The 103,516-nt window shown below is 44.2% G+C and overlaps 2 protein-coding genes across 3 annotated transcripts; both read right to left on the reverse strand.

The window, feature by feature from the left end:
- Nucleotides 1-41,108: 41,108 nt before the first annotated feature.
- SHISAL2A (shisa like 2A) lies at nucleotides 41,109-64,484 on the reverse strand. Of its 2 annotated transcripts, XM_037907193.2 has the most exons (4): nucleotides 64,245-64,484; nucleotides 51,230-51,369; nucleotides 45,112-45,188; nucleotides 41,109-41,295 (listed from the first exon to the last, which is right to left on the reverse strand). In XM_037907193.2, the coding sequence occupies exons 1-3, from the start codon at nucleotides 64,424-64,426 to the stop codon at nucleotides 45,160-45,162; spliced, it is 351 nt and encodes a 116-aa protein (XP_037763121.1). In that variant the 5' UTR covers nucleotides 64,427-64,484; the 3' UTR covers nucleotides 41,109-41,295; nucleotides 45,112-45,159. The 2 variants fall into 2 exon arrangements, with proteins under 2 accessions (XP_037763121.1, XP_043377272.1); XM_043521337.1 differs by lacking the exon at nucleotides 45,112-45,188.
- A 6,661-nt stretch (nucleotides 64,485-71,145) lies between these two features.
- On the reverse strand, nucleotides 71,146-98,507 carry GPX7 (glutathione peroxidase 7). The gene is made up of 3 exons (XM_007062172.4): nucleotides 98,084-98,507; nucleotides 78,841-79,102; nucleotides 71,146-74,311 (listed from the first exon to the last, which is right to left on the reverse strand). Exons 1-3 carry the CDS (start codon nucleotides 98,318-98,320, stop codon nucleotides 74,148-74,150), a joined length of 663 nt encoding a protein of 220 aa, XP_007062234.2. The 5' UTR covers nucleotides 98,321-98,507; the 3' UTR covers nucleotides 71,146-74,147.
- Nucleotides 98,508-103,516: the final 5,009 nt, after the last annotated feature.

Here is a 103,516-nt window from a genome sequence, read left to right on the forward strand (position 1 = left end):
GTATCTAAGGATCACTCCTCCTGGTGTATGATGTGCTGGCATTTAAACAATGGTGGGCCCCAAACCAAAATGGAGTCACATGTGCTAACTTTTCCTTAACAGTACAGAAGAAAATTAAAAAGCTCCAGATGCCGTAATACAAGTTACAAGCACAATGTCAAAACAATTCAATAGCAGCCACAACATTCAGTCCCCTTACACAACATAAAACTCTCCTCTTGCTTACAGATCTAACCTCTCCTTCTGTTTGCGCAAGCTGCTGCAGATGTGCCTATCAGTATGCCATGAAGGTCAACAGACCCAAGCTATTTTTGGACCAGCAAGTGTGAGCCAAAGCAAAGGACCCCTCCCAGAGCATTCTGTATTCCAGTCTGCTTTCTTTTAAATTGTTGGAATTCAGCTCAAACACCTCCACGGATTATAACTATGGCCACAGACGCTGACTTTTATTTTTCCTGGTGGGTACCCATCGCCGCTCCACCCCGAGGCCCCACCTTTACCGCGCCTCTTCTTGCTCCCGCTCCACCCCTCCCCCTAGGCCCTGCCCTCACTCTACTTCTTCCTCCGCCTCCTCCCACCCAGCCCACCACACCCGCCACTCGCTGCTCTTCAGCCTCCTCTGAGTGCCTCCCGCCAGCCGTCAAACAGCTGGTCAGTGCTGAGCACCCCTTATTTTTTTTCTGTGGGTGTTTGAGCCCCGGAGCACCCACGAAGTTGGCGCCTATGATTGTGGCAATTTGGTAGGAGAAGAGAGGCAGCTTCTCAAGTCAAAAGGTCCCCGCTAATTAAGGGTTGACATTAGCTATACCCGTTGTCATACATCTGCACAAGGGTAGAGGACCATAGCTACGATTCCTGTTTGCAGTCTCTGGGTAAAGAGCACAGAAGCGAGCCCCTCTTTACGTGCCGGTAAACATCATGTAAGAACTCGCTGTAGGAAATCCCAAGACCAAGAGTATGATGGTATAACAGCATGGCCTGCTCCTTCAAGGACTGTCAGCCCTGTTCAGTTAGCTTGACCCTGCTGCCCCTGTGCAGTGTGGGGGAGGGACTGAGGAAGAGAGTGCCCAGCAGTTAAGGGCTGGCTGGGGAGGAGAATGGAGAATCTGCTCTGATGTGGACAGAAAGCTGGGCTTGAGCTAGCTTGAGGAATGGGGAGCTGGAGAGGCTGGGGAGCCAAAGCCTGAAACTGGGATGCCTGGACCAGGAGGAAGTTGGTGAAGCCAGATTTGGGGAGGCTTTCAAAGACTGAGCCCAAGAGGAGTAAGAGGCCTACGGGTTGCACTAAGAACTTGGGGACCAAGGAGGAAAGCCCAGTTGGGGTTGGTTGGCAGGAGAGTGAGCAGGGTGTTCCTACCCATGTAAGGCAAGAAGCTGGCCTCCAGCAAGGAACTGTCTGAGGGCTATGGCCTGGTAGAGGCCCTTGGTAAGAGGGTAGACCTGACCCGGATGGTTGGGTTGATTGGAGACCAGGAGCCAGCAATTGTCCCATGGGACAGGCCATTGCCACTTGCAAAAAAGGAGCTGAAGGCTGCGAGAAGTGGGATCAAAGACTCTTTTTGCCCTTCTGCATAGTCCTATTCTGTGTGTTTTGTGAATCTCAGCCATGACATGCCTACATTTGGTTTGTTTTTAAATCCATAATGTGGTGTTATATTGCAGTAATTATCACCCAGAGCTGATTGTCAGTGTCCTGGGTTGAGATCAGATATTTCTGCTTTAGAGATAAACAGAACTGGAAATTTCGACACCACCCAGTGAAAAGCAACAACACAGCTTTCTCTGGCTGGAAGCCTTACACTTGCTTTAGCCACCTATTCTTGATTTCACATTAGACTTCCCTTTGCACAATCTGCTTCACTCCTTATATCTTACCAGAGTCCCAGGAGTCTTGTCCCAGCTTGTGATTTCCTGTAGTCTGTACTCTTTGCTTCCATGTCAGCTAAAAAGCTATGTACGGTGGAGTTTACAAAATAGCCACACGACATACTGCTGCTTATTATTTAGTACAGTGACAGTGGCATGTATGTCACTTTAGAAACTGTCATGAATGAACGGTCCCTGCCTATGGCTTATCACTGGTGATTCAGGACCTTCCAGTTCTGCTGAGAAGATGCTTGGCGTACTGGGAAGCAGTGTGGGCTCCTGGATTGATCTTGGGAAGGCAGGCAGGCTCTTTAGCATTCTAATCTCAGTTTTGCCACTGCTTTATTGTGTGGCCTTGAGCAAGGCACTTCCCCTCTTTGGGGCTCCATTTCTCCATCCGTAAAATGGTGACAATGCTTGCTTCGCAGGGACACTGTGAGATGAGTCAGTTAATGTTTAAACAGAGCTTTGAAGATACAAAGAGCAACCTAAGTACTCAGTTGTAGTCGTATTACTGCCAGAAATATGTTTCTTTCTAAATAGGAGCCAGAAATAATGAGAAGCTAAATATTTTTCCTCACATGCTCAGTCATGTTAATTCCCTGGGAAGTTCCTTGAACCCACTGAGATCCATCTGCTATTTTTTCTATCTACTATGATATTTATAATACCAACTAATACTTTCAAAGAGCTGTGACTGGAAGGTCATAGGGCCATTTGGGATGGCAACATGTCAGTTTAAGGGTAAAAAATAGATTACAGCAGTTCCCAAATCATGGTCTACGGAGCATTTGCTGGTATCCGTTGAAAGCTGTCTGATCCATGGTGCTGTCTCTCCTTCCTTCCAGTTTCTACAGATGTCCAGTCTCTGTGTTGCAAAGGAGAATTTGGAGGCCTCTTTAAAAAAAAAAGACACTAATGGGAAACAAGAAAAGTATGGGGAGCTGCTTAAGAGGAAAGGAAAGAGGAGCCACCCTTAGAGAACAGTTCTATCAATAGGACCGGAGCTGCGAACTACCAACAGGAACAGGATGCCCAGGGAAGCAAAGGAGAATAGAACTATGCAATTGGGCAGCATGGAAGGGAATCAAATAGCAGGACAGCAAGTACTAGAGATCAGAAGAAGAGAGGAACAGAACAGATAGGAAGGGGACAGGAAATGACGAGTAAGAGTAGACAGTATGATTAACACTTACTGAACTGAAGAGAGAAAAATACTTACATGGAAAAGTAACATTAGGAAAGTATTTGAGTAGTTACTGTAATTGCCATAGGGATGTTATGTCACAGTAAATGAGAGAAGGTCATCCACGCATTCACTGAAGGGCGGAGAGTCATCCAGGAAACCATCTTTCTATTTCGATGTGGACCACATGATGAATAAGTGGAGAACCCCTGATATATCATGCATGCTGCATAATTACAATAATGACATTGGAAACCTTGGCTTCCCTTATATGTGACCTTCCTTTCATTATATGACCTTGAATCACCCCCTTCTTTATTACACATTGTGTCATTGGTGTAACAAGATCTTGCTATTATATAACTTAATTAATGGCACAGGTAATAGTTGGGAGTGTATTTCATGGAGATAAATGTGTGCGCATTATTGGTTCCTAACAAAGCAGCATTTTAATGTGTAGTAACAGAGGCAGAAAGGAAATAGCGTGTGGGAGAGAGAATGGAAGAGATGAGGAGACCTAATTAAATTAAAAAAGAGTAGCAAAATGCACATAGCCACATTTCTCCATACATGCTTTATACACTTCACTTCCCTTAATGATGAAGAGGAGAGGAAGGGGTTAACATCTACAGTATTATTGGGGCAGTCCCTAATGCCACTCTACCTGAGCTGAGAGCACCAGAGGCTGAAATTTACTCATCCACAGCAGCAATAATATGAAATTCTCCCACACTGACTTTCCATCCATGCATCCGAGTTCTGATTTGCTAGGACCACATGTGAGGGAGCTTCAGTCTCCATGCTTACTTAGTCCTTGACCTCTCTGCTGCGAATGCAAACAAGAGTCAGTTTTGATTCTGTATTTGCCACATGCTTACTTCTACACTAAGAAATGGACTGAGTCCATCAACTTACTTCTGTAGCCTATAGGTATTTGCTAGGTTAAGCATAAGTTAAGGCAGTAAAGCAACAAGCCTACAGGCCTCAGGCCTGTGAGACAAAAGCTTAGCTAAACAAGGTGTAAGGCCCAGTTAACCAGGAGTAACCCTAGATCTCAAGATAGAATGCTGTAATGACTAAACTGCTGACAGGTAACCACAAGATGAAAATTTAAAATATCACAAGCTGGTATAAACTAGGAACCTCAGCAGATGTCTGACCACAAGACTGCCATGGTAACTACTTGATGTATATGCTAATAACCTTGAGGTAAAAGGCCTCATAGCCTATGGGAGAAGGGCTAGGAACATTAGAAGGGAGAGGAAATATGAATAAGGAAAAGGGGAGAAACCCTTACTGAATATGCATTAGGCATAGTGGTGTCAGCATAGCACATTATCAAAGTTGTATCCCAGCCTGTGTGCCTGGAGAGATGTAACTCTCTTGGGAGGTGTCAGGATGACAACCACTGATGATGATGATGGTAAGGGTGATGATGAGAATGCCTAACACTTTGGGTCCCTCTGCAAGGGATGATGTGAGTATTTGGATGCTCAGACACACATTCTGAATTATCTCTATTTACCTTGCTGGGATGGAGTGTTTGTGACTTTACTAATTGCGGTAATAAAAGGATTACAAATACAGACGGTTTTCCAAATGAGAGTGTTGCAACCATGCATGTCAGGATTCCCAACTGAAATTTTAATAATACTGGGTCTGATCTTGGGATGAGAACCTACCAAACCACAAAGTTTTAATTGGGAATTCTTAAGTAACCAAAATAATTAATACACAATCAATAGATCAGGCAACACTTCACATAGGCCATTGAACTCTAATGCTAACAGCTTCCAGTCATTCTAAATTGATGTGGTGTAGCCTGTGAAAGCCTGTTTCTACTTACCCATTACGATGTACAACAGGTTTTCCTTAAACATGACAAACATTCCTTCTAAACTCTATCCCAGTCGTCCTTTCCCCATGACTTTGTCTCTCAAACTTGGAAATTTGGGGTTATCTGTCTCCTTACTTTCCTTCTCTCCTCACAACCAGGCTCTTGCGAAACCTATATATAAACTGGGGTCCAAGAAGGAGACAAGAGAAGGAACAGAAGAAGAAGAAGAAAGACCTGGAAGAAGAAGAACTCACCTCTAAGACACAGCCTAAGAGCAAAGCTGCTAGAATCTTCTGCACGACCATGACGTGCAGCACCAGAATCCAGACAAGACTGACCTTGCCTGGCCAATGGGGAAAGTCCGCCTGCTTGATCAGGATTGGTGAGCATAGCATTGTATGCTTAGCATGTGTATTCTGCTTGGTAACTGTTAATATAGAGGAGAAGGATATTCCTGTGTAAGGCCTTTTCACTGGTAAAAGGTCCTGCAAACCTGCAGAAGGTTACACCCTGAGCCCTAGTAACTGGGTAAAAGTGTCCCCTAGAGCGTGTGAGTAACAGAATTTTGTGGGGTAACACCCTGTGGGCCCTACCCCTGCCAGAGCAGCTTCCTTACCATCCAATCCAGAATTCATATTGCTCTAGCTGCTGCATAGCAAAATGCAGACCTGGGGTTAAATCCTGACCCCACTAAAGTCAATGGGAGTTTCATCATTGACTTCACTGTGGCCAGGATTTCTTGTTTTATTAGTATTATTATTAAAGAGGTACCAAGGAGAGCCCTCAATGACCACTTAATTCAGTGGAAATTGTGGACAGTCAGCAGCTCATAGAATTGGGTTCTTGTGGTGCCTTCAGGAGGAGGAAAGTACAGTCTTGTGGTTAAGGCACTCTGCAGCTAGGCCTCAGGAGACCTTGAGAGGCAATCAGATACTGCGATGCTAGGTGAGGCTATTCAAAAAACACTTTTTAGTGATAAGAATGTTAGTGATTTATTTGTAGGGGGAAACCTGGAAATGTCCCCATCCCCACCCCCTTCATATACGTGCTTGCAGGATGTAAATACAGTGTGCTCACCTTACTGAATATCCAGTTCAGTGGGGTGGAGAATGCATCCATGAATTTAACCCTCCACCACCACCGCCCCACTCCCTTTTCTGCACATAGAGGGAGCAGCCTGCACATTCCCCTGAACATAGGACAGCAATTGTGGCTGGTGCTCTGCCCCCCCACCCCATGACCCTCATAAGGGCCAGCTGCAGCTCATCATCATCATCATCATGTTCCCATTATGCCTCTGGCGTTTAGGGCAGTGACAAAGCTCCTCCACTCCTGTCTGTTTCTGGCAAGTCTTTTAATGGTTCCCCAGCTGTGCCCCTGGTTTTTCAGCTTGGCTTCCACAGCTCTTTGCCGTGTTGTTTTCAGGCAGCCTCATTTTCGCTAGCCTTCAGGTGTCCATCTTATTGCTACTCTGGTGATGGAATCAGTTTCCATTCAAAGCACATGACCAACACATCTCCAACACCACCTGGCATTGATGGTGCTCAGATCCTCTTGGCTGCACTGTGTCAAGAACATTTGATCCTTTTCAAAGTTCATCATCACTGCCTGGATTGCTGATGAGTTTTGTTAAAATACAAGCCAGAAATGTATGCTGGGATTAGAGCAGACCAGCATACACATCAGGCCAAATTCTGCTGTCCCTTGCACAGCTGCCAACCCACTGATATCCAGGTGGCTGCACAAGGGTAAGTCAGAGCAGAATTTGGCCTGTCACATCCAGAAGAGGAAGCGCCTGTGAAGCATGAAGATAAGTATGTTAATTCCCCAACCTTTTCCTCAGCAGCAAACTTCAAGGTTGTGATAGAGGAAGAGAGATTATAAAAGCAAAAATTACCAACAGTATTTTATGGAGTAAAATTACACTTTATGGGACCAATTCTCCACTGCCCTGCCCCTGTGTGTCTTCATTTATACCTTTGCAAAGTGGGTGTCAAATGCTACTAAACCAGAGTGACAGCGTTTGCATAGGGGTAAATGATGACATAAGGCCTCAAGATGGTGGCAAACCAGATACTGATTTTCAGGGTAACAAGAGCTGAGGGAAACAAAGTGGTGTATGGAATACTGCTGGAAAAAATAAAAATTATCCCAAGTCAGAAAGAGCTAAAATAATGAGTCCTGTCATTCTGCTAACTCTCTTCTCACAGATATAATTTGATCTAATAATATTAAATGGTTCTCTTTAATTCATCTTTCAGAGGACCAGAGGCATAACTTTAATAAGAGAACCCCATTGAGGCAGTGGGAATAAATAACAGAAGACATGCAGCAATCCATTCAGAGTATTCATGATTGTTATAATATACATGTGTAGTGCCACAACTTCACATGGTACTTCACAGAGACAAGGGTCCTGACCTGAAGCGCTTACAGTCTAAACTAGACAAACATGAGAAGACACAAAGGAACAGGGGAGGGAAAGAAGGGACTAGGGTTAACACAAATAAAAATGGTGCCAGGGAATCCAGCAGACTGTGAATTTCATAAGTAGGATCTGAGGTAAATGAAGAGAAATGGAGCAAACAGGATTGGCATGGAAACCAACCACAGAAAGCAAGGTGAAAGAAAGAAGAAGCATGACAAGGCTTATCACACAGAAAAAGATGTTATCCCAGGCTTCGGGTGCATGATGAAACAAGATGTGAAAGTTGGGGGTATGAAGGAGGAGGAGACAAAAGGAGCAACAAGATGACCAGAATTGACATAACACAGGTTGTCAGTGGAGGCAAATGGAAATAAAGGGAGCAAAGCTGTGCAGCACCCTAAAAAAATCAAGATATGGAGGTTGAACGTTATGAAGAAAGTGACAGTGACTGGGGGTAGGGGATTTTGACATGGTCACAGAATTGGAATAGGAAGGTTTATTTCAGCTGCTGGATATTGGATCTACTGAAGAGTGAGGAGGAGGAGGAGGAGGAGATGGAGGTTAGAGTAGTCCAGGTGAGAAGTATGAAGTGAACCAAGGTTTTGGAAGTAGGGATGGAAAAAAGGGGAAGAAATGTCATCCTTCAGGACTTTAGCCAGTCACCCCAAGAGGTCAGGAAGGACTTTTTGCCCCCCATTGCTCAACTGGCCAGTTGTATTGGTTATTGTTTTTTTCCTCCTTCTTCAGCATCAGAGACTGGCCACAGCTGGAGCTGGAGATGGAACACTTGAGTTACAACTCCCCCGCCACCTCAATTAATTTACACCTAGCAAAATTAATTATGTAACAGACAGAAACAATCAAAGAACCAGACAGATTATACAAACAATAGAGAAGTGGGGACCACAATGACAAAACAATAAAGAAATGAGGATTTCACAACCACAACTATTGGTAAGTGATTTCTGGCCAGACAGAATGCTATCAAACTAAGTTTTCTTTAATCATCTTAAGATCTGTTTCTTTATCTGGTGAAAGTGGGTGCTATTAGGACAGGATCTCCTTCTTACTAGCCTGATATTACATTGTTTTAAAGTAATTTAGCTGGAATGTGAGGATGTGACTTCCTGCTTCTTAGCTAGTGGCTGCTGCCCTCCTAATATGGCTGCAGACAAAGGCCTTACAGTATGGCTACAGGAACAGGCCTTACCCTTACAAGGGCATGACTCTCCTGTCACATCGCTGTGATTCTATGGAAGTCAGTGGAATCTGCTCATATGAAGACGCAACCAGGCACTTCAGACAGTTAGGTAATATTAATTATACCTGCAAACTGCTGGCACATAAAGGGAAGCCAGGTTTTAAAAAATCTGGCCATAAAACTAGACTCATGCTATACTTTTCAGGTGTCAGCAATGTCCTCCCTCAGGGGAACCCAGCAAGAGAAAATTCATTTCACTCAAATAGCCCAATTAGCTTGTAGGCCCAAGAAATCAATCATTGGCCTATAAACAGCTGGCATGGGATAAATATAGTCTTCCTTTAACCTTGTAGGACTCTTTTCTTCAAAATATATTGAAAATATATTTGACTAAAGGTGCCAAATCCTGTTAGACTCATAGACTTTAAGGTCAGAAGGGACCATCATGATCATCTTGTCTGACCTCCTGCGCAACACGGGCCACAGAACCTCACTCACCCACTCCTGTAATAGCCCCTTAACCTCTGGCCGAGTTACTGTAGTTCTCATCATGATTTAAAGACTTCATGTTACATAAAATCCATCAATTACACTAGTTTAAACCTTCAAGTTACTCCATGTTGAAGAGGAAGGCAAAAAAACCCCAGGGTCTCTGCCAGTCTGACCTGGGAGAAAATTCCATCCTGACCCCAAATATGGTGATCGGTTAGACCCTGAGCATGTGAGCAAGATCCACCTGTCAGATACCTGGGAAAGAATTCTCTGTAGTAACTCAGAGCCCTCCCTATCTAGTGTCCCATCACTAGCTGTTGGAGATACTTGTTGCTAGCAGTTGCAGATCAGCTTCATGCCTTTGTAGGCAGTCCCACCATACCATCCCCTCTATAAACTTATCAAGCTTAGTCTTGAAGCCAGTTAGGTTTTTTGCCCCCACTGTTCTCCTTGGAAGACTGTTCCAGAACTTCACTCCTCTGATGGTTAGAAACCTTTGTCCAATTTCAAGGCAACTTTTGTTGATAGCCAGTTCGTTATCTATTTGTTTTTGTGTCCACATTGGTGCTTAACTTAAATAACTCCTCTCCCTCCCTGGTATTTATCCCTCTGATGTATTTCTAGAGAGCAATCATTTCTGCTCTCAGCCTTCTTTTGGCTAGGCTAAACAAGCCGAGCTCTTTGAGTTTCCTCTCATAAGATAGATTTTCAATTCTTTGGATCATCCTAGTAGCCCTTCTCTGCACCTGTTCAATTTTGAATTCATCTTTATTAAACATTGGAGACCAGAACTGCACACAGTATTCCAGATGAGGTCTCCCAAGTGACTTGTATAACAGTACTAATATTTCCCTGTCTCTACTGGAAATACCTCGCCTGAGGCATCCTAGGACAGCATTAGCCTTTTTCATGGCCACATCATATACACACAGGTCTTTCTCCTCCTCTGTCACTTCCATCCGAGAAGTCTCCAGCGTCTAGCAAAAATTCTTGTTGTTAGTCCCTAAATGCAAGACCCTGCACTTTGCATTATTACATTTCCATCTCATTTCTATTACTTCAGTTTTCAAGCTCTTCTTGTATGATATTCGGTCCTCCTCCGTATTGGCAATACCTGCAACTTTGTGTCATCCGCAAATTTTATTAGCGCCCTCCCACTTCTTGTGCCAAGTTCACTAATAAAAATATTAAATAAGATTGGTCCCAAGACCGATCCCTAGGGAACTCCAATAGTAACCTCCCTCCAGCCTGACAATTCACCTTTCAGTATGACCCATTGTAGTCTCCCCTTTAACCAGTTCCTTATCCACCTTTCAATTATATTAATCCCCACCTTCTCCAATTTATCTAATAATTTCCCCATGTGGAACTGTATCAAATGCCTTAGGGAAATCCAGATAATTAGCTCTACTGCATTTCCTTTGTCTAAAAAATCAGTTATCTTCTCAAAGAAGGAAATCAGATTGGTCTGGCACAATCTACCTTTTATAAAGCCATGTTGTATTTTATCCCAATTACCATTTACCTCTATGTCCTTAACTATTTTCTCTTTCAAAATTTGTTCCAGGACTTTGCATACAATTGATGTCAAACTAACAGGCCTATAGTTTCCCAGATCACCTTTTTCCCCCCCTTTCTTAAAAATAGGAACTATATTAGCAATTCTCCAGTCATAGGGTATGACCCCCGAGTTTACAGATTCGTTAAAAATCCTTGCTATTGGGTTTGTAATTTCATGTGCCAATTTCTTTAATATTCTTGCATGGAGATTATCCAGGCTCCCTGATTTAGTCCCATTAAGCTGTCTGAGTTTGACTTCCACCTTGGATGTGGTAATTTCTACTTCCATATCCTTGTTCCCATTAGGTACCCTGCCACTACCCCCAGGCTCTTCATTAGCCTTATTAAAAACTGAGGCAAAGTTAATTGATTCTGGAATTTATACTGGTGTAAGGACAAATGCAGCTTGGCCTATTGAGTTCAAGGAGAATATTTTCACGAATAAGGTGATCTTAAACCCCTAACTAACCTACTGTACAGCTCTCAGAGCCTTCCAGCTGTTGACTGTACCACTCCCGAGTCCTCTCCTCCAACTTTAAGGGTGCAGTTTAAAAGAGAACTGGATAAATTCATGAATATTAAGTCCAGTAATGGCTATTAGCCAGGATGGGTAAGGAATGGTGTCCCTAGCCTCTGTCAGAGGGTGGAGATGGATGGCAGGAGAGAGATCACTAGATCATTACCTGTTAGGTTCACTCCCTCTGGGGCACCTGGCACCTGGTAGACAGGATACTGGGCTGGATGGACCTTTGGTCTGATCCAGTATGGCCGTTCTTATGTTCTACAACATAAGGCTGTAGGGTAGACGGTGCACAGGAGTTCTTATCAATTGTGACAAAGTTCCTCCTCTGCCTTGGTGGGTCCTGCGCTTATTGGCGGATTTGCTCACCTCAGGAGGTTCACAGCAGCCCTCAGTTTGGCCATTTTTGTGGCTCAAATCTGCCGTTCACTCAGTTAGCCTCATCACTGGCCAGCATGGGGAAAAGGAAAAAGAACAATCCCCACAGTCTCTGCTGATCCACCTAGTGGATCGGGGAACAGGCCAGAGACCTTCCCCTCTGGTGGAACCCACAGTCCAGGTCAACTCCTCCGGTATCAAGTAGGGAGTTGGGGGGATGGAGGGAACCTGGGCCTGCCCTCTACTCCAGGTTCCAGCCCAGGGCCCTGTGGATTGCAGCTGTCTACAGTGGCTTCTGTAACAGCCGCGTGACAGCTACAACTCCTTGGGCTACTTCCCCATGGCCTCCTCCCAACACCTTCTTTATTCTCACCACAGGACCTTCCTTCTGATGTCTGATAATGCTTGTACTTCTCAGTCTTCCAGTAGTCAGCCTTCTCACACTCAGCTTCTTGCACCTCTTGGTCCCAGCTCCTCACACACACACCACAAACTGAAGTGAGCTCCTTTTTAAATCCAGGTGCCCTGATTAGCCTGCCTGTCTTAATTGATTCTGCCTGCTTCTTGATTGGTGTTCTAATCAGCCTGTCTGCCTTAATTGTTTCCAGAAAGTTCCTGATTGTTCTGGAGCCTTCCCTGTTACCTAACCCAGAGAAAAGGGACCTACTTAACCTGGGGCTAATATATCTGCCTTCTATCACTTTCCTGTAGCCATCTGGCCTGACCCTGTCACACAATGTATTGTCTACACCTGTATTCTGTCTAGAGTAATACTGCCACTGTTGGTAGCACTAGTGGAGCAGGAACAATGCATAAAATACATTTAAATATTCCTAATACAGACAAGGATAACATGGGTTTTTAGAGTAGCAGCCATGTTAGTCTGTATTCGCAAAAAGAAAAGGAGTACTTGTGGCACCTTAGAGACTAACAAATTTATTTGAGCATAAGCTTTCGTGAGCTACAGCTCACTTCATCGGATGCATTCAGTGGAAAATACAGTGGGGAGATAGAGAACATGAAGCAATGGGTATTACCATACACACTGGAACAAGAGTGATCACTTAAAGTGAGCTATTACCAGCAGGAGAGCAGGGGCGGGGGGTACCTTTTGTAGGGATAATCAAGGTGGGCCATTTCCAGCAGTTGACAAGAACATCAGAGGAACAGTGGGGGTAGAGGGGGGGAATAAACATGGGGAAATAGTTTTACTTTGTGTAATGACCCATCCACTCCCAGTCTCTATTCAAGCCTAAATTAATTGTATACAGTTTGCAAATTAATTCCAATTCAGCAGTCTCTCGTTGGGGTCTGTTTTTGAAATTTTTTTGTTGAAGTTTTTAGTTCATCTATGTGAGCATCATCATGCCTCGGTAATTAGTAGCTTTGGGATTTCTCATTCTGCCAGTTTTAACACAGATTAGGCATGTTGAGAGATCCAGATGTGAACAGCTGAATGCAGCTGTAATTATCACAACATCAAGAATTCAGTATTTGGCAGATTTTAAAAAAAGCTGGTTTTCAGGAAGCACTGGATAAATTACAGATTTTGCTGCAGATACCAAAGGAACATCCGGTGATGCTATTAAGCACAGTATTAACTGAAATGAACTGATAGCTTGATGCCAGTTAATGTGACTGTGAAATAGCGTGTAACATTTCCGTAAGAGTGTCAGTGTATGTACATAGTATTTCATCATTACTGCACTATAATTCTTTTACATTAACATAATAAACATGGCTTTTCCTGTCCTGTTCTCTGCTCAGTAGAAAAACCTGTATTTATTCTATACAGTGATGTCACTTAGAAAGTGGACAATAACAGCAGCCAACAACACTCACTTTGACCAATTTGGTTTCACCTGAGATCTTTTACAAGATATCAGGCCTTTCTCCCAACAGCCTTGCACCTTGTGTCATTTTTATACATTATTACCAACCCCAAACACACAAATCATGAGTAATTCTGCCCAAAACACTGAGACTGGCTTAAAATCATGACATTAAAATATATCGTTTCCTTTATTTTCCTTCTGGTTTTTGAGCTCTTAGGGTTCACATTTTCAAGATTTATTTGCCACCTTGAGGACTGATGAAATATGTATTTCTTCATACTTCACAAATAATGTGTGTGTTTATTATGTGGCGACTATAAGATTTACATGCTTCTGAATGCTACATTTTCTTGCTTTTAATTGGTTGGGGTCTGTAGATGATGTGATAGTTAACTAGATAGTTGTCTCTTAGCAATTTTAATTAGATTTTTGAAATTAAGTATTTTGGTTTAGCAATGCTTAGCACCTCGCTTACATTAAATTATCTTCAAATCATCCCTGTGAGGGCGTGAACTTTTATTCCCATTTTACAGATGGGGAAATTGTGGCATAGAAAGATTAAGGGCAAAAATTTTCAAAAGTGCCTAAGTTCTATTTTCAAAACTGAGAACCTAAGACATAAAGAACCTAAATCTCACTGATTTTCAGTGAGTCTGAGGCTCCTAAGGGAGAAACAGAAAAGTACTTAGGTGCTTAAAGATGCAGATAGACATCTAGTGGGATTTTCAAAAGCACCTAGGTGCCTAACCCCAGTGATTTCAATAGTAGTAGGTATCTAGGAATGTTTAAAAATCCCACTAGGAAACTATCTGCATCATTATATACCTACATACCTTTTAAAAACCTGGCACCTAAGTCACTTAGGTGCTTTTGAAATTTTGACCCTTTGGGAATGTCTACACAGCAGTTAAGCACCTGCGGCTGGCCTGGATCTGCTGACTCAGACTTGTGGGGCTCAGGCTATGGGGCTGTAAAATTTCTGCAAAAGGGAGGGTCCCAGAGCCTGGGCTCCAGCCCGACCCCAAACATCTACCTAGCAATTTTTAGCCCTGCAGCCTGAGCACAAGTCAGCTGACCCAGGCCAGCCACAGCCATGCCGCAGGTCTTTTATTCCAGGGTAGATGTACCCTTTATGACCTATACTAAGGTCAAGAAGGAAATTTGCAGCAGAATAAAGAATATTTCCCAGTGTAATATTTCAGTGTTGTTTACTAACCTTACCCACCTTTGTAAAGTGTTTTGATAGCCAGGGCTGAAAAGCTGTATCTATGCAGTGCCTAGCAAAGTGGAGTCTTAGGCCTGGTCTACACTACAGCTGGTGGTTGATTTAAGCTACGCAATTCGAGTTACATTAGTAGTGTAACTCAAGTCGATGTAACTTTGATATACTTACCGCGGGGTCCACACTATGCTATGTTGACAGGAGGCGCTCTCCCCCTGACATTACTTCTGCCTCTCATTGAGGTGGAGGACAGAAATCGATGGGAGAGTGCTCTCCCATTGATTGAGCGTGTCTTCACTAGACCCGCTAAATCGATGCCGATTTAGCTCGGTAGTGAAGACGAGCCCTTAGTCTCTGACATAGCTGCTACAACTAGGAGTGCTGGGGGTGCTGTCGCATGGTTTCCATCATATACAGGGTTTACAGTTTGGTTCAATGGCTTTCAGTACCCCTTGTTTCTGATTGAGGACTCTAGGCTCTGCCACAATACGAATAATATAAAAGAAAGTGTTCCAAGTATAATTAGTGAAAATAAAGGAGAGCAGACAGAAAAGCTAATAATTTAGAAAAAACAGTACATCACAATGTGGTATCAAGATTTTGGGCCTAATTCTGACCTCACTTTTTACAGCAATTTTATACCAGTATAATTCCAGTGACTTCAATAGAGTCATTTCTGATTTACACTGGTGTAAATGAGATCAGAATCAGACCCTTGCTGTTTACAATTCTACCACACTTAAATTGACCTTGAGTTCTAAATCTTGAGTGGCAGGCTCAAAGCTACATAGCTCTCATTCAAACATGAATCAAAATGGATATTTTCCTAGGGATTTAAATTAAGACTTTCAAAATGCTGCAAACAGAGCTTTAAGGGATCCATTTATGGAACAGTGACTGGCCTCAAAGCAGCAACCGGGGTTATTTTTTGCTGTGTCATTTTAAACATATAGCTCAACCATTCATTGGTGAAGTGTTGAACAGTTGTAGTCTAATGTATCAGAGGCCAACAGGCTGTATCATTAATTCCTGCTGCTGAAATGTGCTGTTGTGAAAGGTAAAATTAGTTCAGCTGCGACCTATGATGAGTGACTGAATGTCCTCAAGTGTTTTGTTTTTCAGTCCCAGCACACAGAGTAGAAAATATCCCTGCCTACATGGGAGCCAAATCCTCAGCCCGCTGCAATCAGTAGCAAAGCTCAGTGACTCTAATCAGGGCTTACCTTGGGCTGGATGCTGTTTCGGGGAGAGCAGCTCCCTTTTTCACCTTGCATGGATTGAGGAATCCGTCTTGTTACAGTTAGTTGGCCAGTCCTGTGAGGTGAGACCAACCACTGCTATTGTCATAGCAAGTCAAGTATTAGGGACAAACAGCCATGGTTGCAGATGTGTGGTAGTGTGTGGCCTATTGACAACACAGGAAACAGCTACCATTGCAATGTGGAATATACAGAGTGATATTTTATCTATCCTGCTATTTAAACAGCAAGCAGAATGACACCCAGTATCAGCCAAAATGAGTGTGGGGAACTATATCCCTATTACAGTAGTTCATATTTAGTTGAATGAATTATTGCATCATTCTGTGACACTTTATCTAGGTTCCCCCAATGCTTCCGTTGGATGCAATATTCTTTGTTACTGCCTATCCTAAACTGTTGTGTAGAGTTTCCTTGTGCATGGGGCTCCTTCTCAAGCTTGCAAGGGGCTGAGCACCTTTAACTCTCTTGGACTTCAGTGGAAGTGCAGTCCTTAATGACCAAAGGAGTTTGGGTCTCAGGGATAGGCTGAAGGCTTGCTCCCCCTATCCCTTGCAGCGCAGGGAGATTTAGCTGCTGCTGAGGCTCCATGTGGCTGATTCTATAGTATTCAAAAAGGTTAGGTAAGCTACATTTCCATCCCTTGGAACAGACTAGGGGCTAAATTTATATCCAGTGTATGCAGGTGGCAACTCCATCAGCGACAACAAAGCTCATAATAATGTCTAACCTCACTGTCTAATCTTAGATCTTTGCTTTACAGAGCTCCCAGTAACTGGGGACACTGTAGAAGAGATCTAGATAATTATTTGGTTGGAAGAAACAATATTGCTTAAAACCAGTAACATAAAAGAAAACCTATATGGGCTTCTTAGACCTTGTTCCTGTTTTCCATGTCCTATGTTCTTCTGTTTTAAAAACAAAGTAAGCCCAAGATCCAGCAACAATATTCATGGTAGATCAGACTTGTATTAACAGCTAAAACAAGTGATAATGATTATGATCATGCCTTTCTTTTGTTAGTGGATATAACACTACTTAAACTTATGCCTTAATTAGAACAAAACAACAGACAAGTACTAATGATCTAACTCTTAGATTCATTTTGCTTTCAGTGTTTACTGTAAATTGTTCTCTGTTTGTGTACTGCAGCAATGTGTGTTCCTGCGTGCTTTCTCCCAGCAACTCCTTTAACCGCACGCAGTGCAGCTGTCTCCTATGTACTTGTTCTGTCAAGTGCTTCTAACGTAGTTCAGTAACTGTATGAACCTTTTCATCTTAGACATGGTGCTTAGCCTACAGATGTGATTTGTCTCCTCAGAATGTGTTAAAATATTCAGAATTTAAGCCGTGGTGCCAAGACATGTCTTAGAGAAAGGTTTCAAAAGAATTTTGATGGACTGTAAAAATTACTGATAATTTTAATGTCAAATATTCCAAACAGGCGTCAGGAGGATTTGAAATACTGAGGTTAATTTAGTGCTCATGAAAGTGAAGGACAAACAGTAGTGGCTTGGGCCAGATGTATTGCAAGCAAGTACTGTACAAACATTGCCATACAGCTCTTTGCAAGATCATCTTGGTCCAGACCAAGGCACACCTGGTTATTCCAAGCCCGGGCTTCTTGTCATCAGCAGTGATGTATTGTAGGAAGTGCTCAAGAGCTCCTGGTTAAAACTCCACCTTGAAACTGAAGGGTGGGTGTGGTTGATTTCCCTGTCTCTCAGAGTTCTTGTGGCCCCCATGGCTTCTCTAGATGCTGCCATAGATTCTTTTCCTGAGGCTCATGAGATGCATCAGAAGAGCAAATTTTTGCTTTTGGATTTGACCAGATGTCACCAAGCCTCAGGTATTTTCAAAAAAGTGTCCTAAAATAGAATCCCATGACAAGCTCCCTACCTACTTCAGATTACCCAGAGTAGACGCTGTGCGGCTTATCACAGGCTAAAGAGAAACCTTTTGTGAGAGCTCCTGGTTAAAGCATTGGCAGCGCATCCCTGGGCATTAGATGCCACCTATCTTGGCAAGTGGTTGGTGTTTCTGAGAAGTGTACAAATAAGGGCAAACTCATTTTCACTAGTGGTGTGAACCAGGATCTATCAGCTCAGAAACTTTTCTATACTTGTCTACATGTCTTTGGGCTGGAAATTTCAAGAGCATGTGCCTTTTCAAGAGATTTCCATGTCTCGTGGCTTCAGTCAGGCCAGATCTATTACAAGAAAAACCTTCCTGTTTGTATTCTGTCCCCATTTCAGGCACAAATCCAAAAGTGCAAAGGTCTGGGATTGTTTGAAGGTGGCCATTTGATTATGTGGCCATGTGATCTCTTTTATTAAAATCTGGATCATAAAGGTGATTTTTATTTATTTAAGTTTTGAGGTGAATGACAGCATAGACCACAGTGGTAGATTATGATGCTGGCTGCACATAACAAGAAGCAACTTGAATTGCATTCCTACTCCTATTCCATCCAATCTTACACTGCTGAACACATTAATCTCCGCAACAGATCCATTTCTGTTCCTCTACTTTCATGTTTGCCTTCAGCATTTACAGTCTCTGTGTTCCTTTTATATGCCCTGCAAATTGCTTTGCTCAGTACAACACGCTCATAATGGCACACCTGTGCCCTTTCCTATTTGTATGGGCTGAACAGCACATGCCCTCTTTCAAGATTTCTTTTTAACGTGTCCCTCTGGCTCTTCTCTTCCAGTCTCCTTTCAGTGCTTTCCTAACACTACAGGAAAATGAATGGCATAACAATTTTTATTGCATCTCGCAAGTCTGTCCCAATGCATCCAGCAACACAGAGATAAAGTCCATGTGCATCATCATAGACTCTGGATCAGACTCTCTATTAGCCTGCACCTCAACCAGATCACACTGACATGACTTTACAGTCACCCTCTTTGCATTGGTGGAAATGACACTGAATGCATCCGATGAAGTGAGTTGTAGCTCACGAAAGCTTATGCTCAAATAAATTTGTGAGTCTCTACGGTGCCACAAGTACTCCTTTTCTTTTTGCAAATACAGACTAACACGGCTGCTACTCTGAAACCTGTCACAATGTGTAGGATAATGGAGAGTTAGGCCCTCTATCTTCCCTGGGTTGGTTTATTTTTGCATGTCCAGATGTATCGATCAGGTCTAGAAAAATGGTGCTTCTCTATCCTGCACCAGCTCCCCATGGATGATGTACTCCAACCATTTCCCATCTCTCCCTCCACCTCCTCTGGGCCTTTCCTTACATGTCTAGATCACAGTGAAATAGTTGTGGGTGCCCGATACCCTTCAGGATGTAGCTCATCGATTTCACTGGTAATTCTCCCCAAGATTAAATTCATCCAGCAAGGTATGTGCACCACTCACATTCCACTTAGGCCTTATTTTGCATTGACCCTCTTTAGAAGGGTGAATTTCCCCCTAAGGGTATGTCTACACTTTGAGCTGGAGGGGTAAAGTCCAGCTCAAGGAGCTATACCCGTGCTAGCTCTGATAGAATGCGGCTGTGAGCAGCAGGAGGGGCTAGTCACCCTGAGTACATGCCTCAGGTACATATTCAGGACAGCTAGCCACTCACACCACCCTGCCTACACTCTATTGTTAGTGCATCAGCTCAATCAGAGCTAGTGTGGGTATGTCTAGTCAAGCTGGAAATCACATCTCCAGCTTGAAGTGTAGCCACACCCCTAGTTCTGAGTAAAGTCTGTATTGACTATTAATTATTTTTATTATTATTGCTGCCCTCCCAGGGCAGCTCCTGGCAACCTGCAGTTTAAGCGCTGCCCATTTCTCAAAGCTGTGCTTAAACTTAAAAATCTAACCTGTGGAGTTTTGGAAACTTGTATCACCTTGTATCACCTATCACTATGAGGAGGAGTCAAGGATTGACTTTCTTTACTTGTTAAACTTTTTTATTTTCTGGTGTTGACATAGACCCATCATATTATTTTGAATGTAATTTTTGTGCCTTCTCTATCCCGGGAAAATCTTCGCCTCAGCATGTTGTTCCAAAGAGAGAGCGAGAGAGAGAGAGAGAGAGAGAGAGAGAGGGAGCAAATATAACACTTTGTGGCTGTTTTATTTTTGCAGAGCCCTATAACTAGCATGTAACTTACTAGCTAAGGGATGAGTGCACACCCCTACAAGTGACTGGTCAGTACAGTCACTGCTTTTGCTGAATAACTGAAAATTGCTTTATTGAAATGCTGCTGCTGCTACCACTGAGGACTCTTGGGCTTTTCATATAATTTATTGTTGCCGGCTTGGTAAATATGAACCACCACATGTTGGCTACCTACAAAGAACATTATATTCCTACAGTGGTGTAATGCTCCCAACAGTGATGCAAAAGTACCAACCTCAGTGCAGACTGTTAAACACCAGACACTAACCCCAAATTGGTTACAAGTTCTAAACTTAGTTTTCACCAACCAACTTCACCAAGGGCAAACTCATCAGGCACTTGAACAGCCTTAATATATATAATATATATATTAAACTTAAAATAAACAGGAGTCACAGACATGCCCTTTGAGCACACCAGTCTGCCTTGCCTCCTAGGTGAGTGTCTCTCTGTGACATATGCCCCTTGCACCAAAAATCACAGCAATATTCAGGTTACTCCTAATCCCAAAGGACCAGTCACTTATCCCAGGTCAATTGCACTATAGGTCTCACACCAAACGCAACGCTTGTAGCCAATCCTATAATAAACTATTATATGAAGATTTATTAAATAGAAAAAGGAAATTAGAGAGTTATTTACAAGGTTAACGCAAACAGACACATGCACGTGTTACCGTTTTTGGTTTCAAAAAGCAATACAGGCTTCTATAATCAGCAAGCTCTGTTTGTCCTTTAGGGCTAACCCAGACGAAGCAGCTGGGGATCTCGTGCTTATGTCTTGAACCACCTTGCCCTACGCCCCACCCCATGCCTCCACAGAGTCCAAGCAGCATAGAGCTACTTAGTTTCTTTTGTTTGGGTTTTTATCTCCCTCCCTACCATGTGCCCTGAGCTACAAACTCAACAGATGGGAGAAGTCCACTTGCATGACTCATCTTCATGGGGCAGAGAGCAGAACAACAATAAGAATCTTTAGTCCTTTTGTTGACTACTCCACAGTTCAGATTTAAGGCATTTCCAGTTATGATATCCACTGATAGCTTGTCTGGGATCAATGGGTTTCTTCTTTGATGAAGGGCATAACGAATTCTGCAGAAGAGCAGCTCTTGACAATAATTAATGTCCCTCTCCTGTATAAATAGTCACATGGTCACAGAGGCTCAGAGTACACTGACTCAAACATTCCATTAGCATGTGGAATACAGATATTACAAGTAAGATTAATGCATGTATTAACTCAGAATTATCAGAAAGTGTTTAGACTCTGTTGAATACTTTATAAGACCTATTTTATCATTAACCCACAAGAGTCCAGCTATGTATCTGTCAGCATCCACCTGAGACATGAGGCCCTTGGCGTGAGCTGGCACCTGGCCTGTCAGCTTCACAAGTGGAACAAGCCACTGTTTTGTGACATGAGAGACGGGCTCTTAACTTCAGCATCTGCACCTTAATGCACTATCAGTAGTCAGCTGTTTTCTTTAGAGGAGCTAAACCAAAACCACAGATCCGAACACCCACCAAAATTTGAGTGCAGAAAAAAACTGTCTGACTATTGTCCATTAATAATTACATGGACTTTCCATAATATCCAGATCTCTTTACTGTTCTCAGCACAGCAGCTGAAGTCCAACTAGAAAACAATTTCCAATTTGACTTTGCTCTTTGACATTCACATTTAGAGGAAAGAGGGACAGAGAACAACATGAATAGTGAACATCTGTTTTATCTGCAAAGGTATGGTGTGCTCCTTCAGCCACAACGTGGCTGGATGCTCTTCCATGTGGCTGGTCTTCACCTGCCAGTGAGAGAGAGCACAAGTTCTTCTGGCTGGAAACGTGATGTGACCATGTCAAGGTTTGAGTCTGCCAAATCAAGGTTGCAATATCTAGTCCCTGTGTCACCTGAATGGGGGTGTTGCTTTTGCAGCACCATTTGCCCAGTCTTAGCTTTATTACCCCTCCCATCTACTAGTCTGAGAGATGGGCTTGCACTGCAGACTTGGGTAATGGATTCAGAGTTGTGATACCCTAAACGTAAAGGAGTTTTGGATCTCAAGTGGTAGTACAGCCCATTTGTCGAGATAGGCACAAGCTCCAAAAACTGGATCCAGATTGGGTTTGGAGTCAGAACTTCTTCCCCTTCCAAAGTATGGGGAAGGAGGTGTCTTCAGATCCAGGGCTAGGGCCGGCGGAGCACCCTCAGCTACTCTTCTAGTCAATGGGAGTTGAGGTCACTCAGCACCATGGAGGATAGGGCCCTTTCAGTAGGAATCTCACACGGTCTGGTCTGTTCACTGGAAGATCAGGCTGAGGGAACTTGTGGTGTTTTTCCCTTCATTTAGACAAAGTGAGACTGTCTCTGACTTGACTCTGACACAGCTGCCAGAACTGAGTTGGTTTGGGACTGATCCTGCGAGGTGTTGTGTCCTCAGACCTAGTGGCTGACCTCTGTGAAGATAAGAGACTGCCAGCTTGCTGAAGGCTAGGGCAGTTACTTCTTCAGCTCTAGTGTTAGAGGCTTGTGCTTTAGTCTGTCGATATATTGTTGCCATCATGATGGTATCCTACCTCTCACACATCCTAGTGTTCAGTGCCTAGTACTGAAGGTGTCAGACTAAATCCCAGTTTACATCAGTGGGGTCTGTAGGTATGCAGCCATGGTTCAGTACATTTGTGCTTATATACCTGCCTCTCCCAAGGGTATAACTTATCTCTGAACCATTGCACTGTACAGGATAAAGCTATATTCTCAAGCCACAAATTGTAGTAAGATACTTGCTCTTTAAAAGAAAAACATGACTTGGCAGTGAGCTGTAAATAGCCCTGGTTGGGAATTTTTTGACAAAACCCATATGTTGAGCCCTAAATGTTTTTTGTGGAAATATCTCAGGTTGGATGAACTTTCTATGAAGCACAGGTAGATTTGATTGTTTCCATCAGAAACATGCCTACTATCCTGCCACCTTTCCTGCCATCCTGGTGAGGTGCTGGGGAGTCCAGGCTTCCAGGATCAGTAGATCTGGTGCAGCCCACCATATGGACTGGAGCCAGGAGGCTGGAAGCGATGGAGCCTCCCCGTTCTTACTGGAGCTCTGCAGCAGTGAGCCTGGAAGCTTTAAGAACCCTCGCAACCCGGAAGTCCTGGAACAGGCTTCCAGGGTCCACAACTCCAGGACAGCCCTGCTATATGGACTACCCCAGGCCAGGAACCAGGGCTTCCAGACTCCTGGGCCATCTGGCTTCTTGGGCTACCTCACTCCCACAGCTTGGTAAGCCAGCTGCCCCAGTCTGTGTGGTGCATCAGCTGGTCTAGAAGTCATGTCAATTTCATTCAGCTGCTGCCAGAGACTGGAGGAATAAATTTTGTTTCAGAAACACTCTGTGCTGGTGTTTTCAAAATGAAAATTTTACAGAATATATGGTTAGTGGGAAATTTTGAAGAGTTTTGGCCAGCTCTAGGAAATTCACATACGCAGGTCAGCAACCTCAGCCATTGATTTCCCAGCCAAAGGTAAAGTGCTTATGGCTATTAAACAATGTTATTCTGCACTTATACTGGCTACATTGTTGTATTCATTTAATATCTCCCACTAGTCACCAGCTGGAGAGATTTTGAATCTGTTATGCTCCTTATACATATACAGTTTCTTTAACTGAAAGAATCTGGCACCTAGTTAAACACAAAACATTGAAAGGCCTCACTGCCTAATTCTGTCTCATATAAGATCGAAGTCGTCATAATCTGTCTCCCAGCACCATTACTCAAGGCCCTTATCTCTGATTAAAAGAGCAACATAAAATACTTAATTTACAAAGCAGCCTCCTATTTAGAAAGCACTAGAGATTAATAGCATTAAATAAGAACAAAACGGCACAAAAGCAATGAAGTGATGAAAGAATTGCAAAGTTTTTAAAAAACAAAATAATAAAAATCAGTTGAATTTTTTTCTCTTCCCTTTTTCATCCCCTCCCCCCAAAACCAAAAGCAAACCCACCAAATAATGGATTGAATGGCATGACCAGTCTACAGCGCCAGGGATTTCCCTACACCCCCCCTTAATTTCCTCAAATCCCCCCCCAATTTTGTGAACTAGTTACATGCAGTGTTGCCAATTTAGTGATTGTTTGGAAATCTGAATTGAAATTGAAACATTAGTACACACTTTAAAAGCATATACAGTGTATGATAAAATATGTGTATCTGAAAAAGTATAATAGATTTGAAAAGTATGAACATAGACTAACTTCCTTATACAGCTGTTGTTTTATGACAATGTCCGTGCATTCATTTCGGTGATGTTGGCCAACCTAATAATTTCAAAATATGATTTCTAAGGAAAGTCTAAATGAGCTCTCCCTGACAGCTAGTGATGAGCTGGGGGTTGGGGGGAAAGGCTTCAGGACCAGATTGTATTTACATTCACACCTAATCTACCTAGGTATTCAGCAAACAGAGCTGTGTTGCCCAAGTGATACATTTTGGCTGGGGTTGGGTTACAAATCACTTGAATGCGGGAGGTAATGAAACGTTGTTGTTCTTATTGTGTGAGTAAAGGGCAGGAGAACTGTACTTACCCTGTGCTGGTTGAGGGCATCAGGAGAGAGGTGGGGACAGGGGTTTTGCTTGATGGTCTGCCTGAGTCACAAGTACTATTTGACCTGCCCCTCTCCACTGTTTAAAGACAGAGCTGATTAGGCTCCATAGAGAGTCTTTTGTTTTGTTAAGTGACCACTGCAGCTGAAATCACTGAGAATCAGGTCCAAGTGATTAGACCTGCTGTGGGACAGTGTTTCACTGGAAGAGACGGCTCAGCCTGCACTAGCAGCGAGGTTCCCCCACTGAGAGCTCAGCTGAAATCACCGAGAGCCGGTGGAACCTTGAGAGACCGACTCCCAGAGGTCACAGTGGCAGGTGGCAGCAGAAGGTGACAGTGCAGGGCCATTGGGACGGAGCAATACAGTGAATGGTGGCACCACAAACAACAGTGGCCAGAGCATTGGACTATGTTTTAGTGCAGGGGGAGGCAAACTTTTTGGCCTGAGGGCCGCATCGGGTTTCAGAAATTGTATGGAGGGCTGGTTAGGGGAGGCTGTGCCTCCCCAAACAGCCAGGCGTGGCCCAGCCCCCATTCCCTATCCGACCCCACCATCTCTCTGTCCCCTGACCGCCCCCAGATCCCCCGCCACTAACTGCCCCCCGCCACCCCATCCAACCCCCTCTCCTTCAAGACTGCCCCCCCCGGGACCCCTGCCCCATCCAACCACCCCTGCTCTCTGTCCCCTGACTACCCCTGGACCCCCGCCCCTAATTGCCCGCTGCCGCCACATCCAACCCCTCCTCTCCTTCCTGACTGCCCCCCTGGGACCACTGTCCCATCCAACCACCCCTTCTCCCTGACCGCCCCCGGAACCCCTGCCCCCATTCAACGCCCCCTGTTCCCTGCCCTCTGACCACCCTGACTTCTAGCCACATCCCTGGCCCCTGACCACTGCTCAAACTCTCCTGCCCTCTATCCAACCCACCTTCCCTGCTCCCTGCCCCCTTACCGCTCTGCCTGGAGCACTGGTGGCTGGCGGCACAGCTGCACCAGGACTGGCAGCCGCGCCGCCCAGACGGAGCCAGCCACGCACCGCGCGGCACAGAGCACCGGGTCAGGCCGGGCTCTGCAGCTGCACTGCCCCCGGAGCTCGCAGCCCTGCTGCCCAGAGCGTTGCGCCGGAGGCACAGTGAGCTGAGGCTGCAGGGGAGGGGGAACAGCGGGGAAGGGGCAGGAGCGAGCCTCCTGGGCCAGGAGCTCAGGGGCCGGGCAGAACAGTCCCGCAGGCCAGATGTGGCCCGCAGGCCGTAGTTTGCCCACCTCTGTTTTAGTGACTTCGCTCCAGAATGCTAGATTTGTGACTGGGACACTTATATAAATATACAGTTCCTAGTAGGCCAAGATTTTTAAAATGCATTATTTGCCAAGGTCATTATCTCACATCATCGCTAGCTCTAGGTCATTATCTTGGGGAATTTCTGTACTAAACTTTTTGATTATTATAATTATTTTTTATGTAAGAACGGACATATTGGGTCAGACCAATGGTCCATCTATCCCAGTATCCTGTCTTCCAACAGTGACTATTCCAGGTGCTTCAGAGGGAATGAACAGAACAGGGAATCATTGTGTGATCCATCCGCTGTCGTCCACGCCCAGCTTCTGATGAACAGAGGCTAGGGACACTCAGATCATGGTGCTGCATCCTTGCCCATCCTGGCTAATAGTCATTGATGGACCTAACCTCCATGAACTTAGCTAGTTCTTTTTTGAACCCTGTTATAATTTTGGCCTTCACAACATCCCTGGCAAAAAGTTCCACAGGTGACTGTGTACTGTGTGAAGAAATATTTCCTTTTGTTTGTTTTAAACTTGCTGCCTATTAATTTCATTGAGTGACCCCTTGTTTCATTGGTTCTTGTGTTAAGTGAAGGGGTAAATAGCACTTCCTTATTCATTTTCTCCACACCAGTCAAGATATTATAAACCACTATCATATCCCCTCTTAGCTGTCTTTTTCCAAGCTGAAAAGTTCCAGTCTTTTTAATCTCTCCTCATATGGAAGCTGTTCCATACCCCTAATAATTTTGTTGCCCTTCTCTGAACCTTTTCCAATTCCAGTATATCTTTTTTGAGATGGGGTGACCATGAACATATCATGAAGGACTGGAAGTACCGGACACACAAGAAGACACGAAAGAGTGCAAAATTACAAGAAACCAAGAAGGCTGTAGATATAGTGCTTCATAGTAGGCTTGAGCAGCCAACTTTAATTTTTGTGATGATTTTAAAACATGAATTAAATCTAATAAAATGGTTGTGAAACATTTTTCAATTTTTACTCTGGTGCCGTACAGCCCACCTTCACCCTCATGGTCTCAACCTTCATTGGCCTTCACCCCCCCCTGAATATTCCAACACCCCCCCCAATTTCAATTCCTGGGGAAAACACTGTACATAGCGCTGGTGCGTCTGAAAATCTGAATTTGTGCTCTCAAGTCATTTTGAGTCAATTTCTCCACTGCTGGATCTGTGCTATAATTGTAATGTGGTGTCATCTTCCAGAAGGGAGGCAGAGCATCAGTGATTGACAGCATTTCATAAATAACTTGCTGGTATTCACTGTGTTGCCTAATTTCCTCTCCATAATTATGTACTGTTTTGACATTTTGGTCTGGCATTTCAGCGGTAGAGAATTTCAGAAAGTATAGCCTGCTGTAGGTGACGCATTTCAAGAGAAAATATTGATTCTGTTTGTGCAGTGCGTTCACAAAGGGAAGGGGCACTCAGCTTAAAATGAAACACAGCAATATATTGTTTGTAGGTCTGGTAGCCAGACTAATCTGAATTGAGAAAAGTGTGTATCTGTCCTCATCTCCTACTGAAAGGACAATATTTTTTTAAAGTTTACCCAAAAAATTATCCTTGTCCATTTCTCCCCAGTTTTCCAACCGAGTGAACCATGAAACCAAAAGGCAATCCAGTGACTGAAAGTCACATGCTGAGTCAGTGGTGAAGCAGGAAGTAGCATTCTCATAGGCTTTGGCTGAACCTTCACAAGGGCTTCCTTAAACTCCATGTATTGTTAGAGAAGAACGTGAATATAACACACATACAGTAACAAAGAGGAGCCCGGTCCTGAGGCCTAGCCACTGGTGTAATGATTGCCACGCATAGAATGTGAGTTGTCACAGCAAATCAGCATATAATGTTCCTCATGGTCAGCTTTGTTTTGGTTGAGTCATTGTAGCTCAAGATGCTATTCCTTCCTTCCTTCCTCTTTGTGGGCCAGATCCTGGGGTTCTTACTCAGGCAAGCCCTCTTGGAACGATGGGAGTCTGCTTGAATGAGGCTGCTCTGCTCCAACAAACCTCAGCAAGCCTGGTAGGATGCAGCTCCTGAGGTGGGGCATGCTTACTGGGGAGGGGAAGTGTAGGGATACTTATAAAATTAAAAGAATTAAAGTTAGCTTAAGTTTACTTAAGAAAACAATCTATTTCCTTTATGGCTTGTGGGTAGTAAAGAAAGGGCCCTGATAAGCAAGCAAAAGAAGGCTGTGAGAATAGTAAGTAGTATTCCATATTATGTGTAGTGTGGGAAGGATGTATGGTTCAAAAGTAACTACTAAAATAAAGAGCTACAGTAACAAGACCAAAACTGATAAATGAATAAATAAATAAATAAAAAAGCACAGACCTTCTGATTGTTCGGCTGGGAAGCAAGGCCAGAGGAGGAGATGGGAAGAAAGGAGGTTGTAAATCTTACGTGAATTAAGACTGGAAATAAGGGTGAACAGTCTCAAATTGGTTTTTAGCTGAAGTCAGTAACTGGCAATGACATCACTTGTTTGTTAAAGGGTATAAAAATAAATTCCTAAAGGATTCATTGCTAATACCTGCCTGACCGCAGTTGAGAGCAATTGTATAAACACCATTTGGCCTTTGGATTTAATAAAGGATTTTAGGGTTAAATTGGTGTCTGGTGGTTTCCCATATTAATAATTTCAGCAGGTGGTTTGGGGGCTTTGAGCAGGAGAATTGAACAGAGGGAAACAGCCATAGCAGAGAGGCACTGAATTGAGCTGTGGAGTAGGGAGCAGAGCCGAGCCCAGGGCTGAGCAGTGGCCCCAGTCCTTATGCCTTTATACCCCATGCCACAGGCCATCTATACCTCCCTGACCCTATGCACACGCCCATTCCCTGCTACTCCCTCCACAGCTATGCAGAACCCTCCATGCCCCCTGAGCCTATTTCTCCCTAGGACTTTAAATCTCCACTACTGGGCAGCCTGCCTCCCTGGCCCAGCAGATGTGGTGCATAGCAGAGCTGCGGGAGCAGGGAGGCAGGCTGACAGCTCTGTGGCTACCAGAAATAAAGTTCCACTGGGTTTTTGTTACCAAGGAGAAAGCAGTTGGGGAAGTTGTGGCTTTCTAGGAACTGTGGTTCTTTGGCTGTCGGAACCCCCCAAACGTTATCTCTGAGGTAGTTTTAATAAAGGGCTCACTTTTAAATTAAATGTTTCTTCCACCAATTTTTTACTCATAAAATTTTATAAAAAATTAAACTGGCCCCTCATGGTGAGTGTGCTAAACTCAAACCCTGATTCTCAATGACAGGAGGGCCATTGTACACTGCTCTTCGCAGTATAAAGGGTCTTAAAGTGGGTATGAACATAATGCCCGTTCTCAGTCGGAAGGATGGCAGTAAAGTTGCTCAGCTGGAAAGTGGAGCTCACCTGGAGAGTCCAGCCACTGGCAGAAGCGTACTACCTGCAATAACTAACTACAAACAGATTCTGTCATTCCTAGTCTCACTGAACAGCACCTTACTCGTAGGGTATTTCTGTTGATTTCAGTGGTGCTGCTCCTCACCTTAACAATCTGGCCCTGGCAGAATATACAGACCAATCTATCACCACATATGGGAACCCTACTATTAGATAGGAGGCTTTGTTTTTATACCTTGAAAATAGTCCACCCTTTAGTCTCCCCACAGCTGCCACTTTATTTTCTATTTGAAAAATGTATTTGATTATCACATTCTGATGCATCGTCTATTAATCTCCAAAGTTTTTCCCCGCTGGGTTACAAACACATGGTTAGCTATTTACATTTAGTCTGCATTGAAAATCTTTTATTATAGATATTTAACCTTAGTGAGGGAGCTTCAAGTTTCTTTTCAAAAGTGTCTTAGACAGAGTGGGGTCGCCAGACACTGCAGTAGATACAGGCATTCAGTTATGGGTACAAACAGAATTTAAAAAATTCCCATCTTTTTACTTTAAAAACAAAATAAGTGTATACAAGTACAATTAAGCAAAGGCCAGTGGGATCTTTAGGTGATAAAGGTTACTGGGACAAATGGTCATAGTAAACAAATTGCCAAATTGTGCATGCAAGCATTTATGTTGGCATTGCTTGCACACTTAAATTCAGGACAGAAAAAATACCATGTGACTTAGTTTATCAATCATAACTAATCCAAACACCTCAATGAATATTGAATATTTGCAGCAAACTGTTTAGATAGATCCATAGAGACTTTTAAAAGAACAGGGTTGATTCAACAGAGCTATAACTTTTCAGAATAAGTATCAGAGGGGTAGCCGTGTTAGTCTGGATCTGTAAAAGTGGCAAAGAGTCCTGTGGCACCTTATAGACTAACAGACATATTGGAGCATGAGCTTTCGTGGGTGAATACTCACTTCTTCAGATGCATGTAGTGGAAATTTCCAGAGGCAGGTATAAATATGCAAGCAAGAATCAGGCTAGGGATAACGGATTAGTTCAGTCAGGAGGGATGAGGCCCTCTTTTAGCAGCTGAGGTGTGAACACCAAGGGAGGAGAAACTGCTTTTGTAGTTGGCTAGCCATTCACAGTCTGTGTTTAATCCTGAGCTGATGGTGTCAAATTTGCAAATGAACGGAAGCTCAGCAGTTTCTCTTTGAAGTCTGGTCCTGAAGTTTTCTTGCTGCAGGATGGCTACCTTTAAATCTGGTATTGTGTGTCCAGGGAGAGTGAAGTGTTCTCCGACAGGTTTTTGTATATCGCCATTCCTAATATCTGATTTGTGTCCATTTATCCTTCTATGTAGGGACTGTCCAGTTTGGCCAATGTACATAGCAGAGGGGCATTGCTGGTACATGATGGTGTGTATTACACTGGTGGACGTGCAGGTGAATGATGGTGTGGCTGATCTGGTTAGATCCTGTGATGGTGTTGCTGGTGTAGATATGTGGGCAGAATTGGCATTGAGGTCTGTTGCATGGATTGGTTCCTGAGTTAGAGTTACTATGGTGCGGTGTGTCGTTGCTGGGGAGAATATGCTTCAGGTTGGCTGGTTGTCTGTGGGCGAGGACTGGCCTGCCTCCCAAGGCCTGTGAAAGTGAGGGATCGTTGTCCAGGATGGGTTGTAGATCACTGATGATGCATTGGAGAGGTTTAGCTGAGGACTGTATGTGATGGCCAGTGGAATTCTATTGGTTTCTTTCTTGGGCTTGTCTCACAGCAGGAGGCTTCTGGATACACGTCTGGCTCTGTTGATCTGTTTCCTTATTTCCTCATGCGGATATCATAGAATAAGTAGATTCTGAGCCAAGCAGGAGAAACCTTACTTTTGAGGACACTTAAAACATAGGCGAAGGAGCGTTTAGTCTATAATTAATGCTGAATGTGAGCAGAAAGAAGGCTGAGAGTTTCCTATAATCAGAACTATTCATCAGTCTTTCTTCTTCAGATTAGAACTTGTAAAGGCCAAAACTTTTAAGAAGCATTAATTTTCTTTAATAAAAGAACTTGTTAAGATCTTTAAGGATTTATCTGATGATGTGGGAGCGTTGATCTTGTATTTTCCCCATCTAAAGTAGTAAAAATTACTACCTGAAGTTGTTAATATCCAATGATAGCTAGCAACCTGCAGTTCAGCTGAAAAAGACAGCTAAAGATAACTAAGTCATGTGCACAACCTAAGGCTGAGATTCTGCAATCTGATCCATGAGGGTTGACCTTTGTGGCATCCTGTTTAAAGCAAGGATACACTACGAGAGCAGCCCAGCAACTAAAAGATTCATTTATTTAAATGATCAATGGCAAGAAAGCTACTGAAAGCAGTGACAACTCTTCCACGGTTTTCAATCTGTTGCCAAGTAGAATAAGGCCCTTTCCTGCCCATTTGATAAAACAGGGTGGGGTTTCTTAGCAATGCAGTAAGTGTGGTCTGTTGCATAATGCTCACTGTCTAATCATTCTTATGCCCTTTTCTTTGTCCTTTTGATTAACAAAACTCCTTCCAACTGAGAAAAAGCCATAGTAACAGGTTTGCAAATACTAGGGGCACGTCTACATTGGCAAAGTTACAGTGCCAGCTGTTAGAGCGCCGCTCAGAGAGCGCTGAAGGGAAAGCGCTGTTGTGTGTTCACACTGTCAGCTGCCTGCGCAACAGCGTGTTCACACTTGTGACACTTGCAGCGGTATTCAGAGCGGTGCACTCCGGGCAGCTATCCCACCGAGCATCTCTTCCTCTTCTGCCGCTGAGACTTGTGGGAAGGCAGAGGGGGTCGCAGGGCATCCTGGGTCCTGTCCCAATGCCCCGTGAGGCATTGCTTCGTATTCCAGCAATCCCTGGGCTTCCGTCCGCATTTGGCGCCATCTTTCAACGGTTCATGTACTGCGCGCCCTGCCTCTTCAGGCTGCAGGAATAGATCCCAAACTGCTGACCAATATGCTGCTCGCTCTGACTAACACATCACAAGTGGCAGTGGAGTATCTCCTTAAACTACAAAGGCAAGAGGAGAGCAACATTGATCTCACCATGCGTAGTAGCTACAACACGAGATCACTTGTGGCATTCACGGAGGTGCTGACCACAGTGGAGCACTGCGTCTGGGCTTGGGAAACAAGCACTGAGTGGTGGGATCATCGTCATGCACTTCTCAGATGACGAGCAGTGGCTGCAGAACTTTTGGATGAGGAAAGCTACATTCATGGGACTGTGTGATGAGCTCACCCCAGCCCTGCGGTGCAAGGACATGAAAATGAGAGCTGCCCTGTCACTGGAGAAGCGCGTGGCAATTGCACTGTGGAAGCTGGCTACTCCAGACTGCTACCGATCAGTCGCTAACCAGTTTGGAGTGGGAAAGTCGACCGTTGGACTTGTGTTGACAAAGTATGCAGGGCCATTAATCACATCCTGCTCTGAAAGACCGTGACTCTGGGCAACATGCATGACATTGTGGATGGCTTTGTACAAATGGGCTTCCCTAACTGCGGAGGGGCGGTAGATGGCACACACATTCCAATTCTGGCACCAGACCACCAAGCCACCGAGTACATTAATCGCAAGGGGTATGTCTCAATGGTTCTCCATGTGCTCGTGGATCACCATGGGCGTTTCACAGACATTAATGCAGGTTGGTCCGGAAAGGTGCATGACGCACGCATCTTTTGGAACACTGGCCTGTTCAGGTAGTTGCAAGCAGGGACTTTCTTCGCGGATCAGAAGATCACCGTAGGGGAAGTCGAAATGCCCATTGTGATCCTGGGAGACCCCGCCTACCCCTTAATGCCGTGGCTTATGAAGCCGTACACAGGGCAACTTGACAGCAGCAAGGAGCGGTTCAACAACAGGCTGAGCAAGTGCAGAATGACTGTTGAGTGTGCTTTTGGCTGTTTAAAAGCCCGCTGGCACTGCTTCTGTGGGAAGCTGGACCTGGCCGATGACAATATTCCTATGCTTATAGCCATGTCCTGTACGCTCCATAATATTTGTGAAGGGAAGAGTGAAAGCTTCACTCAGGGCTGGACCGCAGAGGCTCAGTGCCTGGAGGCTGAGTTTGAACAGCCAGAGCTATTAGAGGGGTGCAGCGCAGGGCTATGAGGATCAGGGTGGCCTTGAGGCAGCAATTTGAAGCTGAAAGCCGTGAATATTTGTTGCTATGCTCAGGATTGCAGTACTTGTAATGCTAGGAGGTGATTGGTGCACATGATGCAATAAGGGGGATTAACATAATTGTATGTTGATTTGAAGGGCTCTTTTTGTTTTCAGTTAATAGAATAAAGATTGCTTTCAAACCAACACAATTCTTTTATTAAAAGAGGAACAACGGAGAAACAAAAAAAACCCAAAACCATAAGCAGGGAGGAGGAGGGGGAAAGGGAAGGTCCCAGGAGGAGGAGGGGTCCCAGGATGGCTAAAGAGTTGTGTACGTCCAGGGATCATATCCAACCTTCTCCTTTGGAGTACACTGCAGTGGGTACTGTACTTCAGCAGGGCCAAACTGCAGAGGGACAGGTGTTGAGTGCAGTGGGTAGTGAGAGTCCGCAGGGCTGGACTGTGACGGGGCAGGAGTGCAATGCAGCGGATACAGACTGGAGCCAGGAGGTTGATAAGAGTGTGTTGGCGGTGTCTGGGGGGGACGCACGGGTAGGGGTTTTGTGGCAGCGGCTGCAGGAGTGGGTGGGCACAGAGCTGCTCGGTTTGAAGAGCTAGTATCGCCTGGAGCTTGTCTGCTTGGCGCTCCATAACCTTTAAGAGCCGCTCCATGGCTTCATTCTGGCACGCAGCGTTTTCCGTTCTGTCCCTCTTCTCGCTGTCCCGCCACTCCTTCAGTTCCTGTTACTCAGCGGCGGAGTGCATCATGACATCGTGCAGCAAGTCCTCCTTAGTTCTTCTTGGCCTCTTTCTAATTCTGTGCAGCTGTTCAGCTGCCGATAACAAGGAGGGGGACTGGGCTCCCAAGGTCATATCTGTGAAGTTTAAATGCAACATTTTACAGAAGCAGTATTGTTTGCAACACAGACAACACTGATTCAGTGACTTAAAACACAGCCAGTACTCACACACCTGTCACTAACTGGCTGACCCCCAGGCAAGCACACATGAGCCACAGGACCTCCAAAATGGTGAGTAACTGCAGGGGCAGGGGAAATCACTCTTCCCGGACCCTGCTGTACACTGGGCACATGGTTCTTGGGAAGAGCCAGCACTCTAGAGGCGGCCTGATAATCATTCCTGTCCCCACACTTTCCACAGGCTGTGTTCATTATGGAAGATATCTCGCTGCTGAGAGTGAGCAGGGAATCAAGGGAGAATCTTCTCCAAGCCTGCGGCTTCCTCCCTGGCTCCTATGCAGCTCGCCTGTGTGCAGCAGCGGTGTCTCCCCACCCCCACCCCGTGACGGCACAGTGGCGCAGGAAAGTTACCATTAATAGGGCAAGAAACAAAGCAGCTCTGCCAAAGAATCTGTGGCAGTGGATTGCCCAGTATCTCCATGAGAGTTTCCTGGAGATCTCTGAGGGAGATTCCCATGACGTGAAGGAATCAATCAACAGCCCGTTCCGCCACTCAGACTAGGCATGCGGTGGGAGACAAACCTGCTCCCTGCAACCCTCCTGCCCCCAACAGCTCACTTCAGTGATTCCCAAAATCAGATCCACTTACCAGCAGCCTCCTCTCCTGTTGGCACTTCCCCAAGATCCAACTGCTGTGACTGGCTAGCCTCCTTTGGGGTAGAAAAGAGGCTCCTGGCTGCATGCATCTCTGACCTCTGAGTCATCCTCTGCCTCTGGGTCCCTCTCCCCCTCCTCCTCCCAGTCTTCGTCCAAGATTTCCCCCTCCTGGCTCGGTCCACTCTCGACGGGCACACGAGCCACCAAAGTATCCACAGTGGTCTTTGCAGTGGAGGGAGGGGTCGCCGCAGAGTATCACCTCCAGCTCTTTGTAGAACCAGCAGCTCGTGGGTGCAGCACCGGAGCGGCGGTTTGCCTCCCGCGCCTTGTAGCAGGCGTTCTGCAGCTCCCTCACTTTGACCTTGCACTGCAGTGTGTCCCGGTCATGGCCCCTTCCTGTCATGCATCGTGAAATCTGCCCGTAGGTATCATAATTCCTATGGCTGGAGCGCCGCTGGGACTGGACAGCCTCCTCTCCCCAAATGCCGATGAGGTCCAGCAGCTCGGCATTGCTCCAAGCGGGGGATCGCCTGGTGCGTGGAGCAGGCATGGCCACCTGAAAAGATGCGCTGAGCCCGACCAAACAGGAAGGGGACTTTCAAATTTCCAAAGGAATTTACGGGGTAGGGATGATGGTTAGTCACCTGAGGTCAGGACAGTAGAGTTCAAACCGATGCTCAAGAGGCGAGAACAGGCATTGTGGGACACTTCCTAGAGGCCCATCACCAGTGCTGTTATCGCCACAGTGTCTGCACTGGCCCCGCAGCACTGTAGCCCCAGCACAGGAAGCTGTTCTCCTCTCACTGGGATGGGTTTTTTTAAGTGATACAGCTGTGCAGTTTCTGGCTTGGCAGTGTGTACACCTCGGGAGTTACAGCACAGAAAGCTGCTTTACTGCGCAGAAACTTGCCAGTGTAGACTGGGCCTAGATCTCTTCTTAGCTGCAGTCTTGTTACAGAAACATGTGCTTTACAATGGTCACGCAAACGGTCTGAAACAGTCTCTGGCCACTAATGACTGGCCAGGCTAAGGCTATGCCACAAGCATCTAGTTTACTGTAGTGATTCCACCATTGCTAGCACTGGTGGAGCTGCACCAGGGTATAGACCAGTTTTATGAAAAGGCCTAGATACGTCAGTGAGTCCCAGGAAGGCCGAGCTGACTATTGCTGTCCAAGGGTCATACTTCCATTCCACCTTACCCAAGGACCCCAAAGCACTTAAGAACGTTTAATTACACTTCACAGCTTTAATTACGCTCCCTGTGAGAAAAGGCTTTTTATGCCCATTTTATGAATGAGGGAACTGAGGCACAGAGGCTGTCAACACACATAGGCCATGGCTACACTAGAGTTTTGCTGCCAGAACTTTTGCTGGCTTACAGCTGTCACCATTGCTATGGCCTTAGAGCGCATGTACAACTGGCTGCCTTCCCAGTACCACGTCTTCACGGTGAGAGGTTGTGTCAACAGGAGACATAGTGCACCATGAATAGGCGTCCCAGTGTCTTCTGCATGCCATCTGGTGCAATGCCTTGTGGGACATTTTTTGTACTGCATTGTGAGATATTTGCACTGTGCTCAGGGAATTATAGGAGCTCAAGGTCAAGTTCCCACAATTCCCTTTTCTCCATTCCATAATTTTTGTGCCATTCTAAAAATTCTTACAGTTGGTCACACTGCTTCTCTCTCTTGGCCATCTCAGCAGATCCCCCACAGATCAGCAGAGTTCTTAATCTTGTGTCTGTTTTGGAGACCGGGCACACAATTGTTCTGTATTTGCAGAACTTCCTTCAGTGATTACCACAACAACAGTGGATGGTGGTGCTGTGATGACAATGAGGCAGGACACATCAAAATGGATGAGTGGATGATGCTGACAGTCTGGGGCCACTCAAGCTATTGACAATAAGGCAGATGTAGGACAGCAGATTCCCAGTGTGTTGGATTTCTGGGAAAAGTGATCAGCACCACTGGATGGTATAATCATGGAGCCCCTTCCACAGCTGGCACAACAGAGAGGCAGCAAGGCCAAAGCTGAGCAAGTGGCATTGTGACCTGGTGCATGGGATCACAATGCCAGTTGCCCCCCTCCCCCTTCTGCATTCCTTCTGGCACCACTGCCTCAGTCATATCGATGTTCTAAGGAGGCTGAAGGGGGTGGCACACTGAAGCTTTGCCTAGGACAGCAGATTGTCGTGAGCAACATAGACCGACAGTGCATAAAAATTACAGGGTGTTGCAGGCATTCACTGACCAGCTCCATGTGGTGGAGACATGAGGCCTGAGAAACAAACATTGAGAGGTGGAACTGTATCATGATGCACAGCTGGGATGCTCAATAGTGGTTGCAGAACTTTCCAATGTGGAAGGCCACAGTCCTGGATCTGTGCGCTGAGCTTTCCCAGTCAAGACAACAGAGCAGGCAACTGAATACATCAAATCTGCATCATATGGTGCAGCTTCCTGTTGCCCTTAAGGTTGCTTTTGTTGTTTGTAACCAATATTATCAAGTCACACAACATTATAAGCAAGCAGAACAATTCAAATGCAAGTCGGACTTTCAGATCACTACTTCTTCCATGCCATCATCCCGTTCCCTTGGGACCATCAAGCCATCTCTCCCATTAATCTCTGTTGACCAGCATATACTGGCTAATGTATATATCCCATTATCAGTAGGTATTATTCATACCACATGTTAATATGCATTAAGCATACACTATGAATAGCATTATATCGTGCATACATATTTCTAGCAGTTACTTGGCCTGTGTCTTCCTATAATCCTGTTCACTTATGCTAAGTAGCCATAACACTTTGCAAAGCTGAAGTCAGCTTTGGCATTAGAAAATAGAGAACTTGAAAAAGGCAAAATACATTAATTTTCTGCCCTGATATAAGATAGAGAGATACCTTGACACATTGATGGACCAGGACCTGGAATGCTAGTATCCAAAACAAAGATAAGGACCGTACAGAACAAGTAAAGAAACTGGTGGGTTGTATTTTAGTGACATGTAGAGTTTTTTGTATTTTGTAAAATTATCCTATAAGTACTCCTACATGAAATGTGTAACTTTGGAAGCACAGACACTGTATAAGGTGAATTAACAATACTGCCAGACATGGCTTGCCAGACACTGGTATCATACTGAACCTTTTTTCCTTTACTATACTACTGTTGACTTTTAGCAATAAAATTGACGGATATTGATTATTTGGTCTCAAGTATATTTCATAATGAACCAAAGTGTGGTCAAGCAACTGACTATACAATTTACTAACTTCACCTCACTCTTTTAAGTTTACTGATTCGCCTACTAGAATGCAGTCAGTGCTTGTAAATCTTTGTTGCACAATTGATCACTATCTATGCATGTTAGAGGATTGATCCTGTAGTGTCTTTCATAGCAGAGAAGAGACAGGACTTGGCAGTAATGAACATTAAGGCTGCTGGACACATGTTTGATGCTTAGCTCTGTAGCTCACAGGCTACGGTGGATAGTGTCACCATACAAGGTCTCCCAGCGTGGAAGAAACTGCTGACTACACCACAGTTCACCCCTCTTCATTAATCACATGCCCTGCGAAGTGGAGTTGAGTTCACTTGTTTAACTTTAGCTTCAGTTTCCTCCACAGCTTGTTTTAACCTTCACATTATGCTTAGTTCAGGAAGACTGGATTAATTCTTCCCTTTCAAATTAATCTTGTAGAGATGGGCCTTAACTACAAAGTCTTGGAACTTCCCCGAGTTGGGGGAGGAGGGTGTTCTAAATGAGGCCCATCTTTGAAAAAGCAATAGCTGTTATAAATAATATCCATAACTCTATTAGACAAACTTTCTTAAAAGCTAAAACATGAAGACAGCATATTTTGCTTAATTTACCTGACTACTAGTTTATACGTTTATTTTCAATGGCCACGTTGGAATAACATGAAAATAAAACAGAAGTAAACTGATGCAAGAAATTCTTTAAAATTCCACTTCGGAACCATCTCCATTATTGTTTTTCAGGGCATTGACTGACACTGATGGGCTCAATCTCCCTAATGAAGCCTGTCATAGCTTGGGCCCTGATTCCCATTGAGGGCCAGCCACCCTGTGACAGTTATTTAAAATAAAATGTGCACTGCTCCTGCAGACTACCACGATAATGATTCTCCCAGGAACCTAAGCAAATTAGGTGGCTAAAATCAGGGAGAGTTGGATGCTTAACTCCCTTAGGCTCCTTTGAGAATTTGGGAGGCTGGAAATTATCGTACATGAACTGCAGCTGTGGTGTACTGTGCCTTTAAATTCATAGGTGTCTGCAAAGGCAGCTGTAATTTTGAGAGAGAAAGTTTATGCAGCATGTTGCAGAAGAAATGCTCTCTCCTTGAGGCTTTGCTTTAGTTATTTATCTCTCACCACCCCGCTAAATCAAAAGCACAGGATTGTTCTTTGTGCATCGAAAAGCATAAGAAGAAGGAAGTTTAAGATCCATACTATTTTCTAGAAATATTTCTGTTCCAAAAATCTTTATTTGACCCAGTTTTTAAGTGCCTGGAGGCAAAACTGACTGGTAGATGAACTTTTGGGACTGCAGCCCTAAATGGATTATATAAATCAGTCTGTTCCATTAAAATACTCACACATGCTGTCAGGTTTAGAAAATCTTTTCATCTCATATCTTAAAGAAACTTGTCAAGTTAAACTGGAATTGTAACTGGTCAGTGGTGTTTTCTACTTAGGAAAATATGTTCTGCATCTTTACAGCACTTAGAAGTATGCTAGTGTAACACTGTGTATGGTTGCTGTTCCCCTGGGACCCTCATGGAAATAAGATGTGCAGCTTGCGAGGCAATACAAGTGAGCAAAAAATGTGAAATTTTAAAGACCTGCAACAACTCTAAACTTTTATTAAGATATGCTATTCAGATACATCTGCAAGTCAAACTATCACCTTCAGCTAAAGAAGAATGTATCAGAGGAGTAAAGACAATATAAAGGCAACAAACAAATACAACACTGAGATGGTATACTGAAAAGGCTTGAAAGAAAGTAGCTGTCCAATATGATGGGCAAAATTCTTCTCTGATCTACACCTATGATAACTCATTGGAGTTGCATGGAGGGAAGTCAGAGCAGAATTTACACCAAGAAGTCTAGCATCATTTGGTTAAGTGTGCAAATCAAAATACACCATTGCTTCTCAATACAACATCTGTACATTAATGGTTGTAAGAAACACATAACCGGGACCGGCTTCATGTTGGCCCTGGATGTTAATGGTGGTTATAGTTGCCATAAAACACTTCTGGAAAGTCTGTCATAGTCTGGGGACTGGTTATCACAGTTGTTGGATCATATTAAAGAAGTTCTGTATTAAAATCACAAATGAGTTTGATTCCCCATAGTTTAAATTCCAGGGTATTACTAATTAAGAGGTCTCTTGGTTTTTGGTACTGTTTCTCTCCCTCTATGCGTGAAACTTGCAAGCTGCTAATTGTGTTAGTACATTCTAAGACAGAGTCTGTTCTCAAAGCAATTCTTTGTAACAACAACTACTCACATACAGAGAGACTCAAAGCAATACTCTGTAACAACAGAAACAGCACCCAGAGACTCCCCGCCCTTTCGTTGTATTCATCTCGCTTTGTTAACAATTGTGATTAAAATAGAGATAGAGGATGTATGTGGATGGATGCTTGGTGTGGATAATAACTGAAAGATCAGGGAGGTGCCAACCTAAGAATCCAGTGTCCATCGGCTGAAGAAGGCGTTAAGTGGAAATAACCAGAGGACCCCCGGAGGGCAGACTGGAATCCACCCAACAGCCTCAAGAGTGGGAGAACCAAAAAACAAGATAACATCTGGCAGCACAGAGCCATCAGGAATGTGCCATCTGCTGATTGATTCAGCAACAGCATGATGAAGCAATTCCCATAGACTGGCATAGGAAGAAATTCCTATAAAAATGGACTCTAGAAAGTGAGAACTTTGGGGTCTGATTCTGCAAACCAACTTCCAGGAGCATCAGATGAGCATCTGACAAGGCCCTGCTCCCTCCTCATGTCCAGGCCACCTGGCCAGTGGCTTGGTATGAGCAACTCTAAGGCTGGTATCTATGATAACAACCTTGCAGAACCTGTGTGTGTGTGTGTATGAATGAATGTGTGAATAAATATGAAATTGAATGGAATGTTATAGCTATAACTAACTGCTTACTATGATTCTTTCTGTATTCACAATAAATGTGGCATTTTGCCTTTTCCCCTTTAATAAGATCCTGCTGGTTTTTATTTTATTGGTATAACACAGTCCAGTTTATGGCTAAAGAAGCATTTCCTGAATCCATTTGGCTCTGCAGATGCACTGCTTCAGCTGGTGCCTTCTGCAGGATACGGTTCCATGCCTGGAAAACAGCAACCATCGTTTAGATATACACAGAGAACAGCAGGATTTTGTTTATAAAATTTGTTCTTGCTCATTGTGAGTGAAATCCACCTCTGCACAGACAGCCCCTAGAAGACTGATGCACCACTTAAATCCACATAAGTACTCAAAACAGGGCTTAAGTGGAACCTAAATGGTTGCCATGTCTTGTGCTGGCCCTCTGCATAAAGGTTAGAAATATGCTTGGATTGAAATGACCAAGGATAAACTACACAGTCTTCAATGCAGTTAACATTTATATTCAGCGCCCTCTGAGACTGCAACATACACTGCTAATGGCACTTCAGAAGTTATGGGATTATAACAAACTCCTTGGCTATTTTAAAATAAAATATAAGGCACAGCAAATTCTTTATGCCACACAGATTCCATCCACTACCACTAATCCCTTCCCCACCAGAATTTCTCATTAGCGAAAAAACAAGAGGGCGTGCAGGGGACTTATAATGGGAGATGAAGATCTTCATCTGTGAGTCACAGATTCTAATGAGGGCCAGGTTGGAAGTGGCTGAAATGGTACATGAGAAGTTCACAGCTAGTTTCAGTCCAGTTCCTAGTGGATGTGTGTGTCCGTGTCACAAAATCACTATCTGTATTGGTCCCCTTGTGGGTAACCCTGGTAGAGTGACTAAGGAGTGAATGGACACCAAGAATGAATTACTATACCTTCTTGCCCCCAGAGATGGTCCTTCCAGGACAGAGACTAGTTTGGGATGATGTGAGGAAGCTTGCACTACTGCTTCTCAGGCTGTAGCTGTTCTCGGGGTACACTGAGGATTTTGGTCTGCAGAGCTGTTTACCCAGCACTTTTCATCAACACATAAACACAGCACCTGATGCTGATATTTTGCTAGTTTATATAATATTTCAGCCATTCTCTGCTTGCCAAATAGATGCAAAGAAATCCATGCCTATGCAGTGTATGTATGATAACATCACAGGATGTTAAAGGTTAGCTCCTCCACAGTGGTCAGCATGGCACGGCGTGGCTAAAAATCAAGAGAAAAATTCAGTCCCCAGAGGCAAAGTTTTGGTCACATTGCGGAGTTTTAATCTTACTTAGCTGGGGTGAGGATATTTCCCACAGGCCTCTTGGAGTAATAAAGTAGGTGCACAGTCTACAGTATACCTAATTGAGTTATATTTTGAATGTGACCACATGTTGCACTAATGTAATCTAAACACTTGCCAGTGTGAGTGGGTTGAGACGCCTTTCCCAAGCTTGTTCTTGGAACCAGAATCAGTTCACTGGGGAGAAGGGGTGTGCTCTACTACTATTTTAGAAACAGTGGATTAGGTGGAGGAAATACTGTATGCACATTAAGCAAAATCCATCATCTTCTGTGTAGCTTTTTTCGGCAAGTGAAGGTTTGGAGCGTTGGATGGAATTTTTGACAGATCTGGGGTGATTTATAGGCTTTGGCGAGATAATTCCTGCCACTCTGGGTTAGCTCCCGGTAATAGCTGGTGACATCAAAACATACTGGCCTATTGTAAAATAAATGACATTTTTTTAATCCAGCAACTAAACAAATTGAAAATATTTAAAGCAGGGATGGGAGAAACCAATCTGGACTCCAACTTTCCCCCCAAAACTTCAACCAAATATTTGCTGAGGTTCAGAAAAGTTCAGATAACTTTCCCACATCACCACATTATTTTTCACTTTCATGACAGACACCTCCTTTTTTTCCTTAATTCCTGACAGTGCTAGAAGCAAAATTGCTTAAACACTGAGAGGCTCTTTCTATTTCCAGTCCAAACAGAAATCCCACAAGACGACTCATACGAAAGCTAATTCTCATGGTATTTCCAGCCCAGTTTTGTAGACTCAAGAGGCTCAGTTAATCTGTGAACCTTTGGGTCTTTATCAAAATTGAACTGGAACGCCAAACTCACTGAAGTCCCTCTTCCCTAATTAGGTGTCTTTTCCCTTTTCCCTTGTCTTATCCACATGATTCTTCTCTTCCCTCCCTCTCAATAAGCACCACCACTTAACATGCTACATTTCAGAGCACTGCACAAATGTTACTCTTCACAACACCCTTGGGAGGTAGGGAGTTAGCATCCGATGAAATGAGCTGTAGCTCACGAAAGCTTATGCTCAAATAAATGTTAATCTCTTAGGTGCCACAAGTCCTCCTTTTCTTGTTATCATCCCTATGTCAGAAATGGTGAAACTGAGGCAGAGAGCATGACTTACTCAAGGCCACATTGATATGAGAGCCAGATTCAAACTCATGGGGTCCTAGCTCATAATCTGTTCACTAGGTCTCATGGCCTCAGAATAAATCATTGAACTCAAAGTAAACTTTTACCTGAGGATCTATCTTAAAGCCACATGGGCTGCAGGCACTTTTAGTCTTAGAACCCACAGTGTAATGGAAAGAATAAGACAAAACAAATGACTTCTTTATTTATGGGTGACTTTCTAGTTTCAGGTGCCTTTTTCCATCTTACCATGGCATTATTCTCCCATAAACCATCTAATTTGCAACAATAGGAAGCAATGATCTTTTTCCTTTGTACAATGCTGTATTTCAAAATGAGTTTTGTCATAATAAATATTTCACTAAAAAAAAAAGTAGCAAAACAACGCAAGTCAACCTCTTTCATGCTGCTGATGAAGGGAAATGCACAGAGATACCATTTGGTTCAGTTTGCTAAATGGGATGTCAAAGTAACATCAGGCACGGATTTCTCACTGCTTGTATGTGTGTTTATTACATAGCCTTGTTGTTCCAAGAACAGCTGCTGAGCCATAAAGGTTCCCTCTTCCCTTTGACAGACATTGTTGGTCCATGGCCTTGCACGCACTCTACAGATGCTTAGCCACGAGCTTTCACCCCAGGTAAAAAGTAGTATTTTGTTTCATTTCACCTAATGGCCTGCAAATTATTTATAAATTCCTTCTCAAGGCTGAAGCACAGTCATTATATTTTGAATGCTTCCTAGCTTGGTCTGTGAGGCAGGCAACTTGACCTTTTACAACAAGTCCAGCATGCAGTGAAGTCAGAATGAGAAACCTGGGTTTTTGTGAGATTCCGTTCCATTTCTCTTTGCGATTTGGCATAGCAACAGTACAGACTGTATATTCAGAAAACAGAATAATACTGCCTTCTTACCTGTTCATCACCAAAGAATCTTTTCCCAAAAGAGGTCACACTTGCTGCCTCATAAGTGAGCCATGGAGCCACTTGGCCACTAATGTAACTACAGTATGAGCTTTCAGAGTAACAGCCGTGTTAGTCTGTATTCACAAAAAGAAAAGGAGTACTTGTGGCACCTTAGAGACTAACCAATTTATTTGAGCATAAGCTTTCGTGAGCTACAGCTCACTTCATCGGATGCATACTGTGGAAAGTGTAGAAGATCTTTTATACACACAAAGCATGAAAAAATGATCACTTTAGATAAGCTATTGCCAGCAGGAGAGTGGGGTGGGGGGAGGTATAAGCTCACGAAAGCTTATGCTCAAATAAATTGGTTAGTCTCTAAGGTGCCACAAGTACTCCTTTTCTTTTTACAGTCTGAGGGGAATGCTCGCTCGCTCTCAGACTATTACTATGAAGGAGCATTTCTGGGTGAATCAAGCAGACCCACTGATTAGGGGTCATTAGTGTGTAAGTCATCCACTCTCTGCCATTAGCATGTTTCAACATCCTAAAAATCAACCTAGGAATTTATAGCATTTTGAAAAATGACTGCCCATCACATTGCTTAGAGAACTGAGGGCATGAAGGGTGGGGAAAGGTGCATAACATTCTCACTGTACCTATGAATTGCAGCACTGGCAGAATCCGGTCCAGTGCCTCTCTATTTTTCACAAAGAACACCTTCTAGTCTCACTTCCTGAAAAACAAAAACATTTCAATAAAACAAACAGCAATATGCTTCTCTCAGTTAAATAAATAACTATGTATAGCTTGCCCAAAGCATTACAAAACACACTACTGGGAACCATCTTTCACTAGCTGAGGGGATGGCATGGATTAGATCTGTGGTTCTCAACCAGGGAGACGTGTACCCCTGGGGGTATGCAGAGGTCTTCTGGGGGTACATCAACTCATCTAGATATTAGCTAGTTTTATAAGACTACAGAAAAAGCACTAGTGAAGTCAGTAGAAACTAACATTTCATACAATGACTTGTTTATACTGCTCTATATACTATACACTGAAATGCAAGTACAATATTTATATTCCAATTGATTTATTTTATAATTATATGGCAAAAATGAGAAGTAAGCAGTTTTTCAGTAACAGTGTGCTGTGACACTTTCGTATTTTTATGTCTGATGGTGTAAGCAAGTAGTTTTTAAGTGAGGTGAAACTTGGGGGTCCACAAGACAAATCAGACTCCTGAAAGGGGTCCAGAAGTCTGGAAAGGTTGAGAGCCTCTGGACTAGATGACCTGATAGCGGAGCCCTTTTTTTGGTCTCTGATCTCTATGGGTATGTCTATAGTGCAGTGTAAACCCACGGTTCAAACTCAGGCTCAAGCCTAAGCCCCCTTCTATTTACACACAAATCATCCCAACCCAGGCTTGGACCCAGGGTCCCAACACCCCACAGGGGTGAGGGTCTGATCCTTTGAGTCAAGGTGGGACCCAGGCTTCAAGCCATATTGCTTTGCAGTGTAGATACAACCCCACTAGATTCATTCTCTGTGAGTCTGCCAAAAGAATGCCATGGGGTGACTTTCTTTGTCCTCTAGACAGTCAAGTTTGGTGGACAGTCAAGTTTTCCCACACTGCACCATGAACAAAGGGTTAGAGAGGCCACATTTTGGGAGGGTGCAAGGAAGTCTGGGGTATGGGTGATTGGACTTGGGCCTGCACAATGCAGTGTAGACACTGGAGCCTCAGTTTGGGACCCAGGGTTCAACAATTCCTAACCTAAAGTTACAAATAAGTATAGATGCTCAAACCCTAGGTTAACAAACCCAGGGTCTGCTAACTCAAGTTCTACTAATACTGGGCTAACATTGCAGTGTAAACACAGCCTATGATGTGATAACTGAGGGACACGTTAGAAAAAGATAAACATCAGGATGGGAACATAGGACTGGAAGAGGCATCCTGGGTCATCAAGTCCAGTCCCCTGCTACCTCAGGCACCCCTGTCATATAATCCCATTCATTAATTTCTCAAACTCCATCCTGAAACCAGTTAGGTTTCTTGCTCCCACTACTCCTATTGGGAGGCGGTTCCAGAGTCTCACTCTTCTAAATAGAAATCCCCTTCTAATTTCCAGCCTAAATTTATCCATGGCCAATTTACACTCATTTGTTCTTGTGCCAACGTTGTCCTTTGTCTTAAATAGCTCTTCTCCTTCCCTGGTGTTTATCCTCCTGATGTATTAATAGAGAGAAATAATATTCCTTTTCAGTCTTCATTTTGCTATGCTAAACAAGCCAAACTCTTAATCTTCTCTTGTAAGATTGGTCCTCCTTTCTCTGATCATCCTCATTGCCCTTCTCTGAACTTGCTCCAGACTGAGTAAAACTTTCTTTGACACGAATGACCAGAATAGTGCACAGTATTCCAAATGAGGTCTTACCAGTGTCTTGTAATGTAATTAATTCTTCCATATCTCTACTGGAAATACCTCACCAGATACATACTTAGGGCATGTCTTCACTAGCAACATTAAAGCGCTTCCACGGCAGAGCTTTAACGTGGCTGTGTAGTCGCAGCACCAGCGCTGGGAGAGAGCTCTCCCAAGGCTATAAAAAAAACCACCTCCACAAGGGGAGTAGCTCCCAGCGCTGGTCCACTGTCTACTCTGCCACTTTACAGCACTGAAACTTACAGCACTCAGGGGGGTGTTTTTTCACACCCCTGAGTGAGAAAGTTGCAACGCTGTAAAGTGGCAGGGTAGACAAGGCCTTAGATTGCATTTGCCTTTTTTCTCCACAGCCTCACCACATTGGTTGCTCACAGTCATCCTGAGATTGACTAATACACCCAAGTCTCTCTATTCCTCTGTTGTTTCTGTCTCATAAACCCTCCAGCATATAGCAGAAAATGGAGAGGATAAAGAAGAGTTATTAGGGTGGCATAACTAGGAGTCATGGGGTGAAATTCAACAAAGGAAACTATAGCCTAGATTACAATGAAAGCTTTGCTGATAATGAGATCTTTTAAACAGCAAAACAGTTTCCTAAAGGAAATACCTGTAGCAGAAACTCCCCTATGTTTGACATTTAAAATGGATTGGAAAAACACTGGATAACATTACAATAATAATTTTCACTACTATAGCACCTTCCACTCAATGACCACAAAGCACTCTGCAATAGAAGTCTCACAACCATTCTGTAACATAGGGAAATATGACCGTCATTTTGCAGACAGATTAAAGGGGAGATTTTCAAGGCACAAACGGCAGTTAGGTATTTTACTGATTGCACAGCCAATCTAACTCTGGCATTTCCTAATTTTTGATTGCTTGCCTTTGTAGTCATAATAATATTCTTGTAAAGTAGTTGTGTGTGTGTAGGTTCCTAGGGTTTTACAAAAAACAAACTGAAAAACAGAAATTTCAACATGAGGCATCTTAGTGACACCCAGATGGATCATCAGCAGGATTGGAACCTTTAGATGTACTGCACAGACCTCTGCCACTTAAGCTAATTGAGTAACTCATATCAGTAGTAGGTTGTCATCTTCTGTGGACTAGAGGGGATGAGACACACACTTTGCCAGCAAGTTTCACAAATATTTGCTGACAACAGAAAAATGGTGAGATTCAGGAATCTTGGGTTCCAGTCCCTGCTCAGGAGGGGATTGTGCTCTGGTGGGCACAGATTCTTATGACTGTTCCCACCAACTGTGACCTTTTCTGTCATGTCCCATCTCTTCACCCCAGTCCCATTCTCCTTGCCTACCCAGTCCCAGTCTTCACTCCTCACGCTTCTCATCCCAGTCTCCTTGCCCAGGAAGTCATAGTCTCACTTCTCCAGACTCTCCCATCTCGTCTTCCCTTATCTCCAGTTCCAGTCTCTTTACCCAGACTTTTTCAATCCCCACCCCACACAATTCCCTTTTTCTCAGATTCGTTGCCTAGCCAGTCCAGTTCCCTACCACTGTGGTCACCAATTGCTCTCACCCCACCCACATTGACTTCCTCGCCCAAACTCCCTCCCCAGGCTCTTCATCCATTCTCAGTGCTCCTCCAGAGTCTTTGCCTAGCCAGTCCTTATTCTCCCTCCTGCACCTGGCCCCTTGTCAAATATGTCTCCCCTCCCACATCATCTCCTTCTCCCTACCCCACTGATTCTTAGTCCTACTCTCCTTGCCCAGCCTTTCCCAGACTCCCCCATTCTGGGCCCTTGTCCAATCTCAGGTTTTCCCCCCACCCAAATTTACTAGTTCTGAGTCTCCCTACTATGTTTTCCTCCCCATTTCCTAATCTCCCCCAGAGACCAACTCCCAGTCCTAGTTCCCCTTTCCTTCCCTTGCAAGCCTCCAGTCCCAATCCTCTCCCTCCCTTGCAAATTCCTTGTCCCAATCTTCTCCCTTCGTCCCCACCTCTCCCACGTCTGGCTCTTGTGCCCTCTGCAGGAGTGTTGAAAATTTTTTATAGTGGGGGTGCTGAGAGCCACAGAATCAAACTGTAAACCCTGTATATGATGGAAACCACTTCAAGCCAGGGGGTGCGGCAGCATCCGCAGCACCCCTAGTTCCAGCACCTACGGCCCTCTGCATTCAAACTAGGCAGCTTCTTCCTCCATGTAGCCTGAGCCCATACAGAGGAGCATTTAGAGTACAGGAGAGACAGGTGAAGCTGGGAAGGAAACTGCTTTCTTGTCCTTGGAAAAATTCTGAGATTTTGGAAAAATTTCCTGTCTTTAATCAGGACCAATAAATAAATTAATTAATTAAAAATTCCAAACCTTGAAATTTTTTGCAAACTGACAATCAGAAATACGTTTTGGTTCAGGTCAACCAAAACATTTAATTTTGACATTTTCAAATTTTTTAATGACAATTAGCCTACATTTCTAAATGAAAAGTTGTTTCAAAGTGAAAAAACAATATTTTTCATTTAAAAAATATCAGAACATTTTTAAAACCAAGAAATTCCTCAAAAAGTACCCTTTCCCATTTTCACAAATTGACATTCCAGGGGGAAAAAAAAAAAGAATTCAAAAAATTCCTGACCAGCTACAGACAAATGATTGGCATATCTGAACAATTAGGGATCTTTAATAATAGAAGACAAAGAAGTCAATGCGCTGTTTTTCAGGCTAAGCTTTTCCTTGTAAAATGAAATTATAAAACCTTGCTTATTTAGTCCAATCTCCTAATTTTGTAAGAACAAATAACTAATTGTTGTATTAAAAATTATTCTTTTCAAGCCCTTACTAGTAATTTATAAGTCTGTAATTGTCTCCAAATTCCATCCCAGAGATCCCTGTAATCTGAGTTTGAATACATCACAGGAAGCTTAAATAGAGGCTCAGATTTAAAGGACAGTGTTAGTGCCCATCATAAAATGTAATTTATTATCACCACTTTGCAATGGAGTGGGATAGCCTGACCTAGAGAACTGTCCAAGCTAACATACATTACATGGTGAATACATATAGTTGAACTGTTAGAATGCTGTCAGACTGGTGGGCCATGTGCAGGGTGATATGCAGGGAGAGTAAAAGGAGCCTTTAACTATTCTTTTACCACTGAGCAGACGCAGCCAGAACTGCAGTCCTGGAGCTCAGGGATTGCTCACCACTATCGACCACAGGGATGCCAGTAATTTCAAAAGGGACAGGGTAGATTTGTTGATCCCTTTCCCCACCAATTAGCCATGGAGGGGAGACTATGCTGCACCTTCCTATGAAATGATGCAGCAGCTATGCTCCACCATATTCCTCTCCTGCTCCCCTGTCTGCCTGGAGCCCCTCCTCCCTTGCCCACCTCTCACAGCTTAAACTCCCGTTTTCTTCCACAGCTGCAACAGTATCCATTCACCCCTCTCATACAGAGATTCCACTGATTCCCCCGTCCTGAATTTTGAAGGGTTATTACTTATATACACAATGACAGTGTAAAGTTTAAAAAAATAACATGGACTGTAACTTAATTTCCTTTACTCCAGTAAACTAAAAGTTCCTGCAGGAGAGTGTTTAGTGTAAAGTTCTAGATTGGAATTTGTTTTGGGCGTTTGTGGCCCCAGAAAGGAGAAGCCATTTTGGTTTTGGCCAGAGGGCTGACCTACGCTCCCAATTGAGGCAGTGGCCTGGCCACACCTTACAGCAGAGATAAACAGCCCTCTCACAGAGGAATTATTGCAAAGATTCTACCTAACTATGAAGACAAGACAGGTTACTTGAGAGAAAGGATGTTCCACCAGAGGTTTCCTGTGTGACCTTGGCCAGATCACAAATGGTAGGTGTACACTGCAATAAAAAAAAAAAAAAAAACAGCTGGAGCTATAAGACTGCAATATAGCTGTTCAGGCTTGGGCTGCAGCATGAGCTCTGGAACCCTGCAAGAGCCTTTACCCTGAAGAGATAAAGATTTACTCCATCAGTGAATTGGTGAAGGCGAATCCAGCATAACAGAAGTTCTTTTGTGATGGGGATTTTAAATACCCAGAGAGATAGTTAAAAACAAAACTCTCAGCATATCCTGCATAGTCTTTAATTAAGGAGTTATAACAGGATTGGTTTGAGATTTTACAACACCCTGCTGCCTGAGCCCCGCAAGCCCAAGTCAGCTGACACAGGCCAACTATGGGTGTTTTACTGCAGTGTACACATACACTTAGGGACAGATTTTTAAGAATATTTAGGTGCCCAGATGGATGCCTAGTGGGGTTTTAAAATTCTTGCTGGAGTAAACCTTTATCGCTGCAGATGATGTCAACAACACAAAGCTGATCTTACCTGCTGTCTGCAAGCTTAAACCTGTATCCAGCTTGTTGCGTGGCTTCGTACTGATAAACAAGTAACAGAAAACACACACTGTGATGATAAAAGCAAGCAGGACCACCGCTGCTATTGACAGACCCACAAGTGCTCCAACACTGAGAAGAGAGAAAACAAAGTGATTAAGTGTACACACTAATCTGTGATGTCTGTCAAACAAATGCCCAACATGGGATCTGGAGGTTACCTGTATTCAATAGGGCAGGGAAACAATCTTACATTTTTACTGTATGTATAGATTTAGGGCCAGATCCTTAGCTGGTGTAAAGTTCCTCAGTGGAGCTAAGCCATTTTACAGTAGCTGAGTGCTTTTATCATGTTACCTGCTATTTATTGGGTCTGATTCTGCTCTCATTTACAGTGATGTAAATCAGGAGTAACTCCACTGAAGCAACACCCATGTAAAACTGGTATCAGTGAGATAACTCTCTCTCTAGTCCTGAGCCCGCCTCCAAACAAGTCATCAGAAAAATGTAAAGAAATGTATATTCTTTGCTGGGAAATGCTCATCATTTACTGCAGCAATCAGTTCCTGTGTGTGAAATGGCTGGAAGAAATTACCCAGGGCTTCTTAAAAATCAAATCAGACAACATCAAAGGCACACTAACAAAAAATCAATAACAAGTACTGGGGAATTACTTGTCTTCACAATTGTCCCTGATTTTTTATCTCAATCGTCCCTGATTTTATTGGCACTTCTACCATGGAACTTTAATTTAAAGGACAAAGGAAAAAACATTTCTTCCGATGTTGCACTATAAAAGAAAAGGCTCCCAACCTGCTAACAGACTGCTTAGGAGTCCATGCAAATATTTCATTCTTGGCTCTCTTCTCTGAAGGAACATAAAGGGTATTAAATATTTTAGATTGAAGGTTAATTTTTGTACTTCAAGAAAATACACTTATTTTAAAACCTAATAGGAACATGTTTGATGTAGCGGATACATATTTGTCACAGGCTTCTCTCCTTTTGGTTCTGAAATGTGTGTAAAAAGGGCTAATGGAGTTTATTTAATGATTCAAACAGCACCACTCTTTTTTACTAGTAGCTTTGCAAGGGAGAGTGGAACTCCATGACCCCCGTTATGCCTCTGTCTTACGGCTTGTCTACACTGGCAATTGACAGCGCTGCAACTTTCTCGCTCAGGGGTATGAAAAAACACTCCTCTGAGCCCTGCAAGTTTCAGCACTGTAAAGTAGCCGTGTAGACAGTGCACCAGCACTGGGAGCTCTCCTCCCAGCACTGGGAGCTGTTCCCCTGGTGGAGGTGGTTTTTTTATAGCGCTGGGAGAGGTCTGGTGCTGCGACTACACAGCCACTTTAAAGCGCTGCCGCGGCAGAATTTTAACGTTGCTAGTGAAGACATGCACTCAGAGTAACAAGTTTTGAAGGCAGACCAATTTGCTGCTTCTAAGCCCTTTGTCAGTAGCCACTGCTGCAAAGGAGCAGTGTAAAACTGAATATTAATTCACTTGCACATAGTAATAAAGGCATTAAAAAAAAGGAACATATTCAGGAGATGGGAAATGAACCAAGACATACATTATATCATAATATTAATTTACTGCAGCAGAGGCTATCTCAGGGGTGGGCATACTATGGCCTGTGGGCCAGATCCGGCCCGTCAGGACTTTGGATCCGTCCTGCGGGAATGCCCCCCGTGGTGCCACAGGCCCCACGCCACTCTCAGAAGCGGCCAACACCACGTCCCTGGGACCCGGGGGGGTGGGAGGGGCAGAGGGCTCTGTGCGTTGCCCTTGCGTCCAGACACCACCCCCCGCAGCTCCCATTGGCCAGGAACGGGGAACCGTGGCCAATGGGAGCTTCGGGGGAGGTACCTGGAGGCGTGGCAATGGCAGCCCGCAGAGCCCTGTGTCCCCCCTCCCCGGGGGCCGCGCAGGGACGTGGCTCCAGCTGCTTTCTGGAGCAGCGCAGCATGGGGCCAGGGCAGGTAAGTGGCACCAGGCCGGAGCCCAAACCGCTTCTGCACCCCGCCCCCCAACTCCCTGCCCTAAGCCCCCTGCCTGTACCTCGCCAGGTGGGTTCTGATCTCATTTCTGAGATTTCAATTCAGGCACTTATAACCAGAATAGACAAAGCACAAGGAATGTACTGGAAGGGATCCAGATGAGCATCCATCAAATGAACAATTATCCTTATGACTGAGTCCAATCCAACATGAAACTGAATCTGGAGGCTTTTAAGAAGGAAAAGCAGTATTGATTCTTTTCAGTTAATACTAGCTCTACAAGCTGAAGGCCTGAATACAATAACCTAGAGACTGGAGCACAAAAAAGAAAGGTTGTCCACAGTCTCCTATCCAAATATTAAGGAGGCCTATGCATGTTCAGGAAAGATCAGGATTATACAGACTAACATTCTCTCTTCCTTATTCATGCATCCAGCTACTACCTCTTCAGCTGCAACTTTCCGTGACACCCATCATTTAATCATCTCAAGAGGCATTTCTTTATACAGTACATCTGTGCTACCATTACATGGCATGTGCAAACCACCATTCAGGGTAAAAATGGAAAAGTTAAGGAGGATTACTGCAGCAGGAGGAGCATTGAGCATTTCTCATCACAAGTAAAAGGGTATAGAACAGCATGACACCAAGGAAGCGCTCTACATCTGAAAGACTGCCATGTCCTAGCCCCACTTATCACTAAGGGCATGGCTACACTGGAAACTTCAAAGTGCTGGCGCAGAAGCGCGCTTTGAAGTACAAGCGGGGTCACGCATGAACGCTGTGAGAGAGAGCTCTCCCAGCGCTCCTGGTAATCCACCTCCACGAGCTCTCCCAGTGCTCTGAGCCTGTCCACACTAGCGCTTTAAACTGCTCAGACTTGCTGCACTCAGGGGTGTGATTTTTCACATCCCCTGAGCCAGCAAGTTAGAGCACTATAAAATGTAAGTGTAGACAAGCCCTAAGGCTGAGATTTGGTCATGGAGGTCGCAGAAAGTCATGGATTCTGTGACATTCATAGCTGCAATGGCTGCTGAGGCTGATCCAGGGGCCAGCTGCTTGGGCGCCCTGTGGACAGCTTCACCAGGCGCTGCTCAGGCGCCCCACATCCTGCCGCACCAGCTACAGTTGGAGTAGCCCGGGGTCAGCCGCACTGGCTGCTGCTCAGGCAGTCCCAGGGTGGCTGGCCCTGAGGAGCGTTTGAGTAGCGGTCCTAGGGGCAGCCCCGGAGGAGTGCCCAAGGAGTGGTCCTGGGGACAGCCCCGGGGCCAGGCGCACCAGCCACTTCTCGGATGGCTGGCCCCAGGGAGCACCCATGCAGCAGTCCCAGAGGCAACTCCAGGGCTAGCCGCACCAATCACTGCTTGGGTGGCCCAGTGAGCGCCTGAGCAGCGGTCTCGGGGGCAGCCCCGGGGAGTGCCCAAGCACTGGCCACTGCTTGGGCAGCTCGCCTGGGGGAAGCACCCAAGCAGCGGTCCCAGGGCGGCTGGCCCCAGAGAGCACCCGAGCAGCAGTCCCTGGGACCTTGGAGCAGGGGTGGCTGGGGGCAGTCAGCCCCTGCAGCCAATGCAGGTGCTAGCCATAGGCCACAGGGCTCCCACAGCAGTGGTGTCCTCGGGCCCCAGGAGCAGCTAAGTTTTAGTCAGGGGTATTTATACAGTAAAAGTCATGGATAGGTCATGTCCAAAAACAAGTAATTCATGAAAAAAAATCACCATAAAAATGCAAAGTAAATTACCTCCAAGCTTTTAATAAATAATTATATATTTCATAAGCAAAATTTTTAAATAATATTCTCTTCTTTGGTATTTCTTTAATTTACTTCCTGTGGAGGCACCAGCCAAGAGAGCCGAAAATACAAACTCTGCTGAGGAGTTCCTGGATCTGAGATGCTGGACAGAAGCAAATTGTTAATTGTTTTGTTATCTCAGCTCCCCCTCCTGGGTAACCCATGCATTAGCTCATTGGCACTGATTTGAAAGAAATTGGTCATTTGCATTTACTTTCTCTTGATTAGGTGCCACACATAATAAAAGTTTAAAGGGAGACCAGAGTACAAGCATAACAGTACCGGTATCTGTTAAGGAGCCCTTCATGAAAGGCTGCCTTAAAGCAGGCATAAATGGTTATCAGAGGATCAGTCCACAAAGGAGGATATTTGGGTTGCCTAGAATTTCTCTGCCCTCAACATGTTAGTGATATGCTGTGCAGCAGTGGAATTGGTATGGTAAAATATTTTTTACCTTGAAATAAACTGTATGTATGTTCTTTTTGAATGCGGCTCTGGAATGCAACTGGCTGCATGTTCTTGTCAATATGGGCTCTTTTTTAAGACATCAGTGTCTAGCTTTTGTTAATCTTGCAGTAAAGATAAATTTAACCTGTTTAGTTGCTCTTATCCCAACCCCCTCCCACTGGCTAGTGCAGGGGGAGTGGTTATGGAAAAGGAGCATAGCTATAGCTAGCAGTTGTAACAGTTACACCACAGGGAGTTGTCACAATTTAGAGCAGACTAAGGCCATGTTAAATTGTGCAATGGTACCTGACTGGTGTAGATCAATCCAGAACTGAGGGCACACAAAGGTGGCTTAAATAAAGACACCTTTGCACTTCTCCCCTGAACTACACAGAGCATTCCTCAGCCACAGTTCAGATTTGGAGCCAATAAATCCATAAAGATACATAAGCCTTGGTTCAGCTACATAGACCTTCATACAAAGAATCCTTTGTAATAAAAGCCAGGCTCTGATGTGAAAGAGGAAATAAAAGGCCAAAATAAATAAAGTGTGAAAGCATCTGTGGGAAAAGAATGAGAATGAGAATGAGAAATAGGTAAAGGGACAAGGTCTCAATAAAGGAAAATGAGGACTGAAAAGACAGCAAACGAGTTCAATAATGAATAAGCCATGAGAAAGCAACTGAGCTTTGGAAAAATACAAAAGCAAAATTCCACAGAAACAGAGATACTGTAACAAAATGATAGAAAGAAACAGGTGAGGAGTGGGTAAAAAATGCAAAGAAAAATAACTGGAAGAAAAAAAAATCAGTGAGAGAAAGCATCAAACACTCATGATGGATGTTCAGGACTCTTTAATTAACCATGGACCAGACCCACAGAAAAAAAAAAAGTCCTGCACATGTTAGGAAGGGTAACTATTATTGATTAGAGAGGCACGACTAGCAGTGTAATGAGCACAGAACTTGGAGACAGGAATTTCTGAGTTCTAATCCTAGCTCTGACACCAACTTCCTGTATGCCCTTGGTGGGCCAGTCACGCCCTCCCAAATGCATTGAGAGGATTCATTATGCAGCATTTTTTAAGAACTTTGAATATTAAAAATGGTATGTATTATAGAGCAAACACAGTTAGAACTGAGTTACCTTCTACCTACAGTATATGGATACATCATGCATTTAACCTACTCAGCTTAGTCTCAATCGCTCCCCAGGTTCATCTAAAGACATGGTTGCAAAGAAAGCTCATGAAAACAATATTTCTGTGAATTATATTTTCAAGCAGAACAGCAATGAACAGTCAAAGCAGAGTCATCTTTTAGAGGTGGTCCTTCTAGAAGGATTTTGATTCATTATTTGATTACTGTGCATTGCTTTGAAGATGTAAGGCCTGATTCTCCACTGCTTTAGCCCTGGTGTAGTCATTCACATGAGTGCAGAGTGAGTGTCATGTGGGACAAAATTTTACCAAATCAGAACAGTAGCATTTGCACCCACTCTCATCACAACTGTGACTGCACCAGGGCTAAAGCAGTAGAGAATCAGGCCCTTGAAATGTTATATAATTTCTAAGTTGTAGTAGCCACACAGTATTTAAAGGATGATGATGATCCCAACTGTTTTAAAAGTGCTCCAGAACTAGAAGAAACATTTGAGAGATTAGTTTAAAAGTTAGTTGTTTTAAAAGTGCTTGATCATGAATGTGATATAGATTCTGCTCTGGAACAAAGACAAACAAGTCAAACTGTTCTCAGTGGCTAGACATTTTTAACTCTTTTGGGATAGAACTATACTATAAACTATAGCACGTACTATAAACCATTATCATAGTGTTGGGAAGCTGTAGAGTTTCCAGTGTCCCAGTGATTGTGAGCTGCCATTTGACTTGTGACTTAAGGAATGATCTCTCTCACAATTTCCACATAAGTAATTAAAATTTCTTGGAGATAGAGCCAATTAATAAATGTTCACAAATACATCTGCTTAGAGATATTTTTAATAACTCCATTTATCCATTTTAAAATCTTTTTCCATGATGTTTTACATGATGGACATGGGCAGTTAAACTCTGCTCTAAGGACACACTACAAAACACAGAAATTCCATAGTAATTATATAGCCCTCTGTACAGCCTGTGACCAGAACACCGAAAGAGATATGCTTTCTTCTTTCGAGTGATTGCTCACATAATTTCAAGTAGGTTTGTGCATGCCACGTGCACAGTCATCGGAAGGTTTTTCCCCTGGCAGTACTTGTTGGGTCGGCTGTGGAACCCCCTGGAGTGGCACCCTCATAGCACTGTATATAGGTCCCTGCTGACCTGCCACCTCTTCAGTTCTTTCCTACCACCAGTGACAGTCGCTGGAGCAGCTTTCTCTCTCTTGTGTTTAGCAAGTGATTCCCTAGTGGACTGTTATCCATTTTTTTTGGTAAGTAGTTTTAAAAAGTTGTAGTTAGGTTTTAATTGGGGGTTCCCCCCCCTCCACTATCTTTTGCTCCCACCCAGGGACTGGGGCATGCCTCGGTCTCAGGGTTTCAAGCCGTGTGGTCCTGCCTGAAACCTATGCCGAAGGGAGATCCACACGGCTCCTGTCTGAAGTGCCTCGGAGAGGCACGCCAATCCAACAGGTGCAAGATCTGCAGGGGCTTCAAACCCAGAACTAAAAAGGAGCAGGACTTTCGACTGAAGCTCCTCTTGATGGAGTTGGCCCTTTGTCCCCAGCTGGTGCCTGACCCTGCGCCCGGCACTTCAGTGCGCAGAGCACCTCCCTCGATGCAGGAGGCTTCGGCACCAAGAAAGGATTCAGTTAAGGAATCTTGGCACCACCATTCTCCGGCGCCAAAGACAGCCTCCGGTGCCAGTGCAAGGCACCGCTCTCATTCACCGGTGCCGCACAAAAAGAAGAGAGTGGACAGGGGGTGCTCCCACACTAAATTAATGGAGCAAGCAGGCACCAGTGGGGTGCTTCCTGCATTGGAACACCCAGCTTCAGCCCAGTCTATACTAGCACCGCTCCAGCCTCACAGGGAGGTCTGTAGAGTCTGGTCCTGGTAGACTCCCTGGTACAGAAGGACCTGGAGGAGGACATAGGCCTTCTGTCCACAGCAGACATTTACAGCAGCCAGGGACTTGATTGCTATGACTGCATAGTCTCCCGCTCCAGCACTGGCTCTACAGAGAGGTACCATGCCATCCAGGGGCAAGCCTAAAAAAATGCGGCACCGATCTCCCTCGCCACGGCAATGTTCCCCAGCACCGTCTCGGTCTGCACCACCCTGGTCACCGGGATTGGACTATTCTTCAGAGTTGGAGACGGACTCCTATGTGTCCAGGCATAGCTGGTACCACTCCCGGCACTGCCCCAGGCAGGACGTAGGGCAGCCGGTGCCTCTGATGTCCTGGCCCCCACAGTGACAGGGGCCGGCCCCGTGGCCCTTCTGGACACCGTGGGCCTACCACCAACAGGGCCCAGGCTCCAAATCCCTGTCAGTGGCCTCGGCGGTTCGGATCCCTCCTTCGGCCATCTCAGTAACTCGGGAGTCTCCCCGTGGGCAAGACACGGACACCCAGGTCAGCGCCAGCACCGAGGCGGGCTCAGCATGGGCACCAGTACCAATACTGCTGCGGCACTGAGCACTACTGCTATCCTCTGCACCACTCAAGGGATCGCCACACAGGGGGACCCCTGCAAGGCGGAGGTCAAGACCACCCAGTGCCCCCAAGTTGTCCTCATCCTCCCTAGATGAGGCAGTGGTGGGTACCTCTACTACGCTTTCTGCCATGTACTCCAGGGCGCAGCAGGACCTACTTAGGAGGGTGGCCCAGAACCTAAATATGCAGGCGGAGGAGGTCTCTGAGGAGACCAATCCGATGGTGGACATTCTTCTCCCTGAAGGACCTCTGAGGGTAGCGTTTCCCCTCATCAAGACTATCCAAAACACAACTAAGGTGTTGTGGCACACACCCGCCTCTATCCCCCCCCGGCTAAGACGGTGGAACGCAAATACTTTCTGTTGTCCAAAGGGTACAAGCATCTCTTTCCCCACCCACAGCTAACCACAAGGAGCAGCAGAGACAGTCGGGGCCTACCCCCAAATCCAAAGAAGCTAACCAGCTGGACCTCTTCGGTCGGAAGATGTACTCCACCGGGGGTCTCCAGCTTCACATAGTGAACCAGCAGGCAGTCCTCCGCCATTACTGCTACAACTCCTGGAATAACTTGGCCATGTTCCAGGGATTGCTTCCCGTGGATTCCCACTCTGAGTTGGTGCAGTCCTGAAGGAAGGCAAGGTGGTCACAAGGACCTCGCTACAGGCCACCTTCGACTCGGCAGATTCGGCCACCCGTACGATGGCTACCCTAACCTGGAGTCTCTCCACCTCAGAGCATGGAAGCTCCATGGCTGAACCCATTAGAACTTACATGAACAGACTCAGTCAGGGAGGTTTGGCAACAGAAAACCTTCTACTGGCACAACTTATCTGGCTAAGTGGAAGAGATTTTCAATTTGGTTTATTCAGAAGGGCACTCCTCCATTGCAGTCCTTGATTCCTTTCATCTTGGACTATTTATTTCATATAAAGCAGCAGGGGCTGGCAGTCTTGTCAATAAAAGTGAACCTGGCTGTGATTTTGGCTTTCCATCCCGGCTCAGCCGTTCAGTATTTGCTTAACCCTGTGGTTGGTTGTTCCTCAAGGGGCTAGACAGACTGTATCCTCAAGTACGACAGCCCATTCCCCCATGGGATCTCAATCTGGTGCTCTCGAGACTCTCTTCAAGACCCTGGTGACATGTTCTCTCCTCTACCTCTCTTGCAAGGTGGCATTCCTTGTGGCTATAACTTCAGCTAGGAGGGTATCTGAGCTCAAGGCCCTGACGTCCGAGCCCTCTTATATTGTGGTTTACAAGGACAAGGTGCAGTTGCGGCCACATCCAGCTTTCCTCCCAAAGGTGGTCTTGCAATTTCATGCGTATCAGGACATTTTTCTGCCAGTGTTCTTCCCTAAACCACATGCCACTAACTGAGAACATATGCTCTGTTCCCTGGATGTCAGACACGCGTTAACGTTTTACACTGAGCAGATGAAACCATTTAGGAAGTCGACCCAGCTCTGTTACAACTGCAGAATGGATGAGAGAGCTACCGGTGTCATCTCAAAGGATCTCTTCATGGATCACGGCTTGTATCACACGTGCTACAACCTAGCAAAGCTGCCAGCCCCACCGTTGACAGCTCACTCCACGAGAGCGCAAGCTTCATCTGCAGGGCTGCGACGTGATAGTCTACTCACATGTTTACATCGCACTATGCCATCACTCAGCAGGCTAGAGATGCTGCTGCTTTTGGCAGAGCTGTGCTAGTCTGCAACTCAGTGAACTCTGACCCGTCCTCTGGGTAACTGCTTGGGAGCCACCTATTTGGAACTGACATGAGCAATCACTCGAAGAAGAAAAATGGTTACCTACCTTTTGTAACAATTGATCTTTGAGATGTGTTGCTTATGTCCATTCCAAAACCCACTCACCTCCCTTACTCCCCAAAGGAGAACATTGTGGGAATAAGGGGAAGACCTCTCAAACCCTGTTTCTTAGAAGTCTCTTATCTTGGGCAAGGCCTACCGCAACCAAAACAGTCTAAAAATAGCTAACAAAATAAAACCCTACAATTCAGTTTAATCTACACTAAGGCTAGTGCTGTAAAATAACTATTTATACCTAGCTCTAAATAGTACACATGGCATGGAAATGGAAACATTGGTTCCAGGACCACTGCAGCTGGATAGAAGAGCTGATGGATCGTTAGAGGGAAAGGGATATTTAGACCCTCAGTATTTAGAATATTGGGCTCAAGTGAATTGCTCACCGTTCCTAACTGCCTTCTATTGCTCAAATAGGTTCTGTAGCCATGTGGTGTGGCTAGGTTAGGCCAGGTGACTCCTACACGGGGCTCTGTGGAGACTGTATTAGGAAGGAGAACCTTAATATTACATCTCACCTGGAAAAACATCACCACAGCACTATGTTGGGACACTAGCTTCCTAATGAACTGAAGTGGAAGAAGACACAATCACAAACATCATGTTCTGAAGACCTAGGTGACAGTGATCGTCAGAGGTCTCCCACCTAAGCTAACCTGCTTAGTCCTGAAGGCTAATAGAAACAACACAAGGAGGCATGGTTGCAAACATAGAGAGTGAGTCAATTAAATATTCCCATTGTTAAACAATTAAAATTGTACATTATTTTTCTGATGAATTTTACTTGTATGTTTAGTATAGTAAAAGCCTAGAACATCTGATCCATTTTGCAGAATGAACTGTGGTTTTCCCAGAAAAATGGATCATGACATTACTGGTGGCACTCTCCCTCCTTCCCCAGACCCCCACTAGAGTTTTACCAAGTGACTGCATATACATCTTGGCTCTAGAACTAGTCCCTCTGGTTGCAATGATTCATCTTTCAACATGAGTATCCACCACCTAACAATCTGGAGGTAAGCACTAGTAAAAATGTCACCTAAGGAGGAGTGAACTTGCTGACATATTTTGTTCTCATGGATTCAGTCTCTTTGTACACCAGCTTCTGACAAGTGCTTCAAGGTGATATGTTCATTCTTGGGAGAGTGGGGAGGAAAAGACTAATTTTGTTTTATATTGATTCTGTGGCAGATTGAGAAAAGTTTCTAACAATCATGATGGAGTCCAGACCAAACCTTCTTAGCTGGAATTGGTAGCTGTGACAGAGTGCCTAGCACTACAGAGGAACAAATAAGGACATCCTCAAGACTTATGGCCAAATTCCCTGCTGTTGTGATTCCACTGACTTCACAGTCAAATCCCCTACTGTTGTAATTCTATTGACTTCAGGATCAAATTCCCTGCTGGTGTAATTCCATTGACTTCAATACAGTTGTGCAAGCAGATAATTTTTCCCTCTGGTTTTTTACTGCACAAAAGGATGTTAATCTTTTACTGCACAAGATAACAAAATATACTATTTTTAGTGTCTCCACAATTTCTTCCTTTGCACAAAACAGTTTACACAATCCCAGTTTCCTTTTCAGTGTGCTGCATAGTATTATTTTCAAACACTTTAACAGTTCAAGTTGCACTTCAAGGAGCTGCAGACAGATTTCCAACTGTTGAACAAAGAGGAAAGGAGACAGTGCTGGGAGAGATTCAGGCATGTTCCAAAATGAAAGTGAACATGGGGCCTCACATAAGCACATATGGACTCAACCTAACACATCTTTTCTAACTGCTATGATCTTACTAGTGGCAACTGAAAGTGGATAGCCAAAATTGACAAAGGTCCCCTATGAGCCAATTTACAGCAGTGGGTAAAGATTAGAGATGGGTACCTCACGTTGACAGTTTGTCAGAAAACTAAGTGTCCTTCCAAAATCAAAAACCTGAACAACAAAAAACAAAACTCAGTTTTCCACAAAAAGTAGATGCTTTTTACAAAAAAATTAATCAAAAATATCAGTGTTAGTTGCAAAACAGTTTCAACTGAATTTTTTTCCATCGGCTGTAGTACAGATTTTAATATGTCTGATTTGAAACAGGGTTGGCAACACCTTAAGAATTGTGCCCCCCGTAGTATCACTTTCTACTCCCTTTCACTGAAAGTTTACTTCACCTTTAGTTCTGTCTGAGATGGAAACAGTATAAACATTTGGAGCCTGATCCCACACAATGCTGAGCTCCTCTTGAGAGATGCTGTTGACCTCAACTGCTCCTCATTTGTCCCTCTGGAATGGAGGATGCAAAAACCCTGCAGAACTGGGTCTATTGAGATGTAATTTGTTAGTTTCCAAACATCTCCCATTCCTAGAATGCCCATCAAGGGCTGAATCCTCAGAGCTTCCACATGTGGAAAATTCCATGGAAATCAATGGGAACTTCATGCTCAAGAGTCCAGGGCTAACTGGATCAGGCCCCAATCCACCTGACAGCAATTCCCCTAATTTTAATAGTGCTGGGGCAGGCTATTATACATGTGTGTTCACGCCCCCGACGGGTAGGTCTATGCCCCGCGCGGATCCCCCCTTCATCCAACGCCCCGGGACCGGTCAGTCTGCGCCCCCGGCCCCCTCCAACGCCCAAGGCCCCGGGACGGGTCGGTCTGCGCCCCCGTCCCCCCCCCCCAGCCCAACGCCCGGGGACGGGTCGGTCTGCGCCCCCGCCCCCCCCCCCCAGCCCAACGCCCGGGGACGGGTCGGTCTGCGCCCCCGGCCCCCCCCCCCGTCACCCAACGCCCGGGGACGGGTCGGTCTGCGCCCCCGGCCCCCCCCCCCCCGTCACCCAACGCCCGGGGACGGGTCGGTCTGCGCCCCCGGCCCCCCCCCCCCCTCACCCAACGCCCGGGGCCGGGTCGGTCTGCGCCCCCGGCCCCCCCCCCCCGTCACCCAACGCCCGGGGACGGGTCGGTCTGCGCCCCCGGCCCCCGCCCCCGTCACCCAACGCCCGGGGACGGGTCGGTCTGCGCCCCCGGCCCCCCGTCACCCAACGCCCGGGGACGGGTCGGTCTGCGCCCCCGGCCCCCCCGTCACCCAACGCCCCGGGCGGGTCGGTCTGCGCCCCCGGCCCCCGGCCCCCCCGTCACCCAACGCCCGGGGACGGGTCGGTCTGCGCCCCCGGCCCCCGGCCCCCCCGTCACCCAACGCTCCGGGCGGGTCGGTCTGCGCCCCCGGCCCCCCCGTCACCCAACGCTCCGGGCGGGTCGGTCTGCGCCCTCGTGGCCGGCTGAGGGAGCCGCTCTCACCTCAGCCACCACATGTAGCCGTGCTCGTAGGGGAAGAAGCTGTGGGGGTCATCGCAGCAGTACTTGACGTCCTGGAAGCCGCAGCAGTACAGGGCGCTCGCCTCGCCGTCCGCCCGCGGGCAGCTGAAGCCGCTGACCAGCGCCCCGTCGGCGCTCAGGTAGCTGGTGCAGTCGGAGCTCATGGTGCGGCGGGCGCTGCGGGGCGGGAACCCTCACCGGCTCCGGACCGGCAAAGTTGGCTGGAGCGGGTGCCGGAGCGCGCCGCGCAGTGGGGAGCCGCGACAGATGCTGCCGGGCAAGCGGCCCCCGCCTCCGCCTCTAGAGGCGGCTCCGCAGAGTCCCCTGGAGAGCGGAGCGCGGCCCCCCGGTGCGTGTGGCGGGGTCTCGGACCCCGCCCGGGCCAGTGTATCCACCCGCCTCCCGCCCGGGCCAGCCCGCGGGCTCCCCCTCCAGGACAGCTCCGGGAAGCTCTGCCCTGTCCCGCGGTTGGGATTCTGTAGAAGGGGCCCGATCCCCCCTGCACTTCGGTTACATCAGGGAAGGATTAAGTCCAAAGACTTTCCTAAAACTTGTTTCTCTCGTCCCACTGCCCTCTGCAGCCCAGACGGAGAAGGTACGGAGCTTTCACTGCTGTGATTTTTGTTATGCTGACAGTTTTTATCCATACAGACGAAACCAATCGTTTATAACCGAGATAGACATTTCATAGAATATCAGGGTTGGAAGGGACCTAAGGAGGTCATCTAGTCCAACCCCCTGCTCAAAGCAGGACCAATCCCCAATTTTTGCCCCAGATCCCTAAATGGCCCCCTCAAGGATTGAAATCTCAATCCTGGGTTTAGGAGGCCAATGCTCAAACCACTGAGCTATCCCTCCCCCCCCCCCTTAGGGTTTTCACCCCTTACTGTATTTTAAATAGTGAAAAGTACCCTAAGTGTCTTTCTCTGCAAAACATAACAATCCCTTTAACCCAAAACCATTTCAGCCCCAACAACTGTCATGATGTAGACATCTGATGTAGCTGGACAATACCAGTTGCAGACAACCCAGTATTTATAATGATCCTTTACTTCCAACATTGCCACCTCGGCGCAGGACGCATTATCTCAAACTTTCCCAAGAGCATTTCCTCCTCCAACATGGCAAATGACACATGGATTTTGTTATCGTTGTTAAATTTTAGACATTTCAGCGTATCTAGAAAGAAAGCCTGAAGATAATTTTCTACAAAATGTTGCCTGAAGCCTATTATGGGCACCTGGCACCAAATGTGAATAATGAACACTTGACTACAGTAGTCATAGCCATTACACTGAAAAAATACATTTCAATAGCATATAGGAATGTTATAGTTAATTATGTTGTTTGGAGACCAGTTGCATATGGAAAAAATCCCAGCTCTGGTCATTTTGTTAATATCATTTCATCAGTACATTGTATTTAATTTTCTAGTTTTGGTTTTTTGACATTAAAAATTGTACAGAGATAAATTCCTGATCCAAACTGAAAGCTAAGTCAAAGGGAAAGTGCAAAGCTTTAAAAATGTGTCAAAACATCCCCCTCTCCTTTTTTTTTTTTTTAAAGATCCCAAATCATTATGGGTGAATCTCACCTGTAGTTCAGAATGCCTTCATAAAGAGCCAGATCCACAACCCTTTGAGGTTAATAGAGTCTTTACCATAGACTCAGTAGAGTCTGGCTGAAGCCCTAAGGTCCTCTGCCTCATAAGTGACCCTCCAAGGGAGAAAACAGTCCTGTCCTTTTTGTGTGGTATAAAAAAGGTGTGAAAGGGTTCAACAAAATGATTCTGCTTGTAGTTTATATTATTTCAGGGCTTGTCTTGAGCGAACCGTAGGGGGAGCCAAGAGTTCATATCTACCAACCAACATGTTATAATGCTACTTTCCCTGCCTATGTTAGAATTTAAAAACATGTTAGCTAGAAAGTTTTTAAAATACACATTTTATCCTAGTCTACACAAGCCCTAGGATTAGCACCTATTGAAGTGAATGAGGCATTTTTTCAGGCTCTCAGAAAACTCAGGTGCATATCACTGCATCAGTTACAATGAATTATCATAAGAATGGCCATACTGGTCCAGCTAGTTCAGTATCCAGTCTTCTGACAGTGGCTGCTGCCAGATGCATCAGAGGGAATAAACAGAACAGGGCAATTATTGAGCGATCCATGGCAGCTTCTGGCAGTTGGAGGTTTATGGATATCCAGAGCATGGGTTTGCATGCCATTGATGGACCTATCCTCCAGGCACTTATTAAATTCTTTTTTTTTAACCCAGTTATACTTTTGGACTTCGCAACATCCCCTGGATGTATATAGTGGCATGATGCTATTTTCTGTTTTATTACCTAGACCTTTCTTAATGGTTCCTAACATTCTGTTAGTCTTTTTGACTGCCGCTGCACACTGAGCAGATGTTTTCAGAGAACTATCCATGATGACTCCAAGATCTCTTTTTTGAGTGTTAACAGCTAATTTAGATTCCATCATTTTGTACGTATAGTTGGAATTATTTTTTCAAATGTTCTTTACTTTGCATTTATCAGCAGTGAATTTCATCTGCAACCATATCAGCTAGACAATTCCTTTAAAAAAACAATAAAGCCGGAGAACAATCGACAAGCCTGTCTGGGTCCTTCAGCTAGTTCTTTGTATCCCTCGGGGGCACATCCCACACTTTGGGAAACATTGATGTAAGCATTAAACATTTCCTTTGGAATAACTTCCAAATAGGCATTCAGGCAAGGTTCCTTCTGCCTGTCCTTGGCAGCTATCCAGAGGAGAATTTAAAGATTCCCTGGCAGTAGGGGTTTCAGTCCAGCATCCACATCCCTAAAATCATCAGCAGAGATGACAGTATCTAAACCCACCTGTTGACAGTCTCAGTAAAAAGCTGTGGAATGAATGGACATGAAGATGGAACTATGTTCTCATTTTCTTTCCAGGACAGGGAGGTATGTTGGCAGGGGAGTGTCTAGAAAGCATGTCTGGCTGCTGTCTCTGATGGTTCTGTTCTGTGGATTAATAGAGGACTTCAAACCTCCACAGTGGTCATTTAAAAAGTGGCACCTTTTGTGAATATTATATTCCCACATAAACATTTAAGAACAAAGCCTAGGGGATAACCCCAGCATCACACCCATTGCATGCTCCCAAATTCTGCTTTCCTGCTTCCCCAAACCTACAGGCTTCCTGCACCTGTAGAACTGCAGCCATGATTTGCCTCTCAATTTGTAGATGTATGAATCCCCAACAAAGGTCCAGAATCATTCAGCTGCCCTAGGTGCCTAAAGGTTGAGCAATAAAAGAACTGGACTCAGGCACTTGAAAGCCACCTTAGCACCTGGTGCCGCATTAAGGAAAGTGACAGGTTCGTCAGCGAGGTGGCTTCCACCTCCACAGAAGCATGCCACCCCAGTTCACCACTCTCCTTATTACAAAGAGCTTAGACATGTCTAAGTTTATTTAACAGAGCTTGAGACTGGGATTCAAATAAAAGCAACTATAAGGGTTTGGAAACATAAGTTTACAAATAAAAGAAAAGCAAAAAATGCAATCTATAGCCTCTACACTTATTAACAAGTTTCAGAGTAGCAGCCGTGTTAGTCTGTATTCGCAAAAAGAAAAGGAGTACTAGTGGCACCTTAGAGACTAACAAATTTATTTGAGCATAAGCTTTCGTGAGCTACAGCTCACTTCATCAGATTCATCTCCCCACTGTATTTTCCACTGAATGCATCCGATGAAGTGACATCTTCCCTCTCACAGCATTGATGCTGAATCAACTGATGCACTTAAGGCTAGAGGGGCCATCATGATAATGTAGCTTGACCAACATAACAAGTACTCTTGGCTGATCCAAGAGTTGACTGTAGTTTACTATAAAACTCAGTCCATTTGAACAAATGGATGTCTGTATTCAGTAATTTGGACCACATTCAGCCAGTTGTTGAGCAATGTGCTAATGTGTTGTAAATGGTGCATTAGGTACCACCCAACAAAGTCACATTAGGCCTTACTCACCTTTGCGTTATTCCAGCATTAAACCAGTGTCATTCCATTTATGAAAATGGAATGATCCCAGCATGAAAATGGAATGATCCCAGCATAAAACTGGAATAACACAGAGATGAACCAGACCCATAAAGCTTGTCACTTTCCAAAAACCAAAACAAAAATACATGTTTAAACCCCTGTTTCATTGTAACAGGTTTCAGAGTAACAGCCGTGTTAGTCTGTATTCGTAAAAAGAAAAGGAGTACTTGTGGCACCTTAGAGACTAACCAGTTTATTTGAGCATGAGCTTTCGTGCCCCCAAGACGCTCTGGTTAAACTTGGATTATTGCTGTGCACATTGTAAGATGAGCTGTTGCCAGCAGGAGAATGAGTTTGTGTGTGTGGTTTTTGGAAAAGGGGGGGGGTGTGGGGGGGGTGAGAAAACCTGGATTAGTGCTGGAGGTGACCCACCTTGATTATCATGCGCATTATAAAGAGGGGTTTCAAAGGGGGATGGGCTGTTGCCAGCAGGAGAGTGAATTTGTATGTGTGTGTGGGGGGGGGGGGAAAGGGTGAGAAAACCTGGATTTGTGCTGGAAATGGCTCTACTTGAGGATCACTTTAGATAAGCTGTTGCCAGCGGGGGAGTGAGGTGGGAGGAAGTTTTGTTTCATGGTCTCTGTGTGTATATAATGTCTTCTGCAGTTTCCACGATATGCTATGCATCCGATGAAGTGAGCTGTAGCTCACGAAAGCTCATGCTCAAATAAACTGGTTAGTCTCTAAGGTGCCACAAGTACTCCTTTTCTTGTTTCATTGTAAATATTTCAGGTTACGAGTCCCACTTTGCAAACAAATTTTTTGTATTATGTGGGTCCGATTCTGCAATGTCTACTCAGGCAAAACTCTTAAAGTCAACAGGTATTTTGTCTGAATAATGGCTGTGAGACCAGGCTCTGAAGTGATTTCTTCTTCCTCTGTCATACCATACAGGGACATATAATAACCTGCAGTTATGTATCTCGTCACTTATCTTAGACGTTAAACCAATGTAACGTATTTCTTACAGGGGTAGTCTACATCTATCAGAGCTGCATGCTATAAATCTTAAAGCCCTAGACAATTGCTATCCATTCACAAAAATGTATGTTTGTTAACACATACCAAATCTTTCTGTAATACAGGCAAGTTGCAATGCAGGTAAGATTTAATCATGGCACATTCAATGGTTCTACATAGTTTCCAGGAGGTGCCCTGGGGAAGATCCCTGTCAGACTTGAACTGTGTTAGAATTCATAAACCAAAGGAATAATTTCTGATATCTACACACTTGTTGAATCCTCAGAGAACAAATACAATCCAGTGCAATTTGGCTTGTTATCTATGGTTTGTCTATCTAGTGACAAGATCATATCAAATGATTAGAGGACAGATTTCTCTCCTAATAAAAAAATTATGATTTACATTTATCTAGCACTTTTCATCCTGAAAGACCTAAACTTGCTCTACCAACTATGACTTCAGCCCAACAAAGGATTTAAACATGTTATATGCTTAACTCTCAGCACATGACTATTTCTGTTAACTTAAACGTAAGCATTCATGTGCTCAAGTCCTTTACTGGATCAGGGTTTAAGTGTACTAGCTTACATAGTATTCATTTCATCCACCACTAAACTGTTGCCACTGGTAAGGTGGACTGCATCAGCTGTTTAACACTGTGCAGCATCACTAGCCACCAGTTTAGGACAGAAAGTGAAGAGGAATTTAAGGAACCAGACTGTATTAATTACCACACTTGAACTTTGGCTAGGACACTGGGGCTAATGCTCCTACTATTATGAAGAGTGCTCTGTGCTAGTCAGAGCCTCAGTTATATACCTTATCCAAAGGGCAGTATTTCCAGCAGCATAATGCCTGCCACTACCGTGCTGGGACACTGTTTCCGTATTTATGTAGAGGGAAGAGAGCCACATACTGAATCATTAATCACTTTTCTTCCATTAGCCTGGATTCTCCTTGGTGATCTCCCTGCCACATAACAGACACACCAGACTCTCCTTCACTTGAGAGGTGTGATGAAGTCACTGCTACGACTCATTTAGCAAATAGACTGAATAATAGAAAAGACCTGGGGGTTTGCTGCTCTCTTCTTCCTGCATGCCCATGTATCTATGTGCCACGCCCACTAGCACTGATTTTCCTTGCTTGCATAGGTGTAAGTTACGCCCTTCATTTTAGTCTAACATCGGTTTGTAGGACTGAACATGTTAATTAGTGTCAATATTGCCTGATTCTGGAAATTTCCACAATTTCCAACTGCAGCTGGCTCAGAGATTCTTTGCCCTTCTGCCTTGGGGCTGTGATCTGCCCCTCCATCTCCTTTATTTGTCTCTCTCTCTCTCTCTCTCACACACACACACACACACACACACACACACACACACACACACACACACACACACACACACACACACACACTTTTTTCCTTTTATTCCCCTGCCCCTTTATTTTATTTATTTATTTATTTTTAAAACTCATCAGATTTTCTCAGATGATGTCAGCTTGCTTGATGCAGTAGAAAACACAGTTCAGGTTCCAGTTCCCCTGGCCTTTCCGCAAGACTCAAGGCAGTTCCAGCTTCTACCCTCTTGGACTGCTGCTGATAGGCATCCATGACCCTAGCAGCAGCTGTGCAGGTCCAGGAACCATCAATTGCTTTAGCATCTCTCCTTTCCTCTCCATCCATTCATCTGCTCCTCACCCTGTTGCAAGACAGGAGGCATCATGGTACGCACACACACCTCTTTATTCTACTGGAGTACACTGGCATAATTATGAATGTGTATGATTGCAACAGCCATTTGGAAAGTGTTTACACTGTATGCAAAATGCTAAAAAAGTTTATTGTTTTACCATTTTAAAAACACTATGCAGCACAAATCAGCTTTACTGTGTCAACAATATTAGAACTGGGCAATATTATACTTTTTTAAAGCATCCTAGGGTTAGGAGCATGCTGGCCCCTAGAGCTTGTTTTATAAATAATTGCCTTATTTTACTATCTAGTGCTGATAGTCCTCCAGTGCCTTCCCACAGTTCCCCTCAAAGGGTAGAAAAGTTATCCCACAATTGACAGGCATTGCGTACCCCTTGGTTCTTTGTGCTGAGATGCTCTAGGATTCTTTCCCTGTCAACTGTGGGAGAACTTGTGTATTTTTTTGCAGGGAAACTATGGGAAGGCATTGGAGGACTATCAGCATTTAAATGATTTTGCCTATGTCCTCATTGCAAAATAGGCAGGCTCCAACCTCAGCTTTAACCCCCGACACCTGAGTAAGCTAACCTAGGCTTAAAGCACCTCCAAACCCAGGTCAGAAGTTTTTCTGTATGGATGGCAGGGAGGGGTAAGGCTAAAACCTAAGTAAGAGCCTCAGTTAACGGTGTAGCGTAGACACCATGTGTGCAAGAACATGTTACCCTCCACTGATTGGCTATGCTAAAAAAGATACCCTATGAGTGTTTCTGTAGGTGACAGCTAACAGAGATCTTTGTTTTAGCTTAAGTGGTAGTAGCCTCATACTTTTGGAGCTAAAGTAACAGAGCTTTTATCTCAGCTGAATAGGTCTATGAAGTTTTATATTAGCGAGCGGAGAATATTGCCATTTTTAAGGTTCCAATCACAGTCCAATTTTAAGGCAGATTTAATCTTCCTTGTAAGAACCACTTCCTCTCCCTATTGCCCATCTCCCTATCCCCCAAGAAAGATAGAAATCTTTATGCTTTCAAATAATTAGGGTTAAGGCTCACTGGCAACTGGAATGTTTTTTGAACATTTTGATTAAACTGAGTAAGTATCTTTTGAGATTAAAACATTTTAAAGTGTCACCAGTTTGAAAATTTTGCATATTCTAATGTTTCTCTCTATCCTTAGATTAGCTCAATGCAATCACATTACACCACAAGATTTGAATTATAAACTGAACATAGATTTTAACATTGGTTTAGACAAGAGGCAGTTTTCAAAAGCAAAAACAGTAAAATGCGTAAGAAATTTCCATTACTTGTTCACTTGTCATGATTCTGTCAGTGAAACTGAGGAAAAAAAATATCACAGTGACTGAGAATATTTTCACCATGGAGCTCTGAATTGGCCAAGGCTACTTTCCAGAGTTAAAGGAAAGGTCAGGATCTGGTTTAATGATTCTCCTTCCTGCATGATCCACCCTTTGGTCTAGGGTGAAATGTGGTACAGGTCCATTTTCCTGACTGAGGAACTGAGTAGTCTCATTTTTTTATTATGCTGTAGCCCCCTTATACTGTACTGGTATATAATTCTCTGTTATACCAAGGACCCTTTTTGCTGCTTTGGCAGAAACAATCCCCTGAGAATATACCCTACATAAAAGAGCCTCACCAGCTGGCACAGACGATGCCAGGCCTGCTCTAATCCACTCCTAAGCTCCCCCGCCTCCCCACAAACACAAAACCACCACCACCTGCAAAGAGTACTGGGAACATTTATTTATTTATTTAGCGTGTGCAACCAGGTACCTTGGGAACACGTTTCTATATTTATAAGGCTATTCTCTGCTTCCCAGGTTCCACAGGGGACCTAGGGCAGCAGATCAAACACTAGAGCAGCCCACGGTAAATGTGTGTGCTTTTGTCAGATGTGCTTTGAATGAGGCAGGGCTTTGCAGAAGCCATTAAACTTGGACAGCACCACTAATTCCTTTAATTTAATAATCTGTCCAATCCCATTTATTTAAAAGTTTAAAAATGCTGTCTTACATTTGGCTACATTTTAAAAATAATTAAAGTTTCTGGGTGATATCAGAGGACTTGGCTATCACATCACTTATCAAAACGAAGCACTTAAAACTGAATAAACAACGATATCATTAATGTTACATTGCCCACAAAATAAACACATTATTCATATGGTGCCAGCAGATTTCAAAACCACCTTAACTCTGACTCAGAATCAGTACTGTTCTTTCTCCCAAAACATGAAGCACCATACAAAAACTTTTTGAAAAAAGAAACCTAACAATAGGGGTAGATTCTCAGCTGGGATAAATCATCTTAGCTCGTTGATTTTAATGGTGCTAAACTGATTTAGCCAGAGGAGAATCTGGCCCTATAGATGTTCAAATTAATTATACAGATTTTACTAATGTCACTCAGTAACCCTTTTTTAAACAAAGAATTTAAAGACAGTTCACACAACTTATGGAGAATCTTTTTGTAGGAAATGTTGTCTTTTATTTCGGTTCTACAGATGAGGCCTCCCCATGCCCTTCTCCCCCAGTTACCCATGACACAAATAAAGAAAGTGAAGTGTCTGTCCTTTATAACTAAGCAGACACATATCATTATAAGCGTGTCTGCTTTGAGGAAACCTATTTTTGCCTGCCCCTTATAACTGCGTCCATACTACGCCGAGTGCACTCTTCTACTTTGGGTTGCATTTTTAAATGAAATTCATGGTCAAAATTATGACAAATGAATTGCAGTTGCTAGTAAGGTCTCTCTAAGGAAATTCTACTGAACTGAGCCTGGCTGCCAAAAAGATCCTAATTGGCTCTTATTAATACCATCAACAATTCATGATTTGAGTTAGTAAAATGAACAAATGGCTGATAATTTTCTTTCCGAGAAGGCACATATTAAATTCAGTAACTTTGTAATGATAGCACAAACCTAAGTTAAATCACCTTTTACCACATTCAGTTATTGTTTCCTGTATTCTTAGGATAACGGGGAAAACTTCAATTAGTCATAATGATTTCCTGTCCCTCTATTTCCTCTTTTGGAATGCAAACAGTCAAATTACAGTCCTTATGATCAATCAAGGTATAATAGATGTGATGGGACTTTTGAAAGTCACAGTTCATCTTTCTGCTTCAGGATGATTTTCCTCACAAGCTCAGTGATGTAAGGTTTTATCTCTTCAATAGTGACAGTTGAGTCCCAAGCCTTTACTACTTTCCCATTAGGGGCTATCAGGTACTTCCAGAAGTTCCAGGTTGGTTCTTCTCCTGTGGATTCTGTGAAGGAAAAAAAAATACAAACAGAAGAGAAAACCACACGAACCAGTTCCTGACATTTTAGTATGATGATGTGTTAATTAGCGCCTTAAGGAAAGAAAGTACATAACATCAAGGGGAAAACATTAGGTTGATTATCAGGAAGGATTTCCTGACAGGGAGATATATTAGACTGTGGAGTAGTCTACCGTGGGAACTAGTAGAAGCCCAATCCATAAGACATATAGACAGGAGAAAGCACCAGAAAATATAAGGAATACTTGTGGCACCTTAGAGACTAACAAATTTATTTGAGCATAAGCTTTCGTGAGCTGAGCTGTAGCTCAGAAAAGCTTATGCTCAAATAAATTTGTTAGTCTCTAAGGTGCCACAAGTACCCCTTTTCTTTTTGCGAATACAGACTAACACGGCTGCTACTCTGAAACCAGAAAATATACCATTTGGAATAATCATGCACTGGCAGGGAGATGAACTTAGGAACAGCCATATTAGAGCAGACTAATGGCTCATCTAGTCCAGTAGGCTATCTCCGATAGTAGCCATTACCAGATGCTTCAGAGGAATGTTTCAAGAAACTCTGCAGTAGGAAATAACGGAATAACCTACCCCGAGGAGAAGTTTCTTCCTAACCCTCATTAGTTAGAGATTGGGTTATTCTCTGAATGACCTAACAGGTTTTCCCATAGCTCTAACCTCTATGATTCTATTTTATGAAATGAAAAAGTTCAGGAATGCATTTTAGAATAAGGGCAGGAGTTTCTGCCCATAAATATGAGGTCATAAGATAGGAGCACAGAATGTGCAGGTCCAGAGCTATACAAGCTTCATCTGGGACAAGGTTACATCTCTTGCCACTTCTGGGCCAAACCCCCATGTGGAATCAGACAGATTGCCAAGGTGCATGTGACAAGGTGTACCAGGCCCTTTTCTGGGGCACAGCTGGAGACCTCATGGTCCTTCCACGCTCTGCCCCAGAAAAGGAGAAGGGAAGCAGCCAATCGGAACACAGCAGGCTCAGATAAAGGGAGCTGCAGGGGCTGTATGCAGTGCTGTCCCGGACTAGGACCAGAGGAGTAAGGAAGGGTATTCCTTGCTAGAACTCAAGTGAGACACAAAAGATGGGTTCTAGTGGAAATGGCATTTGGTGAGGCAGGAGAAGAGTAGAGAACTTCAGCACTGAGGTAAAGGTGAAGAGGAAAGGGCTATGTGGGAAGCAGCCTGGGGAATAGCAGCAGCAACTACTGAAGGAAGCGAAGCAGTGTGTAGCTGCCATTTGTAGGGTCCCTGGGTTGGGACCTAGACAGTGGACAGGCCTGGATCCTGCCACTGGCAACGTGGCCAATGCCCTGAGAAGGGGGCATATTTTGTTTAGTAGCCCAAGCCCAGGGATGGAACTTAAAGGACTCAAGAATGGCTGAAGACCCCGCAGAGGGCCAACCATTTGTTGAACTTTATTACTCCTGTCCCCTGGAAGGGAGCTGAACTTGAAGGAGTGACCCATATGGGGCAATAAGAACTGTTATGGCAAAGAGTCTCCAGGGAGAAAGCCCCAGAGGTACTGCTCTATACCAGGGCAGGCATGGTCTTAAAGCCAGCCTAGAAGGGGCTGAGGACTGAGCACAGAGACATGGCTAAAGATTTTAACAAGGGCAAAGGGACAGGCCCTGTTTGGACCTCTTATCCTGGAAGGGGTTTGTTAATGCACATTGACTGTATGTCACTTGGTCAGAGAGCTGGACTAGTGAAGACCCACCTGATGAGGTTAACTGCTGAAAAGAGGTGGTGGGAGCAGAGAGGGAAAGTGCAGGTTTGCACACAACCGACAGGAGGCACTAATGAGAGGTGAGTGTTTCCTGTCACACTGCACTGCCAGGCTGATGCTGGTGACTGACCTTTCACGTTGCAGTGGTGACTGTACCACTCTCACAGCCTCATGCTACATGTGGAGCATTGGGGAAGGATGAGATTTGCAATCTGCATGTGATATGCTAGTGGCAGCTGAGACGTTATTGACATGAACTGTGACCGTATAGATCATTGTTGTAACCAAGGTTCTACAGTTGCACCAAATCTTGTACAAAGGAGGTCAAGTAAGGTGTCTATGGAAAGGTTGTAATTTGCTGGTTATGATTATGCTGTCTGTATGCGTGTATCATTTTTGTATTTGAGGTTATGAATATTGGCTATGTACTTGTATCTCAATGTGTTTGTTTCTAAGTAGCATCAGTGAAACATTTGGTCAGCTTCTTGAGAAAGGACTATTCTGAGTCAGTGCCCAATCAAGAAATACTTAACTGACAATGGACTTTGGGAGACGCCAATCCACATCTGAGCTTTCCTGGGAATGTTCAAACTAACATGTAAACAATGGCGTTGGCCTGCAAAAAGCTGAATCCATGGACATGTGATTTGCCCAGATGGCTACAAACTCCATCTAGTTGCTGTGATTTTGCACAGAAGAACAAAAGGGGTTTCCGCCCACACGAGAGAATATAAAAGGCCCTGGAAGCCTCTCTATTTTTTCTTCAGCTGGCTCAAGAGATGGCCTCTCCACCCCAAAGAGATGCCTGAAAGAAACTGGGACAAACGGGTGTATGAGTGATTGCAGGTTCCAGGCCATAAACTACAACGTTGGTCTGAAAAGGATTGGGCCCAAACTAGGAAGGCGTCTAGTCTGTGAAAAAAGCTTATTGGAACATTTCTGAGGGTGAGATTTACCTATATTCAGTTTCTCAATGTATTAGGCTTAGACTGGTGTGTTCTGCTTTATTTTGCTTGGTAACTTACTTTGTTCTGTCTGTTATTATTTGGAACCACTTAAATCCTACTTTTTATACTTAATAAACTCACTTTTGTTTATTATTTAACTCAGAGTAAGTGATTAATACCTGGGGGAGAAAACAGCTGTGCATATCTCTCTATCCATGTTATAGAGGGTGGGCCATTTATGAGTTTACCCTGTATAAGCTTTATACAGAGTAAAATGGATTTATTTGGGGTTTAGGCTCCCAGAAAGACTGAATACTAGGTGCTGGAAAAGTCCCTATTAACTGAGAAGCCCCTGGGCTAAGTGGATCTTAGTTTCTGTGAACTGCAGGGATGTGTGGCCCAACCTCCTGGTCTGTACTGAAGCTGACTGGTGTGACTAGCTCAGCAAAATAGAGTGGAGGGAAGCCTTTTCTGGCAGAGGGGTTTGTTCTCAGTGGTATCCCAGCACATCTAGTGACTGTCTTGAGGGAGTTTCTGTGACCCAACCCATCACAGCAGCTATCCTACCTGGTGAACCAGAACTGGAAGAGTGTGAAGTGACCTTGGAGTCTTTTTGCTTTCCTCTGCAGCGTGTGGGTGTGGGTCTCTTACCGGGATTACCTGGCTAGATCTCAATCATGCCCTTGTCACTGCTGGGGACTCAGGCATTGGTGCACCTTGGTCCCTCCTATTCTCTGCCTGTGGTACATAATAGTCTAGTCTCCTGGAGTTGTACTACTCTGGTCTAATTTTAGTTGTTGGGTTTAGTTTGTGGATGCTGGTTGGAGTTGGTGGCCTGTGATGTACAGGAGGTCAGACTAGATGCTCTGGTGGTCCCTTCTGGCCTTAAACTCTACAAAAAGAGCATGGGGAAGCTTCACCTGCAGGAATGTCAGCTCTGGAAGATTGCATGTAGCTGCCAAAAGTAGTACAAACAACTGTGCTGTAAGTCCCTGGGAGAGTGTGGAAGGAACACTGTTGCTGGGTAGAGGAGGTGAGACTCAGTGTGCTGTCATGTGATGGTGGGTTTGATTAGATTTATCTCATTTCCTAAAAAATTGGATGAAGATTCCAATTTCAGTTCAGTATATGAATGGTGTTTGGAGCATTCAACCAATGCAAAAAAATATAGTCTTTAGATAAGAATAACCTGATTTATTGAAGGCTTCTTAGCTGTCTGCCAGGAACCAACAAAAACTCCCAAAGACTCCTGTCCTAGCATGCATTGGTTCTTGTACAAATAGCTGGATGGGTTTTACAATTTGGTTGTTCCATATTCCTGGTGAGGAACATGGAAGGAATTTTTCCAGAAAATCACTATCAGCACCTGGTTGCACTGTTTTGTGAGTGAATGCAAAGCTTGTGAAAGTGAGGGGTTTGGTTGGATACTGAGGACCTTTTGCCTCCTCTTACCCTACAGTTCTGCTAATGCATCTGATCAAATCTGGCCTGATGTGCCCTGACACGAATGCTCTGGAGGAATGGTTGCTAAGTGGAGAAAACCAGGCACAAGTGCCCACGTTCATGACCCTATGATCAGGTACAGAGGGAATGTATTACACTCCCATGTACACAAACTTTGTATTTCTAGACATTCTGAATCCCTATTTGGATAGGCATTAGATAGGATTATTTAATAAATGTGTATGTGAAATAATTATAACAGGCGCATTTGCTATCATGAACACTATAAATAATCCTTATAAAAGTCTTGCCAGATCAGATGAATTCAATGCCAGCGACTTACCTCCTTAAATATAGCTTCTCTAGATATTACTCACCAATTAAATATTTGAAGGCAGCATTAGCACCAGCACCTGTGACGGCAGTTTTGCTGAACATAGGAAAGGAGGCACCATAAGTCTTTCGGGCAAAGCTCTCAATTTCTTTGTTACTGTCTGGTTCTTGCTGCCCAAATTGATTACATGGGAATGCCAGCACATTAAAATGATGCGGGCCAAGGTCTCTCTGTAATTGTTGTAGAGCTTTGTAGTGGCTATCTGTAAATCCACACTCACTTGCAACATTGACGACCAGAGATACCTAAACACAAGAGATTAAAACACACTGCATATCTCCGTTTGGCATGAGCTTCCCCCAAGGAGGTTTGACTGCAGATCATTCTCAGCAGAATAAAAATATCCAGGTTGAGAATCTTCAGTGAACTGGGATTGAGCATCTTGCTACTGTTTGAAACTGTTTCAAATTCTTTTGGTTATTTAGGGAGACTTAGTTTTTAATATTCACTTTATTGAAGTCAGATGTAGCATCCATGCTGAGAAAATACATTCTAAATTCCTTGGGGGTATTAATTCTGTTTTCAGAAAAACCAGCATCTCCTCTGTCCTGTCTCCTTGGCATTTTCTAAACATTCATTATAGTATAAACAATCCAGCACATGTAAAGAAATGACTGTTCAGATGAGGTTGTTTGGTGCATATTAATTATTGTAGGTCTTTCAAATGTTTTTAGATGTGCAACATCTTCCCTCTCACAGCACTGATGCTGAATCAACTGATGCACTTAAGGCTAGAGGGGCCATCATGATAATGTAGCTTGACCAACATAACATGGGACATTAAACTTCACTCTGTGATTACTGCATCAAGCCCACTAACTTGTGGTTATCTTTCAGAAAGCCATCCAGTCTCAATTAAAGACTCCAAGTGGTGGAGAATTTACCACTTCCCTTGGGAAGCTGCCTCAGTAGTTAAGTAGCCTTAAAAATGTGAATCCTTTTTCCAGTTGGAATTTTTCTGACTTCATCTTCCATCATCCTTGAGCTTCTGGACTATTGTATTACACATAATTACATTGTTATAAATGTACATTCTGTGGGCTACAACACTTCTCCCACATGCCACTGCCTTTGGAGCCCTGCTGTTGGGAGGATGTGCAGCATAGTAGGGCTTCACTTGAACAATAGCACAGCCTCAAGCTGTAATCATTGTTAAGCAGATTCTGCAAAGGATCCATGGTGGGGACCTTCCCCAGGCCTGATGTACCTTACACATAGTGCTCTACAGACAGATCCCTAACATCAGGAAGCACCCTCCACAGAATCTGGAGACAGAGCAAGATAGTGGTGCCTGTCCCCAAACCTCAGTAGAGCCACATCCAATGGTGCACCTGCAGGAGTGAGGAGGGGAGAAATGAGGCCATGTGGGAAGCATTCCCTCACTCTGTGTGTGTGTGTGTGTGTACACAGATCTCAAATATGCCAGTCGTAGAGGTAAAGAGAATATCGTGGCCCACTGAAATGAAGCTCTTACACCCTTTTTACATGTTTGAATAAGAAAGTTTGATCCTGCTCCCATTGACATGAACAGGAGTCTCACCATTGACTACCCTAGTTTGGGATTGGGGTTCAAAGTTAGGACGTGTGGAGCCAGAGTCAGTCTGGGTGTAAGCAGATCCAACTCTGCTGAAATCAGCTGAGTCACACATCTCTACACCGACCATGGCCACATCTGCCCATGGAGCTAAATTCTTCTCTTAATCCCACTGATTTCCATGGGGCTACTGAAAGCAGAATTTGTGCATGTGTTTCTTTCATGATCTGTACATGAACTCAGACTTCATGTATTTTTGTTAAATGATTTGAGTTCTCAAAACAGCCCTAAAATTCCAAATAATAGTGGAAGTTGTTATTAATGCGGGCTCCAAATATGCTTTGAAGATTTTTAAAAATATTTAATCCTTACAAAACATTCAGGAGATCTTAGGGTATTCTTGCAGCTGCTACAAGGGAGAACTGCAACTCGCTTCCTAAAATAACCCTCCTCTAATGTTTTCTTTGGAGGCAATTAAAACCAATTGCCATAGATCTTTCGGATGTTCTAATAATTAATTACAATATTCTGCACTTATGCAGTGCTGCATGTTATCTGCATAGTGCTACAAACTTTTTCCCTTTAAATAGCACTTTATAAATGTTAACCAATTAAATTCACCAGTTAGAATAATTAGAGAAGTTTCTTCTCAACCCGAAAATTTAATTCAAGTATATTGTAGAAAAGAGTTAGGATTCTAGCCCAAATCCTATTAGGCTTACACCTGTGCACCCCTACTGAACTCAGTGGGGCCATACAATTAATCTACCCTGATTTATATCCTGTATCTTTGAACCAAAGAGCTCAAAGTGTTGCACAAATTAATGTATCAAGTTTTACATGACCACTGTGAGATTGCGAACAGTGATTCTGACCTATGTAACAGAAAAAGGGAGTCTGAGGCACAGACTGGGGGCAGGTCTATATACTTAAGTGAAGCACTTAAGTGAAGCCACTCCTATGCTGATAGGAGAGAGCTCTCCCATAGGTGTAGTTAATCCACCTCCCTGTAAGGTGGTAGTTATGTCATGTGGATGAGCAGAGGGTTTCAGGGCTGTCAACCCAGCACCTTTCCTGAGCACTAAAAATTCACTCAGAGCCTTTCCTCCCCCTGCTATAAAATTCACAATGAAATATCATAGGCCAATCAATAAAGCACATCAAAACTTGGTTTAGTTGAAAGGGAAAAATAAAATATGATTGCAGATTGTACAATAAATATAGGGCAACAAATTCTTAGCCACCAAGAATTCATGGATGCCATTATATTGGACACTGTGGCCATTCAGAACTTCACAGCAGGAGAGAACCCAAGTTCTCCTGCACCAAAAGCACAGGCCCCATTCACTTGAGGGAGAACACCTTTAGCTGTTCTAAGGTTAAGGTCTAAAGCAGTAGTCCCCAAACTGTGGGGCGTGCCCTCTGGGGGAGGGAGGGTACAGCGGAATGTTTGGGGGACATGGTGGGGCCCAGGCCAGCCCCCACAAGGGGTGTGGAGGTAGCCCCAACTCTGCCCCAGCTGTGCTCCTGGTTCTGGCTCCGGGCTGCAGCTCTGGTCTTGGACCCCAGCCCTGACCACAGCCCCACTCCCAGCTGCAAACCCGGCCATGACCGTGGCCCTGTTCCCAGCTGTGGTTCGAGGGGAGTGTGTGTGGGGACGAGCTGGACGAGCACAAGTCCATGGGACCGGATGCGCTGCATCCAAGAGTGCTAAAGGAGTTGGTGGATGTGATTGCAGAGCTATTGGCCGTTATCTTTGAAAATTCATGGCGATCGGGGGAAGTCTCGGATGACTGGAAAAAGGCTAATGTAATGCCCATCTTTAAAAAAGGGAAGAAGGAGGATCCTGGGAACTACAGGCCAGTCAGCCTCACCTCAGTCCCTGGAAAAATCGTGGAGCAGGTCCTCAAGGAATCAATTCTGAAGCACTTAGAAGAGAGGAAAGTGATCAGGAATAGTCAGCATGGATTCACCAAGGGCAAGTCATGCCTGACTAATCTAATTGCCTTCTATGACGAGATAACTGGCTCTGTGGATGAAGGGAAAGCAGTGGACATGTTGTTCCTTGACTTTAGCAAAGCTTTTGACTCAGTCTCCCACAGTATTCTTGCCAGTAAGTTAAAGAAGTATGGGCTGGATGAATGGACTATAAGGTGGATAGAAAGTTGGCTAGATTGTCGGGCTCAACGGGTGGTGATCAATGGCTCCATGTCTAGTTGGCAGCCGGTGTCAAGTGGAGTGCCCCAGGGGTCGGTCCTGGGGCCCGTTTTGTTCAATATCTTCATAAATGATCTGGAGGATGGTGTGGATTGCATCCTCTGCAAGTTTGCAGATGACACTAAACTGGGAGGAGAGGTAGATACGCCGGAGGGTAGGGATAGGATACAGAGTGCCCGAGACATATTAGAGGATTGGGCCAAAAGAAATCTGATGAGGTTCAACAAGGACAAGTGCAGAGTCCTGCACTTAGGACGGAAGAATCCCATGCACCGCTACAGACTAGGGACCGAATGGCTAGGCAGCAGTTCTGCAGAAAAGGACCTAGGGGTTACAGTGGACGAGAAGTTGGATATGAGTCAACAATGTGCCCTTGCTGCCAAGAAGGCCAATGGCATTTTGGGATGTATAAGTAGGGGCATTGCCAGCAGATTGAGGGACGTGATCATTCCCCTCTATTCAACATTGGTGAGGCCTCATCTGGAGTACTGTGTCCAGTTTTGGGCCCCACACTACAAGAAGGATGTGGAAAAATTGGAAAACGTCCAGTGGAGGGCAACAAAAATGATTAGGGGACTGGAACACATGACTTATGAGGGGAGGCTGAGGGAACTGGGATTGTTTAGTCTGCGGAAGAGAAGAATGAGGGGGGATTTGATAGGTGCTTTCAACTACCTGAAAGGGGGTTCCAAAGAGGATGGATCTAGACTGTTCTCAGTGGTAGCAGATGACAGAACGAGAAGTAATGGTCTCAAGTTGCAGTGGAGGAGGTTTAGGTTGGATATTAGGAAAAACTTTTTCACTAGGAGGGTGGTGAAACACTGGAATGCGTTACCTAGGGAGGTGGTGGAATCTCCTTCCTTAGAAGTTTTTAAGGTCAGGCTTGAGAAAGCCCTGGCTGGGATGATTTAGTTGGGGATTGGTCCTGCTTTGAGTAGGGGGTTGGACTAGATGACCTCCTGAGGTTCCTTCCAACCCTTATATTCTATGATTCTGTGGGGGGTGGGGGGAGGTAGGGGTAAAGGAGCACAAGATAAAAAGTTCTGGGACCCCTGGTCTATAGCCTGCAGTTGGGCAGTTCTAATTGCACCTAATAGAGGGCAACGATGCACATACACAGTATAACTGATCACAATACAGTATTTAAAACTGGTCTCTACATCCTCCCTTAGTTTTCTCTCAGAAAAACAAACCCATAAAGCAAAAGTTGATTTTAATAATCCTTAATGGTTTATTGTGACAACAAGGCACAATCTAGGGAATCTCTATGCACTGGCATACAAAGTATGTTCTGGTGCCATCTAGCTAACTTTCAGGGTATCAACATATAGATACAGACTGAATGAACATGGTCTACTTGCTTTTTGATGCTCATTAAAAAAAATGATGTATTAAATTTGTGTCTGAACTCTGTAGAGGAGAATTGTATGTCTCCTGCTCTGTGGTTTTACCCACATTCTGCCATGTTTTGTGTTATTGCAGTCTCTGATGACGACCCAGCATATGTTGTTTGATTTAAGGACACTTTTACTGCAAATTTGACAAAACCCAAAGAAGGTCCCAATATGAGATTTCTAAAGATAGCAGCAGCACTCGACCCAGGGTTTAAGAATCTGCAGTGCCTTCCAAAATCTGAGGGACGAGGTGTGGAACATGGTGTCAAAGTCTTAAAAGAGCAACACTCTGATGCGGAAATTTCAGAACTCGAACCACCAAAAAAGAAAACCAGCCTTCTGTTGGTGGCATCTGACTCAGCTGATGAAAATGAATGTGTGTCTATTTGCACTGCTTTGGGCAGAACCCATCATCAGCACAGAAGCATGTCCTCTGGAACGGTGGTTGAAGTATGAAGGGGCATATGAATGTTTAGCATATCTGGCACATAAATACCTTGCAATGCTGGCTACAACAGTGCCATGCGAATGCCTGTTCTCACTTTCAGGTACAGTAATATTGTAAATAAGAAGCAGGCAGCATGATCTCCTGTAAACAAGTTTGTTTACATTTGTCTTGGCAATTGGCTGAACAAGAAGTAGGACTGAGTAGGACTTATAGGCTCTAAAGTTTTACTTTGTTTTTGAGTGCAGTTACATTAAAAAAAAATCTACATTTTTAAGTGGCACTTTAACAGTAAAGAGACTGCACTACAGTACTTGTATGAGGTGAATTGAAAAATACCACTATTGTTTGTTTTTTGCAGTACATGTATTTGTAATCAAATATAAAGTGAGCACTATGCATTTTGTGTAGTAATTAAAATCAATATATTTGAAAATGTAGAAAAAAATCCAAAAATATTTAAATGGTATTCTATTGTTTAACAGTGCGACTAACAGAGGAAGTAAAAAAAACCCACCCAGGGTCTGTGCCAATCTGACCAGGGGAGAAATTCCTTCCCAACCCCAAATATGATGATCAGTTAGACCAGGGGTCTCAAACATGAGTTATTTCCTGCGGCCTGCCATAGGCGCTGCGTCCACCGGCAGCCAAGCTCCCCTCACCCCTGGCCCCCCCTCCCCAAGCGCTCCGTGTCCCCGCTCCTCTGCCTACCTCCCAGCGCTTCCTGCCGCCAAACAGCTGTTTGGTGGCACTTAGGACTTTCCAGGAGGCAGGGGGGAGGAGCTGGGACATGGTGTGCTCAGGGGAGGAGGTGGAGAAGAGGCGGGACCAGGCCAGGGATTTGGGGAAGGGGTTGGAATAGGGGCAGGGAGCGGGCAGGGTTGGGGCGGGGTCTTTGGGGAAGGGGTTGGAATGGGAGCAGAGATGGGGTGGGAAGAGGCGGGGCAGGAGCAGGGCCTCATGGAAGGGGTGGAGTGGGGGCAATACTGGGGGTGGGACGGGTGACTTTAACCAAAGTAATTCTAAAAGTAAATCTAAAAGTAAATGCGTGAGGTGCATTCCTGAGTGTTTATATTTTATTAAAACCCCTCTTCGCATTAAAGTTTTAAAAAAGTTAATACGTTGACTTTTAATAGCATACTATATTACTCTTCATTTTTTTCATTTTTGAGTATACTTTTATATCGTTGTATGAAAAGGTTTCAGTGATGCGACCCTCAGGCCAATGTACTAGTCCTCATATGGCCCTTGTGGTGATTTGAGTTTGAGATCCCTGAGTTAGACCCTGAGCAAGTGGGCAAGACCCACCAGGAAGATACCTGGGAAAGAATTCTCTGTAGTAACTCAGAGCCCTCGCTATCTACTGTCCTGTCTCTAGCAGTTGGCGATGGGCCACACGCTATTGTAGGCAGTCCTGTCATACCATCCCCTCCATAAACTTATAAAGCTCAGTCTTGAGGCCAGTTAGGTTTTTTGCCCCCAGTGCTCCTCTTGGGAGGCTCCTCCAGAACTTTACTCCTCTGATGGTTTGAAACCTTCACCTAATTTCAAACCTAAACTTGTTGATGGCCAGTTTATAGCCATTTGTTCTGGGGTCCACATTGGTGTTTACCTTAAATAACTCCTCTCCCTTCCTGGTATTTTTCCGTCTGATGTATTTATAGAAAGCAATCCTATCTCCCCTCAGTTTTTGGTTAGGCTAAACAAGCCAAGCTCTTTGAGTCTTCTCTCATAAGGTAGGTTTTCCATTCCTCATATCATCCTAGTAGCCCTTCTCTCCACCTGTTCCAGTTTGAATTCATCTTTCTTAAACATGGGAGACCAGAACTGCACACAGTACTCCAGATGAGGTATCACCAGTGCCTTGTATAATGGTACTAACACTTCCCTGTCTCTACTGGAAATACCTCACCTGATTCACCCCAAGATCACGTTAGCCTTTTTCACAGCCGCATCACATTGATAGCTCATAGTCATCCTCTGATCAACCAATACACCCACGACTTTCTCCTCCTCTGTCATTTCCAACTGAGAAGTCCCCAGCTTATAGCAAAAATTCTTGTTGTTAGTCCCTAAATGCATGACTTTGCACTATTAAATTTCATCCCATTTCTATTACTCCAGTTTACAAGGTTATCCAGATCTTCTTGTATGGTGTTCTGGTCCTCCTCCATATTGGCAATACTCCCAACTTTGTGTCATCTGCAAATGTTATTAGCACATGCCCACTTTTTGTGCCAAGGTCAGTAATAAAAACGTTAAATAAGATTGGTCCCAAGACGGATCCCTGAGGAACTCCACTAGTAACCTCCCTCCAGCCTGACAGTTCACCTTTCAGTATGACCTGTTGCAGTCTCCCCTTTAATCAGATACTTTCCCACCTTTCAGTTCTCATATTAATCCCCATCTTCCCCAGTTTAACTAATAATTTCTCATGTGGAACTGTATCAAATACCTTACTGACTGATTAGACGGATTAGATCTGTGGCATTTCTTTTGTCTAAAAAATCAGTTATCTTCTCAAAGAAAGATATTAATAACTTTGTTACTACTTCTTGAATACAACAATTGAAACAATTGTAGAAAAATCTACAATTAGTTTCTATCATTTAGGCTACTTACTTTTTGTAGTTCACGAACCTTGGAACAGATCATTTAACTTTAGGAAACATCATAACAGCCCTTTCTTATCTTAAATCACATGTTAATCACTCTGTTAATAAACAAAATTCTGAGACTTCCTGCCTCAGGGGTGCAAGCTGGGAGCAGTCTCCTGTCTCCTCTGCAGAACTCTTTACACTGAACACTATATTGAACACTTAAAGATGATAATGTCATCGTGGAGAAACTAAATGAATTCTTTGCTTCAGTCTTCACGGCTGAGGATGTTAGGAAGATTCCCAAACCTGAGCCGTCTTTTGTAGGTGACAAATCTGAGGAATTGTCACAGATTGAAGTGACACTAGAGGAGGTTTTGGAATTAATTGAGAAACTTAACATTAACAAGTCACCGGGACCAGATGGCATTCACCCAAGAGTTCTGAAAGAACTCAAATGTGAAATTGTGGAACTATTAACTATGGTTTGTAACCTGTCCTTTAAATCAGCTATACCCAGTGACTGGAAGATAGCTAATGTAACGCCAATATTTAAGAAGGGCTCTAGAGGTGATCCTGGCAATTACAGACTCATAAGTCTAATGTCAGTACCGGGCAAATTAGTTGAAACAACAGTAAAGAATAAAATTGTCAGACACATAGAAGAACATAAATTGTTGTGCAAAAGTCAACATGGTTTCTGTAAAGGGAGATCATGTCTTACTATTCTATTAGAGTTCTTTGAGGGAGTCAACAAACATGTGGACAAGGGGGATCCACGGGACATAGTGTACTTAGATTTCCAGAAAGCTTTTGACAAGGTCCCTCACCAAAGGCTCTTATGTAAATTGTCATGGGATAAGAGTGAAGATCCTTTCATGGACTGAGAACTGGTTAAAAGACAGGGAACAAAGGGTAGGAATAAATGGTAAATTTTCAGAAAGGGGAGGGGTAACTAGTGGTGTTCCCCAAGGGTCAGTCCTAGGACCAATCCTATTCAACTATTCATAAATGATCTGGAGAAAGGGGTAAACAGCGAGGTGGCAAAGTTTGCAGATGATACTAAACTGCTCAAGATAGTTAAGACCAAAGCAGACTGTGAAGAACTTCAAAAAGATCTCACAAAACTAAGTGATTGGGCAACAAAATGGCAAATGAAATTTAATGTGGATAAATGTAAAGTGATGCAAATTGGGAAAAATAACCCCAATTATACATACAATATGATAGGGGCTAATTTAGCTACAACTAATCAGGAGAAAGATCTTGGAGTCATCGTCGATAGTTCTCTGAAGACGTCCACGCAGTGTGCAGTGGCAGTCAAAAAAGCAAACAGGATGTTAGGAATCATTAAAAAAGGGATAGAGAATAAGATGGAGAATATCTTATTGCCCTTATATAAATCCATGGTACGCCCACATCTTGAATACTGTGTACATATGTGGTCCCCTCATCTCAAAAAAGATATATACTGGCATTAGAAAAGGTTCAGAAAAGGGCAACTAAAATGATTAGGAGTTTGGAACGGGTCCCATATGAGGAGAGATTAAAGAGGCTAGCCCTTTTCAGCTTGGAAAAGAGGAGACTAAGGGGGGGATACGATAGAGGTATATAAAATCATGAGTGGTGTGGAGAAAGTGAATAAGGAAAAGTTATTTACTTGTTCCCATACTATAAGAACTAGGGGCCACCAAATGAAATTAATGGGTAGCAGGTTTAAAACAAATAAAAGGAAGTTCTTCTTCACTCAGCGCACAGTCAACCTGTGGAACTCCTTGCCTGAGGAGGTTGTGAAGGCTAGGACTATAACAGGGTTTAAAAGAGAACTGGATAAATTCATGGAGGTTAAGTCCAGTAATGACTATTAGCCAGGATGAGTAAGGAATGGTGTCCCTAGCCTCTGTTTGTCAGAGGGTGGAGATGGATGGCAGGAGAGAGATCACTTGATCATTACCTGTTAGGTTCCTCCCTCTGGGGAACCTGGCATTGGCCACTGTTGGTAGACAGGATACTGGGCTTGATGGACCTTTGATCTGACCCAGAATGGCCATTCTTATGTTCTTATATATTGTATCATATATATTGTACTATATATTGTGTTGAACACTAAACTGCCTGCCTGAGGCTTGCAGTTTGCAATGCCCCTCTGATGCCCCACCCAAAATCCATCTGGGGTTGATAAACAATTTATTCCAGGTGGCTACAGAGGAATAAAAATGTATAGAATTCTATGGGTATGTGAAGAAACGTGAAAGATGACCTGCAAAGAAAAAATACTTGTCATTTTTGCTTGATTATAATATACAGTATTTGTAAAGAAGGCCTGAAAGAATTTTGTCAATAAAAATGTGATTTTTTTAACATCTATTTAACTTCAATGACTTAACATTTTGGAGAAAGAAGTCTTTGCTAGCACAACAACTCCTTCAAATAACATGAGAGTGCTCACAATGCACATTTTGAGACCTTCCAGAGGATCTCCCACAAAACTAGGATTGTGAGATTTGAGGTAATAAAACAAGCAGACAAAAAAAAAATTAAAAATAGAAACCCTTTCATGCCTTCTTTAAGCATTATAAAGGAGCAAAAAAGGCACAAAACTATTTTTTTAAAATTATTAGCAGGTCATCTTTAAGTGGTTCTATTCTGCATTACAGAAGATTAAACAAGTTGATCTGTTTGCAGCATGTTACAATTTTCTGTATAAATAAGTCACTTTACTTTTTGTCTCACTTGTGCACTCAAATTTTAATTATTTAAGCCATTCATTATTTAGTAAAACATGTGAGTTTAATGTAGGCTTTCTTTTCTCTTACCCTGTCCTGGAACTTTGAATGTGAGTCAAGTGCACCATCTAGTGTACAGTGCAAACAATTAATCCTTGACTTTTCCAAAAATATTTTCATAAAGCTGCAACTTGCATTAGCCTTTGCTGGACCTTACAATACTAGACTTTCCTTCTTTTACTTAGAAATTCCAAGCATTCTAATCTTAAATTCAATATTGCAAAAAATATTACATACTGGTGTAAGTCATTTACACAGTATGGCTCTCTAGTGGATGGATCATAGAGAGGTTTATTAATCTACTACTGGCTTCAAGTTAACAGATGTGGAATTTTTAGCTGGGGCAGCAGAGCCTTGTATAAATCACAGGTCTTGGGTTATATACCCAACAATGACCTATCCAGAAACGACAAATTACACTGGTTTGCAGACTCATTATCCAAAAAATCCAGTGCTTTGTACAGTAATTAAATATTTTTACTTTATTTCTACACATAATACTAAATTCTCAGACTGCAGAGAGATCTGATTCATGCAGAACACCTAATGTTATCCCCAGCAGTAGAATAATACTTTGTATTTGAATACTGCCTTTCATTCACGATTCTCAAAACATTTTACTACCATTAATTAGTTTAGCTAAGTATACTATTGTGAGGCTTATGTATAAGAGGTAGGTAAGTGCTATAATACCTGGATGTGTATACTGAGGTATTGATGAGGCTAAAATTACACAGCAGAGAAGTGGAAGAGAGGGGACCAGAACCAAGAAGTGCTGACTTCTACATATGTGTAGTAGCCATTAAAAAACAGTGCCTCCCAGTTTCTGCTGAGTACAGTGACAATGAAACCAATAAGAAAAGGAGTACTGGTGGCACCTTAGAGACTAACCAATTTATTTGAGCATAAGCTTTCGTGAGCTACAGCTCACTTCATCGGATGCATTCAGTGGAAAATACAGTGAGGAGATTTATATACACACAGAACATGAAACAATGGGTGTTATCATACACACTGTAAGGAGAGTGATCACTTAAGAAGAGCTATTACCAGCAGGAGAGTGGGAGGGCCGGGGGGAGCGGGGAAAGAAAACTTTTTGTAGTGATAATCAAGGTGGGCCATTTCCAGTAGTTAACAAGAATGTGTGAGGAACAGTGGGCGAGGGGAGGGGGGAATAAACATGGGGAAATCGTCTGAGGAACGGGGGGGCGGGGGGGAATAAAAACTATTTCCCCATGTTTATCCCCCCCGCCCCCCCCGCACTGTTCCTCAGACATTCTTGTTAACTGCTGGAAATGGCCCACCTTGATTATCACTACAAAAGGTTCCCCCCCCCCCCAGCTCTCCTGCTGGTAATAGCTCATCTTAAGTTATCACTCTCCTTACAGTGTGTATGATAACACCCATTGTTTCATGTTCTGTGTGTATATAAATCTCCTCACTGTATTTTCCACTGAATGCATCCGATGAAGTGAGCTGTAGCTCACGAAAGCTTATGCTCAAATAAATTGGTTAGTCTCTAAGGTGCCACGGCTGCTACTCTGAAAAATGAAACCAATAAAACCTTTAAAATAAAATATGAGCTTTCCTTGTTTACCTCAAGATACAAATTTCCTTATTTTCTGATAGCTCTTTATGATTGGCTCACTGCACTTCATATCTAATATAGGTAGATCATATAATGCTTCTGTTTTATCCTAGATCTGAAGAAGAGCTCTGTGAAAGCTTGTGTCTCTCATCAACAGAAATTGCACCAGTAAAAGATATTACCTCACCCACTTTCTCTCTCAATGTCACAGATAAAGCAGAAGTAGGTTGCTTTGAGATGAAACAGACAAAAAAAGCTGGCATTTCATCTCCTTGGCTGATTCTCTTATAGCACTTCTTCACTGCCTAGGCCTTGTTTCTATGCACTTAGATGACTATATGGCAGAAATATCTAGCACTTATGTAATACATTTCAATGGTATCTGTCAAAGTGCTTTACAACAGAGGATAAATATCATCATTCATGGGGGAAACTGAGGCACGGAGAAGTGAAGTGAACTTGACCAATGTCACCAAGCAGGTCATTAGCCGAACGGACAATAGAACCCAGTTCTCCTAGTTAGCCTAAATCCAATCCATTGTACTATTCTGTGAAGGGAGACACATTAAGACCACATGTGGTCTTAAGAACGCAGATAACCGGCACTCTGTGAAAGCAGTAAAAGAGACATTCTCAGGAACATCTCTCACATCTCCTGGGCTAAAAATACTTTATTTATTTAAGGCAACCGGGACAAGATGGACCACAAGTTAACCCAACAGATTCCTAAGAAATACTGGGCCAAAGTCATCCTATGTGTAAACCCATTAGTCCTACTAACCATTTATAATGTATCTCCACCATTGCTTTGGCCTGGATGGAATGTTACACTTGTTCATGCATGTGAGATGCATGTCACACTGTAGTGGCTACAACCCACAGAGACTACTTGCCCTAACATTCCTACAGTAAAGAGGAGCCCTCCTTCTGCTCAAGTGGTCAGATCCTCTGTTTTTGGAGCAGGGGGTTCTGGGTTTTATCCCCGTGGATGACTACAAGGTCCTTGGGGCCACAGTTTATGGTGCGACAGACTCTAACCATGGAATCATTACCTACCTCTGAAAGAGAGTGCATGTGGATGTGTCACTAATGCCCAGCCACAGCAAGAGGATGGGAGATAAGGGAGATTTTCTTGTTCTAATCTCATTTAAATATTTGCATATGAGTAGTCAAGTTTCAGTTGGATTGAGAAGGGTGAGGCCCCCTACATGTGAGTCTCTGCTGTTCCACTCAGAATGGGGGTCTCCACTTTCATGGCATCCTTTCCTCCTGGCCTTCTCACAAGGAGCCCATGAAGGGCTCTCATGGGTGTAAGAACCACACTGAGGAACTGGATGGTCTTGTGGTGGGTGAGTGCTGGTCAAGGTGGGGACAGCTGAGACCAAGAAGGAAAGATGATGCTTCCCCAGTACTTCTCTGTGGTGAGGAGCCCTCCATTATGGGAGATCACGGGATTGGTCACCCCTAGAGAAAGTGCTAACTACTTAGCTACAATGAAGCTACAAACCCAGAGGTGGAGCAGGGGCATGAGATATGGGAATGGGCCCTGCAGCTCATTCTGCAGTGGGGCAAATACCCTCTGTCCCTTGATAGAATGATTTGTGCGGAGTAACTTTGGAGAAAGAAAAGGAGTACTTGTGGCACCTTAGAGACTAACCAATTTATTTGAGCATAAGCTTTCGTGAGCTACAGCTCACTTCATCGGATGCATTCAGCGGAAAATACAGTGGGGAGATTTATATAAATACATAAATTATATAAATTATATAAAATACAGTAGGGAGATATAAATCTCCCCACTGTATTTTCCACTGAATGCATCCGATGAAGTGAACTGTAGCTCACGAAAGGTTATGCTCAAGTAAATTTGTTAATCTCTAAGGTGCCACAAGTCCTCCTTTTCTTTTTGCGAATACAGACTAACACGGCTGCTACTCTGAAACCTAACTTTGGAGAGTTTTCCTCCTCAACTTCCCCCCAGGAGATTCTGGCTCTGCAAAACTGAAGCTGAAGAAGGTATTTGTTCCTTCAAAAGCTAGAGCTGCCACAGGTGCCCTGTAGACAAGATGTGCTCCAGTCAGAGCATTTATTGACTCTTGACAGACCCATTGGAAGAAATTATGGGAACAAACTATTGAAAAAAAGCCAACTATTGTATAATAACAAGCAATTTGATGGTATCCCATATATATTATGTCCATCTGGGAGAGACACCACATTATATATTTACACATTGTTACATATATATACTTAGACAAACTACACTTAGACAAACATTAATGTTTGTGCAGCATTTAGCAAGTTGTGGGTACTCCTGGAAACAAACAAATACCTGTGTGTGCAATGGATAAAATTCTCCTCTATGTTGCAGGCCAACGTGAGGCCTATGTACCACTTAAGTGCAATCTGAATTGGTGGTTGGGTGGGTTGGGAGCTTTGGTCAAACTGGATCTGGGCCTCATTTAGTCGAAATCTACCAAGGAGCTTCCCTTTTGAGCTTAGATATTTTTAACTCTTTTCCCACAATCCCCAACTTCAGCTCTCATTCCTACTGGCAAAAGTACAAGGATCACATATAAGTAGCACAATGACATAGAATGGAGTATGCAAGAATGCCCTTAAGTGACCACAATCCTTGCATGAAACCATGTGCAATCGATTCTTGTGTGCCAGGCATTTTCTCTGCAACAACAGTTTAGTAAATATTAAACTGGAAATATACATACTTTTAACAGCGAGGATAATTAACCATCGGTATAGATTATCAAAGGATGTGGTACATTATTTATCACTTGGAGTCTTTAAATCAAGAAACTCCCTGAAAAAGCACAAGAACAAATCTGCACAGACACACCCCTGGAACTCTGACCAGGGGTATTCTATCTGCTACCCAAGATCCATAAACCTGGAAATCCTGGACGCCCCATCATCTCAGGCATTGGCACCCTGACAGCAGGATTGTCTGGCTATGGAGACTCCCTCCTCAGGCCCCTATGCTACCAGCACTTCCAGCTATCTTCGAGACACCATGGACTTCCTGAGGAAACTACAATCCATCGGTGATCTTCCTGAAAACACCATCCTGGCCACTATGGATATAGAAGCCCTCTACACCAACATTCCACACAAAGATGGACTACAAGCTGTCAGGAACAGTATCCCCGATAATGTCATGGCAAACCTGGTGGCTGAACTTTGTCCTCACCGATAACTATTTTACATTTGGGGACCATGTATACCTTCAAATCAGTGGCACTGCTATGGATACCCGCATGGCCCCACAGTATGCCAACATTTTTATGGCTGACTTAGAACAACGCTTCCTCAGCTCTCGTCCCCTAATGCCCCTACTCTACTTGCGCTACATTGATGACATCTTCATCATCTGGATCCATGGAAAAGAAGCCCTTGAGGAATTCCACCATGATTTCAACAATTTCCATCCCACCATCAACCTCAGCCTGAACCAGTCCACACAAGAGATCCACTTCCTGGACACTACGGTGCTAATAAGTGATGGTCACATAAACACCACCCTATACCGGAAACCTACTGACCGCTATGCCTTCCTACATGCCTCCAGCTTTCATCCAGACCACACCACACAATCCATTGTCTACAGCCAAGCTTTACGATACAACCGCATCTGCTCCAACCCCTCAGACAGAGACAAACACCTACAGGATCTCTATCAAGCGTTTTTACTACAATACCCACCTGCTGAAGTGAAGAAACAGATTGACAGAGCCAGAAGAGTGCCCAGAAGTTACCTGCTACAGGATAGGCCCAACAAAGAAAATAACGGAGCGCCACTAGCCATCACCTTCAGCCCCCAACTAAAACCTCTCCAACACATCATCAAGGATCTACAACCTATCCTGAAGGACAACCCATCACTCTCACAGATCTTGGGAGACAGGCCAGTCCTTGCTTACGGACAGCCCTCCAACGTGAGGCAGATACTCACCAGCAACCACACACCACACAACAGAACCACTAACCCAGGAACCTAGCCTTGCAACAAGGCCCGTTGCCAACCGTGTCCACATATCTATTCAGGGGACACCATCATAGGGCCTAATCAACTCAGCCACACTATCAGAGACTCGTTCACCTGCACGTCTACCAATGTGATGAATGCCATCGTGTGCCAGCGGTGCCCCTCTGCCGTGTGCATTGGCCGAGCTGGGCAGTCTCTGCGTGGAGGGATGAATGGACAGAAATCAGACGTCAAGAATTATAACATTCAAAAACGAGTCAGAGAACACTTCAATCTCTTTGGTCACTCGATTACAGACCTAAAAGTGGCAATTCTTCAACAAAAAAACTTCATAAACAGACTCCAAGGAGAGACTGCTGAATTGGAATTAATTTGCAAACTGGATACAATTAACTTAGGCTTGAATAAAGACTGGGAGTGGATGGGTCATTACACAAAGTAAAACTATTTCCCCATGTTTATTCCTCCCCCCCACCCGCTGTTCCTCAGACGTTCTTGTCAACTGCTGGAAATGGCCCACCTTGATTATCACTACAAAAGGTCCGTCCCCTTCTTCCCCCCCCCGCTCTCCTGCTGGTAATAGCTCACCTTACCTGATCACTCTCCTTACAGTGTGTATGGTAACACCCATTGTTTCATGTTCTCTGTGTATATGAATCTCCCCACTGTATTTTCCACTGAATGCATCCGATGAAGTGAACTGTAGCTCACGAAAGCTTATGCTCAAATAAATCTGTTAGTCTCTAAGGTGCCACAAGTCCTCCTTTTCTTTTTGCGGATACAGACTAACACGGCTGTTACTCTGAAACTTATCTTTTTAAAAGATATGCTCTTGTTCAACCAGAAGATATTACACTAGATGCAGTAATCACCAGGTGAAATCTACAGTCTGTATTATGTAGGACAGACTAGATTATCCTAACAGGCCCTTCTGGCCATAAACACTTACAAAAAAGCACTATGAAATTTGGACAATACATCTCCACTAGATGGGGCACTGGAGTGGGAGTCAGGAGACCCTGGTTCTGTTCCTGGAGTTCTAACCACTGACTTGCTTTGTTACCTTGGACCAGTCTCTTTAACTCTGTCCCATAGTTACACAATACAGTACCCATATTGAGTGTTTATGGTCCCACATTAGATTAAACTTATTTTAAAGGTAGATTAGTATATTTGGTTTGTTCATAATAGCTTCCTTATGAAAGCACTATAGGGCAGAGTTAAAATATTTGGGTACTTTCACTGTGCATTTTCATTTCTTAACATGTGTGGATTATTTTTTAAAGTTTAACTTAACTCTGAATTTTCTGGGTTTCTAATTTGCTTATTTTTGGAATAATTACAACGTTCTTGTTATTTTTTTTCACTCTGAAATTACTGATATTTACTCTCAATCTTAACTTCAGTTTAACATTTTTTTTTGTCTGGAAATTTCCTTGTTTTCTTACTTTATTAATATTTTCATATATGAACACTAAACAAGAAACTAAAGAAAATGCTATCATGACATCTTTAATGAGTTAAAGACCGTAGCATCAACCTTAGGTCCTCCTCGCCAATTTTAACTTTTACGGCCAAATTCACAAGTACAGTCCAGCTGCCTTGTGCCACAAATAAGATAGAGCATACTGGCAAGTAAAGCCCGGTTTACAGTTGCTTTTCTCTCCACCATTCTAGCATGAAGAACCAGCCCTGATTTGCCTCAGTTTCTAAATGCATATGCTGACTAAGTTATTTCTTAACCTTTGAATATACATAATTGTGATAAATTTCCTTATGACTATCGTAATCACATTTCAAGAACTTGAGAAAAAGCGTACAGCTTTTGGGGAGACAATTTCATTTAGAAAAAAGAAAAGGAGTACTTGTGGCACCTTAGAGAGTAACCAATTTATTTGAGCATAAGCTTTCGTGAGCTACAGCTCACTTCATACTCCTTTTCTTTTTGCGAATACAGACTAACACGGCTGTTGACTCTGAAAAAAGTTTCATTTAGGACTCCCTCAGTAATATGTCAGTAAAATTTAAATTAATTGTTTTTAAACAGATCTGCTGTCTTGCCCCTTTCCTCACACTATCTTTAATGTCTATAATTTAATTGTAGATTAATATCATAATTTGCTTTATGTTCTCAGTTTCGTTTATTGATTATTATGGTGCATTACTTGTTATACTTCTTAAACACCATCCTCGTTTTTCCCTTCTGCCTTAAACAATATCAGCAAAAGTCAAGTCTTTCAAATGGGGAAATATCTTGAAATACAGATTTTTGCTTTAAAATGCCACATGCTTCCAATCATGGAGAAATGTTTTCATGATTAATCATAGACATAATAGAGTACTATGTATAGTGAATGAACGGCAAGCAACCCCGTGTGCCACGTATACAGAGCAGCCTGCCCAAGAACAGAGTCACACACACAGGGGTTAGATAGCAAACGTTTTATTAAAAGACTGGAGAAACCTATGGAACGATATCAAAGTAGACATGCAAGCAATACTCCAGATCCGTTACACAAAATGCACAAATGAGACACTATAAACGTGCATGCATGCAAATTAATGTACAATCTCTGGATCCCCACTCCCTTATGCAAGCATGCAAAGATGGGCTGGTTAGTTATAGTCTGCATGAGAGCAGCTGCTAATCTCCCTGCAAACTTACCGAGCCTCTGTATTTCTCCAGAGAGACTAGTTTGCCCCTGATGTTTACCAGTTTAAATGTATAAAAATCGTTCTCTTTCTGCTGCGAGGCGGCGAATGCTAAGAAAAACAGCGCGGCTACAGCAAGGAGCATGGCTAGAGGGATGAGAAAAACTCTGAAGAAGGAGGAGGAAGCCCTGTGCTCCACACTGCCCTCAGGATCTAGCATGCTGCAAGACAGCTGAGCATAGTGCTGCATAGACCACTTGCACAAATCACACAGCACTGCCGGAAAGAAAGAGCTGTTGCAAAAGGGCTTGCAACACTGGCTCTCTCAAGATCTGGGAGCGTGACTGTGTCACACAATGCTCCGAGGGTATGCAATTTCCAGGAATGTTGGGGGATAAAAATATTTCACAAAAAAATTATTGTGTGGTGTAATAGTAAATAAGGCCAGTTGTAGGTGCATACATATAAATGTCAGGCTCTGTGCTGGTCCTTTCAACTCAGCTAGCATTAGTAGAATGACTACTTTTCAAAGGGAAAATGGGACACTGGGTGAGGCTAGCCCAAGCCCTCACCTTCCTCCCTCCCCCCCAACCGCTGCGTGGGGCTAACCCGAGGCTCCCCCCCACGCCTAAGACTCCCCACACCACCACCTGTGCAGGGCTGACCTGAGCCGCTTGCCCACGGCTGCCCCACACAGCTGGCCAGAACCGCTTGCCTGAGCCCTGCCTAACCCACACGTGAACACTTCTTCCCCCCTGTGCAGGGCTGGTGTCACCACTCCCCCCTGCACGTTTCTCTGCACCCCACTTTTTTACAGAAGTGGGCATTTGTCCTGCTTGCTTTTGAACCCTTATGTGGTTAAAACATCCCTCATTAGGCCTCTTTGAGCTCTGTGTGGCGGAGCAACTTCACCAAGGAGGGGTTAACGGTCAAGTCACTTATTCAACCCCTGGAGTCTGGGGGCTAGCAGGGTTTTCCAGGTAAAAACGGAGGAGCTTGGGGCTGGAACTAGTAACTAGGGTTAAACAGTGAGTTTGGCACGAGAGCCTTGAAAGAAACAGCAAGACACCTACTTTAGGGCCTTACAAGAGATTTCTTTGCTAAAGGGAGTTGCCTGTGTGCCATTTATTTTCACCCTTGTTTGAAGGAACTGGACATGTGTACTTGTAAATAAATTACACCAAGCAAATACTTGACTCCATGTCACCAATTTCTGCTCCAAGGGGAAACTGACTTGCTATGTCAGGAATTCAGCTACTCTTTGGCAAAGGGGGAAATAACCTGTAGTGTTTTATAATGAGTAAGGTAATAGCATATGTACAGTATATTGGAAATTGATCCCTTGAATAGGAAATTAAATTCTGTAATCTAGTAATTTGTTTTCACTTTTGCATGTAGTTTTGCAAATTTTAGGGGTCTACATTAAGTTTGGATAGGTAATGTAAATAGGTGAGTGGGGCAGGATTATATGCCAATGGAGATCTAGCTGAAACATTTGTTTCCTATGTTTTGTGGGATGTTCCACATCTTTGCTAAATCACGCTGCCTGTTCTACTTCCCACCAAACTGAGCTATGTTCCACAGATGAGTGAGAGAAAAAAAATCCCCCTCCCCCCCAAGCAGCCTAGGGAAAGGTCCACTGAGCTGGGAACCAGGAGTTCTGATCTCCCCTCTACTGACTACTGTTATATTTCTATGCACTTGTGATCTTTCATTATTGAGCAAAGGCTCCTGCCATAGAAAGCACTCAGGTATCATTCCCCTGTTTTACAAATAAGTTAACTGAGAGGTTTCATACAGTCATTTCAGGATAGCTGGGAATGGAACCCAGGTCTCTCCTATTACTTTGGAGGGAATTCTGTGCCAAAAAATTAAGCACACATTTTAAAATTCGGCCGGGGGAGTGGGGCTTGATGGGGTCCAGGTGCAGCTCGTTGGGGGATCAGTGGGGTGGAGGTCTGGGGGGCTCAGAGGGTCCAGGTGTAGGGGGATAGGGCTTGTCAGGGTGAAGGTTCGATGGGCCTGCTTAATGGGGGCTCCTCAGCTGATGCTGAGGGGATGCCGCATGCTGGGCTTCCACTTCTCCCATCCCCTTTTCTTCTCCATTCCCCTCCCCTCACTCCCACATACACCCCTGCCCTATTCCACCCCCTCCACCCCTTCACCACTCTCCCCTCCCTTACCCAGCCCCACTGCGGGCACTTCCTGTTGTACAGAAAACAGGAAGGCTCGCAGCACACAGAAGGGGAATACGACGGGCACTAGGACCCAGGAGACGGTGTTCAGCTGCAGAGTCAGCGGAGTCCAGAGGCAGCCTTCTTCAGCTGGGCAGCTCTGCGCTTGCAGAAATGAGGCGGGGGGGCAATGATAGGTAATTCAGTGTGCCCCCCCATGCCTCGCCTCTGTTTGGAGGGGGACAATCCCCCCCCAAAACTGTGCCCATGGTTGATCGCCGCTTCCCTGCCGTTTTCTGCAGGGAAACACAGAAATTCTGCCGGGGGGGCGGCGTTTTGTGCAGGCACGCAGAAACCCCCCAGGAGTATCCGATGGCAAATATAATCTTATCTATTTTGTCACATAGTCTTTCAGTACAAAAAGTGAAATATATTATCCTCGATACGTTGTCTGTAACCACTAGACCATACATCACTGCCTTAACCCCCAGATCATAGCCTCTTCCAGAGCCAGGAACTGATCTGAAGATTCCTGATCTCAAGAATTCTTGTGATATTGAGCAAATAGTTGCGTAACCTAACATCAAAGTATGCCAAGTTCCCCTTTAGTGACTGGTCCATATAGAGGACAACAGTTATACCCTTCATGCAAATGGTCATGGTTTCTGCTGGTAATCTGAAGATCCAGCATTCAAACCTTACTTTTACCCCACGTAAAGGTCTTTTTGGTTGCACATTTGGTTTTCCTGCTTTTTGTTTTTATAAACTCTCTTTAAAAACAATAAAAAAAATCAACTGGTTTATTTGAGTGAGAATATATCCTTAAAAAGAAGTTATATATTTTTTAAAAGTTATAATTTGTCAATTGTAGCATGTACAACAAAATAAAGGTGGTCCACATTTTTATGTAATTTCTCACATGTTGATCACTTCTTTCACCTGTAGTAGGAAGAGAGCCTGAGACATAAGCCCTTGTATCAGAGGCCTAGTATGAGGCCCGAGCTAATGTAGTGGTCAAAGCTTTGCTGACATAAAGCAAAGTCAGGTTGTGAGCAAGAGGAAGGCCCTGCTCACAGAATCTGGCAAGAACACGGCTGATACTGCAAAAACACACATTGCTAAGAGGTGGTAGGCTCAGAGCATTCATGCAAACACACTCCAGAAGAGTGGTACCAGAACACCTCAATATCAACACGTTCCCTAAAGATAACAGGAACGTGCTGACCCATCCGAAAGATAAGGTCAGAATGATGGATAGAGATGTTTTGATTGAATCAACATGTACAAGGTAATGGGTGGTAACAACCCATGTCAGGGGGCAGCAATTGCCAGAGGGGCAACATGTAACTTGTTTGTATTGGGGTATAAAATGAAGTCTCAGAGGGAATGTCTTTGGTTGGCCTAGGGGATAAGGGAAATTTCCACCACTAACTGAGCTAGTCCATTGCCATGGGCATACGTGTTAGTGTACCTGTAACCACTGAGCCAGGCATTAGGACCATGCTTCGTTGACAATAAACCTGACCAAGTTCTTTTGCTGTGGTTATTGGGCAGTTTGATCAAGGAGCTGGGACAGCACACAGAAAAAACACACACAGATGCAGTAAAACATCTAACTACATCAACCACAAGCTTGTCTGAAGGTTGAGAGATTTGCATTTAACTGGTCATTTCCAGACTTCTTACATGTAAAACTTTTTTTTTTTTAAAAGGTGTAAAATTTCAGTAAAGAAAGTCACATTTAGGTGTTAGTAGGACGCCATTGAAACACACTTGCAACATTAACATTTTTAAGAGGGTTTTTTTGGTGGGGAAATTTCCTTCTTTTGTAGAACTCTGTCAGAATAAAATTAAATATTATTATATCCATTTTACACTGCATGAATGAGAATAATGTTCTGTCCTGGCAGTGTAGAAACCTTAAAATGGACTGCTACTTTAAGGCCTGTTTACTCTGCCAATGTGGTGTAAAGCAGCCTTAACATAAATGAAAATCAGTAAGAATCTATACATTCTGATAGCTCTCAAGAGGCCCACCAAAGTAGGGCTCCCCTACTAGAGACTTTGAGTCCATAAGAAGTTTTGGGGTAGGGATTGAAAAAAGATCCATGGCACTGGGATGGAGGATAATGGATGGTGTAGGGGAATGCAGTGGAAGTCTTTTATCCACAATGAAAACTTTAAGCATGTTAAATGTTTAAATGTGTAAAACCTTTAAGGTGGTTAAGACTCCACCTTTCTTGTTTGCCTCTGTCTCCCTTCAACTCGCTCCATGTCTTTGAGCTCCTGCACACTCTTCACCCCCTCCCCCCCGTGTCCTGTAAAATGACATGTCCAGTAACAAGCCAAACTGAAGGAGGATCTATTTCTTTCTGGGGAAGCTAGAGGATATTGACACATCAAATGTACAATGGTAAAACAGATTATACTTGAAGTGGCAGGTTGAAATCTGGGTTTGGGAGCTGACTCACAGAAAAGCCTTGGCTGATCTACAGAAAGAATTTCAGATGTTCTTGGCCTCCTACCCAGGCAACAATCCTCACCCTTTTTCAACTGCGAGTCTCAACTGCACCAGGAGGGAGCACATTAGCTTGTACGGATCATGCCATTTTTACAATGTATTTTTTTTTGCATCTTGTCAAGAGCACATCTTGCCAGTGTGTGTAACATTCAATAAAAGTAATGCAGTTATTTACTTAGACATATAAAGTCTAAAGCAATGTGCTATTTCTTCTATTAGTAGCATACACTATTTTCAAGAGCTTCCTCTGAATCTCTTGAACGGTGCTACATTGATCCTTAATTCCCCTTTTTCTCGGGAGGCCTCCTTCAGCTGTTATTAGTTGCCAATGCCATAATCGCCTGCTGCTCGTGAGGGGCAGCGCTGGTTCACCCAGAGATTTTGAGCTACCTAAACATCCGCCCGCTTCCCTCAGTGCAATGCCAAGGGCGGGCCCCACAGGCCAGTCAAGCCCCTGGCGAGGGCTGGGAAGCGGCCGCCAGGCTGTAGGGGCCCGGGCCCAGGCCCAGCTGCAGAGAGGGTTTTACGGCCAAGGTCAGGCGGAGGCCAGAGCGGTTTCGTGAGGCGGGCGGGCACCTTCACCCGAGCAGACAGCAGGGCCTCAGGCAGAGCAGCAGGGCGGGGACTCCCGGCAGGCCCCACTTGGCGAAGCGCTCGTCGGCCTGGGACAAACCCCACAGCCGGCTGCCACGGCACGGCAGGCTCGGAGCCACCTGTCCCGGGCTGGGGAGCGGGGGTGCGAGGCCAGGAG

Source organism: Chelonia mydas, chromosome 8, assembly GCF_015237465.2.
Source record: "Chelonia mydas isolate rCheMyd1 chromosome 8, rCheMyd1.pri.v2, whole genome shotgun sequence".
Classification (NCBI taxonomy): domain Eukaryota; kingdom Metazoa; phylum Chordata; order Testudines; family Cheloniidae; genus Chelonia; species Chelonia mydas.

Excerpts from the sequence above, each read along its gene's own strand:
- GPX7 (XM_007062172.4), bottom strand. The coding sequence starts at position 98,320 with ATGCAGCACTATGCTCAGCTGTCTTGCAGCATGCTAGATCCTGAGGGC. Across the intron at positions 79,103-98,083 it reads TGGAGAAATACAGAGGCTCG|GTATCTCTGGTCGTCAATGT; the intron begins GTAAGTTTGCAG and ends TCTTGTGTTTAG. Across the intron at positions 74,312-78,840 it reads TGCCTTCAAATATTTAATTG|AATCCACAGGAGAAGAACCA; the intron begins GTGAGTAATATC and ends TTTCCTTCACAG.
- SHISAL2A (XM_043521337.1), bottom strand. The coding sequence starts at position 64,426 with ATGAGCTCCGACTGCACCAGCTACCTGAGCGCCGACGGGGCGCTGGTC. Across the intron at positions 51,370-64,244 it reads GGCTACATGTGGTGGCTGAG|TGTTGGAGCACTTGTGGGTC; the intron begins GTGAGAGCGGCT and ends CTCTCTTCTCAG. Across the intron at positions 41,296-51,229 it reads TTTAAGCTTGCAGACAGCAG|GCATGGAACCGTATCCTGCA; the intron begins GTAAGATCAGCT and ends GCTGTTTTCCAG.